We start from the raw sequence: 144,179 nt of genomic DNA, 5'->3' as shown, positions 1-144,179 counted from the left end.
TAGCTGATGGGTTTACAGGCTTCCTGTTATGCCGTGCTCACTGTGGAGCGGCAGTCCCCAGGAGTTTGCTGGAACACTCACATATGGTCCAATATTACACATACACTTGGCATCTTCATACATTTGAGATCCAATGTGTTTTCACACAGAAAACTGGCATCTGGCTTGAATATCTAGAAATACGGACGGGAAAAGATGCCAGTCAGAAATCAAAGGAGGAATAGGGAGAATGGCCTTTCTTCCAACCCAGCGGGAAATGTTACGACTTCATCTGACGATCAGCGTCCAACTCTGAAAATTCTGTGTGCCTTCAGGGTACTGTTACTTAAAATTAAACCAGAATGTTGTTTCCTTAAAATAAACGAAAAAGACCTGAGCAGCAGAGCTGATTTATTTTGAGACTTGAAGCCTCTAGGAAGAGGATGTGGTAGAAAGGCCTCGTGTTTCATCTCTGTGAGTCTCAGCTGTGTGTCCTTGGGCAAGCTGCAGAACCTTTGTGCCCATTGGCTTTCTCATCTATAGAATGGGACCAGACACACTGAGGCTTTATGAACTCGGCAATCACGATAACAGATGAAATCGCATCTGATTTGCATCATTTGATTACCTTCGCTGAGCTGTTTTGTGTGACACCATCCTCAATTTTGACATCATTGCTATTACCTGCAGAAGACATTTTTTGTTTGCCCAAGGGTATGCTTAGAAATGATTTTCACAATATTTTATCTTCCCCTCCCAAATCCAGCTTCATCGTTTAGCCTGAGCCGGATCATGAGGACAGTTTTCATAAGGCTTGGCCACTTTTCTGTCCCCAGTGTAAATAATACCAACAGATGTAGATGAAGATAGTAAATTACACACAGCAATTTTTCTTTGTTGATTTTTTTTTAACAATTTGACGATTTTGACGATTTTTATTCAAGATAATACTTGGAACAACAATGGGATGGGATGCCTTCAAGGAAAATTAGTTTCCACCTGAAAACTGTTTATATTCAGCATTCAATGGATTCAGATTGAAAGTAGAGATCACAACAAAGAGAATTGTTCAAGATGAGTTTCTATCACCTACAACAAAGACCCATAGTAAAGTTAAAAATTAAATAGCAAAAGTTAAAAATCTAAACCAATAGTAAGTTAAAAATTAAATGCAATAAGAAGGATAATATTGTTAAGATAAAAAACAACAGAAAGGGAGGCTGTGTAGGAGACAGCTGTGCAGAGCTGTAGAAATTTCAGTTTTGTCGGGACCACACACCATAAAGCAAGGTACAGCCATGGTAGTTAACAGCATCTATAAAAAGGAATTGGTTTGAGATGCTCATAATGCTCATCATGCAGAAATGCTCCTGCCTCTTATTTCATTAATTATAACCAAAAGCAACTCAAAAATACCACAGCAGCCTGGTGCTCCACCTTACCTTCCGCTGCATCATCCAAGAACTCTACAGGGATTAAACGACCCTGAGAGGGGAGCCACCTAGCTTTTAAAGGAAGGCATACCGAGTGCCCTTAATTGGCAAAGTTTCTAGAATGGGGAAGAAGTCAACAGGATTCCTTCCTTGGCATCCTCCTTTACCAGGCTGGTCAACCTACCAGACCCACATCCAGCAGCTGCTCACCGCAGGGCCCCACTACCTCCCAGGCTGCTGCCGGTGCCCACGTCCACCAGAAACAAAATGACTTCTCTATTTCCAACCCCAAGAACAATTTAACAAGCTTTCTTCTTTTCCTTTCCAATCCCTGGAGTTAAAAAAATAATAACAATGTCTTCTTCGGTTCTTTTCTATGATTCTAGAGCTAGCAGCAAACACCTTAACCTCATCACTTTCAATTCTCTGGCCTGATTTGCCACCAAGAATTGCCTCCACCTTAAACTTTAAGCCTGACTGAGCTCCCCTCCCCATTTATGAAACACTTGTCATGGAAGCTAACTTATTTTTTTAATTTATATTTCAAAACAACATAGTATGCATGATGAATACCTAGAATTTTATGTCCCTTAAGAAATACCTTAAACATATATAGAATTTTTTACTAAAACATTTAAAGAACCAGAAATGATGATAATTCATTTATTTGCTTTATAATAATGTGACCAAAACACCCATTTATCGAAAAGAGAAGAATATTGGAGCTAGAGAGATGGCTTATTGGTTAAAAGTGTTAAGAGTGTATATTGCTCTTACAGAGGACCCAAGTTCAATTGTCAGCACCCACACTGGGCAACTCACAAACATCTGTAGCCCCAGAAACAGGGGATATGAAGCCCCTGCCTTCTGCAGACATCTGCGCTTACATGTGCATACCTGTACACGCATAGACACACACACAATTTAAAACTAATTTAAAAAATTAAGACAAAGTCTCAGAGACTATATGACTTACATACAACTAGTTCTTAGAGGGCGTGGGGAAATAATCACCAGAAAAGGCCCCTGAAAACAAACACGACAAACCCCACTGAGAATCGGTGTGCAGTGTTCACTGCAGGATTGACACCTGTCCGAGGGAAGCCCTGCACCTGGCCAGTGAAAGCGGGAATGGGACATAGTGGGCACAAGGCATAAAGGCACACGGAAGGTCCCAACTTAGTGGGCAGGGAGGTGTCTCTTCTGTTCAGAGAATGTCTCAGCCAGGGTGGCCTGCTGAGTCTGGAGATGTGACCTGTCCAGAAAAACAGTAGAGAACTCCAGCACAGACCACACACCCTTCCAGTCAGCGTTCTGGAAGATATTTTGAATAATTCTCTGGTCATTAAAGTCCACAGAAAATTTTAGGGAAATTGTCCTACCCAGCACTTTATAAAACCACTTACCAAATGGATTAAAGACCTCAATATCAGTATGAACACAGTAAACCTGATAGAAGAGAAAGTGGGAAGCACTCTACAACACATGGGCACAGGAGACCACTTCTTACGTATAACCCCAGCAGCACAGACATTAAGGACCTCAATGAATAAATGGGACCTCCTGAGATTGAGAAGCTTCTGTAAAGCAAAGGACACTGTCAATAAGACACAGAGGCAACCCACCAACTGGGAGAAGATCTTCACCAACCCCGCAACTGACAAAGGTCTGATCTCCAAAATATATAAAGAACTCAGGAAACTAGACCGTAAAAGGCTAATCAACCCAATTATAAAATGGGGCATTGAGCTGAACAGAGAATTCTCAACAGAAGAACTTCAAATGGCCAAAAGACACTTAAGGTCATGCTCAACTTCCTTAGCGATCAGGGAAATGCAAATCAAGACAACTTTAAGATACCATCTTACACCTGTCAGAATGGCTAAAATCAAAAATACAAATGATAGCCTTTGTTGGAGAGGTTGTGGAGAAAGGGGTACACTCATCCATTGCTGGTGGGAATGCAAACTTGTGCAACCACTTTGGAAGGCAGTATGGCGGTTTCTCAGGAAATTCGGGATCAACTTACCCCTGGACCCAGCAATACCACTCTTGGGAATATACCCAAGAGAGGCCTTATCATACAACAAAAGTATATGCTCTACAATGTTCATAGCAGCATTGTTTGTAATAGCCAGAACCTGGAAACAACCTAGATGCCCTTCAATGGAAGAATGGATGAAGAAAGTATGGAATTTATACATATTAGAGTACTACTCAGCAATAAAAAACAAGGACTTCATGAATTTTGCATACAAATGGATGGAAATAGAAAACACTATCCTGAGTGAGGTAAGCCAGACCCAAAAAGAGGAACATGGGATGTACTCACTCATATTTGGTTTCTAGCCATAAACCAAGGACATCGAGCTTATAATTAGTGATCCTAGAGAAGCTAAATAAGGAGAACCCAAAGAAAAACATATAGGCATCCTCCTGAATATTAACCTTCAGCAAGCGATGAAAGGAGACAGAGACAGAGACCTAAATTGGAGCACAGGACTGAAATCTCAAGGTCCAAATCAGGAGCAGAAAGAGAGAGAGCACGAGCATGGAACTCAGGACCGCGAGGGGTGCACCCACACATTGAGACAATGGGGATGTTCTATTGGGAACTCACCAAGGCCAGCTGGCCTGGGTCTGGAAAAGCCTGGGATAAAACCGGACTCGCTGAACATAGCGGACAATGAGGACTACTGAGAACTCAAGAACAATGGCAATGGGTTTCTGATCCTACTGCACGCACTGGCTTTGTGGGAGTCTAGGCAGTTTCGATGCTCAACTTACTAGACCTGGATGGAGGTGGGGGTTCCTTGGACTTCCCACAGGACAGGGAACCCTGATTGCTTTTCGGGCTGGGGGGGAGACTTAATTGGGGGAGGGGGAGGGAAATGGGAGGCGGTGGCGGGGAAGAGACAGAAATCTTTAATAAATAAATAAATTAAAAAAAAATAAAAATAAAATAAAAAAAAAGAAAAAAAAAGACAGTGGAAAAAAAAAAACAAATTAAAAACCACTGAGAAAAAAAAAATAAAATAAAAGGTCAGAGGAAAAAAAAAAAAAAAAAAAAAAAAAAAACCACTTACCAGAAGAATAAACAGTGAGCATTTGGAGATGTTCCTTTAAAAGGCTAAGAGGCATTCTTAAGTGCCGTTCTTCTCTTTTTTATCTTTAAGCCCTTTTATTCTTATATTCTTCTTCTTTTTTTAAAATTTATTTTAAATGCATTGGTGTTTTGCCATGGGTATTGGGTCCCTGGTATTGGAGTTACAGACAGGTGTGAGTTGCCATGTGGGCACTGGAATTGAACCCAGTTCCTCTTGAAGAGCAGTCAGTGCTCTTAGCCACTGGAGCCATCTCTCCAGCCGTTCTTCTCTTCCTCTACTTATGGCCACACCCCCTACCCTTGACCCAAGAACACACACAGGAGTTCAAAAATAAAGAGCTTAAATAACTTTATAAACCACTAAATCTCTAAGGCAAATGACATAAAGATGAATAAAATCTTGGTTCAAGATTGGATTTTATTTCAATTAATTAAGAAATTTGAAGATTGAAAAAGATTTTAAGGAAAGTTTTTTTTCTTAATCAGGCACAGTGGCTCATGAATATAATCACAGTACACAAGAGGCTAAGAAAGATGATGGCAATGAGTTTGGGGCTAACATGGACTACACAGTGAGTTCCAGGCTAGCAGGTGCTACAGATGGAGACCCTGTCTCCAAAAAGAAGAAGAAAGGAGGAGGAGGAGAAGGAGGAGGGGGAAGAAGAATGAGGAGGAGGAGGAGGAGGAGGAGGAGGAGGAGGAGAAGGAGAAGAAGAAGAAGAAGAAGAAGAAGAAGAAGAAGAAGAAGAAGAAGAAGAAGAAGAAGAAGAAGAAGAAGAAGAAGAAGAAGAAGAAGAGGTGATATTGATTATGGTCCAGTAAGAAACCATTAATATCTTTTCATGCAGATAATCAAATAATGAGATGGAACTATGGAACTCATGGTATGTTTTTCACAAAGCCATCATAGGAAATCTAAAATGATATGAAATTCAGCTTGGCACCTTGAAAATGAATTCTCTGGAATACACTTGATTATTTTCAATGATAACAATGTATGACTAGACAGTCTTCTAGACACAGAATGTAGGTCCTGTGACAGAAGCATTGCTTGCTATTTTTTTATTTTTAGCAGTCATAAAAAGAACAATGTTGATCATAAGAGAGGATGCAGCAGCAAGATTACTTTCCGAAGTGGTCCAGTCATTTTTTGCTTTTCTAACATAGTTTATATAGTGGTAGTTGTAGTAGCAGTAGTAGCAATAGATCATGCATGTGTGTGCGTGTGTGTGTGTGTGTGTGTGTGAGAGAGAGAGAGAGAGAGAGAGAGAGAGAGAGAGAGAGAGAGAGAGAGAGAGAACATACAGTGGCATTCATACAGTAGTTCTTGTTCTTCAATTCAACTACATCTGGAATGAACTAAAAACCCTAGTTACTGGGCACACTTGTAAGAAATTTTTTGTTCATTAGATTATTTGAGATTTTAAAAAAGTCACCGTAAATGTAGTCCACAACTTCTGGTATCAACCTTTAGAAAGAACAGGGCAGAAGGAAGCTTGTTCTCTTTACCTACTCGCCCTCACTCTTGATAGCAATAGCATTCATTCACTGGCATTAGAGCCTTCTTCTTTAGCAGAATTCAGGCCTATCTAATGGCTAGCTGAGACCTCGGTGTCGTGAACTGAACAGGAACCAGATTCTTGGACTTCAGTAGACAGCCATTTTGGGGCTAGCTGAACCACAGCCCATAAACCACTCTAATAAATCCCCTTTATTCTAATCTCTATTGGAAGTAGAAAAAGATAAGATCTCCTGAGTAAATTGATAGTGTGGGGATCTTGGGAGAGGACAGAAGGGGATGGAGGAGGAAGGGGGGGAAGCAGAGAAAAATACATAGCTCAATAAAAATAAATAAGTAAATTGCCTTTACATGTAGAGAGATTCATTCTATCAGTTCTGTTCTCCTGGAGAAACCTGCCTAACACAGGAAATCAGCAATCTTGTGGCTTCTATTCTCCCCCTGTAGCCTTATAAAGGTTCTAAGGACCAAACTCAGGTTGCCAACAAGTGTCTTTACCACTGAGTCATTGTAGCAGCTCTGACATTTCCTATTCAAAGTATTCTATGAGAAGTCAAAAGAGAACTACCTTCTCCCCTGGAAATAATTTCACAATATTCTTCTATTCCATGCATTCCACCATTAAGTTATATAGGAAAAATGCATACCCTCTCATTCCTTGATCTAGTTATCTTTAATATCATGGATTAATATCAAACTTTGATACACAAATACCAAATGGAATTTGAGAGGAAAGCCTGGCAATCTGGAACGGTCTGGTGTAACCATTGCTTCCTACAATTACAAATGATTGCAGCCATTGACTGTGGTTATAAATCCCTGTTTATGTCTGCAGCTCTGACTCATGCCTTGAATTCTCCTCTCTACTTTCAAGCTTTCACTTTCCTGATATAAATTTCCACTTGCTTTAATAATGTTTCAACAAAGCTGAATCCATTGAGACCGATTTATGCCAATCGTGCCAAATGTGAGCACAATATATTTCTGATTGAACTCAAAAGTTTATAAAAGAAATGACTGGGAATTCATTCTTCAGTGAATATACAGCAACCCATTATGCCCACAGGATTGTCTGCTGCATAATTCAGACACATGTTATGAAGTCATCCTCCCGTTATAGAGGTTAAATATCGATACAGACAAGGCTCCATGAGCCACAATTTCCTCACACTCACAGCGCATGGCACCTGATTTCCCTGAGAAAGAGACTAAAAGATGATGGATTTGGACTGCTCGGATCAGAGAGGTACGACCAGGAATCGAGCTTCAGAATGCTCCTGACTGAGAGCTCCTGCCACAGTGCTTTAGGAAACAAGACACGTTGCAGAAGATGTCCTATGAGCCCCAGAAGGGTTTTCCATTGCACACATCCAGAAAACCAAGCGCTGTGGAGATACCCATAGCCTATTAAACCTGGGGTGGGGGTGGGGAGATGGGATCTGACAAAATTTACAACTGATTAAATGGCAAACGAGAACATGACCAAGTTACACTGATAATTCAGGTTCGTTTCTGTTTAAATCAGAGTCCTCTAGAGGGACAGAACCCACAGAATTTTTATAAATTATAAAACAGAGTTCATGAAATTGACTTAAGTGAGAGGATAATATAGCAATATCCATCTGCACCTAGAAAGACAGACAGCTAGATCACTGCTCAGTCCATGAAGTTGGAAAGATGGCTCAAGTCTGGATCTGGTGCTGAATAGCTAGAATCCCAGCAGAGTAATGGTTATTCAGTTCATGTTAGAGAGCCAAGAAGCCAGACTGGCATAAGTGGAGGATGACAGCAAGAGCAACAGATGTACGTGCTCAGACCAACTGAAGACAGTCAGGCAGGCCACAGTGATTTTTCCTTAGGCCTCTGTATCTGGGATACCTATTTAAAGATGCTGCCCACATCAAGGCCCGGTCTTCTCTTTAGCTAATCCTCTTGAAAATCCCTCCAGAGATGCCCTTGGCAGAGGTGTGTCTCTTACATTGATTCTAAACCTCATCAAGTTGACTAAGTCAGCATCACAGTTACCATGATCACCAATGAACCAGGAAATCTATACATCCACTAGCTGGAAAACAAACAAAGACTATAGTTAAAGCCAAATGCTCTTTGTTCATTAACTGATTTCTGAAGCACCCTGCATCTCCCCACATGAAAGCCCTTACTACTCATCCACAGAATAAAACCCAAACCTTGGTGAAGAAATATGTTACTCTGTGTCTGAAGCCAACTTGGCTCATTTTAGCTCTCCATCATTTTTTTCCTTCTTTGTTCCTCCATGTCTCCCCGTACACACTTCCAAAACTTACCCCCAATCACACAAAACCTGCCATTGTTTTCTCAACAAGCCACACTTTCTCATAAAATCCACAAGGAAAATTCTCTCTGTTCATATTGTAAGAGACAGATTGTCCCTTCTTGGAGAATTTTTTGATTATTTCCTTTCTTGAGTGCTGTGTAACTGGTTGTTCCATTCAAATTTTGTACAGACCTCTTTATAATAGATACATCACTCAAAAATAATTACTGGATTTCCTTTCTTTTGAGGCAATATGACACTATGCAGCCCATGCAGTCCTCGGATTCATGACCCTCCTGTCTTAATATCCAGTATGCTAGATTACAGGTTTATATACAGACAAGGTAATCCAAATTAACCATAAGGCCTTAGGAACAAAAACAGAGAAGCCATTTTTCTCAACTCTGAACATCTAGATCTCTTATATTACCTTTTCAGAGATGCGAACAACTGTCTACAGATTCCAACTAAGGAACTGACAACAAACTACTAAACTACAATTTGTCAAAGAAATGAATTTATTGGGGTTACTTACAGAGGTACGAGTGTGGGACTGCTTATAGGAACATGGACCATTCAGTGGAAGCTGCATCATCAAAAACCCACTCCAGCACGGGTGATGACTCGCCAGCACTTCAATGCTGGAGCACTGTGCACATGTCAGTAGCCGGACAGGATGGGGAGTTCCCTCTCCCTTCAGCAGTGCTCACTGCTTATGTAACCTTGGGAGAGATGTGTCTTGTAAAACTGGTGTCAGGAACTTCCTGGAGCTTGTGAGTTGTTTGCTTCCTGAGTCGTAGGGATCCCTCCTCTAGGATGTAATTTTTTCAATAATGAGGCCTAGCTCTTGCCTAACTCAAAAATAAAAAAGTTTCCTGGCAACTGTTATGGACTATTTGTCTGATTATGTTTTGTTTTGTTTTGATTTTCGAGACAGGGTTTCTCCATAGCTTTTGGTTCCTGTCCTGGAACTAGCTCTTGTAGACCAAGCTGGCCTTGAAATCACAGAGATCCATCTGCCTCTGCCTCCCGAGTGCTGGGATTAAAGGCGTACGCCACCACTGCCCAGCTGTCTGATTATGTTTTTGTCTGAAGATGTGTTACGTTTTTTCAATGATATAAATATGTACTGCATTTGTTTAATGATGTAAAGATGTGTAGCTTTGCCTGCCTAAAGAAGCTAATTGATCTAATAAAAAAAAGCTGAATGGCCAATATCTAGGCAGAGGATGGATAGGCATGGCTGGTGGGCAATAAGAATAAGTAGGAGGAAAAATCTAAGCATGAGAGAAAAGAGAAAGAGGGAAGAGAGAATGGGGGGGGGGAATACCCATAGTCATCCTCCTGCTGCTTCTCCTTACACTTGGAGAGAAAAACATCTGAGCTGAATGAAATTTTCTATTTAAATCATCAATTGGAAAATAATTCTTTTAATTATTCCTATGATGTGGGATGTCCTTCTGTACATGTGTTGCTTTTATTGACTGATGAATAAAGCTGCTTCAGCCAATGGCTTATCAGAGTAAAGCAGGTAGGAAATACAAAGAGGGATATATAAAAAAAGTAGGCGGAGTCAAGGAGACACCAGCTAGTTGTGGAGGAAAGAAGGCATGTAGAAAATTAAGTACTGCCCCAGCCATGTGACAATATATAGACTAATATGAATGGGTTAATTTAAGATGTAAGCGCGAGCTAGAAATAGCCCAAGCCATCAGCCAAACAGTGTTGTAATTAATACAGTTTCTGTGAGATTATTTGGGTCTGGGTGGCCGGGGGAAAATAAAACACAGTCTCTGTTTATAAATGGCACCTCTGTATGTTTTTTTGGGACTGAACAATAACAGGACCAGGCAGGACAGAAATTTCTGTCTACATTTCTAACATCTAGAAATGTAATTTTTATCCACTGACTTTTGTCCTGAGAATGTGCTAAGTCAGCATATTAGCTTTAGGGAATACACATGTATGACAGGTCTCAAACTACTTGAGTACTTGATTAACTGTACTCTTCAACCTATCATATTAAGTTTGTAATTCATCTCTAAGGATCAACCTTGTTCCTATGTGCAAGTTCTTGAGTGAATCCCAGCCCTCAACCAATAAACCAGTTGTTGTAGACTTTTAGTGTTTAATAAACAGCAGCACTAAAAGTTTATTATTATAATTGTCATTATTATCATCATTATCAATATAATTATCATTATTATTGATAATTATTATCATGTATTAACATGTATTATTATACAAGTTTCTTTTTGTTGTGGTTAAGTTGAAAAACAAATCCATAATAATAACAAACTGCAGGCAGAGGATTCTCTTTTGTTTCCTGGCTGCCCAGACCCAAAATAACCACACAGAAACTGTATTAATTACAATACTGCTTGGTCGATTCGCTCACGCTTCTTATTGGCTAGCTCTCATATCTTAAATTAACCCAATTCTATTAATCTGTGTATTACCATGTGGTCGTGGCCTACCGGTAAGGTTCCCTCTGGCATCTGACATCTGTCTCCTGTGGAAGCTACATGACTTCTCTCTTACTCTGCCTAGTCTCTCAATATATCTTTTCCAGCCTTGTTATATCTGTTAAGTCATTCATTGAAAACAGCTTCTTTATTAACAAATGGCAATAAAACATATCCATAGCATACAGAGGGGAATCCCACATCACCTCCACATTTCTGTCTAAATAAAAAGGAAGGTTTTAACTTTAACATTGTAAAATTAGATATACAAAACAGGTATCAAGCAAGAATTGCAGTTACAATATTTATATCTACTTTATTTTTATCATAACTGAGGAAAACTATAATTATAGATATCTATTCTTCAACTCCACCAAAGACTCCAGAAGGATGTAATATTATTTAAGTAAATAGGAAGTGCATTGTAAGCAACTTCCAAAACTCTAGAATTGGCAGAGACATCTCACTGCCTGGACAGTTGCCCAAAGTTCTTCTGTAACATAGGGACACCCATCTTCAATCTACAGGCCCATAGTATCCAGCAAACTTTTCTTTAAAGTAGGAAATTTCAGAGATATTTCCACCTATATTAGCAGTTTGTCAGTCACTCTTGCCTGGACTGCTTGATGCATGCTGTATAAACAGGACATGCAGGACCCACAAAAAAATGACTGCAGAACTTGCCTAAAGGTGAGGCAGTACTTCAGGGTCCCTCCTTAATAAGAGAGACTGTCAGACATTCTGCAGGATACAGAAAAAAAGTGACTGACAAACTGCCAATGTAGGTAAAACTGTCTTTGAAATTTTCTGCTTCATGGAAAAGTCTGCCAGATACTATTGGCCTGTAGGTTGAAGATGGGTGTCCCTACTTTACAGATGAACTTTGGGCAACCTTAATTAAGAGCAGAAATATACATATAAGAAAATTGACCTTAACCCTGATAGCTCTATGGGCTGACGAGGGAGGGGGAATTGATTGGGGGAGGGGGAGGGAAATGGGAAGCGGTGGTGGGGAAGAGACAGGAATCTTTAATAAAAAAATTAATTTTAAAAAAATTGACCTTAAATTTGTGTCAATAGATCAAGATCCATACCAGTGCAAAGTATTCATATCTATATCATATTCCCCCTTTAAATGTAAACAAACATTTATAAATAATCATTTATAGAATTTGGGCACAGTTCTCTCCAAACTGCTTCCTGCTGTTTTTTAGGGAGAAGTATTTTTTAGGGTTCACAGAGACCTTTCAGGGAGTCTTAGTCCATCAAACCATATTAGTCTAGTTCTCATCTTCTGTGGAAATAAAAGCAGAACCTCTTTTCCAAAGCAACATATCCTTAGACCCCCCACCAAAAAAATACAGCTACCAAGATGCTGCACCAAACTCTGTTTTTTTGTGTTTAGATTTTTTTAAGTTCTCTCAGGTTTTATGTGGATATATTCAGCCACATGTTGGCACACAAATTTGTAGGCAGAGGCTACTCATTCATTTCCCAACCACCCAGACCCAAAATAACCACACAGAAACTATTAATTACAATATTGCTTGGCCTATTATCTCACACTTCTTATTGACTAGCTCTTATATCTTAAATTAACCCATTTCTATTAATCTGTGTATTACCATGTGGTTGTGGCCTACAGGTAAGGTTCTGTCCAGCATCCAGCATCTATCTCCTGTGGTAGCTACATGGCTTCTCTCTGACTCTGCCTACTCTCTCTATATATCTTTTCCAGCCTACCTATATACTGTTAAGTCATTGGAAGAAGCAGTTTCTTTATTAACCAATGGCAATAAAACATATTCATAGCATACAGAGGGGAATCCCACATCAACAAACAAGTTGCAAGTTCGTGGTACTTACTGGTCTCCAAACTCCGCACTCCACATATTTACATCGTAATGAATTGTGAACATTTATCAACTATTTATCTTAAAATTCCATGTACACTGCAGAGCAGAAAATATGGACAAATAAATCTTGAAGTGCCACAGGAAGAGACAACTGTTCTTATTTCTGCTTCTCTTGTATCTGTGGTTCAAACTTAACAGTGTAAAGAGTTAATACACTTAGAGAAAATATTAATTTATGTTTTAATTTTACACAGATAACTCAAAATTATGATGGGCCAGATGTGGAGATGACCCATAAAATGCTCAAAATTGCATTTAGACTTGTAAGGAAGTAATGTAATAACTTCCCAAGAAAATATCTCCCTCTTTCTACCCCCATTAAGTAAGCAATGTGGAAAATGTTTCAGAAATAATCAACAGTTCATGGGGCAGGTTAAAATATGAGCTTCTTTTTCACACAGAGGAGCCTGCAAACATAAAGAAATGGAGCAAGAGGCCCAGGACACAGTAAAGTAACCATGGACATTTTCACAGACATGAAATGGGTCATTTATCTTCAAGAATGGCAGAGCTCACACGTTTTCTAGAGTGGAAGTGGTGAATGTATCATTTCCCACTGGTTTGTGAGAATTTCCAATTTTGTACCTATTGATCGCCCAGCAAACAATAGGTAAAAATTCCTGACATTTCTGGAAAATTCCAGAACAAATGCAGTTCACAATTACCATGTACTCTAAATATCACAACAAAGTAAAAAAAAAAGCCTCATGATTGGAAAGAACAAGAAGGTTGGATAGTGTTCATGGCATTCTCCAGTTCCTCCTAACAGAGTTAGAAAAACCACGTGTGGTCCTTGAATCCAAACTGAACCTACCCCTACAGAGAGAATTCAACCACCATGAGTAAGCAAGCATGACTAATCATACCAAATAAAGTTTTACAAGACTACACTTATTCTGAATCATCTGAGTCACTGTAAAAACTAACTGTTTCTTATTTTTTGCACGGCTTCTTAAAGTAGAAAGTCATGCGATCACATATAACTCAGACTTTCAGACATATGATCACATATAACTCAGGCCCATAGATGTAGGTGATAGGTTACTTTTCACACCTCTATCTGGACAATGTAAATTTACAGGCTACAGGCTATATATAGACAAGTTAAAAAAAACAGAACTTGAGAAAACTACAAAGATTTGAGGATATAAAATTAATTTCCATGAAGGTATTATTAGACTGAGAAATACTAAAAGAGAGTAACCTATTTGGCTTCAAGTTATATAGTATTCATTAGTCTACCTCCTTTTTTAGAAGTGCACTTTAAACCACGCATTCTCCCATGCTAAACAAGTGTTCAACCACTGAGCTAAACTCCCAGTCTAATAACTGTTTTTATGCTTTGTTTTTTCAAAGAAAAGGAATGCAGCTAGCACTGTTGAGACTTCCATGACAACAACAAAGCCACCACACTATACGGTTGTGCTGCATGATGTTGAAGATGGCAGATGGGGGCCAAGCCAGGGCAGCCAAAGGCGTTGCCCCAAATCTCTCTCCTCTGTAGAAGAGAACACATCTGTTTCAAAGAAAAGCTTTGAAGAATAAGACTGGATTCAGATGCCATTTCCCATATAACAAACTAACACCACACCACACATGTAAGGATTTCTTCGCAAAGCAGTTAATTCAGTCACAAAACTTCACAGATGAATATCAAGATGAGGCAGTCTAACATTTTAGGGCACATGGTGTTATAGGGATGACTCAATATAGTGCAACTTAATATTACATAAGTCAACTTTTCAAATGATAAACTGACTATATGACACAAAGTCTTATATTTATGCATTCCCATATCCATAAATAATTGTTTGGGGAGAAGCCTCGACTTTTATAAAGTTTTATACATATTATTAATATACCACTATTAATGACACCAATACTTCACTTGAAGATTTGTTTCTATGAGGAAAACTTACAAATGGAGGAGAAATCTAACCCTGTCAGTTTGAATGCTCTTCAGTTTCCACAATAAAGTCTCATGTAAATTCTAACCTGTCTGTATCATAATACATTCAACATTTTAACAGTCTTTTATCAAGTAGATACTATTGGCTAGGTATATAAGGGTCATGAACAAACTTCTATTTAACAAATACTGGCACGAAACAGTTTGAAGAGACAAGAAGTTTATTTTAGCTCACTATTTCAGTCCATAGCCTGATGGCCACTGCTGTGGGGCCTCACTGTGGGAGCATGGGTTAGAGGAGACTGGCTAAAAACAGTAAGAGAACAAAGAGGCCAAGATCTCAAGATCTCAAGGATGCACATATGATAACCTAATTTCCCCCCATTGTGTTCCACCTCCTAAAGGCCCTATCATGTCCCCAAAGTGGCACAGGCTGGGGACCGTTCTTGAACCTTGGACAGACCCTTATCTAATCCATGACTGAACTTACAGAGGAGGCTTCCTACCTCATCAGTAAGATACATGAGAAAGAAACTTCTATGAGACCTTCCAAAACAGTTGCTAAGGAACAAATGAAGAAAGGGGCACAAAGGAAAATGTGTTTAAGCCCATGGGGAGAGAAGTGGAAGAGTTATCCATGGGAAAAGATACTTGAGCATCTTGGAGAAGTTCCTGGAAAATGACCTGGAGATCTGGCTACGGTGAGGAAAGCACATGGCTGGAGGGAGCTAATACCACGTGTGTATTCGCAGAGCCAGCAACAACACCAGATGTTCAAGAACCAGTAGTTGAACTGTCATTGATTTGAACATGAAAACAGCTGCATTAATACATTCTATAATTTTCACGTAAACAAACCATGCATTACAGCCACACTGCTGTTCCACTTCCTTATTTAACACTGGTGGTGTTGGGGGGTGGGGAGGATAGTCCTGTAAATTTTCTTTGAAATTCTACAAGATCATCCAAAACACATTCTTGTGGAAAGTTACAAACACAATTACAGTAGACATAAATTCATGAATGACTTACAGTTGAACTTAAATGAAAAGTAAAACCCCAGCAATTTATTTCTTTTCCGTCACCCTTGGATTTCGGGTTAAGCAGTTCATTCCGTTTTGTCGTCAGCAGCACCAGGTGGTGGAAGTTACTCTTTAGAGCCTAGTGCAGGGTCAACAGCTCTAGAGCTGGACAGACTCAGGTTTCGTTCCTGTCTTAATTTTGCAGGAACTGGGGACCTTGGTGAGGTTTCTCCTCATCTCTACCTCAGTTTCCTTGGATATAAATCAAGACCTACAACACTGTGTAGCTTGAACAGCATGTGAAATAAACAGGGTTATGTGTAAAGAGCTTTGTGGAGTGTCTGCTATGTAGTGGGAGCTCAGAGAGTAACTTAAAATAACATAGTGAAACAAACAATTGAAAACTCTCTTTGTCAATAATTAAATAGTCTAGATATTAAAAGCAGGGTGGGTTTCAGATGAACATGGTTTGAATTTTTTTCTGGCAAAGTAATTTGGTTCTCTTCCATCCCTTGCTCCTTAAGTATAGAACCAATTAAAACTGTTCTCACTAAACTCTCTAAGCTTCTTGGATTTACAGTCCTCTATTTTAAATATTTATACTTGGGGCTGGAGAGATAGCTCAGTAGCTGAGAATGCATACTACTCTTACAGAAGAGCCTACCCCCCAGGACCTGTAGGACAGTGTACCTGTAACCCCAACTAGGGGATCCAACATCCCCTTCTGACCTCCATGGGCAACTGCATCCATGTGCACATAACTCCCACATATAGACATGTGCATGCACATAATTTAAAATAAATGAATAATCCTTATAATATTTATGCTGTTTACTATACATTTAGAAGAAATGTACTAATAAACTAAAGAAAGGGGTATCTGGATATTTGAAAAGCCTGAACACTCATACTTAAATTGGTACATTTCAGTCAATCACCAAGTAGAAGCCCACAGCAGCAGTTACCATGGTGAACTTGAAGAGATTAGCCCTGGTATTTAGTGAATGCTGTTGATTAACTAGCTCATCAATGATGATGTAGATTTTCCACCATGTCTACACAGTAGAAACACTTTGGATGTGTGTGTTTGTGTGTGTGTTTACATGCACATTCAGGGTTGTGAATTGTGTGTCCATGCCACAGTGCATGTGGAAAGGTCAGAGGACAACTTCAGATGCAAGTCTTCACCTTTCATCTTGGTTAAGACAGAATCTATTTGCTGTTTTTCTGTCATATACACCAGTTTAGCTTGCCTGCATGGTGCCAGGGATTCTCCTGTCTCTGCTTCCTAATGCATGATAGCCATGCAGGCCCTGGTTCTGCTTCCTATTGCATAAGAGGCATGCTCTGATTGCAGATGTTTGAGCCATGAGTGTGGCTGTTTCATCAAAATCTGTTCACACTCTGTTTCTCATGTTTGTGTGGCAAATAGTTTTACCCATTGCTCCATCCCTCAAGCCCTGGGATTTTGCCTTTTTAAAGACTCTATGTCTTCTACCTGAGTTTAAACTAGGAAGAATGGTATTCTTTTTTTTAATTCTCAGGCATTTGATGAATATTCATGTTTGAGAAACAGTGGTGTGATAGAAAATAGGTATCCTCTGCAAAAGCAGAAGAATAAACAGTATTTGCTATATAAAGAGAGGATAAAGATGGTTGTATATTGATTTTTGTTTGTATTAATAATTTCAAAAGAGGAAAATAATCTTTCTCATGAAATGTCATTTGTTTAACTTAATCCAATTGATTTTTAACATTGAATAAATGCTTACTATATACATTGCACATTGTTCTAATAACTGCCAGGAGTACTCTTTCAAAGTTAGGAACTCTTCGTGGTAGAGGGAATAATGCAATTACAGAGACAATGTCTACACACAAAAACACAATGATAGATAACTATAACGCAATAATATGGACAATTAAATCAACTGATTCCAAAGCTCTCAGGGAGGCCAAGAGGAATAGCCAAAACAGCTAGACTCTGGGGAAACTGGAAGCTGGGGGAAACTGAGACAGAGTTTGAAGTGGTAAGATTTGAAGAAACATAGCAAACAAGATGAAGGAATTTCAGCATTTCTTTTGGGGTGTACATTGCAAAGAATCTAGCTTTCAAGTACTTTTTCTAGCCGGCCCCCACTTATTTTTTAAAAGTATGCCCAGCCTGCCGTTGCCTCCTACAAGGCTCTCCTTTCTTCATAATTCATCGCCTGTGTGACATGTGAACAAACACATACCATGATAAAATGACAGCCGGAGCCTCTCCCTGGAAATGAAAAGTCTCTAAGATTGGCTTAGGAAGAAAAACAAGCAAAAATAATGGAGCAATCCTATAGAAATCAGACATTTGTACAACTCTTGAATTTGTTTTATTTTCTCCCTTTGTCCGAATGGGCTTCCTGGCATTTTAGGCTCTTGGCTAATGTGCTTTCTTTTACCATTTGTCTTCATTCCACAGTCTTGCTCCCTTTGATTTGACCGTCTCCTCCCTTTGACATGTTAGCAGCATTTACTTAATATTGGTTGAAAATTTTGTTTCTTTAATTTACAATTTGTGGTTGGGAAATGATCTGCTTTTGTTTCAGGTTGTTTAATGTTTTCCAATATAATATTCCTTCTTGCACTCCAGTGGGTTCATTTACAAAACATTTAATGTCATTTGTGTCTTTGAAGAGTCGTGTTTTTGGTTAGAACAAAAGTGAGTTCCTCCATAGAGCTTGTGATGCCTTGTAATTGGTAAAGATTAACTTCACGAAGTTTGTGAACCAATAAAGGAGTAGGAAACTTTGGATATTTATTCTTTTTCTTTTATCTATTAACGTTTCACTCAGCAAAGTATTTATTGAGACACCATCGCTTTGCCAAATTCAAGGCACAAAGAAGGTTAAGCTCCTGAACCAAATAGTGTATAAGTCTTTAGGGGCACAGGAGGGAGAGAAGAAAAATGGGGAGTGAGAATATAATATGAATACAATGGTAAACACAAAAGGTTATTGGGAGGTCAGAAAGAGGTCAGCATCTCAGAGAGATGCCTCCAGTATAGCCAAAGGTCATCCCAGGTTTTCAGTGGAAACTGTATTACAGAAGGCCAAAGTCATGCAATGTCATTAGACTTCAGGTATGAAGAAAATGACTCAAAGGTAAGAGGTAGGCATGAACCTGACCCCAAAATGAAAGGTGTGAACTCAGCACTATAAATAGTGTGAATCTGTTCAAGTGCTTTAGCAAGGAGATGCATTGCTGGCTTAATGAATGTCACAGTGGTTGGGAAAGTAGAATGAAGGCTGGGGAAGCAGAAGTAGTGATGATCAGCTTGAGGGGAATGAGATTGTGTGCAGAGTAGCCGAGACTCACATGCTGGATTTGGAAGAGTAGAAAGTAGAGCTGACAGAGCATGTTGATTGGACTGGTTTAAGGGCGGGCATGAGACAAGAAGGAGAGCAGACAAAGGTGATGTCTAGGTGTCTGGTTTGGGAAACTGGTGACTGTGATTTCTGTACCTAAGCATTCTTCTCTTATACCTGCCAGTGTATGAATAGGGTTTGTTCAGAACTAAGTTAAACATGTGTTCAAGGAGTAAGGGAAATTTACACAAGCCATTCACAATTCAATGCACAAAATTTCACCTACGCTTTTATTTGTATGATATCTGAATGAAGTACTTCTTAATTTCAATCTATTGCTTTTTAATAAAACAGCACAAAAATTGTAAATGAGAAAATGCATTATTTTAAATGGATTGCTTAAGGACATGTTCTTCCAGTTTATAAATCATAGACATTTGATGACAGTTCTCACTCATTTTTTGTTTCATAATTATTACTGTTTTTTAAATATTTTATTTTTAGAACAGTTTGGGTTAATAGCACTAGGATGGGAAAGGTATGGTAAATTCTCATATGCACACTCTTCCCCCACTTGCAATCTCTCCTCTATGAAATTATCCCCTGAGATACACTTGCTACAGCTGATGAGCCTACATTGACATACCATTATTACCCAAGTCCACATTATTTTAGGGCCCTGTCATGATGCTGTACATTCTATGTGTGTATGCAGATGTATAGTGACATTAGTCCATCATTAGAGCATCATAAAGTATTTTAATGCTCTAAGTTACTCAGCTATTTTAACACCTGAATACAGAGAAGAGACTTCCCTATATTCGTCATCACACATTCAGCTAGGATAGCAACTGACCTCAGAATCCCGTTGGGTAAAGATTTGGTCTAGTGTCGCTTACTGACACTTGCTGAATACTGGGAAAACATTAACACACAATCAGAACAAAAGGGATAGCTTTCCTAGTTTAAAAAACATTGTGCTGCCATACTTAGCAATAATTTTCAAATGCTCATTGTGTTTAAAACGTGAAGGAATTTGAAACATCAAAAAGCCAAAGGAAAATCTACTCTTCCATAGGTAACAAATGGTCCAGAGCAATGTGAGCTGCATGTTAACTGAAATTCTATCAGGAATCAAGTCAAGAGGGACAACGAGTGGCGGAGATTCTCATCAACCCCACTGTAAGACAGCATCCACACCTTACTCTACTGATCCTGTGTTTCTTTCCAATAATTTCCTATTTTTAGTTATACTTGTAGCTACACAGTTTTAGGGACAGCTTCTTCAAAGTTCTACTGTTCTGGGCTCTTTCTATTTTGACCAACTGATTTCCCACCTTTCTCTCTAAGACGTGGCCTGAGCCCCAGAGACTTCACTGAAGTGGAAGCCTCTAAAGTTTTGTGGTTTTGTCCTGCCTCCTAATTTATGTATGTTTAAGATGCTTGGCTTCTTTCTGCTTATCATTTTTTATCAATATAATATTATTAATATAGAAGACCAGTGTGATGTTCTGTACAGCACCAAGACAATCCACTTCTCTGCTCTCTCTTAGAGCACAGAACGACCCTGGCACAGCCCTGTCTCCAGAGCTTAAAGCTGAATGCTGCCCGTGCAGATTATAACAGCAGGTTACTTCTGGCAAATCTTCCAAATTCATAAGTAGTAAAAAGTATTTTCAGGTCAATACGGGTAAACCAGGAGCCAGGGCCATGTTCTTTGTTCCAATAAAGGTACCATGTATGGGACAGCAGGAGAAAATATGATTGCCATCATTGCAAATGTGTGATTCACAGTCATTCTTCAAGAATCCACTGAAAATCTTCATAGACCAAGGGACTGGATTAAACGGGAATATTGTAGATATCACTCTGCAGATTTCCAGGATTGGGCAGTGACCTCAATTATACAACCTCACATGAGATATTATTTTTGCTTACTACCTTTGCAGGGATGAGAAAATCCCTTGGTTTCCAGGATGCCCATCTATCTGTAATGACGGTCATTCTACAGGTCAAAGAGCAAAGTTGAGAGCTCTGGCAGTGACCAAATACATCTATTTCAACTATACACTAGAGTCACAACACTGACTGGTTCTCCAGTAGCTCAAAAGCTTGGGTCAAGATATCTGTGTCTTCAACCACTCAAGGCTTTCATTTTAACAAATTGGTAAGCTATGTGGGCCAGTTCGGCCATGGTAATTAATGTGATTAAGTAAATATTTAGTAGTTCCTTAAAGATACAGAATTCTGTATTTCCTTTACTGCCTTTTCTTTTTCTTTTTTTTTTCCTTTTTCCTATTTTCTTTGAGGTACAAGGGCCTCATACAGGCTAAGCAAATGCTCTATCATTGAGCCACATAGCCCAGTCCTAGCTGTTACATTTTCGAAAGTGCAGGGATAGCTTCAGGCCTTCTGGAGAAATGATGTGATGGTCTTCTCTTGTAATGATAGGCTCCTTCTTCAAAGAGACCTGCACTTTTCCTCAGTCAGGACTCACCAGTAGTAAATCGATTAGGTATGGGCCCTTGAGGAGTGGTCTCAGCTCCCCATTATGTCTACTCAGGTTGGAATTTTGGACACCATAAGGTGGCGTTTCTTTATTATTTAGGTATATTAATACTCTAACATAATGTCCATCTCTTTTCTTTGCTGGGGATGCTGTGATACTTTAGACACCACCACGGACCTCAGCAGCCTGATGCATTCTGGTCCATAGTGTTCCTCTGTTGTTTTTATTAAGTGCACCCACTCTAACCTTGGTTGATGGATGCTGCTGCTTTACCTGTGCTATCCACAGCACAACCGTCTATCTGGAAGTCAGGCCTCCTGTCTCTGATGTGTCTGGTCTACAAAGAGGTGAATCCATAAAGCATAGCAAGAACACAAGTACTCCCCTTACTGGTGGTCCCTTCTTTATCATGGTGAAGGTGTTCTTGTGATTTCTAGAGTGTTCAGTTTGGATTATGCATGAAGTTTGTTCATGGCATGCCCATTCCCATCCTTAAACCTTTGAATTCCCTCATAACAATGAAGAACCTATGGTGCCATCATCCTCAGATACACACAGCCCATGGTATGTACTCAAAAGACCAGAGTTAGATTATTTTTTTTAGAAGTTTTTGAACCTATTGTTAAATAAATAATTACTTTAAAAATTAAACATATAAAAAGAAACAGAAAGCCTATGTGACAAAAAAAACCTTCACACTACAGAGAGACAAACACCACCTTCCTGTGTTTTCTTGGGATTTAAATTGTTACAATGATCCTGTTCAGAGATATATCAAGTCCCTATCTCATACAGATTCAGAGTTTTTATTGATTATCTTATATTTACATCCAGGTGCTCATTGGATGAGAAATCAACATGCAACATAATTATTAGGGTGCCAGTTTGCTCATCAAAAAGATATAAATAATATTGGCTCCCCTCAGAGGATTGCTGAGAATTGAACATGAAAACATAAAGGTACATGGCCCGATGCAAGGCACACAGAAATTTCTTCATTTTCCAAATTATTCAATTTATTTTCATTGCTTCTCAGCCTTTGGCTAAGATCAAGAGTAAATTCACTTACTTGTTAAGCATTTCTGAATAAAATTAATCTGTGAAGTGTTCTCATGTGAATTTAAACACATTAAAAAGTCTGATAATTCAAAAAAATAAATAAATAAAAATGATGTGTGCTTATTTATGTGCATATGTGCATACACATTTGTATACCTGGCAAGGCTAGAAAAGAAAACTATAGAATTGGAGTTACAGGTGATTCTAGACCGTTCAACGTGGATTCTGCTAAGCAAACTTGGGTCCATAAGAGCACTGTGTGCGGTTAGCCATTGAGCTCTCTTCTCCAGCCCTACGAAATGCTTAATTAATATTAGCTGCAACTCTCTTATAAGTGAATAATGTTAATACCATCAATTCTGCATGCAAAATTCTAACACATAACTCAAACACTGTCCAGAGTATTAGGATGAAAGCTCTCAAACTCCACAGTGCCCTGGGAAAAAAAAGTCAGTTTTTGCCCCTTTTCTTTCTTGAAGCAGCTGCACTCACTCAAGCCGACCAAAGCTTTATACCTTCCTCTCCTCAGCTGGGCTACGTGCATACCCACAGTGCTGCCTAAATTTGTCCCCAAGCAGCTTGACTCTCTAACCCTGAGTAAACTCAGCAATGTGAGGCCTGTGATAAATACAAGTAAGGACGGCGTTAGAGCTGCTTGATTTATTTTGTCTTATGAAATACAAAACTCCTCGCATCATGGGAATTAGTGATGGAATTTTAAAAAGAATAACAAAGTGAAATCAGGAATGGAAGAAAAAAATGTCCTGGTCCAACTTTTAAAAAAAAATAAAGCTTTCTAATAAAAAATGCAAACCAGATGCAGCTAGAGATGACTGATAATTAAGGATGATAAATGGCTAATGTTTTCTATTGAATTAGGCAGTACAAACTATTGTTTCTTCTAAAGGAACTATCTACATACGGTTGTTGGACTATCTTTTTACCTAAATTTGATTTCACAGGCAATTCTCCTGATCTCCATGTGCCCACTCCACTGTAATCCCTGTATTTCAGAACCATCTTTTATAAGAATAAAGAAGGATAGACTAGATTGTGAATCAATGTCCTCTCCAGTGATCAAAGTCCTTCCATAATAAAGCCATAACAAGAAGAATATAAACCCTGCTTCCTCAATGCAAAAACGTATCAGCACAAGGGTACCTATATCCCCAAATACTGTCCATTGTGACAAAAGATACATATTTTCAGGCACATGTAGAAGTGAGATGCCCAGCCTTTGATGAAGCCTTTGCTTTGGGGCTAGAACGATGGCTCAGTGGGTAAGAGCCCTTTTTGTACAAACATGAGTACCTGAGCTCGATGCCCAATATTCACATAAAAAGTCAATACATGCACTTGTATCTCCAGCACTGGGCAGAATGGTAAAGACAGAGAGATCTTTGTGGCTTGCTAACCACTAGCCTATCCACAAAAAAAAAAAACAAAGAAACAAAAAAAGATGATGAACTCCAGGTTCAGTGAGAGCTATTGTAAAATAATTTTCTTTATATACTATGAAAATGTGTCTCTGTTTTACCTCATTTTTCTAAGGTTCATTCTGATTGGTTTAATAAAGAGCTGAATGGCCAATAGCAAGGCAAGAGAGGATAGGTGGGACTTCTGAGTTCCTCCAACGGTGCTAGTCAGTAATTAAACTTGAAGTTAATAATTTAGTATTAACGGTGTGTGGTCTTTTCCTAAAACCTATGGCTTAAGCTGTGCTAAGATTATTTAGACTAAGGATGGAGCTGGTCTGTAGCCTCCGTCCACTTCACATCATATGGGCATACAGATTAAGGGCTGCCCAACTTCTAACACTGCGATATAATGTTGCCGTTTACAAATGTATAACATTGCATTCAAAGCAATCCTGTTATGCATATACCCAACAGCCACACTGGCACCTGATTGTAGAGTATCCTCACCTGTAGTTAGTGATTGGCTGACAAGGTTGCATATGCTTAAGGTGGCTATGATAAAAGTCAACTAAGATAACTAGCTCAAGTTTACTTTTGTTTTTTTTTTTAAGGGAGGATGGAAATAATTAATTATATACAAAGGAATATGTTAATAAGGGGGAATAGCTAATAGTCAAATAGTGACTTCTTTCTAATCCAGAAATGCCCTATATGAAACACAACATTGGGCTTCTCCAATCAGAGTTGCTACCTAGCAATTATTGTGGGTTGAACTTGAACTTGTCATCAATGTGTTAAATCTTCAGTGTGTGTGTGTGTGTGTGTGTGTGTGTGTGTGTGTGTGTAGACATATAGAGAAGGAAGTATTTATATGTGTTTAAGGTATAACCATTCTGGAAAAAAAGAAACTATAAAAACTTCCTGTTGGTAAAGGAAATTTGATTCCTATATAACACTCACCCTGCTGGGACCAGCTTGTCCTTAGACCTCAGAGCAAGAAGGGGTGAGTTGAATTTGAATCATGTAAGGACATTCTATGGGGAAAGAATTAGAGAATGTTTCACGTGTTCTCTTGTTCAGCTCATTTAACTACTTTGGACAATAAAACCTTCCATTTGTTTCCTTGCTTGGGAAGGAGGGCATACTCGGCTTTCCAGACAGGTTTCCAGAACACGTAGACCGAGTAAGATGAAAGGAAAAACACAGGGGAGGAATGATGTGATTAGTCAGAGCTTCTTACCCCACTGTGGATGCCCGCATATCTGGTTTGATTTCCTACACACACGTCTCAAAGCCCAGATGTTGTATATCTGAAACAGAACAGGTTGGGTGCAGTGGCGATGACAATGTTGAAGGAAAGTCGCTCTTCAGCACAACAGCAGACAGCTAAGTTTCTCTGTTGGTTTGAAATTTAAAAATTGGCACCAGATGCTCTGACTTCTTTTGGCTCCTGATTGAGAACACTAAATAAAGACAAATAATTGATAGGGCTATGGTAAAGAAAGAAAGAAAGCAAACGGCTTGTGAACTGGAGACAGGGGCTAGCAGAGTTTGGGCCACCAGTAAGTTACTGCGTATCTTCTTTCAGCCTTCATTCCCGAAGTGTTGGATTAAACAGAACAACTTGGCCCAATCCTCTGAAACCCTCCACAGGGCTGAGACCTGGCCATAGGATCCAAAACTCTCTTGTGCCACATCCAGAACAAACATTACCCAGGTTTGCTTTAGAAATTCTCAAAATTTTCTATCAACTAAGGGTCCGGTTTCTGATGAGGTGGTGGGAATGAAAGGCAGTCTCTCCCTTAATATTTTCAGAGCCCAGTTTTCATATTTTGTTCTTTAGAGGTGGAAATAATTAAGTGTTAAAATATAATTCATTTGATCAAATTAATAATCAGCCAAATAATTATAGCAGTGAAGACTCTACTAATGGCTGAACTAGGATTAGAAGTGACATATATATGACAATTACTTACTTTGCATTAATATGGCACTTATATCACTAAAACCTTAATTATGAACTGGGAAGATATCTCAGCTTCTAGAGCAAGCATAAATCCTCAGTTAGATTCCCCAGAACCCACGCACAACAAAGATTAGCACAGTTAATATGCTTTTAACCCCAGCACGTAGGAAGCAGTCAAAATGGATCCCCTTGACTCACTGGCCAATCAGTCTAGCAAAACTCAGGGGCCTAGGGACCCAGTCAGAAAGCCTGTCAAAAAAAAAAGGTGGATGGTCCGTGCAATGTAACACCCTACATCGACCTCTGGTCTCCAGATACACATATGCACTCATGCATGTGTGCGTACAAGCACACACATATGTATACACATCCGCAAAACAACAACTATACGATGACTATATAGAGACTATAGTTATTAATACCTTGTTAGGCAATTGCTACTTGGGATTTTCAGCAAAGAAGGGCAAGAAGGAAGAAGTGGCAGCTTTTCTTTTTTATTTGCAAGTAACAAACTTAACTAAACCTCCCTCGGACTAAGGAAATGCCTGGCTGGTGTAAATCGGTACTGCTGGGTGTGGAGATCCTGCCTCCCTTGTCTTTCCCGTCAGTCTCTTGACTTCATTTTCAGTAACACACATGCGCGCTGGTGGCACTGCATTGGCACAGCTACTAGCATGATGGGCATGCATAGCCCGTAAAGCTGAAAGGAGACCTCCTCGGTCGCATAGCTAACTGGGGATGACTGGTCAAAACTAGGGCATATGCTCATCCCTGGAATGGATGGAGGAGGTCAAACCACAGCTCTATGACCATAAATTAGAGGACGGATGGCTCTTAATAGAAAGTGTGGGCTCTACTACCAGGGAGAGTGATAGACTTAATTCTATGTTTTTGTCCCAAGTTTTTCCCTTTCCCTTGCCCCTCATTACCACTAGCAGCATACTATCTAGATAGTCAAAAATGGGTAGAGAACCCCTCAACTCCTGAAGCTTACCACCATGATGTCATTAAGATGTGGGATATTTGGGAGGGGTCAAACAGGCTCCACTTGAATGGATGTGTTAATCTTAGAAGTGAGTTTATTATGGAGAGAGTAGCTTTGTATGTCATTTTGTCACTGTTTTTTAGTCTCTTGCTCTTGCCTCTTGCCTTCACCTCTCACACTCGGGTCCTGTGATAACCTCTCTAGTGACAAGATGCAGAAGGTGTTCTAAACAAAATTCTTCCTCAGACATGGCCTTACCACCTGAGAGTCTCCAGTCTCCTCAGCTGTGGAAATAAACTGCTTTCTCTCGGTCTTCATGCTCCAGCCTTCTTCTAAAGCAGCAGAAAGCTCAATCAAGGTGACATTTTGCTAATGTACTGCATGACTAATACTGTACTAAGTGGCAAAAACAAAAATACAAAACGGGAGCACACTTCTTTCCTCTGAAATCTAAAGACAGGGGTGCCCTCTCTCTTCACCTTTATGTTCAATATAGTGTGCAAATATTTAGCTAGAGTAATAAGAAAAGAGAAAAATAAAAGGGTACATAATTGAGAAAGGCAAAAATCAAATAATTACGATTCTCAGATTACATGACTTAATCAATAGTCTCTGAAAACTCTACAACCTGACAAGCGCTGTCAGTAAAGTAGTTAAATAAAAGTTCACCATGTTTTTGTTAAAAGCAGCTTTTCTATATAAAGATAGCAAATTCACCAAGATAGAAATTTGGGGGAAATCCTGTTTATGATGCTCTAGCAACAGCAACAACAACAGAGACAGGAATAAATTTGACCCAATGAGGTAAAACACACTTATAGTGAAACTTTAAGACACTTAAGACAGAAATCAAGGAAAACACTAGAAGATATAAGACCTCCCATCTTCAAGTATTGGGAGTTAATATTGTGAAAATGGCTATATTACTAAATAAACAGTCCACAGATTCAATGCAATCTCAAGCCAAACCTCAATGAATAATCATCATAGAACAAATGAAACAACCTTAAAATTCATATGGAAGCACAGAAGTCCTTGGATTGGCAAAGTAATCCCATGTAGAAAGAGAAATGCTAGTGATATCACAATATTTGGCTTCAAATTATGCTACAGAGCTTGGTAACAAATGCAGAAAGGTGCTGGAACAAACACATGTATAGAGACCAAAGGAATAGAGGATACAGAGGTAAACGCACATGGGAAGAGCCATCTCTTTTTTGGCAATGCTGACAAAATATACATTGGAGGAAAGACAGTCTTGAACAAATAGTGCTTGGAAAACTGGATATTTCCATGTCAAGGAATGAAACTAGAGTTCTTACTTGCCCTACACTGAAAATCTAATCCAAAGTGGATCAAATGTAGCAAATTAGGTCGGTATGATCAAAGACTATAATGTCTGGCCTAACCCCAAGCGTAGGGTAAAGGGGAGCTCGGGGGCTTCTTTGTCCCCATAGCCCGCCTGCAGCAAGCAGGGTGGGCCCTTTGTCTGCGAGCGAACCAAGCAGCACGGAGTTTCGATCAGGGCACCTAGTGAGACATCATTGTGGTGAGTGAGTGCTGCGGCACCCGGGAACAGCCCGCCTACACTTCCTGATCAACCTACAGGGCTACACTGCCCGGTACCTCCTCTCTCTTCCTATCCCATCCAGCTTACATCCAGATCCCCCTACCCCCTGTCTCCCTCCATCCCTCCCTTCTTGGAGCAGAGTGCCTCCCTGTTCAGCCTGCCTGGGCGCTGGGACTGAACCCGAAGGTGAGTGCAAAGGGGAAGGTGGTAGCTCCTTTGTCTCCATAACCTGCCTGCAGCAAGCAGGGTGGGCCTTTGTTTGCAAGCTAACCAAGCAGCAAGGAGATCGGAACTGGACTCCAGGAGAAACATCACGGGGGAGTGACATCACTTGGAAGGTACATCAGTTGGCAAGAAGACCTGATCCTGTAAAAGAAGATCCATAGGAGAATATTGGAAGGAAGAGATGGGGAGACGTCAATGCAAGAATTCACCCAACAATCTGAAGAACAACACGAAACCACCAGAAGCCAGCGACCTCACAACAGGAGGACATGAACACCTTAATCATGAAGAAGGAGAAAAAACTGACTTCATGACAGTGATTGACACCCTTAAACAGCATATAAAAAACGCCCTTATAGAAATGGATGAGAAGTATAACAGAAAGTTCGAGGAATTGAGTAAATCAGTGAATGATACCCTAGGAAAGCAAGGAAAAACAATCAAGCAGATAATGGAAACAGTTCATGATTTGAAAAATGAAATGGAGGCAAAGAAGAAAACACAAACAGAGGGCCGGCTGGACATGGAAAATCTAGGTAAACGAATAGAGACTACAGAAACAAGCATAACCAGCAGAATACAAGAGATAGAAGAAAGAATCTCAGAGTCTGAGGATAACATAGAGAAAATAAACACACTGATCAAAGAAAACAGCAAGTCCAACAAACTCTCATCACAAAACATTCAGGAAATATGGGACACAATAAAAAGACCAAACCTAAGAATAATTGGAGTAGAAGAAGGAGAAGAAGTGCAGCTCAACGGTCCAGAAAATATACTTAACAAAATTATAGAAGAAAACTTTCCCAACCTGAAGAAGGATGTACCTATGAAGGTTCAAGAGGCATACAGAACCCCAAATAGGCTGGATCAAAAAAAAACATCCCCTCGCCATATAATAATCAAAACACAAAATATACAGAATAAAGAAAGAATATTAAGAGCCGCAAAGGAAAAAGGCCAACTTACTTATAAAGGTAAACCTATCAGACTTACACCTGACTTCTCTATGGAAACCATGAAAGCCAGAAGGTCCTGGATAGATGTACTGCAAAAACTAAGAGACCATGGATGCAAGCCCAGACTACTATATCCAGCCAAGCTTTCGTTCACCATAAATGGAGAAAACAAAATTTTCCAGGATAAAAACAAATTTAAGCAATACGTAGCCACAAATCCAGCCTTACAGAAAATAATAGAAGGAAAATCACTAACCAAGGAGTCCAACAAAGACCTCAATAACTCAGACATCTAGAGACCCTTCACCAGCGCAACTCAAAGAAGGGAAACACACAAACCCTACTACTTAAAAAGTGACCGGAGTTAACAACCACTGGTCATTAATATCACTTAATGTCAATGGACTCAACTCACCTATAAAAAGGCACAGGCTAAGAGACTGGATACGAAAACAGGATCCAACATTCTGCTGTCTACAAGAAACACACCTCAACCACAAAGACAGGCACCTACTCAGAGTAAAGGGCTGGGAAAAGGCTTATCAAGCAAATGGACCTAAGAAACAAGCAGGTGTGGCCATACTAATTTCTAACAAAGTTGACTTCAAACTTAAATCAATCAAAAGAGATGGAGAGGGACATTTTATACTCATGACAGGAAAAATTCATCAGGAAGAAATCTCAATCCTGAATATCTATGCCCCTAATATAAAAGCACCCACGTATGTAAAAGAAACATTGCTAAAATTCAAGGCAGCCATCAAACCGCACACACTAATAGTAGGAGACTTCAACACTCCTCTTTCACCAATGGACAGGTCAATCAGACAGAAACCTAACAGAGAAATTAGAGAATTAATGGAGGTAATGAAGCAAATGGACTTAACAGACATCTATAGAATATTCCACCCAAATAGGAAAGAATATACCTTTTTCTCTGCAGCTCATGGAACCTTCTCGAAAATTGACCACATACTTGGTAACAAAGCTAACTTACACAGCTACAAAAAAATATTACTAACCACCTGTGTCTTATCAGACCACCATGGATTAAAGTTAGAATTCAACAACAATGCTACCCCCAGAAAGCCTACAAACTCATGGAAACTGAACAGTCAACTACTGAACCACACCTGGATTAAGGAGGAAATAAAGAAAGAAATTAAAGTCTTCCTTGAATTCAATGAAAATAAAGAAACAACATACTCGAATTTATGGGACACTATGAAAGCAGTCCTGAGAGGAAAGTTCATAGCACTAAGTGCCCACTTAAAGAAAACAGAGAAAGCACATATTGGAGACTTAACAGCCCACCTGAAAGCTCTAGAAAAAAAAGAAGCAGACTCACCTAGGAGGAGTAGAAGACTGGAAATAATCAAACTGAGGGCTGAAATCAACAAAATAGAAACACAAAAAACAATCCAAAGAATCAATGAATCAAGAAGCTGGTTCCTGGAAAAAATCAACAAGATTGACAAACCCCTATCCAAACTAATCAAACGGCAGAGAGAAAATTTGCAAATTAATAAGATCAGAAATGAAAAGGGGGACATAACCACAAACACAGAGGAAATTCAGAGAGTCATTAGATCTTACTACAAAAGCTTGTATGCCACTAAACTGGAAAATGTAAAAGAAATGGACACTTTCTTAGATAAATACGATTTACCAAAATTAAATCAGGACCAGGTGAACAAGCTAAACAGACCTGTCAGTCGCGAAGAACTAGAAGCTGTTATCAAAAACCTCCCTACCAAAAAAAGCCCAGGGCCAGATGGTTTCAATGCGGAATTCTACCAGAACTTCCAAGAAGACCTAATACCTATACTCCTCAATGTATTCCACAATATAGAAACAGAAGGGTCATTACCAAATTCCTTTTATGAAGCTACAGTTACTCTGATACCAAAACCACACAAAGACTCAACCAGGAAAGAGAATTGCAGGCCAATCTCACTCATGAATATCGACGCAAAAATCCTCAACAAAATACTGGCAAACCGAATCCAAGAACACATCCGAAAAATTATCCATTATGATCAAGTAGGCTTCATTCCTGAGATGCAGGGCTGGTTCAACATACGAAAATCTATCAATGTAATCCATCATATAAATAAACTGAAAGAAAAAAACCATATGATCATTTCATTAGATGCTGAAAAAGCATTTGACAAAATTCAACATCCATTTATGTTAAAAGTCTTGGAGAGATTAGGGATACAAGGGTCATACCTAAATATAATAAAAGCTATATACAGCAAGCCGACAGCTAACATCAAATTAAATGGAGAGAAACTCAAAGCCATCCTGCTTAACTCAGGAACACGACAAGGCTGCCCACTTTCGCCATACCTCTTCAATATAGTGCTGGAAGTTCTAGCAATAGCAATAAGACAGCATAATGGGATCAAGGGGATTCGAATTGGAAATGAAGAAGTTAAACTTTCGTTATTCGCAGATGATATGATAGTGTACATAAGCGACCCCCAAAATTCCACCAAAGAACTTTTACAGCTGATAAACAGCTTTAGTAATGTGGCAGGATACAAGATCAACTCCAAAAAATCAGTCGCCCTCCTATACTCAAAGGATATGGAAGCAGAGAGGGAAATCAGAGAAGCTTCTCCATTCACGATAGCCACAAACAGCATAAAATATCTAACCAAGGAAGTGAAAGATCTATTTGACAAGAACTTTAAGGCATTGAAGAAAGAAATTGAAGAGGATACCAAAAAATGGATGGACATCCCTTGCTCTTGGATTGGGAGGATCAACATAGTAAAAATGGCAATTCTACCAAAGGCAATTTATAGATTCAATGCAATCCCCATCAAGATCCCATCAAAATTCTTCACAGATCTGGAGAGGACAATAATCAACTTTATATGGAAAAACAAAAAAAACCCAGGATAGCCAAAACAATCCTATACAATAAAGGATCTTCTGGAGGCATTACCATCCCTGACTTCAAACTCTATTACCGAGCTACAGTAATGAAAACAGGGTGGTACTGGCATAAAAACAGAGAAGTCGACCAATGGAATCGTATAGAAGACCCGGACTTTATCCCACAAACCTATGAACACCTCATTTTCGATAAAGGAGCTAAAAGTTTACATTGGAAGAAAGAAAGCATCTTCAACAAATGGTGCTGGCACAACTGGATGTCAACCTGTAGAAGAATGAAAATAGACCCATATCTATCACTGTGCACAAAACTCAAGTCCAAATGGATTAAAGACCTCAATATCAGCCCAAAAACACTGAATCTGATAGAAGAGAAAGTGGGCAATACCCTACAACAGATGGGCACAGGCGATCGCTTCTTAGGTATAACCCCAGAAGCACAGACATTAAGGGCAACATTGAATAAATGGGACCTACTAAAACTGAGAAGCTTCTGTAAAGCAAAGGACACTGTCACTAAGACACAAAGGCAACCTACTGACTGGGAGAAGATCTTCACCAACCCCGCAACAGACAAAGGTCTGATCTCCAAAATATATAGAGAACTCAAGAAACTAGACTTTAAAATGCTAATTAACCCAATTAAAAAATGGGGCGCTGAACTGAACAGAGAATTCTCAACAGAAGAAGTTCAAATGACCAAAAGACACTTAAGGTCATGCTCAACCTCCTTAGCGATCAGGGAAATGCAAATCAAAACAACTTTGAGATATCATCTTACACCTGTAAGATTGGCTAAAGTCAAAAACACCAAGGATAGCCTTTGCTGGAGAGGCTGTGGAGGAAGGGGTACCCTCATCCATTGCTGGTGGGAATGCAATCTTGTGCAACCACTGTGGAAGTCAGTGTTTCGGTTTCTCCGGAAATTCGGGATCAACCTACCCCTGGACCCAGCAATACCACTCTTGGGAATTTACCCAAGAGATGCTCTATCACATGTCAAAAGCATTTGTTCAACTATGTTCATAGCAGTATTATTTGTAATAGCCAGAACCTGGAAACAACCTAGATGCCCTTCAATGGAAGAATGGATGAAGAAAGTATGGAATATATACACACTAGAGTACTACGCTGCGGTAAAAAACAATGACTTCTCGAATTTTGCATGCAAATGGATGGAAATAGAAAACACTATCCTGAGTGAGGTATCCCAGGCCCAAAAAGACGAACATGGGATGTACTCACTCATAATTGGTTTCTAGCCATAAATAGGGTTCACGGAGTCTACAATAGGCGAATCTAAAGAAGCTAAGTAAGAAGGTGAACCCAAGGAAAAACATATAGTTATCCTCTTGGATAAGGGAAGTAGACAAAATTGCCGGGGGGAAAAGTGGGATCTTGGGGGTGGGGTGGGATGGGGGTTAGGGGAGATGGGGAGAGAAAAGGTAGAAGGGAAGGAGGGTGGACTTGGGGAAACAGGAGGATCGGGATAAAGGAAGGTTGGATAGGGGAGCACGGATCCACAATTCTTAGTTAAGGGACCCACTTTAGGGTGGGCAGGAGACTTGACCCTAGAGGGGCTCCCAGGTGCCCAAGCTGAGGTCCCCAGTTAGTTCCCTGGGCAGCTGAGGATAGGGAACCTGAAATGACCCTACCCTAGAGCAATACTGACGAACATATTGCATATCATCCTAGAACTTGCATCTGGCGATGGATGGAGATAGAGACAGAGACCCACACTGGAGCACTGGACTGAGCTCCCAAGGTCCCAATGAGGAGCAGAAGGAGTGAGAACATGAGCAAAGATGTCGGGACCACGAGGAGTGCACCCACCCACTGAGACAGTGGAGATGATCTACTGGGAGCTCACCAAGGCCAGCTGGACTGTTACCAGAAAAAGCATGGGATAAAACTGGACTCTCGGAACATGGCGAACAATGAGGGCTGATGAGACGCCAAGGACAATGGCACGCGGTTTTGATCCTATGCAATGTGCTGGCTTGGTGGGAGCCTAGCCAGTCTGGATGTTCACCTTCCTAGATATGGATGGAGGGGGGAGGACCTAGGACGTACCACAGGGCAGGGAACCCTGACAGCTCTTTGGACTGGAAAGGGAGGGGGAGAGGAGTGGGGGGAAGGGGACAGGGGTGGGAGGAGGGGGAGAAGAGTGGGAGGAGGGGGAGAAGAGTGGGAGGAGGGGGAGGGAAATGGGAGGCTGGTGGGAGGAGGTGGAAATTTGTTTTTTTTTCTTTTCTTTATCCTCCTTTTATCAATAAAAAAATTAAAAAAAAAAGACTATAATGTCTGAACTGCTAGATAAAAGTTGGGTAAATGCTTCAAGATATAGGAATAATCAAGGATTTTCTGTGCAAAACTCCAATAGCAAAGGAATCCAAGAATTGACAAATGAGATTGTGTAAAATTAAGAAAGTTATACACAGCAATGGAAACAGTCACCAGGGAAACGCCTAAGAGCAACCATCTCTGAAGAGACAGCCTACAGGGGGCAGGAATTCTTGTCCACCACAAAGCAGGCAGGGGACTGATATCCAGGATGTATAAATAGCTGAACCCCAAACCCCAAATCATCCACTCAATAAATGAGCTAATGTTACCTGGAGTCAACCAAAAAAGAAATATTTGTTTAACGTCTTTTATCATCATGGAAATGCAAATGAAAATTGCTTTGAGATCCCATTCTACCTCAGTTAGAATGGCCATCTCCAAGAAGATGAATGACAATCCTGTTTCAGAATGAGAGAGAAACCTTATTCACTGCCAACGAAAATGTAAACCTTCATACCACCTATGGACATCAGAATAGAGATTCCTTCAGAGAGACGGGAGAGGAGAGAGAGTTGGGAGAGGACAGAAGATGAGGTGATTCAGCCGGCAAAAGCCTTGCTGTGAAAACCCAACAACCTGATTTTGAACCCAGAACCCACAAGGGAAAAAAAGACCTGACTCAGAATATTGACCTCTGACCTCCACACACTTGTAGTAGTATGCCTACACTCCGTCTCTCTTCCTCTCTCTCAGACCAGAGCATTAAATGTTTCACACATCACACACATAATAACAATAAAACAAAAATACCTTTAATTCCAGCACTCAGGAGGCAGAGGCAGGCAGATCTCTGTGAGCTGGAGGCCAGCCTGGTCTACAGAGCAAGTTTCAGGATTGGCTCCAAAGCTACACAGAGAAACTCTGACATAAAAAACCTAAATAATAATAATAACAACAATAATAGTAATAATATTTTCATTGAAAACAGAGTTACTGCATGACTTACATATTCTTTGGGATGTAAGAATTCTAAGTCAGCATACTGTAAAAATACTTGTACATCCATATTTATAGCTATACTACTCACAGCAACCAAGAAATGGAACCAGACTAGTGGTCTGTCAACAAATGAACAGATTCAGAAAATATTGCACACATACACAATGGAATTGTATTCAGTCATGAATAAAATGATGGCGTGAAATTTTCACAAAATTAAATACAACTGAAAATCATTGATGGTAAATGAAATAAGCCAGACTCAGGAAGACCAATACTACACATTTACTTTCTTGTATAGAACCTTGGTTAAAATTTATACATATGTGTGTTTCTCCATGTATGTGTTTGTGGGTCAATAGGCTGGAAAGGGGACCATGAGACGGGAGAAAGAGATCTTAAGAGAGATGGCAAATAGAGAGGGCAGTGAAATACATATCACAGGGAAGTAGAAAAGGGAGCTGACTGGAGAAGAAAGGGAGCAAGAAGGTGGTGAAGAGAGAATGCAAGTATTGACTACAGGGAAAAATACATAATCACAGAGAGGAGACATGATGAAAGCCATTAGTTTGCATGCTAGCCTAAAAATTAATAAAAATAAGTAAATAAGAAGGATTATTAAACTCGATTTTGATACATCATCTCCATAATGTGCATAGATATGCACAAAAAAGCCCAAAAAGCATAAAAATCCTTAGGTCTGGGTTCTGGGTATTATTCAGTGGTAGGAGACTTTACTAACATGCACAAGGTACTTGATTCGATCGCAACAGCAAAATAAAAATGTTTAAGAAAAGAAATCAAAGAGAGCATTTACACTAAAAATGTAGAAAACTAGACATTACTCCAGGGCTTCCCTAACAAAATAATGATAACAACAATAACACAGCAATAACTCAAAACCCTATTGTTCTTCCTCTCCAACTTAATGACTCTTCTGACCATCTTTCTTTCATTCAGCTCTCCCCGCCAACACAAGATGAGAAAAATCTAGACATTGTCTGCTTGTGCACACGTAAAGTCTGTGCCTAGAAGTTAAAGCGGTTGGAGTTTGGTGGAGTATGTGACACCAACAGGCACTGTCACTAAGTATGAACTACTAGGAGGTCATAAGCACACAGTGTGTGAGAAGTCAAAGATCTCCTGCGAGTAAAGGATGCTACTTGCAGCTTAGCTTCCCAGAAGAACCAGCCTTCTACAAATGTGAATGAAGACCATTCCAGCTACAGACCTCAGCACAACAGGAGTAGGCCACAGACCTCCAGCACAGACGGGAGGAGGCAAGAAGGACTGGAGGGGCTGGTAGAATTTCCTACATAATCAAGACACTTAGGAATCTACTTCGATTAGCAGGTATCTTGTAAAACTTCTTTTTAAGAAGACACGATTTATAACCAAGAGAGTTGTGTCCTCTCTCTCTCAGAAGGACAACTCGTGGGTATCATTGGGATCTTTGACTTGGGATTTCTAGTGGGCCACAAGTTCATCCCAGAAGGTAAGACACATAGTTTCCACATTACTACCCATGCAAGAATGCTCAGGAACCCCACACAAGCTAGGCAGAGACAGACAGTGACCTGCAGGTTGAACTTGTTGACTCTCTCCTTTAGCATGAGTCTTGAGTCCAATACCTACAAGGTCCCATGAGCTCCCTTCAGCTCCTAGACTACAAGTGGACTCTTTTCTTAGCTGTGTCAAGACCCATGTGTAGCTAAGGGAGGGTATGTCTGCCACCTTCATTAAACGACCACAGTTGGTTATATGAAGAGCAGCATGTCTTCTAAGAAGGGCACAATTCTCTATCATAAAGATCAACCCTGAAGAAAACTATAGGAGAATTCATTGTATTCTTCATCTTTTATTCAGTCTCTCTCATTTCTTAACAATCCACTTCAAGTCACCTCATAAAAGCTTCTAAATTGTGTTGTTGTTGTTGTTGTTTTTAATTATGTAAATGCATTGTCTTGTGCATGAGGATGACCTGTCCACGTGAGTGCAGGTGTCCTCTGGTACCCCAAGAGGGCATCAGACACCCTAGAGCTGAGGTTGCAGGCAGAGGCAGCTGGAAACTCGAGACAGGGCCAAGACAGGTCCTAATCACTGATCCACCTGTCCAGGCACTGGCACAGGCAAAAAAAAAAAAAGGACAAAACCATGACTATGACTATTAATGCCACATGCCACATATTCTTTCTTGTTTACGCGGGTTTCTTGGTAGTTGATAGAGATAAATGACATAAAAAGGAATAACAGCTAATAAGAGACATGTGCTTTTTATAGAAAAATGATTACACGCTTATGGTTGCATTACAGACACAAACTTGCTCATGTATTCAAATAAAAAATGTCTAAAGATATGTATATGTATAGTAAAAAAAACATCGAAACATTCTGGCTTGGTTGGTTTTGTGTTCACTTATCCTTATTTTCCATATATTCTAACACAAATGTAGGCTATTTTACAATTATGAAGTTTGTTTTGTGAAACAGATGAGAAAGAAATATACATATACAAGGGCACAACACTCAGTGCCCCTCTTACTGCATATATTTTTGTTTTGTTTTGCTTTGTTTTCATTTTTTAAAACAGAGCTTAGCTGTGCATTCCCAAGCTGTCCTCAAACTCATTATTCTCCAATTCTCCATCCTCCTGTTCACAGGGGTTGTTGTCTGGATCATATTTACAAATTTTTGGCATCTTGGTCAAAGAGCTGAAGAAGCAGACACAAATGGCAAAGCCACAAAGGATTGTATTCAAAGGCAAAGCGAGAGAGGAGATAAACGACAAGGGAGCCAAGTCCCCCAGCAAGATTGCTCAAGAGCCTCAGGTGACCTCTCGTGACTTTCTTTTGTGGGTCCAGGAAGAGGAAGGGCTGGTTGCTAGGGCTGAGGGATGGGTGGTTTGCTGTTTTGATTGACAGGCTTGAGTTTTATAAGCCTTTTATGCATCTCTTTTCCCATGCTGCATCTGATTTTAAACATGCATAGCAGTAAAATAGTAAATAGGGGATTTGTCAAAGTTTGTCAAAGGACAGTTGACCTTACTAAGGGCCACTAAGGTAGTTCTAAGTGTTAGTAGGTGGCTAGTTGCTTTGTTGGGAAAGGCATAGCTCTATGCAGATGGGGACCCTGGGTTGCTAAACGCTTCGTTGGCAAATGGGTGTGTGTGTGTGTGTGTGTGTGTGTGTGTGTGTGTGTAGATCAAGCCAAGAGGAGTCCCAGCTTGGTAAGTCTATGTTTATCTGCCTCCTTCCATCCTCCTCCCTCCTGCCTCAGCCTCCCAAATTCCGGGATTACAAACATCAAGCATATACCACCACAGCAAACAACATTACCATTCACCTGTACCCTCAACCCTAGTTAAACATACTTCAGACAGATGAACCACAAATATTTCTCAGGCTGTCTTACAGCTACATAAAAAGAGAAACTCCACTGATGGAAAATTAAAATTAAGATTAAAAGAAAGTATCTGTGACTGGAGTGTGGCTCAATTGGTAAAGTGCTTGCCTGTCATGCACAAAACAACTTCGGGTTCCCTCCTAACACCCCATAAAACAAGATGCAGCGATTCATATATTCTGGTGGAGGAAGAGGGAGGATCTGAAGTTCAAGGTTACCACTGGCTGCATTGCAAGTCTGAGGTCAGCCTGGGCCATATGAGACACTGTAATACCAAAAGAAACAAAGTTAAGGAAAATGACTGATTTTCCTGATACTAATAATTTTTTAACTCCTTTCAAAGTCCTCCTTGAGACACTACAAAAATATTGTTGTGACTTACGCACATTCATCAATCATCCTTTTGATGCACAGTGGCTGCAAATTGAAGAATAAAATAGGTGCTATGCCTGGCCCTTGAGTTCCACATCTATGGACTGCAGCAAATCAAAACTAATCTATAATGGCAAAACGGGATTGAGACACCAACCTAGCCACATAACTTTTGACCTACAGTTTGTCCTGCCTACAAGATGTGCTGGAGGAAAGATGGCATGGAAATTGTGGGAGTGGCCAAACGATGACTAATCCAACTTGAGATAATATAACACGAGAGGGAGATCATCCCTGATCTGCCTGGAGAGTCAGGATCCAGAGGTGGGGTAGTCCAGAAACCTAGGATAGAACCAAACAAACATAACTGACAAGAAGTCAGTCAATTATTCTGAATGATATTCGATCTACTCATAAGCCTAGGCCAGCTGTCGTCGAAACTTCACCCAGGATCTAATGGAAACAGACGCAAAGACCCACAGCCAAACATTAGGCAGAGCTTGAGGAATCCTATAGAAGAGGGGGAGGCAGGATTGTAGGAGCCAGAGGGTCAAGGACACCACAAGAAAACTCTCAGACTCACCTCACCTAGGCTCATGGGGACTCACAAAGACTGAACTGACATCCAGGGAGCCTGCATGGAACTGACCTAGGGTCTCTGTATATGTGTGACAGCTGTGTAGCCCTCTTGTGAGAGCAGGGGCTTGCTCTGAGTCTTTTGCCAACTTTTGTAATTCTATTCCTCAACTGGGTTGCCACGCCCAGCCTTAATACGAAGAGAGAGGTTTAATCTTGCTGCAAATTGATACTCATGGGAGACCTGCCCTTTTCTGAACAGAAACTGAGTAAGAATGGATTGGGGTGGGAGCAGGAAGAAGGTGGATGGAAGGACTGGGAGCACATAAGGAAGGAGAAACTATGGTTTGGATGTAAAATTTATAAATAAATATCAAAAATATTCTATAAAACAAATAGTTGTGATTTTTCAGAATATATATTGTTTCTCTGTCCTTGATATTGGTCCCTAAATAATGTAGTATAGCAACTGTTCACACAGCATTATATTGCATTAGGTATCTTCGGTAACCTAAGAATTATTAATGTATAATATATTATATATAATGCATTTCTGTATAAATACACAAAGATGCATACAGATTATATGTAAATGCTATGCCATTTTATATAAGAGACTTGAATATCCATGGAGTTTGGCATCCAAGGAGATGGGTGCTGGACCCAGTCCTTCCCACCAAGGGGGAACTCCACTTTCTATTCATATCACATGAAATGTTCAGTTACTGGGAAAGTAAGTGAGTAATTATTCCCAAAGTGGTTTCATGTTGTGACTTTGTGATTCATGTTCCCATCTGAGAATGAATAAACAAGAGCAAGTCACAATTTTCCACTAAAAGGATTTCATTTATTAACTAGAATTTTAAAAAGCAATTTCTCTAACAGTTAAAAATTGTATCATTGCTAAGGATGGTAGTGTGTGTATCCAGCACTAAAGAAGTAGAAGCAGAATTGAGTCCTAGGCCAGCTCAAGCTACATAGTAAGATCTTATCCCAAAATGAAAAACCAAAAGAGAGAAATATCAAGATAAAGTTAGTCTGCAGAGTTCAGTAACCCAAACTGTAATTAATTAAAGAAATGCATGCCCAATGGTCTCTCTTCCTGTGGTAAGAGAGAGGGAAAGAACCATATTGTCCTGGTCTCAGAGTAGGCAAAGTTCCTTTAGAGGACCAACCCAGGCTTCACAACATGCCTGTGCTTACAGAAAGCCACATTTTCAGTGAGCTCTGGGATGCAGTCATCTACAATTGCCGGAAAAATGACATAGTGGCTCCCAGAAATCCTAGTAGGGAAAATACTACACCATCTTATGTGGGCTATTCCCCAAGACTTGAGCTCAAATGACTATTGCTATATCCAATTTTCATGAAGATGGAACTGTTGTGGAAGGCCGCTAGTTCGTTCCCAGCTGCTCAGCCCCAAAATAACCACACAGAAACTGTATTAAATAAATCACTGCTTGGCCAGTCACTTAATCATATTGCTAGCTAGCTCTTGCATCTTAATTTAAGCCATTTCCATTATTTTATCTTTTACCACAAGGCTTGTGGCCTATGGGCAAGGTTCCAGTTGGCAGCTCGCATCTTTCCCTTATGGTGGTTTCATGGTGTCTCTCTAACTCTGCCTTCTTTCTCTCAGCATTCAGTTTAGTTTTCCCTGCCTATGTCTATTTTGCTAAGCCACTGGCCGAAACAGCTTCATTACTCATTGACCAATAAAAGCAACACATATACAGAAAGACTTCTTCCCACACCATGGAACAAGATAGTATTTTTGTTCTCCAACTCTGTTGAAATTCTTAGTCCCATTTCTGTGGACTGAATGTCTGTGTTCGCCTTAAACTGATCCTCTTAAAAAGAGATACAAGATGTAAGGCCTGCGAGGTCGTGTGCACCTGCAATCTCAGGGCTCGGGAGACAGGCAAGGGGATTATGAGTTCAAGGTGAGCTTGGGCTACATATTGAGAACTTGAGAGAGGTGAGGGAGAGGGAGAAGAAGAGGCTGAGAATACATACAAACTTTGGCAACATACTGTAATTTAAAAATGCAGTGTTTTAACACAGTAACAATTTATGTTTTGAACACTTATGATCCATAGAGCTGTCTGTTATATGCTGTGGGGTATATGAAGACAGGAAGACACACACATACAAAGAAGCTGAGAATACAGCTCTATGGTGCTGTACACCTAGCATGCACAAGGCCCTGGGTTCAATTCTCAGCTCCACAAAACTCATGTGCAAGAGAAAGAAATTATAAACAGAAGGGAAGGAAGGCAAGAGAGGGAATTATCAGGCCACAGTTCACTGTAAGAACTTCTAAATACACATAAAAATTATGCTCAGAAGATCAGGGTTCAGTGCATGTCCTGGGCGCTTCAGAGCAAAAATCCTTATCACTGTTTCAACTAAGAAGATCTAACTCAAAATGTAAGAGGAAATGAATCAAATATTTTAATCAGCTAGGTCCCAGTCCATGCTTTTATCAAGTGATTGTCAAAGCAGTGAAGTCCATCCTAACTTCAGCACAAGCGGATAGAGGGGAGGAATGATGGCGTAAGTCACAAACAGTGCCACACCAGTTTGGAATTATGATTAATAGGGTGGTATTTATTTAAAGGGGAAAAAACTTACAGATCACCGTCCCAGACAACAGCCCTCTGCGCAACCAGGAAGGGAGTCTAGTCACCAGAAGCGGAGCAGGAAATGAAGAGAGAGAGGAGAGGGAAGTGGCCGCTTTTTTAAAGGGAGAGAAACCACGCCCCAATGGGCTGGTATCTCAACAGCTATAGGCTGGAGGAGCAGAAGGACCTCCCGCAACAGAGGAAGACACACTCAGGCCACATGGGTAGATAGTACTGGGCCAGGAGAGAAGACAGACTCTCACATTTAGGTGGCCCCAATACCAGCATTATCTAAGAAGTTGTCTAACATGCATATCCCAGGCTCTAGTCAATACCTTCCAAGTCAGAGACTGAAGGAGGGGGTCCCAGAAATCCTCGCTATATTAAGGTTCCCAGACAACTCTGAGGTGTGCTGAAGGTAGGGACACCAAATATCTCAATATGGAGGACATTCTAGTTGAGACATGACCTTCTGATCCCATGCCCACCTTCCTCTGAAAACCAAATCCAGTAACTTCGCCTTACTGTTGTTGCTACAACTTTTTACATATTTATTTATTTCTATATAATATATTATTTCTTTGAGAATTTCATACATGTATACAGTGTGTTTTGTTCATGCTCACCCCCAACTCCTCCCAGATCTACCCCCTCTCCCAATTTGGTATTCTCTCTTTTATTTTAGTTTTCTATAGCCCACTGGTTCCATCTTGTGATGCCCATGTATTCATTGGTGTGGAGCCATCCAGGGGAGTGTGGTGAACCAACCAGGGGCCTTGTACTTAAAGAAAACCAACTCTTCCTCCCGCAAAAAAGTATTAACTGGTAGTGGGTCGTGAGCTTTCTCCCTCTGTGTTGGGGATTGACTACGTTGGTCTGTGTAGGTTTTGTGCAGGCAAACACGATTGCTGTGAACTTATTAGTGCAGTGTTCCTGCCGCATACGTGGGTAGTTAGTACTGGGCTTTAGCACAAGCGAGTGGACGGAAGACCCGGAAGATGGAAGACAGCTTTCTCTGTTCCTCCCTGACCTCTACTTTTTACAGTCTTCCCTCTCTCTCTCTTCCTGTGTGGGTCCAGAGCCTTAGAGGGATGGCGTGTGACCCTGATGTGCCCTTTATGGCAGATCACTCCACTGCCACTTATTCTCTATACCTTGACTTCTGCATTAACCACTGTTCTGCAGTGGGACTTTGCATCCCGATTCTTCTCTACAACTCTGGGGAGAGCTCGCTCCAACATCTGAGAACAAAACAGAAAGCAAGCCCATTTGCGCCCTCGTGGTTCAGGATGTTGGTTTTTATTCTTAGAACTGCACCTGCATTGAATTATCTGAGAAGATATTTTACTATTCCACCAACACATGGGGAAATCTACCACTCACCATGTGTCTATGCGTCCCCCCCCACTTGTGCATTTCCGTGACTTCATTACTGAAAAGACTTCACAGCCTTCGTAATCCCAAACTCTGTGGGCTCGCAATAGAACTACTAAAAATATTATAAGCTCGAACCAATTTGGTAAACAAAAATAAGAATTCAACTAGGACACAGAATGCCAACGGCCCGAGTGTCTTGTTATTAAAACATGACGTCTCATTTTCATGAGTTTTACAGCTCATTAGAAAGATTTATCAGCTTCCACAAGGAGCCCCCTGGAGGAAGCAGGGCTGCACGCAGTGATTAATGATAACCAGTTTCCACACGGTGGAAAACTACCACGCTCGAACTGTTCATGGATGAAGGAACAGTGTCTTGAAGGAGGAGGAATAAGGGTGAGGGCACCATAAAACCACAAATGATTTTCATCTCCCAATGTCTGACATGCACCCTTCAAAGACAAGCTCAGTTCTGATCAGCTGCCCAAACCTTCCCTGCTGAGGGTTAAGTTTCTTCTACAGTGCAGTCACTCTGGCCTACGAAAGTGTGCGCTGTGATTAGGGAGCATCATGGTTGCAGTCCAACAGGTCTGGGTCTTCAGAGGGGTGCTTGGCAGGTTCATCTCTTTAACCTTAGTTTTCTCATCCATAAAAATGGGAAGAACACTATAAACATGTAATTGTTTTGCTTTAAGAATTACATGAAATAATGTACAAATACGTAATGCCATTTTTAAATAAATGCCAAGAAACTGGTGGCATTATATAATCATATCGCTCGTGCACAAATTTGGTTTCTGTGTGATCATGTCACTAGCCAGAATGCAATTTTGTATCAAATAGGGAATGTTTTATTTAACATATAGAAAGAAAAGGAAAAAGGTAAGATAATGAAGAGAGAGGGAAACATACAAAATTTTCCCTCTAAATGATTTCTGTGGAACTTCGCTCTTTATTTCAGTTTTTGGTTCTTATGAGCCAATTTGAATGTTTCAAAAACTTCTACATTAGGAACAGTGTAAGATCCCAAAGTCATTTTCATTCTGATATGGAGAAAGACAAAGTGTGAGTGGCTTAGGCACACGGGAGTGGGCAGCAAGAAACGAGGTGGGGGAAAGCGTGTCTGTACAGCAGACAGTGTGGCAGCCCTCCAAAGTCCTCCAAGCTCTGACCACGCACAGCAAGCTGGAAGCCAATCTGAACCTTGATCCTGCTGTGGAAATCCTGGAGTGAACACAGAAAAGGGGCGTGTCCCTGGCTCTCCAAGGGGCGGCACATCTGGACCACAGTCTCCAGACATTAATCTCTCTGTCCTGGATTTATCCTCTATCCAGAGAAGTAAGAAAAAGTCAAAGTAGCCCATGGCCACCGTGTCACGTGTCCTCTGTGTGTTTGGCTTGGTTTTATTCATGTGATTCTCTGTGGGCAAAGTGACTCCTTGACAAAGGATCAACTGGAAATAGCCAAACCTTGCCTCCTCTATTGATTCCTTCAAAAATAAAGGCCACTTTAGCTTGAAACCTAGTGTTAATTTAATTAATTTAATTGATATTTAGTGTTAATGCACTTAATGTGCTGAGGACCCAGTCAAGGGTCTCCTTAGAGTAGTTAGAGCAATCTAAAAGAAGGCAGGAAGGGAGGAAGGGAGGAGATGAACTCTTTAACAAGCTTTCTGACTTGGCATCATTGGGGGCTCTCAGAAACAGCAATAACATGTCACTGTCATGCTGTCACAACTATTCCTCACTTGTAGGGCAGCAGACTCATTTACTGGGGTCACCTTTATCCCAAATACTGAGTCATTGGCCAAGTTAGTCCTTGCCCCCTCACAGGCCATGCAATCAAATGGGCCTTGGTCCTACTTAACTTCCCAATTGCTACTCCAGAGATGGTGCTTATAGAAATCAAGGGCACACCTTGTCATACCTTCCTTCCGTCCCTCCTCTCAGTAGACCAACCATCAGGAGGTTCACTCTTGATGTCTACCATGGCTAGAGATCTAGAATCCTGAATGTCTACACAGACAGCTCTCAGTCAGGCCTATTCTTGTCTTGCCTGCTGCCTGTCCTCAGGTTGGGTCAATTCCCCTACAGTTACCAGCACATCTAGGCAAAAGGTCTAGAATATCCTGACTGCATGTAGAATTCAGTTTATAGACTTAGGTTATAGACTCTGTGTTTGTGTTCCCCATACCTCTGCCCAAATGTGAGGCAGACACCCCATCTCCCAGTGAAACTGTATATGAAGCAGCGATGGGTAGGAGGGGTGTGATGTGGAGCCTCTCATCCTAGGTGACAACAGGCTGGAAACTCAAACCCCAGTGGCAAGAGAGCCAAAAGCCCCAGCTGCAGGAGGGGCCCTGGCCTTTGATAGCCTGACAGCAATTAAGGTAAGAGAGCAGTGGCTGCAGCCTGCAGAGAACACCATAGCAACAAGGACGGGCAACTTTCTGACAGCTTTTCCCTGGCTGGCCTATTGCTGACCTTATTTACATGACCACACCCACCCAAGGACCAGCTGACATAACATAAATCTGGATGTTCTGGGGATGCAAGAACAGATGATGCTGTGGAGGAGACCGAGAAGGAAAACTGACAAAGATAAACTCGCCAGCTCCCCGTGCTGGGACTTCTGTCTCAGAGAGATCCCTTGAGCCAGTCTCCGGGACCCAGGGAGCTGCTGCAGGGAGAGGGGCCTGCGCCCACCTTAGCCACCAGAGACCTGCAACTCTGTGCTTCAGGACCTGAGATGGATCTGTTCCTGCCACCTCTGTCTGTGATCAACACACTTGCTCTCCAGAGACTGTTCTCAGCTGACACCCAAAGTCGTCTGAGACTTTGAGAGTTTTTCAGCTGTAACACAAATTTTTCTCAGCTGAAACCCCAAAGCTTGATGAGAACATGAGGGTTTATTACCTGCAATGTCTCAGCTAGGCTTGACCTTGTTGTCACCCAGGGGCTCAGAGATCTTACTTTCCCATTCAAGGTGTTATTCCTGCAGGGCAAATAAAGTCAGCCTTGCTTTCTCCTTGCTGTCTTCCTCCCCCTTTCTTGGAGGAAGAGTGGACAAGCACCAGGTTAGAGGAAGGAGGTAGCCTCTACTGATCACCTCAACAGGGCTTTCTGAGAAATAATTATTTTAAAATGAGCCCAGAGAAGTGAGAGTAGAGCCTCATAATAGGATACGTATCCTCATCAAAGAGGAAACCTTTCTCTCCCGTCCCTCCCCTCCCCTTTCCTCCCCTCTGCTTAACCTCCCCTTCCCACCCTTCCTTCCCTCATGTCTTTCTCTTGCATTTTGTATCTTTGTACCCAAAGAAGTCCTTGTGTAGACACCAAGCAGAAGAACCCAGCCAGGCTAATGCCTCAATCTTAACACCCTAACCTCTAGAACCACAAGAAGCAGGACTTGTTAGCCCATTTGATCCACGGCATTCTGATTCCATATCCCAAACTGACAGAGTTCATGATCACAGCCATGATTCCCTCACAGTTACACATGGTCTGGAGGAATTCAAATCCAGAGCATCCCCATGACACCTGGCCTGAAGGCAGAGACCAGCCACAGTCCGGGCCCGCAGAATGAGTTTCTACGAGTGAACTTCCTTGTTTTCATAGAGTAACCTTAACCACTGGGCATTCCAGATGTCAGTCAAAAAAATAGTTCTTGGTACTAGTTCATGTATCTAATAAGCTTGTTTCTGGGTAAATCCTTCCAGCCACCAATCAAGAGAAGAGGTCTCTTTTAGCTTGTTGTCTACCGCCGTGATAAAACCATTACCAAGAGCAGCTTGGAGAAGAAAGGGTTTCTATCAGTTGTACTCCATCATAAAGAGAAGACAAGGCTAGAAGTCCAGACAGGAACTGCAGCTGTGCCCATTGAGGAAGACAGCTTACTGACTTGCTTACCATAGCTTGAGACATTTTCTCAATTGAGATTCCTCATCCAAGATTATCCTAGCTTGTGTCCAGGTGACAAAAAAGCCTAGCCAGCACTGGCCTGGTGTGCTAAGAAACCTGTTTCCAGGTAAGTGGAAGAGGGTGTGGGGTAGCCAGTGCCTTCCCAGCTTTGCCTGTCAGTGTCCAGGCTCTGTAGGGTCTGAGCATCTTTAGCATCTTCCCTTTTACATGACAAAACTCTTATCCCAGTTTCCCAAATAAAGAGATCCTCAGAGAACCACAGCAACTTGACCAGAACTCCATAACTTAGGGATAATAGCAATGTAATTTCCCTTACATGTAATCTACTGAGTACATACCATGTACTAAGGGCTGTTCCAAACACTTTACTTGAATGAAATCATCTTCTAAACCTTCCAATTACCTATACGACAGGTTGTTGACATATAGATCAATCTTATTTCAGGACTGAGAAATCCAGGTTGCTAAGAAACTGGTACCTTGCTGGAAGTGTCCTAGTGAACTGAGAAATCAAGATTGGAAGAGAGCTTTCTTAAACACAAACTCCAGCCTACAATGAAAGCATGACAGCTATTTGGGCTGTAAACTTGGAATCTCCAGATGTCTCAGGAACATGTCACTCTCAGCAGATAAGACATAAAGTGGTGTCTTGCCTGATGGCTGGGTTCCATGTGCTACCTCTCAGGTTGAGGACCCAGCTCCTGCTCCTGCCTCCTCTCTTATAACAGGTGCTTTGTAGGTTCCTCGGGAGCCCAAGTTCAGCATGAGTGGGGATAAAAGCTCGGGCATCCAGCATGCTAGGCAAGGGTTCTAGTGCTAAGCTTCTCCCCAGCCCTGAGCAGTGAATCTGAATGCTCCGTGACTCAAACCAGGGCAACAGTCTACATGGGGATCACTGACAGATTTTGCTTCTAAAGTAAAAGCATCTTGTAGTATCCGGTAATTACAGTTAATTATCGTTTGAAAACTAACCTTGGTCTACACCAATGCATTAGGCAAATGAGTTTTTTTAAAGCCTGCTAAATGAAAAAAATAAGAGTTGAAACTGAAAATTAAAGTTACTCACAGGAAGAATGGCTTGCCGTTGTAGATTCTTTTAAGGAAATACTGACTTTAGGACAGTCATTTAACCATTTATTCAAGGGGATCAAAGTGCACAAGTCCAGCACTCCTTCCTGCATGGACTGGGTGCACCTTACTGTTTTGTTAGTTTTTTTTTTCTTACAAAAGCCATGTTTGGGGCCTGACATTTGCTCTCAAAGTATAATTTACAGTGTACGGTTCACTGAAGGTAGTTATCTTGTCAGCAATTGCCACAATTTATCGTTTATACACTGTCAAAATAGTTTCTAATCCTTCGTTGTGGCTTTTATTGTATCTTGCGGACAAATTAATTACTTTCCCATTGGCCTGCCTCTCTACCTTCAAAACGCGAGTTTTGGGGAAGTGTAATATACTAGCCCCTGCCCCATTCCCTATGCACTCAAACCCAGTCCTCTGCAGCTCTGGGCTGACCTGACAGTTCCGTGGTAATCTTTGTTAGATAGAGGACAGGCGAGGTGGCTCAGTGGGGAACGGAGCTAGCCCTGCACACCTGCAGACCTGTTTAGTCTCTGAAACTCATATAGAGGTGAGAAGGGAGAACCGGCTCCATAGAAGCTGACCTCTGACCTCCATGTGTGTGTATCATGGCATACATCCCTCCCCCTATAAACTATAATAATAGTTCAATTTTAAAACGCTGAAGAATTTAAAAAAAAAGTACTAATCCTTTTGGAACCTGTTACATGTTCTCAAAAGAGGCCCACGAGCTCTGGTTTAATTGAGGTAGCAACAGACAGACAAGGGAACTTCTCAGTCCTCTGGGGAACCATGAGTCCAGCATCTCAAGGTTGATGGTGCTGGTGCCCTTTTCCCTCCAACCCATGCTCGCATTGGCTTGTTGAATTGGGTGTCACTCCTCCCTTCACAACAGTTCCCACAGGCTCACTCCCAACCTTACCTCTACAACAGCTACTTGCGTCTAACTCTTCCTAATCCCCTGAGTGATTGTACCTTTAGGGATATAATATCAAACTTTATCGATAGACGTAACCATGTGGTTATGATCTTGGCCTTCCTAACGGTCACGGTCTTCCTAGCCAGAGGTCCCTCATCGGCTGACCTCCACAGTTTGACCCAACATTCCGCGCCCACTCCTCCTCCTACATCTCTGCCATCAGTTCCACTGTGATGAAACATTTCAGCCCTACGGCCAGGAGACTCCCATCCTCCCGGATTTCTGCGCAGAGCTGTAAGAGCTTTTGCTCAATAATTGTTTATTCTTCAGCTCGGAGTGATTGCCAACATCATTAAGACTGACAAGGCCTGTCCTCAGGCCATTGCCACTCAGAGGAACAGCGTCTGGCTCCATCTCAGGGACAGAGCATCTCAGTCAGCCTCAACACAGACCCATCCGTGCGTTCAGAGGCATCGCGAGGGCATTTCATCTACACATTAAAATGTCAGAGGAGAGAATGCAGGCTACAAATGTCTGTCATAACACAACTTCGGACTCCTTCTTTTCAAATCCCAACTGTAAGACTTCTTCACAAAATCAGAAATAACTGCCAGAAATATTTCTAAATTTGTTCTCCTGAATTCAGTTAATTGAAAATAACCAAAATAAAACCAAAATGTCTTCCCTCACACACTCGAGGAAGTTTTAGAGTTTCTACCAACTCTGGTAAGGGTTTAAACTGGGCATCTAGACTTTAGTGTATCTTACCTATTAATTAATATAGAGAACTGAATAACCTTTCAACTAATATTTCTCTGTGTTATGTCATAAAAGTTTGAGGGTTTTTTTTTTTTAAATAGGTTATCGCTCTGTAACACAATCTAACCTGAAACTCACTGGCTAGTCCAGTCTGACTTCAGATTCATGGCAATACTCCTGGCTCAGCCTTCTGAGTACTGGATTCACAGACCTGAGCCCCCACATTCAGTTTCTTTTTTTTAAATTTTTACTTTTAAGATTAAAACAAGTGTGTGTGTGTGTGTGTGTGTGTGGTGCGCATGTGAAGGGAACTGGCCTGATAGCCAGGGGCTGGGAGCCCTCTTTGCCCACAGCAATAAAAACCCTAACATAGTAAATGCATGGACAACAAAAAATACATAATTTATTTAATTTGAATCTTGAGCATCCATTATTTAGGATACTGAGTCAGCTAATATGTCACTAGCACCCATTTCTATTTTTTTGCTAAGGCATTTTATATATGTGATGGGAGATACGTCTGTCACTTAGAGATTCAATTTAATCACTTTTTTTATGAAGAAATACATGTGTGGGAAAATTGTGTAAAATTTATGCAGCTAAATGAATAAAGCAGAACTTGCCAGGTGAGTTATCCCCTTTGGCAGTCATTAAGTGGACTGGCCTATGCAAATATCACTACTTTTTGTATGGTAGACTGCATGTGTTTATTCTGGTCATGGAGCTAACATTTACCCCTCTTAGAATATACAACAAATACCTGAAGAAGGCCAGTAACAAGTTTAAAAACTTAAACTAAAACACAAACTTGATAAGACTAAGCGTAAATTATCTCAGGACCATGGTTTGAAACTGAAGCGGCTTTCACATTGATGATAAACAAATGTGGAGAACAGTGCTAGCTGAGGCGACATGTAACGCTGTTCTCCCTCACTGGTAACAAGATGGCGAGCCTTCCAAACAGCCGCCATGTTTCCTGACACATTGCATGCCTTGAGGTTCTCTGCTGGTTTGGGTTTGTTTGTTTGAGACAGAGTCTCTACTATGTTAGACCTGACTGACATTAAACTTGAGATCCTCCTGCCTCTGCTTCACAAGTTCTGGGGTTTCACATGACTCCAGAGGTCTGGCTTACTGAGATTCTTTGGCTTCAACTCAACAGAAGGGATTCAGGCTTCTGTAGGCAAATAAAGATGAATTAAACAGTATGAATATGGCAAACAGAACTCCTTGGCAAGGCGGTGACTATAAGCGAGGGCTCATGCGCACTGCCTTTCAGAATTTGGGACCTAACAGTGACAAGCCAGAAGGTCTGGGTCTATGCAGCCCCTGGTCCTCTCAGCTATTTTGATAGAGCAAGCAGCTTCATTTCAGTGGGAGAACAACACATCTCACTGATCTGGCCACCCCAGTCACTGAAGGGAGACAGAACTTGGCTGACAGCCCTATGGCCCCCGGGCTTCTGAAGAGGACAGTGTTATTTCCAAATGGAAGACAAAATTACCAGCTGACCAAATAGACAGACTGCTGCTTTGTTCATTCTGAGAACTGTCAAGAAAGTGGGAAATAAGGAAGTGCATGAATTAAAAGCAAGGATTTACTGAGAAGCACAGTAAATGACTCTAGAGGAAACAGGCCATGTTAACTAAAATAAACAAATGATTAACCTTGATAACGGGCTTGAAGAACTTTGCTGATGATCTCCGTCATCTTTTCTCTCTGCTAGCTGATAAGTAACACATGGTAAACTTGGGTTTACAGCCTCACTTCTCAGACTTTAATGCCCATATAAATCTTGTCTGGGAATCTTGTTGAAGCCCAGGTTCTGATTAGGCAAGCCTGGCATGAGGCCCAAGATTCCCCACTTCTGCAAACTAAGAGTGGTACTTACAATGCAGAAGACCCTATGAATAGCAAAGTGCCAGGAGACAGACCCTGACCCCCGCCCTCACACATGAGCACACACACACACACACACACACACACACACACACACACACACCTCTGTGCAAATCTGTGAGTCTTCACTTACATTAAGCCTCCCTTCATTACAACTACACTATTCATCAGTATTGACAGCAACTAAAGGCCACTGGTAACTTTTAGAAACACTTGATGGCCAGGGAAGTTGGAATTATCTGCTTCAACATAGTGTGCATTTCATTCATCCGAGTGATCTCATGGCCCTGATCACACTTCATAGACGCTGCTTTTGTCCTAAGATCCTAAAATGAGTTTCCTTCTCAGACTGCCCCTAGACTAAGAATTCTAATAAACTGATTTTCACCAGGCCTCCATAGGGGGCACCGTTTGTCATCAGAGCTGAGGGAGGTCTGTGAGATTCCTTGACTGTATGCCTTCCAGGTAGAGCCCTGGGTTCATTCTCACCTCCAGTGCTGACTAGCCACAGTCTGTGAGTAGAGCTACCTAACTCTGTATACGCCACGACATGGTTTCGTCTGTACTCTGTCATGGATGCACTGAATAGTGGGGACACTTTGTGAATCACTGTTTGGGGGGAGAAAGAGAATTTGCATAGGGATCGCAACTCAAGTCCCATGCTTGTGGAGCAAGGCATTTGACTGACTGAGCCATCTCTCCAACTTCCTGGAGATTATTCTACTCGTCTGGAGAATAAATTGAAGGTTGGAGGGGCTCCTTGAGTTCTTGCTCTCTTTGTCAGCAGCACATCTTGTCTCCCTGTTGAGGACCCAAAGATGGGACAGATAGCAGTACTCCTACCAATCAAACACCCAACAAGCCTGCTTGATTCTTTGGTCAGTGTGGTTACTTGCAGAATTGCAGTGTTCAAAAGAATACTGACTTAATTCTACTCCTGCCAAAAAAGCCTGAACCTCCTTCCATCAACGGAGTGCCCTAAACATCTCCAGAGATTTCTAAACAGAGCAGCTAACAGAATCAGTGCCCCCATGCAGATATGCTGTTCACCTCAATACACTCTCTGCAGCATCTGATTTTTTTCCTCTAACCCTGAAGTCAAGTGAGTTCAAGGGTTATCCAAAGACTTAGGACTCAGTCCCCATCATCAGAAAGTCAAGGAAATAATAGAAACCATCAGGCCAGTTATCGATGAAGTGATATCTTCCTGGCATGGTGATTGAGGAAAAGGAAGGGAAGAAGAGAAAAGAGCTACAAAGGCTTGTGAACCCAGAGACCTTTTCTGAGCTGTTCTTAGCCTAAGTTTTAAAGGGAAACAATGTTTCCCTTTAAATAATCAAATAAGTTTGATTATTGATTCTCTGCAATAATGACAACTGTCACTTTTGTCATAAGCTTAATGTTTCCTTGATAAAATCGCATAACAATTCATCAATTAAAAGAGCATTGGTGTTCTCCATAATTACTATATCATGCAGGACAAGAGGGACAATGCACCCGACTCCAAGCTTCTATCTTTCCAGCGGTTTTTCTCAGGCAAGGTGCAGGCCTGCAGAGCGAGAGTCTGTTATCTTCATCCCTTGCTTCCTATCTCGTGTGGATAACGAGGGCTCCAGCCCCTGGCTATCAGGCCAGTTCCCTTCACATGTGCACATTTAACAGCACTACAGGGTCTGCATTCCTTCCCCAAGTGCAACATTCTCTGAAGTAAATGACCAGCTCTGCCCAAGGACGCTGTGACATCAACCCTGGAGCCCCACAATGGTCTGTATTTTCTCCCAACTCACACGCTGTGACCCTATCTTTAGAAGATGGGAAACCACTCTACAAGCCACAGAGGCATCAAGCAGCCAGGAAATAACCCTCTGCTGACCCCAAAGGTGACAGATCAGGCTGTTACAGAAGATGTCCCATTTTTTGCTTAGGTACACAACTAGCCTCCACTTCAAGGGAGGTGGCGGGAGAACCAAAAAAAAAAAAATCTGAAAAACCTCCAGAAAACAAATCAGCATTTTTCTCTTTCTCTTTTGGAACCAGTAGCTTCTTCCAACAGTGGAAATTTTGAAATCAAATGTTTCTCAGGCCACATCTTGAACAATTCACCTCCTCATCAGGATTCTTTGCCTGGTAGGGTTAACGTCAGGGTTTGGGTGTTCTCCTCCCCTGTCTTTACAGCCCTTTTGCAATGACATTCATCCATATCATCTCTACAGATTCTTATTCCAAAGAAGATGGCAAAGGAAAGAGTCTTCTGTTAGAAGTCAGAAATAAGAGCATAGGTGAATTCAGAGTGTGCTGCCAGCTTCGGGTTGTGTCAGCTCAGTCCCTCTCTGTTCTCGTCGTTGTTCATGAGTGCTGCAATGTCAGCTTCGTAGAGAGGGTGCATGGCCACGTTTATCTTGCATGGAACAGTGATTATGGCTAGATATCATTTGGCAATGAGCTAGGCCACGTATGATAGGGACGTCTTCAGACAGAGAAGCTGGGAATGGGCAACCCCCTGGGTCGTGGAGGTAGACAGAGATGAATTTTTTATTCAGGGACCACTTTTGAACTGCTTTGAATTTAAAACCATGTAAATGTATAGCCTATCCCAAAATGCTAAGCTAAAATTTCCAAAGGCTGTGGAGCTTTATGGAATACCGAGTGGTAGGACTTTGCAGACAGCAAATGAATGTTAAAGAAAAGCATCGAGGCCTAAAAAGAAGTAACATGCACAAAAGCAGAGACTTGTATATTAGATTTCTGTTACCTCACACTCACTCAGGGCACCATTTGGAGAACCATAGGTAGAAAGGCTTTTGTTGGATTTTATTTATTATTTTGTTGAATATTATTATGTATTGGCGTATGTGTGCCTTTGTGAGGTTGTGAGCTCCACATGCACTCAGGTTCCTTCACAGAGCACGGAGCATGGGATCATCCAGAACTAGAGTTACAGGAAGCCGTGCTTCTCTGACAGGGGTGCTGAGAACTGGACCCAGCTCCTCTGCATAAACAGGAAAGTGCTTGTAGCCACTGATCCATCTCCCCACCTTCTTGTTTTTAAAAGTGCCAATAATGGGATGCAGAATAATTATATTTTTAAAAACAGAAAATACTTCAGTCGAAGATTATATACACCTTCTCAGTTTAAACAACACACCTTTGATTCACTTTCCAGTATGAGGAGCTGGCGTGTGGTGTCAATGAAGTAACAGTGAGGACAGCCAGGCAGGGAAGACAGAAAAAGGCCACTGAAGGAGCTGTGCCAGGACAAAAAAGGACTAGAGTATTCGCCTCTGCGCTTCTCATCCTCATCAGTAAAGGTGTTGAGAAGGTGACCCAAATATGGTGACTGGAAATCGGCTGGCTGTGCTGGATAGTCTTCTTGAAGGACCTAGGGAAAAGAAAGACTGGGAATTCCAGTGCATTATTTTCTTTTTCTTTCAGGAAAGACTCCGTGCCTCAGAAGCCAGCACAGTGGGCCCCACAGCCAAGTTCTAAAACGGGCAACAGAAACCATTTTTCATTTATGACAGATCACTTGAGGTTGACCAGTAAAATACCCTTTATGTATATCAGCAGGATTTCAGAACCATGACACTTCAACAGCTCGTTTGTCTTGCGGGGGAAGAGCAGCTCCCTGAGACAGTGTTTGTGTTCTTCCTTGGAGATAGAGGCAAACACGGGCTGGCAAGCCGCCATCTTTGTTTTCATCAGCTTGCTCTTCTGCAGGCCTACACCATCAGCTCTGTGAGAAGAGAGAAATCAATAAAAAAAAAAAACTATCTCTTGCTTGCAGGAGGCCAATTCCAGACTGTTTCTTGGCTCCGGAGCAAGTATCTGTCAGTCAGGGTCAGGAAGGTTTCTGTTGCAATTCCTCGCGAAATCTCTTACACATTCTAACTGGGAATCTAGGAGAACTTTAAGGATGGGAACACAGAAGTGCCAAGGTGCCAAAGCTTGGCTTCAGGCAGCTTTACATTTGTGGCACACACAATGGAGAGGAGGGGTCATGAACTGTGACCCAAAACAGAAGGTGAAGCAGACTTCAGAGCAGAGGCAAAGCTACCAACTGCTTTGCAGTAGGCCTTTCATATGGAGGTCAACTACTGCAGGCAAGGGCATCATTTTGAAAGAAGTTGGTTTCCTTTAAGAGCTGTGACATCACCACAGGACAGGGATGCCACAGAGAGTGAACTTCCCTGATAATCAAAAGGTTTTTCGAACAAGATCTCTCAGTTATTTTTCTGTTGCTGTGCCAAAAATATCTTGACAGAAGCAACTTCAGTTTAAGGATACAGTTCATAGTAGTGGGGAAATCAAGGCGGCAGCAGCTTGAAGTGGGTGGTGATGTTGCACACACTGTCAAGAGGCAGACTTAAAAAGAATGCTGCTGTTCACCTCTTGTCTTCATTGACACAGTCCAAGATCCAGTGACGGTCAGAAAAATGTTGTCACCCATAGTAGATGGGTGTTCTCACCTTAGTCATTAATGGGAAACCCCTATGGGCACCCTCGCAGGCCAGTCTCCCAGGCAATTCTACCACTAACCATCATACAGCGTAATTTAAAATCCTTTAGGATCCAGTCAACGATCTCTTGTTTCATTTCTTCTCCTCATTCAGCATTTAGTTTCAAACACACAACTACTTAACCATTAGGTAAATGTCCTTTTCTGTTCACTGTCCGATCCTTCCGTCTAGAACTCTTTTCTTCCTGGCCTCCCTGTCCCATGTCATCTGGCAGTGTCACTTCCCCTTCAGTTTAGGTGCTACCTTCTTTTGACTCAATGATCGCTCATGCCACTTTTGAAAATGGAGGGTTTAGTCTTCACCAGGTATGGCCTAGTCAATCAACCAGAAAAAGGTTGCATTTGGCAAGACAGTTTGTTCTATATGGATCTCAAAAGATGGATCATGGTGTCATGATGCAACCAACCTGGAATGGGAAATATGCAAAGAAAGAGAGAATGAAAGGAAGGAAGGAAGGAAGGAAGGAAGGAAGGAAGGAAGGAAGGAAGGAAGGAAGGAAAGAAAGAAAGAAAGAAAGGATTCTTTTGTGGTTTCCAGATCATAGTACAGGCAAAGCAGGATAAACTGGAATAGAATTAGCTAGTTTGAAGTATTTAGCTGGATTTTAGAATTTGGAAATTGGTCAAGATGCTCATTGGATGAAGCACTTGCTATGCAAGAGTGAGAATTAGAGTCTTTACCTAGAACCCAGGTAAAAACCTGGCAGGTGTGGCAAGCACCTACAAACCTAGCACTCGGGAGGCAGCGGCAGGTATTCCTTGAGTCAGGTTGGCTAGCTAGACTCTCCAGACTTGGAGAGCAGCTCTAAATAGGTGGCACACGCAAAGAAGAGGCAGTCGTGAACTCTGGTGAAATTGTTGAGTCCTTTGCTTCAGTAAGAGACCTGCCCCAATAAATTAAGTGAAGAGTAATTAAAGAACACATTTCAGGACTTTATATGCACATCCATACATGCAGGTGCCCACACACATCAAAACACACACGCATACATACATATATACATACATACATATATATACACACAAAAATAAAAATATTTTAAATTAAAAAGAATTTTAGCACTTTCCCTAGTTGCCTTATATCTGGCTGTAGCATGATGAAGTCAGGGAACTAGTGGCCCAGAATGTTAAAGGAGGAGAAATGTCATAGAGTACCTATAAATGGCACAATCAGCAAGGAACGCAAATCTTCTACTCTCCAGCAATGGGCTAGTCTCAGGAGGAGTCATACCTCTAAGGTAGGAAAGGTCCGGATGTCAAAAGGTCAGAAGAACATGGTTCCTGCACTCTACCACAGGTGAACATAGCTAGCTGCAACTTGAGGTCACCAGGGATTTGTCCTACGGAAGGAGTCAGCACACTTCCATTTTGCTTCCTACTTCTGACTTTAAGGCCATAACCTCAGTGAGGACAGGGACTGCCATACTCATTGCTTGAGATATCAACTTGATAGCCTTCCAGGTCTACCCTTAGGACCCAACATGTTAGGTGACATTCCTTGCTGAAGGATTAAACCTGCTGGGCCATATGAGCCCTGTGGAAGGGGTTCATGTCTTCTCCCCAGCATTGGACAACACCAATCTCTCTCCCTCCTTCTTCCCCTAGGGACCCATATATCACCATGAAGGGTCTTTTGTTTTAATTCTGAAAGCCAGATTTCAGGCAAAAATAAGGTTGAGCTGTTTTAAAGTTCTTGATCTGTTTCTCAAAAGCTAAGCAAGAAAATAAGCTAACAAATTTGAGATCAAAAACATTTTTATTCATTTATTTTTTTCTCCCAAAGATAAGACTGCAGAATTAAATGTCAAGGGACCTTGTGACATTTCTGGCAGTAGTTCTGCGTGCAGCTTTTAACTAGTCAGTTTTAATCCAAGTTAGTAGGGAGTTCAGAAAAGGCTTTGGGCTAGTCCATGACTGGAGAGATGTTGCCAAGAACTCTGCCAAATGCACATGGATACATAAATAAGGGAAGAATTAAGATTGTTTTTGGCCCAACCTTTTTAATAAATTAAAAAGACGAAACTTTGGATTTAATTAAAAATCTCGCCATATTCTGACTATAATTTTTCTGTTGCTGCCCAGGACCTTGTATGCAGTTCTTTCAGTGGAAGAAGAAAAGGTGTTAGGTGTTTAATTGAAAGGAATAAGAAAAGAGAGAAGACTCTGTTTCCTATATCCTCACTTCAAACAGTTGTGATCTATGTACTTCAGTGGCATATTTTTCTTAGACACAGCTTTATAATCTAGGTCCTTGATATAGCACACTCACTTAAATAATGAATGGAGTATGTCCACCATCCCGTTCAGGCAAAACAGCATTGCTCCAAAGCTAACGTTCTCGCTCAGCAACTTCAAGTGCTACAGTGATGTTTCATCCTATTAGTAATTTGAGCATAAATTTCTTGTAATAAACTTGGACTCGCCTGATCCGGTCTCATGAGTATTGAGTCATGTCAAGTCCCTTTGCCAAACACACATATCATGTAGGGAGAAAATGTCACAGAATGAATCTTAAGAGTTACAGAGAAACATTCATACAAGATGTTTCCACTCCTCACATCAGGAATCAACATCTGACCCTGGTCTTTGCTTTGATATGGAATGTCCCCCAAAGGACATGTGCTACAGATTTTGTTGCCAGTGTGTGACACTCTGGGGGAGGTGGCTGAACATTTAAGCTACAGGGCCTACTAGCTAGAGGAAATTAGGTTACTGGGTATACCCTTGAAAGAGATATTGGAACCCTGCCGCTTTCTCTTCCTGATTCTGGACCCCTGTGAAATGAACAGGTTCCCTTGGCCATGGACTTCCTGCCATGCTGCATTCCCATGGAGTAATCTGATCCCTTCTAAACATATCTTCAACAAAGCCCTTCTAATGCTTTTTAACTCAGATGGTTCTATAGGCCAGAGGACTTCATCAACCTTCAGTATTGGGTCCAACCTCGATGGGTTCATACATTCCAGGGTAGGAACATGTGAATTAGAAATGTTAAGCAGAAACACCTTTTGATATATATATATATATATATATATATATATATATATATATATATATATATATATATGGCATATGTTTCAGCAGTGACGGGATTAAGGAATTATTCTGATATCATAAAGACAAAGCCACAATAAAACATTATATGTTTTGTTTGTTAAAAAAAAAAAAACAAAAAGAAATGTTAAGCAGAAAAAACAGAGGTACAAAGGAAATAGACAGGGACACAAGATAGAGTTGGGAGGGCAGCCTAGTGAATAATGAATCCACCCGTATTTACTTCTCATGAGTTTTAAATACTGGAATCCAAAAGGTGGGGAAAGGCAAGACTTCTTTACCATGATACAAACAAGGAACAAACAAAGTGAATACTATCTTAATACCCAAAATACCAAGTATCCACACCCTAGGTCAAGATGTTAGTAGCCACATCATCAGTCAAACCTCTTGTCAATAACCTTGAAGGAGCAAGAATGGGCCTGAACTCTCTGATCTTTAGTCAATGTGGAGTGGATCCTCTTCTGTGGGCTCTGGCACTTCAAGCTAGTACTCTTCCCTTCCTGCCCCTACCTTTTCTTCTACCTCCTCCTTGTCTTTCTTCTCCTCTTCTTCATGTGTGGTGCTGGGTATGGAATACTCAGGATCTACTACAATTGAGCTATACTCCTAACCTCAACATTCCAACCTCTATTCTTATCTCCTGTCTTCTTCCTAAACCACTTCATCCAGAGTGGTAATCAATAGAGTCTTCAGGGGCACTTTATTTTAATTTTTAAATTTCATTTCTCCAAGGATACTGCACATTTCATCTGGGTTAGGGTTAAGGTTAAGGTTAGGGCTAGCATTTGAACCCAAGTGTGGAACTCAATTAAGCACTGACCAACTACCAACAGACCAGCTTTAAAAAAGCTGAGTTGGGCGATAGTGGTGCATGTTTTTAATCCCAGCACTCAAGATGCAGAGACAGGTAGATTTATGAGTTTTGGGACAGCCTGGTCTACAGATTGAGTTCCAGGACATCCAGGACTGCACAGAGAAACACTGTCTTGGAAGGGGGAATAAAAGAAAGAAAGAAGAAAAAAACAAAAGCTGAAACCAGTTGTGTGGGAAGCTGGGGCAGGGGATCATAAATTGAAGGGCAACCTGGGCTAAATCAAGGTCACGTTGAGGTACAAAGTGAGATCCTGTCTCTAAAAGAAGAAAAGGAGAACAACAAACCAAACTACTAAAGTCATACATACAACTGATATAGGGAAAGAAAGGTCCCATTAACAATAGAGCAACTGGAATGCTGATTTTTCTTGCTTCAACAAGAACAATGAAGCATGCCAGAGGAAGAAATAGAAATAATTGTCACTCATTCCTTTGGAGCCATGGTTTGTCAAACTATAAGGAACACATCAGTTGGAACAACAAGGGTCCTGACAAAAGGCAAAACACATTATTCAGAGCTGACTTTGAAGCAACGGGCTGAACCTTGATGAGAAGGTATGGGAAAGGACTGTGCCAGGGAAAACAGAGCAAACAAACTCAAAAAGCTCGAAAATTCCAGATGCTTGTGGACTGCAGAGAACACGAGAAGTCGATCAAATGCCTTGACTATCTGCCCATGGTTGAGTGGCTTTTGCAATAAAACATATAGCATTGTCATACCAAATGGTCCAGAAGGCCAACCACATGAAATTAATTAGTTTCAAGAGCCAAGGTGGGTATGACTGATCTGCCTGGAACAACACCACTGTAATCTGAGAAGGTGTCAGTAGCAATGACACAGACCAATGGCTCTAAGGAGGAAGCGGAGTGTAGAAGTAATCCATCCTCCAGGAGCAGAGGGAAACACTCCCCATGCAGCATGGTGTTGCTCACCACTAGGCAACCAGGACTTCCAAGTCTAGTAACAAGTAGTAACTGCTGCACCAGAAACACTAAGTCTACTTTGTGTCCTGTCTGTAACTGTGGGTTTGTTGCCATTTCTAACCCAGGGGAGGAGTCTTGGTAATAGGAAGGACACATCTGGTTGGTGATGGCCAAATCTACAGATTAATTCTAGTAAGTCTCTTCAGGGAATGGGTCTCTATAGAATGACCTAGAGAGTTCCATTAGCAACCACGTTTGTTTCTACTGTTGGAAGGCACATGGGTGACACTAAGCTCTGACAGGGTAGCTTTCTGAATGGCAAATCAAGCCATACTGCACAGCAACATCTAAACACTAAGTCGGAGCACAACTAACATTATTGAGGAGGGCTCTGATCAGGGTAGTGAAGAAAATCTCGAGTTCCATCTACAGAAGATGCTTCTCTTTCCTCTCCAGGGTTCCCCATTTGTGTGCATGTAATACACACACACACACACACATATTCATATATATATATATATATATATATATATATATATATATATATATCCCACAAGGAAATGTTAGTCCCACTCCTAATACCTCCCTTATCCAAACCCAGGTCAGATTAAAGTGTGAGAAATGAGGAGACAAGAGTCCAGGCTTCCAGTCCAGTATGTAAGGCTTTATCCCTACTCTGTTTTAAATAAAGACAGCTGTTTCTAACTCAAAAAGGAAAAAGGAAAGGAGGGAAGAAAGGTGCAAAGGGAAGGAAGGAGATTTCAATCACTTCATTATGCCAAAGGCAAAAGCATCTGATGATATCCATTATAGCATTGTGAACCCTTTTGTTTGTAGGGATTCATTTTAATCGGCAGCTTTCACTCCATTATAGAGGGGAAAGTCCACCAAAGTCTTACCTGGTTATAAAAGAAAGAGAAGAATTTTCCAGGGGGGTTGGGGCTGTGATAACTTATTCTTTGTGTCAGTTTCCAATTCTGTATTCTCCTACCTTCATCGGCACTATAAACTCTTAGAGAACAGTAGTAGACTGTGAGGTCTCTACCCGGGGACAAACAGCTCACTGAGGTGCCTACTAACAATGAATGTCTCACCTATTTCTTCTCCCAAGAGTTTGTTTCAAAGCCCTGAGAGTTGAAAGCTCCCTGGTGGCAAGAATCCATTGGGAAGAAAAACAGTATTTACTTACTTCTCTGGCCTATTTTTAGGGGGGGGGGGGATGGTAGGTAAAACAGCCAGAAGGGGCTGCGCCATACAGAGTCCAGTTGTTGCCATCTTTCCTTAAAAAGCCACATGCACCCTGCTACCTTAGTTACTAAGGAGGATGGCCAGAGTCTTCACAGTTTACCTAGTTTCTGCCTGCTAGAGCATAATCTTTTCCTTTTCTGTGCTCACTATGTGTGTTACTGATATACAGGTGAACCTTCAGCCCACTCAAGTTGTAGCTTAGTCTTGTATCAGTGGAGGAGCTAACCAGACTGAAGCATGGTTAATAAAAGCTCAAAGAGAAATTGGGGTTCAAACTGAAGATCAGAAAAGCAAAACAACCAGTCACTGGCTCTTTCCTCTACTTCAGTCTGAAATGGCAATCCTGCCTGCAGGAATCTCAGAGCTGTCTCCTCTCATTTTATAATCCTCTCGAGTTCTGCGATTAAGGGTGTGCACAACTACTGCCTTGTTTCTATGGCAAACTAGTGTGGCTACTGGAACTAAAGGTGTGTGTCATTGTGGCTACCAGGATTAAAAGTGTGTGTCGTTGCAGCTACTGGGATTAAAGGTATATATCATTGTTGCCTGGTCAGTAAGGCTGGTCAGTGTGGCTGTTTTAACTTTTCTGGTCTTCTGGCAAGTTTTATTCATTAAAATATAAATGAAATGTCAATATACCAGACTACTGAGGAAACTGGAAAGCCCACATCCCACCAACCCTAATCACAGAAAATGAGCTGCAAAAAGAAATGGGGGCCACTTAGGTCTTGGGGCTCTGAGCCTACTTCTGGATATTTGGCTCACTCCTTGTCTTAGGGTTTCTTTGGCTATGAAGAGACATGATAACCATGACAATTCTTATAAAGGAAAACATTTAATTGGAGCTGGCCTAGAGGATGGGAAGTTTAGTGCATTATCATCATGGTGAGAAACATGGTGGTTCACAGGTAGACATGATGCTGAAGAAAGAGCCAAGAATTCTATATCTGGATCAGTAGACAGCAAGAAGAAAGACACGGGCCTGGCTTGAACATTAGAAATCCCAAAGCCCACCTCCAATGACACACTTCCCCCAACAAGGCCATACCTCCTACCAGTGCAACTCCTTGGTGACCAAACATTCCAACCTATGAGCCTACGTGAGCCATTACTATTGAAACTGCCACATTCCTCACCAGCAAACAATAAAGACAGCTTTGTGACCTGGGTGGCCCTAGAGGTGATGGAGGAGTTGCTTTCATTTAATAAAGAAACTGCCTAGGCCCATTTGATAGGCCAACCCTTAGGTGGGTGGAGTAAACAGAACAGAATGCTGGGAGAAAAAAGCTGAGTCAGGCAGTCACCATGATTCTCCCACTCCAGACAGACACAGATTAAGATCTTCCCTGGTAAGCCACCTCATGGGCTACACAGAATATCAGAAATGGGTTAGATCAATATGTAAGAGCTAGCCAATAAGAGGCTGGAACTAATGGGCCAGGCAATGTTTAAAAGAATACAGTTTCCGTGTAATTATTTCGGGTAAAGCTAGCTGGGTGGAGGGAAACAGCCCGCTGCTCATATTACTACAGAGAGGTTTATTAGCAACTCCTGTGGACTTCCTTAAAATCCTGTTATTACATCAAAAACTCATCCTTTCTTAGTGAGCAACATCTTTGCCAGAATCCTACCCTCATCACCCAACTGTGAGAACTGTAAAGGATCCAAGACTTTGCTTTTTATAATCCAGTAAGTTAATGGGCAGTTTCATGAGTGCTGGCAGAAGATATGAGCCTTCTGAATAATGTACAAGAAACTTTATAATTTATATGCAGCAAGCAAGACAATAATTAAAAATCATGACAAAGATTAAAGTGGTGGGGTCAATAGGTCCAAAGAGGTAATTGTACACATAGTGAGTTTCATTTAAAAAAAAAAATGTGAACTTAATTCTTTAAAAAAAAAATCAAGGGCCAGGCAGTGGTGGCGCACGCCTTTAATCCCAGCACTCGGGAGGCAGACGCAGGCGGATCTCTGTGAGTTCGAGGCCAGCCTGGTCTACAAGAGCTAGTTCCAGGACAGGAACCAAAAGCTACAGAGAAACCCTGTTTCAAAAAAAAAAAAAAATCAAGGGTATTTACAATGCTTTTACTCTGGAGAGAAGACACTATTTTCCAAGACTGTGTGAATGCTTGCTTGACCTTTGTTCTGTAACTTGTAGAAAGAGTTTGAAGAAAACCTTCTTTTCCAGATTCCCAGCTCATTACAGTTCACGTACCTACCTTACTTAGACAGACACAGAGAATGCAGGAGTTCTGTGTAAAATTGCTCCTCCACAAGTATATGTTCCAGAAAAATGCAAATAACAAAACCAACACTGGCCTCCCAACCCCCACTCCAACACACACACAAACTTGTTGTTTGTACTGAATGCACTCCAATGTGCGGTGGACTGAATGACTGTTGTTTCATTTGTGAGACCAGATTTCACTATGAGCCCAAGCTGGCTTCAAATCCATGATCCTCCTGTCTCAGCCTCAAGAATACTAATTTTACAGGTATGTGAAGTTATGTGGGTTCCAGTTCATGAGTTATACACAAACATTAAAGGGCTTACAGATTTTAGCTTTCACTTAGTCCAATTCTGACCATTTTGACCCATTTAAATATTTCACAACTTGAATGCCCATCAAAAGCACAATTTCATTATCATAAGTAACACTGACATTTCCAGCTTTCTTCCCCAACCCCTTTTTTCTTTTAACTTGTTTAACTTCATACACAGGCCCAGTTAACCTTCATGGCTAACAATGAGTTAGTCACAACTGTTCTCTTGATAAACCCTTAGGAAGGTTGAGGAGGCTTGATTAAAGGGGAGATTCTGAAATTAGAGGTTAAAATGTCAAAGTGAACCTCTTTCAAGCAATCCAGGTCAACATGATAACAACATAACCGGCTTGGTAAGAACGTTCAAAGTCTACTAAGCACATCCCATTATTCCGCGAACCGGGGTATGGGTTACATAAAGGAGAATGGCGGTCCTTAACTTTCCTCCACTAAGCTCCACTTTGTCCCATGACTCAAAATTCTTAAGAGACTTCACTAACAACTAAACTCCATTCTCCAAAGGGCCTGCCTACAATGGCTTAGGAAGGAAGGGGTAAGAGCCAAATTCCAGGTTGGCCTCAATTATGTGTAAATGTCAATGTGCTTTTCCCACACAAGGAAACATATGCACGTCCCGAGGCAGGCTCTTTTAAGGGAACGGTCAGGTTCTTTCTAAGTTTGTTCACCCCAAAGGACAGACAGGAATGTGCTGTTACTCTGATTCTATGGCTAGATAGAATCACAGATATGTTTACCATTCCGCTATAATTCTTTACACTCTAGACTGTATGTGTGCAAACCACTTTGTTTTAGACAAGACCTCAATGTTTTAGCAAAGTACAAACAGGATCCGCCTAGAGTTATCGTGTCTGTGTGTATGTTCTGGATTAAGGCACTTTTTTTGTTTGGATTATAAACCACATTTCTTGATAAATATCTGAGAAAAATGGGAGTGGGTGAGTTGGAAAAGAACGTGAACTTCACTTATTTTTTGAATACAATCCTAAGGGGAGAAATGCTTCTTACAAGTGTTTAGTTTTCTAAGTATCTTTGTAATGGAGCAAAACCATATTCTTGCAAAAAGAAAAGCCAAGGCTTTCATTTTGGTGCAATTTATTCTGTTTTGGTCAGAAAGGTCAGCAGTAAGGTCAACAGTTTCCTTGGTAACACCCACCTCCACTCCATCCTTACTTACTAATTCACTGCGCTGAATTTTACTATGCTCTGCTTTATCTAGAAAGGTTTTGGGTTTTTAACTGTAAGAAGTGCCAGAAGTTTGGAGGGAAGACTTAGTGGATAAAGGACTTACCAAGAAAGTATAATTACCAGAGTTCAAATGCGCCGGACCCATAGAAAGCTGGGATTAGTAGTGGTTTGTAATCCTGGTTCTCCTAAGGAGAGATGGGAAGAAACAGGAGACCCCTGGCGAGCAGCCACCCAAGCCAGCTTGGCAAATACATGCAGGGCCAAACAAAGACTGTCTCAAGCAAAGCGGAAGATAAGGACCAACACCCAAGGTTGTCTTCTGAACTCTACACATACTCAACATAACACACATTGTACATATCATACAGACACACACACATATACACACACAACCATATATGCATACATAATACAACAGAAGAATGACTAATGTTAGGGTTATGTGCTTTTTCAAGAGAAATACAATAAAATGACACAGAAAGACAAGTTCTCAAATAGTTATCTCTAATTTTAAATAAACAAACATTATAATTTATTCCATATCTCTTTCAATAAAAAGTACTTGATATTTCCAGCATAACATATTAGAAATTCACCTAACATCAAAGGCATCTTATTCCAAATATAGAGTTGCTTATATTGGCATCTAGGTAATACACCTGTTAACATGTAATTTCCGGATGCTAAAAGAAAGCCTACCTCCTGCTTTTAATGTACACTGAGTATAGAAAATAGTACCTTAAAAAATATTTCTGTCTTAAAGCTCAAATCTTCAATCCAATCAAATAGCACACCCAGTACAACAGTCAGTGGCATTAACACATTCTACTTTTCTACATCAAATTCAACATAGTTTTTAATTGGAATCACCATTTTTTCTTTCACACACAGGGGATCTCAGGACTTGAGGGAGTTTTCTCAAAAGGGAAGTAGTGACAACCTTGAGTTACCTCCCCGAGCTTAGAGTCTCTGTTTACTGCTCAGTCCATGTATTTGAAGAGTTAGTCATGAGGAATTTGGTTGGAAATTGGCTCAAAACAGGCTCCTGCTGGGCAGGAAGAGGTCGAGAAAATTTTACCAGATTTTCAACTTAAAAAAAAAATCTTCTAGCCACTTTGGCCAAACAAACGCAAGACCACCTACTCCACTATTTCCCCGCAGCTATCACAGGAAAAAGAAATTACTCAACAAAATGGACAGGAAGGAGGTGCTTCTGATGAGGCACTACTGAGGTAACCATCTGGATTTTATGGCTATTAAATATATGCCAGAAACAAAATTACATACTTTGTCATATTATAAACATTAAGTAGGCCAGTCCACAGACCACCTACAGTTCTCTTGCAGAATATCCTACAAATTCAAACTATAGGTCTTTGTGAACACTGGCATCTTGCTAGGAGATATTCCTGCTGGTAAACGCATGAGGAAAAGGTCACCTATCAAACTCATGCAGAAAATAAACTCACGCAGAAAATAAAGGCTTTGTTTTTAGAGTAAGAAAACTTGAGGGCCAACAAGATGGCTCAGTGGGTAAAAGCCCTTTGGGCTCAATCCTAACAACCTAAATTTAATCTCCAGAAATCATGGAGTTCTGGAGTGGTCCTCTTACCTTTACGCATACACACACACATACACACATATATACACTAATTAATAATGATAATAATAGTAATAAATAAAATAAAATTTTACACAAGAGAGAGCACTTAAGACCTACATCCTAAAATCAAAATTGATTGGAAGTAATCAAGTTTCTCCAGCAGTTATGAGCTTCAACATTAAAGCAATATATATGTTTAAACTTTGAGTGACACTTCGGGAGTAGGAAGCTGAACTTACTAATAAATATGAAAATAAACCTCGTGGCTGGAAGAATTGATGTTCAGAAGATTTCAATTACTAGTAATGAAATGATTCGATTTAATTATTATGATTAATTTTTAAGGACAAAGAGACTAAAATTAATGTTGTGAATTTCTAGACCTTATTTGGAGTAAGCTTTGAGACAATTCACAAAAAGAGGTTAAACTAGAAATCTCATATTGCAATTGAGTCAGCTATAAAGTTTCATACCCATCCCCCATATAACCTCAAAAACTTAAAAACAAGACGGCATATAACAGAAATACTGCCAATAAATCATCCCTAAATACTTTTAGATTTTTCCCCAGAGTACCACAGATAACATCCAGAAACCCAAACAAACCAATCAGGAAAGGTTTTAGACGCCCTGAAATCCAGGACTGCACTGTAAGACAAGTAGGAGGCGGCGGAACGCCGACCTCCACCCGTAGCCTTGGTCTTCGGCAGCTCCTAAGTCATGTAAGTTAATACTGAGTTCATAAAACTCAGCAGTCACAGTCAGAGAATAATAATAATAATAACACAAATAAAAATAGGCTCTGGTTAGAGAGAAAGTATCCATTTACTGCCGCCCTGCTGAGGTACATTTGACCACCAAAAGCAGAAAGCTATTAGCATCTAGAATTAATGGGTACAGTGGTTTTCAAGGAAGATATTTCCAGGATGGACACAATGTAGACTCAGCAAAGTTTCCCTTCAAGAAAAACAGAGCTTCTGTTTCAAAGAGTACTGATTAGGCCTAATACCATTAGGGGTCCATCAGGGTCTTGAGCTGTTGTTGCTTCCGCTTTTAACCATCAGTTAGTTGCTAAACCAAAATTTGGGAGTAGTTAGTTAACTTGACCAACAGTCAAGTTTCAGGAATACAGAGCACACCACAGTGCGGGCACGGTGCAGATGCACAGGCCCTTGGAGGTGTGAGGTTGGAATCTCCACGGTTCTCAGGCCTTAGTCTCCCTCCCAGTAGCATGGCAACTGTTGTTCCGACCTGTATGGACTCATTTTCCACAAAGCTCTCCATGAGATGAGATGAGCAATACTGAGTACCACATAACTTTTAGAATTTCTCAGTAAAGTTTATTGATGGCAATGAAAAACAGCTACAACTAAAAACCAAGCCAAGCAAATTTACAAAATGAAAATATTCTAAAGGACTATTAATTGCTTACTATATACCTGGCAAATATGGCTTAAAGGTTAACAATATTTTCTCAGTAAAAATATAAACACTGACTCCATCTATATGTATCAGTCCCTGAACTTAACCAGGTTCAAAAGACACATCAAAATAGTCTCTAAAGCAAAGATCATTTTGAAATTATTCGATTTTGATTTATAGCAGTTATTTATATAAAAATTTTAAACAGCACAGGTCGTTTCTATAAAGCGCTTATTCTTTCTTGATTGTTAACGTCATGATTTTCATTCTTGGCTGGATTTTTCTTCCTTGGCAATTCTTTTTGTCACACCACTAAAATATTTCTCACGAAAGGAATTATGACCTTGGTATGGTAGAAAATGGTCACTCAGCAAGTGTGAATACTGGTCCCGGTCCTGGCAGGAGAGAAACACAAAGATAAAGACATGTCAGTTTCTTCAGTTGCCCTTGAACCATGGCAGTCACCACTCCAGGTGCATCTGCTGGCTTCACTGCGTAAACAGCTGTCCCACATCTGCGTCGCACTTGGGAATTCAAGGCAGCATCACTTCAGCCTCACTGGATACTCAGAACACTGAATGAAGGAGACACTTTCATTGCTCAGGGAAGAGAGAAAATTCCAAAGAACATGGTCATACTACAATTGCTTGTCATTCCTGGTTTAACACACACTGAAATCACTGGGGCTACGGAAAATACCAAAGAAGCTTCTAGTCAAGGACAAAGGGGTCTACCAAGGAACCGTGGCCGTACTGCGATGTCATAAGATCACGCAAGGCTGCACACTACATCCACATCCATGAGTGCAACAAAGGATTCCAACACAGGAGATGCAGACACAGGGTGAAGAGGGGCTCCATAGTGCAAACGTCACAGCCAAACAAGGACTGGTACTCAGACGGATAGTCACTGGGCACCGGAAAAGTCAATCTGGGTCAGGATGACCCAGCATTCCAGTTTAGGTGAGAGAAGACTGCCAGAAACTGAAACATTAGCTTCTCAATTTCACAAGTTCTGAAGCAAACCTAAAAATATAGTGTCCCATGTATTTCTTTACATTCATATTCAATTACACATGGACTTTTGGGGATTTAGTCTAAATTTACATATCACTTTGTTGAGGGCATCTTGCTTTACTCTCTGGCACAAGAATCGGAACACCAACATCATGTTCCTCCAGCTCTGCCTTTCTGTCCGCTATTCTCCTTACGGCTCTTATAGCCACGTATGACCTCTGAAAGCAGACCATGTAACTCCACAGAATACCCTCCCCAGCGAGGAGTAGGAAGACCAGAAACGCAGAATGCCGGAAGCATACCTCTCTGGCCCAGGCGTCTAATATGACCTCATCAAGAAGGGAGAACAAAAGCCACGCACGGTGGAAAACAGGCTTCCTTTACAGACCAAAGAGAAAGTGAGGCAGATAAATTATCAAATATATTATCACTGAACTAAAGGAGACCAATAAGACAAACTGGTGATCCAGGACAGAGAAAGTGACCAAAATGATGCATAGGCATGGATGAAAATATCACACCAGTATTTTGATCAGTATAGGCTCATAAGAAAAAAAAACCTAAAAGACTACATTTTCCTCAGTGCCATAGACACAAGACAGCAAAGACATATGAAAGCTAGTCTAGGATCATTAACCATTAAAATGCAAGAGCTCAGGGGACAGGGGACAGTCTCATTCTCTTCATGTCCCAGGAAACAGAGGAATCTCTGTTGGGTAAGTACATGAGTCTTGGCTCAAATGTCCACTTTTAAGATCAACTATCCCCCAACTGTGAAACAGACGTTACAGGAAATCCTGGAGCTCCAAAGCCCCAAATCCCCTGAGCAGGCAAGGATCTGGGAGCAGTTAAGACTTGCTTTGAGGTAAGCCAGACAGTTCTGGGACTGTGGCTAAAATTTCCACCTATGTGGACACACCCTAACTGACAAATGTTTCTCATGGACCATCCATCATCACAAACACAGAAATGCCACATAAAATGACATCACCACAACTTGAAACAAATAACAGAATCAATTTTTGTTTCCTCTTTCTAAGGCTCCTTGTCCATCTGTCGCTCACTTCCTTTCCTGGGTCTCACACCTGAGATGACGGGCTTCAGCTCCGCAGTTTCCATGGTCTTTCACTGCTCTTCCTGCCCAGGCACAGCTGTAGGCTTTTTGTTTCATTGTCCTTTGTTGTTGTTGTTGTTGTTGTTGTTGTGTTTTGCTTTTTAAACTCAGTATCATGAAGGCCAACGAGATATGTTTCTTTGAAAAAGGAAGTGGATCCTCAAGCAACAGTCTTTGATCTTCCTCCTTCACCCAAGCATGTCTGGAGTTTGACTTTTGTTTTTTCTAACAGTTCCAAACCTGTCTACAACTATCAATCACGGTGTCATTTATACATCACAGAACTTCAATCCTGTATACTTTTCATAAACATGAAACACTGCATGCATATGAAGTAAAAATAGAAAGAAAAGAAGACTATGTGATGAAGACGGAAGGACAGCTCTGCCCAGTCCACAGCAGTAGGGCCGTAATGAGGAGACCAGTCACACAGAATGAACAAATAGTACATCTGATTGCACTCTTGCCGGCTGCCGCTTCTTAGCCAGTGACTAAGTGTCAGCAGGAAAACACAGAAACCAACAACAGCTCTCTGACCTCTCCCCATTCAGACAGTCAGCAAATGTAAACATTAGAAGAAATAGACAGGTTCCCTCAAAAAAGAACTACTATGGATTTGTTATCAACTGAGTCTTATCTAAGGTAATTATTTAATTTTCTGCATTCTTTTCATCTACACGTTGGAGAGGGAGAAACGGAGATTGAAAGAGCTTTAACAATCTGCCACAAGCCATACAGCTGGAACGCAGTACTGCCTGATGGCGGCCCGAGTCAGACATCAAAAGCTCATGCTTTCTTCATTATCCTTCCGTCCTTCTTAAAAGCTAGAAGTTACAGGAACACATAGAAGACTGAGTCAGTTTCCCACATGGCAGATTAGCGGGTCCTTTAAAATGAGGTTTGACATTTAGAGGCCAATCCTCCTGAAAGGGCAACGTTATGGTAGCACACGCTTCAGATCTCCACTTTAACCGCTGTCCTATCAGTTCCGCTGATTCCAAACATAAGCCGAGATCTCGGGATTCTAACACTTGCCAGAGGAGCCTCACGAGGCAGTGGTTCACTTTTATGTGTACACTACCCTCTGCTGGTGGATGCGGACAGTCCTTCTTCATGGGATTTCCTGATGTGAACTGAAACCTGTTTCCAGCTGAAAAGACTGTACACCTGACCATCAGTAACATGCTGGTTCATTTGCTGTTTTCAAGTGTTGACTATTCAGAACACCTACAACCATACAACCCTCATATGCCCAGGGTGACCTTATTACTTAGGCAGCATTATCATTTTATACATCATCTAATCCACAAGAATGATGCAGAAATAGGAAAACACACATGCACCTCAGAGAGTCTAAGCTGGCACAACTCATCTGTGTGCAAACTAGCAAGTCATTCTGTAGAATAAGAAAGGAAAAGTTCACTTCAAGTTAATCGTGTAGGTTGTACTGTTTTCAGTTTGGAGGCAGAGTGCACCTATTTACAGGGCAGATTGTCCTTGAAATCTCCATCTTCCTGTCTTTGTCTCCAGAATAATCTCTGGATTATAACCATGCACCTTACACCTACATAATTCTACTTAAAATTTTGTACAATTTAACTCCATATAAGAAGACAGCATTAAAGGGAATTTAAAGGACATTAAAAGGAAAGTATTCAGTCACTTATAATTTTGTATATGAATTTAAGGGAGAATAAATTATCAAGAGAAGAAACAACTACATGGCCTGGAGTAACACTCGAAATTGTCATTTTCAGTAGAACTAAAGACACTCTGGATTATACAAAGAATATATTTTAATAGCACATCTCAAAAACTACAGCACACTGTTTAGGCTGAAAAGGAACTACAGATTCTTCATCAAGAAGCCCATTCAGGTAAAACTAACAATTTCCACCCCCCTCAGAAGCTGGCCATTCTCTTGTGTCACCTCCTCCTTAAATAAGGGAAGGTGTTATGTTTTCTAGTTCAGCTGCTTTTTGGTTTATTTTATATGGATTAAAATGGTGTGTCCCAGTGACTTTTAAAAAGTAATGGTAAATTTTTGTTTATTATTATTTAAACAGGAAACTTCTAGCTAGCTCTAATTATCTGTTCCTATTTTTTCTTAAAATCATTTAAATACTGTTCAGTATGATTGTTTTTATTTTAGATGAGGCAGGCCAAATAATCACTAAACAGTTACTATTTGTTCCATGAACACTTGCATATGGTGAGGAAAAGAATCGAGTTCTGTGAGTTCACAGATCCTGATGGGAGACAGACATAAAATGTTGTACCTCCAGACACACATGTACGCAGTGGTATTAAACAGTGGGATGAAACAGCAACCGTGGGAATATGAAGAGGTGAAAAGGAAGGACAGGGTTGGCTTCTCTAAAGAAAAGGCACTTATCTGGGAGCTGCAGAAGAGAAGTAAACCCTATCACACAGAGGAGGAAGCACTCAACACACAAGATTCAATGAAAAGAGACTGAAAACAGAAAAGCGAGCCCACTCTGGAAGCTGAAAGGAGACTGAAGGTTAAGGCTTATTGTGCAAAAGATGAAGTGGCACCGACTGCACCTAGAGACGATGCCAGGAACACAACAGGGTGGTCCAGATGTTAGATAAAAACGTAATTTTATTCTAAACTTTTCAGAGTTAACAATACAATTTAAAAACTATACTTCTGTTATCTTTTCTCTTTCTAGAAAATATTCTGGCCACTGACCAGGAAATGAAGTGGAGGGAGAATGTAAGGAAAGAAATACAGGAATTGGGAGACTTACAATACATGAGGGCAGTGACTCCTTACCCTGTATGGTCCTTAGAAAAAAAAGCGGGGTGGGAGGAGAATATAAATATACACAGAAAAATTAGCTACTCAGTCATCCCAACCTAGATTTCTCAGAAGTCTTCCTTAACTCCAATGCCTCCACGCCAACTATCCAGTCACCAATCACACCATGTCTACCTTCTTCTCCACACCAACTATCCAGTCACCAATCACACCATGTCTGCCTTCTCTTACTTCACTCAGACCCTCTACAGTCACATTTTCCCTCTTCCCGCTCATAACTCATCTTTGCAGAGTGATGTCTGGAGCCTCCTCAGAGAATCACAACTTATCACCCCACCACTCAGACTTACCTATGAACTGAAGTTAGGGCACCCTTCACGAAGCATACACTTCTGCCACGCTACCAATCAGTATCCTTTGCAGGCTTGCCACCACAGATAGGATAAACCTGAACCTGGTACGTAAGGCTCTGCACATGAGCATCTCTGGTTCTTCAGGTCGTGTCCTGCTGTTTCTCCCTCAATGCCCCACATTCCATTGAAGGAGTCCTTGCATATCCCACATCCCTTCTCATCGCTCTCCAGCTTACTTAAAATGACAGCTACCTACCAAGTGGTTACCTCTTGCCTCAAACACCATCTCCTCAGATGAATGCTTTCTTCCATGCAGCACCTCTCACACACCAATACAAACCCCAAAACCTTAAGTTGGAACAATTTTGGTGACCTTCTCCTAATGAACAGGTTCGCTAAGACTAAGCCTGGTCTACTTAACCTCAATACTTGATATATATGGTCCCACAATGAAGGCTGATGTGAAATAAAATGGCTTCCCTCTGTGAGCATATACTCAAGTTAAGAAAAGAAAAAATACAAAAATAGGAAAGGTTAATGAACGTAAAATATATTCAGTGACACAAGTTCCTCTTTTCTCACGGCACCTAGTGCAGAATTCACCTGTGCTCAAATACTGATATTATGTCTGTTCTCTCAGCAAACACTCAGTCACCAGGTACAAATGTCGTCAACTTCCTCCTGACACTGGACACCTATCTTCTGTGGCTCCTGCTGACTTAACTCTAAACCTCTTCTCTCTCACCACTGAGAACCCACACTGAGCAAAGATAGCATTTTGCTTCGCAGTGCAGCTCACTGCTGAGCTAACTTTATAGACTCTCCAAATCATCAATTAGATATCAAAGGGCAACAATTAACTTATACACGGCTTGTTCTCTAGGCTTTGGGGAGTTCCCTATCCGGAAGATAAGCTTGCAGGATGCTAAAGTCATTTAACAGAAAACCAAACAGTTTCTATTGTAATTGTAGGTCAGGTTTAAGTTGTCTCTTAGTAAGTGACAGCTCCTGATAGTGAGAAAATGATTTCTTCTACATCACTAGTATTAAATCACTGCCATTACCAAAGCAGCAGGAGTTTATACATGGCAAATACTTGAATACAAACGACTTATAAAATTTACTCCATGATAAAGGAAAACCAGCCGTGCCGGCACCATAGTAAATGCCACCTAAGTAGGAGTGTTCATCTCCTGTTGTCAGCAAAGACTCCAGCTGGCGAGAAAGAGTTAAGCACTGAACACATTCTTGAAGAAGTGTGAGGAAGGAGGCAGAGAGATGGAAGAGAAAAGCAGCAGGTTGGCTTGTTTCTCGTAATCAGCAAACAGTGGAATGAAATGTGAATGACGGTACTGAATATAATGGACCTCGGTTCAGCTTCAGGGTAATTACCCATGTCCGGCTTTTGTTTAAAAATCCTGCTCTCCTTATCAAAGCTTTCCACTGTTCTACATCTGGTACTGGACAGTAGCCATAGAAACCACTTGTGCTAAAGTTATACAACTATAAACAGCACTAGGCCATTTCCAAACCAAGGACAAGCAGGTCAAAAGTCTGGTATCTAATACCATTAAATCTGTAGTGTTATTCTTAATGTGAACATGGAAAAGGTGAAATCTTTATCCCTAAGTTATATATTCACATTTATTCAGATCCTTATAAAAGTAATTTCAAGATATTAAGTTGTCTAAAGTCTATGATATTACATTAAAATTTTATTTAGAGTCTCAAAATGACTGATCATTAATAAATGAACTTTGGGCACTGAACACTCAGCACATAATTTCATCCTAAGTGTGACATGAACCCTGTGGACATTCATGCTTAGCATGATGACGCAACAGTATGAGTGCTTTCCATGAGTGTATTAAAGTTTACATCATTATAAATGCAAATCTGAATGTCGAATATTAAAATAGCCAACATGCAAGATAAAAGCTCAACATCAATTAAATATTGCATTTTAAATTCAATTAGAACTAACAAGAATCTTTATCTTCTTAAAGAACAAAGGATAAATAACATACAAAAGCATTTACCTTCATAAATAAACACTTTCAACTTTAGTTTTGAAACAATATTGATCCTGAGTGACTTTTTAATATTTCCACAATCAACTAAAAGAAAAACTAATAAAGACGTATCTGTGTGTAAATAAAGACCAAAACCAGGTCAAACTGTTTTGCTTATGGGCAAATTCAAAGGCAAGCAAGACATTGGTTCCTGTGCAGGTCAGAACATGGTTTTACCAGAAGGAAGGACATGTTTACAACAACACATTTTTCTAAATGGTCACAAATAGAGGTATATTTGGAGGACTGCACTGCTCTGTTTGATCTCATAGTGACTATATAGATATGCACTTCCTAAGTATTCATCGAACTGGACATTTATCTGCTGTGAAAATGCACATAAAATCTCAGCCCTGAATTCTAGGAGTCATCAGGTGGAAAGGGGATGCAAACCCACATCTGAATTGGAAAACATCTAGAAAGCCAACTTTGAGTTGAACATCCATGGCAATAAAGAAAAAAGCTACAAAGCAGAAATTATGTCAGTCATACAAGAGTTACCAAGGAAGAATCCAGGACTCTATACCGAGTCCCATTTCCTTCAACAACACATGCACTAGGTAACTGAATCATAAGTCACTTATGATTCTACTACATCGTATCTTTTTAATCTATTTTACTATCACTGCTCTAGAAATTGCAGAATCCGTGTCTGCTCTGACTTTAGTGAGCTGCCTGCCTCTACACCATAAGATTCATATCTATTAATATGTGTTGCAAGAGTCATACATCTGAACTGGCTACTCTTGCTGGAGGTGGTGACTCACTTTCTTATGGCTTGTCAGTTTGCTTAGCAAAATCATTTAACTGAAGAAGAATGAAAGAAAAAATGGTGATCCTCTAAGATTTAAACCCAAGAAAAGGTAAGATTACTAACAAAAACAAATTGTCTTGGAACTAAATTCAAACAGTATGACACAAAGCATCACGACAACCATGTTGCCTTCTCAAGACTTCAAATGCTTCATGCCAAAATAAAATGTATAGAAATATTCTGACTTCCCATGCAAAATATTTGAAAGTTTATCTTTTACTCTCTAATATATCATATTATGACAATAATGAATATTGGACAATTAGGCAAATAAGCTGAGTTTATATTCAATTATTATGTTCTTATATAATGTAATTCTACCCAACTATACACAATGAGTGAATTAGCATCTACAAGTAAGTAAGCCAAAAAACATATAAGGTACATATGCTCTACTACATGATGATGATGATGATGTATTTATCTTTAATCAAGTATATATTGTAGAGGACACTAGAAAGGTTGCATGCCTTTGTTTTCTTTCTTCTTAATCTCGAGGTTCTGGAGAGACGTGGCTCCGTGGGTTAAAGGAACAAATTATTCTTGCTGAGGACTAGAGCTCGGTTTCCAGCACCCACATTGGGTGGCTCACAACTACCTGTAACCCCAGTTCTAAGGAATCTGATGCCCTCTTCTGGTACCCATGGACACTTGCACATACATGGCATACAAACACAGACATACATATACTCACACAGAGATGTATGCATGCATGCACACATGCATTCTCATACACTTACATATACATGAATAAAAATAAATCTCTTAAAGAAAAAAAGTCAAGAAAAACCTGTGAAGTAGCTACTCTAGGTAGTATTTCATCTGGTTCTAGTAGGTACTGGCAGAAGCCATTGAGAGCATACTGATTTTAGGTAGTTTGCACTGAATGCATAGTCCCTTATACACATTCTGTTCTAATCTAGAGATTTCTGGAGATTAGAATTCCTTTATTTTTTGGAGATCAGTATTTTTAATCAGTGAATTTTATAAATAAACAAATGTTTCATAGACTTATCACAACTATACAGAGTACCATTAACTGTGTGTCAATGAGAAGAGGAAAAGTGACCTTAGCAAAACTTATTACATCCTGTCCTGGCATCCTGAGTACACTGGCTAAAGACAACAGGGAAATTAGGAGTATGTTTAAAAGAGGCTAGGAATTCAATGCTTAAGAATATTTGTTGCTTATCTATTTTTGTGGTAGTTATAATGAACCCCTAGGTCATGTGTGTGATAGGCAAGCATCTTGTCCCTAAACAGCATGCACAGACCTTTAATATCACACACTACAAAGGTAGAAATAAGGTAGAAGATTATGTGTTGTTTTCATGTCTGCTGTTCACTTAGTCATCTGTGTTCTATAGGAAGGCTCTTTATCTCTGAAATGGTGACATAAACTCAAAAGTGTTTACAGACAAGCACCAAGAAAACAGGGCACTTAATTCACTTAGTCTGTAGAATATATCAATGAAGGATAATAACAATTCATTTAGTTTCTAGAATATATCAATGAAGGATAATGACAACAAAAATGAGGTTCTTCTTATCAGGTGTCTTCATAATATTGACATGGTTATCAAGAGCTTCTTCACAATTCACACAAAATAAACAAGTCTGAAACTATAGCCAACGATGTAAAAATATAAATATTCATATTCATTAGACCAATTTCTATGACTTATTTCTACATTTTAAATGGTGGGAGAATACTTTCAACAACATATCAAGTAAGCCTAACTTTAAACTGGTTAGACCAAACAACTGTCAAGTCAAAAGCAAAAGTACATGAAGTGTAAAATCTAAAATTAATATTCATTCACTGCCAAGATCAACAGCACTGAACAAGCCTGAGAAGAATTTGTCAGAAGTGACTGTTTGACAACTCTGTGTTCGCCTGTGTTATAAAGGGCTGCAGCGCTGATGTAACTGCAGACATTCCTCAGCAGGAAGAGAAGGCAGAAGTGAAGCAATGAATTAAAAAAAACATGGCAGAGAGTCACGTTAACAATACATCAACAGTTAATCCCACAGTACTTAAGACTTGCTAATGGAGCCTGTACTAATGTGACCATTAGGAGGAGGTTTTCCTTATTAAAAAAAAAATCAATTTCAGCATGTGTGGTGGGGCACACCTCTGAACTGGAGGCCTGTCTCATCTACAGATGAATTCCAGGACAGTCAGTGCTATACAGTGAGACACTGTCTCAATGCACACAGGCACGCAGGCACGCACCTGCTTCAAACAAGAACAAATGGAAAGCAGGAAGCCAAGTCGGGAGCAGTCCTGTTTTTACAGGTTGAAAACACCAAGGGAGATGAGCTTATTTATCATTTTAATATACAGTAAGAATTCTCAGAAGCCCACTTTTCTTTGACTTTGAAATAAATTTGCTTACAGAAGTATAAATTTGGAAGAAAAACAGACTTTCTTAAACTAAACTCGGGAGAAAGCATATATGAAATTAGTTCACAGAAGATCCTAGTTTATTGTTTGTTCCAGTTTCTGTAAAAACAGAAATGGCCAAGCGTCTTCTCCATAGCTGGGCAATTCTGTGGGACACAATTTATGGAGAACTATTATTTATGTAGGCAAGTCATGAAGGAAGCTCATGTTACATACTGTGCTTTTTGCTAACAAGAATTAAAGCGATAACATCTACAAGTAATATTTCTGTTTTGTTTAACTGTTTCTTTTGTCCTGGCACATAACACAACAGCTACCAGTATCATTCATCACCAACTCAAATGATTATGTTAAATGCTATAATCCATAGAAGCTGTAAAGCTACTATTAAATTCTCCAACACCTCACTTCCTTTAACATATCAAGAAAAAAACATACAAATACACGAGATGCCACTGACAGGGAACGGGGAGTGGCTCTACCAACAACCAGCCTATTAAGCTGATGATGGTTAGCATTAGGGACTAACATAACTCCCCTCCCCCAACACTTAAAAAAAGACTTACTTCAAAATCTATTTTTCAAGACAAGGACTTTGAGGCAGAAATTAAGGGTAAAAGAAGTCATAATGGTATGCCTTAATCCACTGTAACCAGTATCTTTGTGAAAAGGAAGAGACAACACTGGGCAGGTTGACCAACAAAGGCTGTGTGAGGCACTGCAACAAGGGAAACACCAAGATGCCAGGAGATCAGTTCCACCTCCTAGAAAACAACCTTGGCACTTCCCACTTCCACAAACGTGAGATATTTCTGTAGTTTAAAATATCGATTCACGTATAAATATTTATACAGCAGTTTATCAGCCTTTATGAAATTAAACCTATAGAGCCCTAGTTCTGTCTTGCATCAAGTAAACCAAGAACTTAAGTGTCTTACAAAGCAAACCGAGTCCAGAAACTTGAACTGTGATCCTTTTTCTATTCTCAACTTAAGTCTTTATATACATATTAAAAGCTACACTTATTTACTTATTTCATTTGGGAGTGGCTGCATGTGTCACAAATCAGAGAACATCTTGGAAAAGTTGGCTCTCGCCTTCCATCTGGGTTCTAGGAATCAAACTCAGGTCATCAGACTGTGGCACTTCTACCTGGAAAAAACAGCCCTGAGAAAAGCACAAGTAACTCTGGGGAAACAGAAAGTTTAATTGGTACATGGAAGTAAGCCTACAACTGGAAGTATTTAACACATTACCACCATCAAACAGGTGGGTTTGAGTCAGAGCGGCCAGTACTGATCAGTCAACTGCAATGGACAGTAAGATACAGGGCTTCTACTGGATTCAAAATGGACATTTTTGAAGGTTGTCACTGTGCCAATAAATAAGGAAACCACTCTTGAGAGCTTCTGAACTGCAACGTTCTAAACAACTAATGGTACATTGTCATACTTGGGACAGGACTTGATTTCCACAAGGAACTCTAATTAGGAAAATTATCCAGTACAAAATGTGTAATATCAATGGTTTAGTAGTAATATCCCTTCTTAAATGTAAGTACACAGATAAACTTTAGGAGCACACTGGAAAACCGTGTCCATCCCATAAGTATCTATTGTCTAAATAGTAATTGAGGAGATGAGGCTGTAACATAAACAGGTGGCTGTTGTGTTTTTTTAACTACTACCTCGCATTCTCATTAAACCACATATATCTATACACCCAAGCATAAAAATACCCAGACATCTAGTAGTTAACCATCAACTACTTATCTAGATGAATAGCTTAGTTTCCTGAAAAGTCTTGATGTTGGAGAATAATTACTGAGGATAATTTATACCATGCTGAAAACTTTATAAACATTATCTACTAGTAAAAAATTATTAACTAAAACATTTTGCATAAAGTAACATAAATGCCATATTTTAGGAGAATCTGCTTAATAGATATGAACAAGACAGGAAGAAGATTGGGATCTGTCAGCATAAACCAATTATGTGCTAATAAGAATCTAAATTAAAGACAGATAACTAATGGCAAAGGGATGAAAGATGCAAAGTGACAGACACAAAAGGCAGTGTATCAATTACTATTGTGAAAGACCCATAAGGTATAAATTAGATGATAATCAATCAAATGCAGAGTGGAGATGGGCATTAGAAAATATTCAGGCACAACTGTTCTGCTTGCCCTATAAGAACAAGGCTTGTCCAAGCAGCCAATACATTTGGGAGAGCCAGTCAGTTCAGAGAAGAACAGCACAAAGGACATTTTGTCCTGATACTGAAGTGGCATTAAAGAAGGTACTAGTTACATCACTTCTAATCTAGATCTCTAGATAGAAAGTAATAAATGTTATTAAAACTTAAATATACTGTGTGTTTGCATGTGTGTGTGTGTGAGAGAGAGAGAGAGAGAGAGAGAATGAAAGAGAGACTATGAGAATGAATGATTACTGACACCGTACTCTAACAAATGAGGATATTTTCCTTGCTTCCTTAATTAAAGAATCATTGTCTCTATGAAAATTTACAATTCAGCCGGTGAGATGGCTCATCAGGTAAAGGTGACTGCCACCGAGCCTGATGACCTGAGTTCAATCCCTGGAAACAACATGGTAGAAGAGCACCAACTCCCTCAGGTGTCCTGACTTCTACACGTGAGCCATGGTATGTGTGTGCATGAACACATTCTTAACAGAAAAACACAAACATCCACGTCTGTAGTCACAGAGTTATGCTTTTGCAACAGGACACCTAAAAAAGCCCATGGCATCAGTGAGTGTCTTCTCCTCTTCTAAAAAACCCCTCCATTCCACTCCTACAACCAAATGCCACAAATTTCCTCAACTTGCTTCTTCCTAAACTCACCTATACCATCAAAATCAAGAGTAACATTTCCAAATCCTACTCCAGGAAAACTATCTGGAAAGATCAAGTTTATAAAAATAAATGTAGGCAACATACCTCAAATTCCTTCACCTTTTCCATTGTGATCAAGCGCCTTGCTGTGTGACTGGAAAGCTTCTGCTCACAATTGCTAATAAGTTTCAGGCAAGGGTGCCAGGGCACCATCTCTTCGGTGTACCTGAAGACAGAGCTGACAGTTAGGAAAATCTCATGGCAGTAGTCACACAGGCACCATGGAAGCCAAGTGCGGTGCCCACACAATCCATAAGTCATCGACTTGTACTTTACAAATACTTTATAAGTACTGGTACCAAAAACTGAAGTTCAATACTTTAACCCTTGAAGGAAAGGACAGAAGGACAGACAGTGAGAGACAGTGAAAGGAAAACAGATGGAGAGAGAAGGGAGGGAAGAAGGGAGAATCTACCCATATGTTTTGATGAAGAATGTCAAACCACAGAACTACAAGATGGTGATACACCCTAATGGGGCCACGAAAGCAGATTAGACAGAAGTACATTCCATAGCACACCCTTAACAGTCAAGAGGGATGACTCCTCTGGGGATTTTTATAAAGTCTACAATAGCATGCATATACTTTACACTGAAAAATGAAAACATTCCTAAAAAACGCTAGTGATATCTTGAGACCTCCACTAAATATGTAAATAAATCTAAAGTTCTTTATCAAATAATTCAAATAACTAACAACAAGTAAACACTACAAACTGTACTAGTCCCAGGGTCACATTCACTAGGAGTAACACTGGACAGGACACTGAGTGGATCAAGTGTTGCTAGAGAGCGATGTGCTACATGAACAGAGATGACTGGCATCTAGAAAGCAAGCCAGCAAACACACTAGGCAAGAGTCTAGCAGAAGGAACTAGCGATGGGGGGAACACTGATGGAGCAGATTGGAGAAGAGCAGCAGGAAGCACCCCCTCCCCAATTTGTGTGGGTGCCTGCAGAACACTGATTGCAGGTTTTACTTTCCTTTTGAAACCTTTACATGTTCTGTAGTTTCTGCACATTTGTTAAATGGATAACTTTAAACCTCTAACTAGAACTGAGAAAGGCACTGACTATGCACCTTGAACCCAGCCAGCTGTTCTCATGTGTCAACATCACCCTGCCCACCGCTCTTGGGGACTCTTCCATGTGTCTCTGACCTTCAACTTTCTCCCCCTCACTGTCTCAATCACATGCTCAAAACCTTCAACACTCACTCACCAAGCACGTTCATGCTGTACTTCACTCCATTATCAGGGGAAGGAATTCTCTTGAAGTCATACTTTGCTCTTCCTTAGGGCACTCATGACCATTTCAGTTTTACCTCATCTAATAAGTCTTTAATACTTACTCTATAGTCAGAAATAACATGCTTTTTAATAAAACTAGTCCATATAAATTTAGATTCACCACCGAAAATATTTATGATATGAAGAAATAAGTTTCACATCATGACTGAGACTAAATTTTAAAATAAAAACAGAATCTATAACTTTGAAATTAAACTTATATACAGCAAAATCAATGGATGTCTAAAACAGTATCTGTCATACTTGAATGTACACTTTTGGTTTTAGAAGAGAAGATCCTACTTTTCACTATGTAGCTCAAATTGGTCTCATATTCCAGCTCTTCCATGTAGAAATGTTAACTTTTTAAAAAAATTTAAAGACCTTCTATTGACACTGAATCATGTTTTTAAAATGTCACTTAAATATAAACAAATATAAATTCCTCATACGCCTCATATATAACTAGAAAACAAAAATAAGTCAAATCCAAATTTAATAAGCAATTTTAAGTTATATTTATGACAAGAATAACTCTAATATTGCTCAAACAAGGTATCAGTAGCTAACTTTATTTTTTGAGAAGAGCCTGGTAGGCACAAACCACAGCATTTGTTTTAAAACCATATAAAATAGTATTTGTTTGTTTAACCATAAAGGAACATTACTGATTGCTAGCCTCTTACAGTCCCCCTCTGTATCTTAGACTGGTTGTAAGACACCTTCCTCTCCATACTATAATCCAAAAATTCATTCAAACCAGTAGATATCTGCAATAACACTAATAATCTCCAGTATTTGATGTGGGATTCCCCTGTTTATGCTGTGAATACCATTGGTGAATAAAGAAACTGCCTTGGCCTGTTGATAGGCGGGGAAAACTAAACTGAATGCTGGGAGAATGGAGGCAGAGTTAGAGAGAAGCCATGTAGCCCTGTGGGAGCCAGACAGAACTTTACCCGGTAAGCCACAGCCACGTAGCGATACACAGATTACTAGAAATGGGTTAAATTAAAATATAAGAGCTAGCAGATAAGAAGTTAGAGCTAATAGGCCAAGCAGTGGTTTAATTAATAGTTTCTATGTGATTATTTTAGGACTGAACTGCCAGGTGGCCGGGAAACCAACAAGCAGCCTCCCGCAACAAGCACTCTGTAAATCACCTCTAGATTACTCAGAATACCCAATATGATAGAAATGCAACTTGCTATACTGCAGAGCTTTGGAAATGGCCAAGAATAAAGTCTATTCAGTACATGTAAAACTACTATAGTAGCCCAAACTCCATTTTGCATCTAAGATTGGCTAAATCCAGGTTTAGAAACAACAGATATGGAGAACTAACTGTATATTAATGACCAAATCAATGGAACAAAGTACTTCAAAATAACATATTGGAAAAAAAAATTAAAATAGCAGCTTAAAAACATCTTTGGTGTATATAAATAGTATATTTTGTGTCAGTAGACTGTTTGAAAACTGTTACGTTTGTATTGTGCCTAGACAATTATAATAATTCCTGATTTAGTTTTTCTTACCATTACCCTATAATTTGTTATCTATTTGAAACTAAAATCAGCCCAAACAGGCAAATCTACACAGACTTAGATCAGTGGTTGCCAAAGACAGGAGGGGTGGCTCCACGCTGGGTTTCTTCAACAATGAAAATGTTTACAGTGTGTGTGTGGGGGGGGGGGGGGGTTATAGTGGAGATGCTGCACAACTTTGTGGGAATACATAAACCACAGGAAAGAAAAGTGTGGAGTGAGAATTGCACAAATACAAATTACATTCCAAATTTTTTAAAAGCAAAAATAGCTGTATCCATAAGACCCTAGCTTTTTCATGAACTAATTTCATAGTCACCTATTTCCTTGTAAAATTTCATGTTTTAATTTCTTCCTAAATGTCATCAATCTCACCTGTCACATGAGAAACAAACTATGAGCTTACTGAGTATTCTGAACTGTTTAAGGAATCGCTTTCCTGTTTCCTTGATAAAGATTGAAAAAAAAAAAAACATGTTCTCTTAATTGATATTAACCACCAGAAACTTATAGACTACATTAGAATTTATTCCCCAAATCTTAATTTGAGACATGTTAGTAGGTTTCTTGCCCATCAATTATTTCCTATGTGTCTGTGAGAGTACACGCCACCTACATGTGGGTTTCCTAGAATGCCACAGAAGGGCCAGAACTGGGGTTACACACCAGTGATGAGCACAGCCCAGTGGAGGCTGTGGGAACTGACCTCAGGTCCTCTGGAAGAACAGTAAACACTCTTAACTGCTAAGCCATGTCTCCAGCTCCCATACTTTATTTTAACTGACAATAATAACATATAGTTGTGTGGCATAATATGAAGTTTTGATATATGTATGTCACATTCTTTTTTATTACTTTATTTCGCGAGTGTGGGCATGCAAGCACCACAACACACCTGTGGAATTTAGAGAACATCTTTCAGGAGTTTTCTCCTACCACATGGGCTCTGGAAATCAAACCACAAGCCACCTAACTTGTGTGACAAGCACCTGAATACACTGAATCATCTTACTGACCCTGCCATCACATTCATCGCTAACAGGAACAGATGGATTTTGTCCTTCACAATGGAAGCTTCTAGTCACTTTAGGAGTTAGCTGGCACAATGAAATTAGATAACCAAGTTCTATGGTGTGTCTGGGGTCTGGACCATCTCAGGATGACGTTCTCTAGCTCCATCCACTTACTTGCAAATTTCATAATTTTGCCTAACAGCTGAACAATATTCTGTTGTGTAAATATACCAGCTTTTCAGCTTTGCTTGAGTACTTTCTTCCTACTGGCCTTTTATATGGATACTATGTCTTTCCTTTTTATTAAATGATAGTGTGTTTGCCTGCTTGTTCTCTAAAGAGACAAAGAACAGAGTGTGGAATTGCAGGGGTGGGGGGAGCAGGGAAGATCTAGGAGGAGTTGGGGAAGGGAACATGGTAATCAATATATTGTTTACAATTGTTTACAATTTAAAAAAACAGAACAAAACAAAAAAGAAAGAATTGATAGATTTTTACACCTAGGTAGCCCAGCATGACTTGAAATTCACTATATAGCTCAGGCTGGCTTTGAACTTGAGATTCTCCTGCTTCAGACGCCTGAGTACTAAGATTACAACCATGTGCCTTCATACCAACATTCCTGCAGTTCTAAGTATTTGGTCATTCTTCCTTGTATAATTTATTAGAACAGAAAAGTCACTGAAGAAATATACAGTAGCTACTTTTTAAGATCTTGAGAAACAGCTTAAATCTTCAGATTTCTTTAGGTGAAGTGCGGTAAAAGCTGTCCTCGGCATACAATATGCCCGTGACCCTCTAGAGATCACAGCAGCTGTGACTCATGCTATGAAACACTGTCCTGTGGGCACAATGTGTCACTGCTAGTGACAGATGAAGACCTGTCAGCAGCTGCGCAAAGACTGGGCCAATTACCCTTCTGTCACTGGGACCCACATCTCCCCAAAACTCACAGGCAATGGTTACTAGAGGAGAGGGCTTAGGAAGTCTCACCCCCAAGGTTATAAAGACAATTAACAGCTACTATGGGAGACTGTTTTTTACTTCAGTGGCCTAAGTTTCTGTAAATAAACTTAATTAAAATCATTGTTTTTTTACCAAGCAAGACATTTCATGACTGTTTCTATGCTCTGTTGTTGGAATTATGTTTAGGACAAACAGATATCTGTTCATGTCCTTAGGATGAAAAGTTCACACAACAACTCACAAGACACCTCAGACTGTGTCTGTTAACGCTCCCTCACCAAGATCAGTTTTTGTTCTGAGGGTGTCATATCAGGGCTTTAGGAGAAGAAACGCAACACTTAGCACCGAAGAGGAAAAGGGCAGATCCAAAGCTCAGTGTGGGAGAAGCTGCACTGTCCTTCCTATAGCTGCTAAGACATTTAACCATGGCTCAGCTGTCTTCCAGGAAAGGGGGAATTACAACGGGAAATGTGCAGATGGCTGGCATCCTTCATGGTTGCCCTGATTTGATTGGCAAACTTCTTCCAGCTGAGTGGGAAGGGTCCGACTCCAAAGAGTACATGCCATACCAATTCTAAATAGTGTCTCCTGGGATCCGAACATTTGGGACGTGTGAATAGAATCAAATCGTGACAGGCAATGAGATGAACATGGAAGAGAACTGGGAGTGAGAGAAGTACTTGTCGTTCTCAACCCCCCAAGAAGGCAGGACTGTATGCACTAGAAGTCAGGAGGTTAGCCAATCCAGTAGAGATATCGGGACTGTGTGGCTTTGCTGAGCCCCCAGTGTGTCTCATCTTTACAATGTAGGAGACTCTAAGGGGTCTTAGTGACTTTGGCTGTCATAAGTGCTCCATCAATCAAGATGGATTAGGAAAACAGAGTGGATGATGGGTTCTGTCTAGGTCAAAGGCAAATGTGGCAGGAATTGTGTAGAGCTGGAATTTCCAAGAGGAATACTTAAGAGAAAACCAAAAGCTATTATAATTTCTCTAAGTCCCTAAAGCCTGAACAGCAGTTTACCAATGGGATTTAAAGCATGAAAATACCAGGGATTCCCACTATGACAACTGCTACTCAGAAAAGAGATTCTATGGGATGGGAAACACCACAGCCACTTCCCTAACACAGCAGAGAAGGAAGCCTATAGAAGACAGTGCAATGGGAGCATCCCATGCTGAACTGCAGATTATTTGGGCTTAGACAGATGATGGGGCAGGTACCTACTGTTTCCTGTTGGACCCCAGAAGCACTAGGTGCAATAAGCATCAGTGAATGGAAATGGAGATGGCGTAGTGCGAGCGAAAAGGAGTGAGTGTGTCCTAAGAACGGGAAATTTCCCCCTGGGGATGGAGAGTCAAATGTGGCCCATGGAGGGGCAGCAGAAGGCAGCAGCATAAGCCCAGAGCCACTCAGACCCTGGAAGAAGACACCCTGGCTCCTCTGTTCCCCAGGCCAGGTGTTAAGCACAAGCCTGCACCTCCTATTCTTTTTTGGGGGGGGGGTGCATTAAAGAAATACTCCAGAGGGAGGAGTTGGGATAGTTCACAAAGAACGATTAGAGACTTTAAAGATCTTAGGGTAATGCTCCCCATCCATCCATTCTTGTCGTGAACACTGCTCTTCTGAGAAAAGAACTGCAAGAAGTTAACGGGGCCTTTCTGTGCTGCGCTGGGCCTTGTAGTTTATTGACGCTAGGTGGCATGTGTTTGGAAAGAATGGATTGCAGTGAGCCCTCAGGGATCCTGCCCACACTGTGTAAAAGAGTATCGTTATGCAGTGCTAACCCAAGTGTTTTACAGATTTAAGGAGGCATCTGAAAGGCAGGAAAGTACACCCCACAGCAGCAAGGATGTGAAATAATTGGGACAGGGTGCAGGGGTCAGATTGCAATGATATTCTAGGGTGTTTTATGGCTACACAAGGTATAGGTAATATGTAATGAGTGACTGAGAAAATCCTACAATAGTCTATGCCTGTAACATAAAACTATGGCTAACGACTGTGAACACAGGCATCTGGCACGAGGAGAAAATGGCACTCCTGGAAGCCCTAAGGCAACTGAACAAAATCCCAGTACCAGAAATTCTGGGATGCTTCCCTATGATCCAAAGACCCCACACACAGGATTTTGCCATTTATATTAATTGCATATGAGAACTGGATTCTAAGAGTCTAGTATAATGCCTAGATGAAAGAGTCTAATGAGAGGAACAGAGTAATGGATGATTACATACCACTAAATCTAAATGAGCAAATGAAGGGAAGACTTGTACAATGCAGACTCACAAATGCATAAAGAATGATGAATAGTTTATCACTTTCCACCAAAACAATAAAGCAGCGCTGTTTGTAATACAACGTGAGAAGCAAATAAAAGTTGTCAATGTGAGCAGCACTTTGATAGAGATGATGGTGTCATTTCTAGAAATCTGCCGTATGAGAGGAAATAATGACTCAGAGTAGAGACACCAGACAAAATGAAATGGCCAGATGATCAAAATTCAGATGGTTTATAAAGGTGCCAGACACTAAGATCAGTTTTACGATGCTCCCACAAAGAAAACATTTTTGTTCAGTCGAGTCACAGAGAAAATATCACGAGGCCTGGTGAGGGCTGGGACAGTTTTCAATGAGAATGGTCTCCATAGCTTCACATATGCTTGGTTCACAGTTGATAGAACTGTTTGGGAAGAGTTAGGAGGTGTGGCCTTGCTAGATGAAGCATGTTACTATGCGTTAGAATTCATTCTCATTCTCTCTCTCTCTCTCTCTCTCTCTCTCTCTCTCTCTCTCTCTCTCTCCCTAGAGGAGCAGATGTTAATCTCAGCTACTGCTCTAGCACCATGCCTTGCCTGCTCTTTGCCATGCCCTCCACCTTAATCATGGACTCTAACCCCAGCAACTGCGAGCCCCCAAATCAAATGCTTTCTTTTATGAATTGCCTTGGTCATTATGTCTCTTCAAAGCAATAGAAAAACAACAGAAACAAGGGTCAACCCAAAAATATTGGTTATGGACACTATAAAACTTCCATGACAATAAAGATAAGGAAAGGCTGAGAGACACCTTGACCTGAAGACACTGCAAAGGTAAGATAGCACATTTTCCTGAAGAACTCAGACCAGTAAAATCTGAAAGGCTCCCAGGAACAAACAGCACTGCCATTACCAATGTGATTTCCAGTTACAGCAGAGTTGGTGGCAGACAGGAAGGTAAAATCATGGATACAGGATAGGAAGAGAGCATTCGCTCCTAACTTTTCACATGGGTTCAGTAATGTAGCCATATATAGGAGTGCATACCTATAATCATAGCACTCAGGTGGCAGAGAAAGAAGACTAGGAGTTCAATGCCATCCTGGGCAACAGGAGGTCCTACCTCAAAAACAAAGTAAAACAAACAGACAAAAAGAGATTAATAATAATGGGTGTATACAGAATAGAGGAATGGCCATCTATGCTAGTATCTGAAGCATGTGTGCATGGGACAGAAAATCAGTGCTTTTTTACTATATTGTAATGTTTTCTGTACATTTGAGAAGTCTTTCAGAATTTTTTTTAATTAAAGGAAGGACTGCAACTTGAATTAAAACAAAAGTGAATTAAAACAAAAGTTACTTTTTTCTGCCACAGGTAGAAGAGAAAGTGCTGAGAAATAGCAAGTAAATACAAGATTTTCAAGTAGCATTTAGCAGAAGAAAAAGAAAACAAAAAGGTGGCTGGAATGCCCACGAGACTGCTAGCAGAAACCATGCGCTTTCCGGGGGGAGGGGGGAGCACATTTTAGAAAACACTGTTTAATGTAACAACCATTTCACATATAAGTGAGGAAATGCTCTCCTAAAAATTATAATAAATCCCTATCTATAGCTGCATAGACCAGACAGTGGGATATACCACTGGGAATAAGAAATGTAATTAGCTGGGCAGATTTGAAAATTTAGGTAACTCATAGTACTTCTTAAAAACAATTTTCCTTGTTTTCTAAAATAAGGAGGCTAACTTACATTTTTTTATATTATTATGAGTGCGTGTGTATGTGTGTGTGTGTGTGTGTGTGTGTGTGTGTGTGTGTGTAGCATGTGTGTACCCAGTGACTACAAAGGCCAAAAGCAGTCGTCTGATCCCTTGGAATTGGAGGTACAGTTATGAGCCACCTCTGTGCAGTGCTGGGACTTGAACCTGGGTGTTCTGTAAGAGCAACAAGTGCTCTAACCTCTAAGAAAACATAAAGCCAGTGTTAAGTAATCTGGATACATGTACTTATCAACTGATAAACAAATACATAACTAAAGCTAGGCCAAAGTCACTTCAAATAAATGTTTATAAAATAAGCAAAAGCTATACACCTACCAAATCCTGAGGTACCTAACCCACCACTGCTACCAGTGTCCTCAACTACTTTTGAACAAATATATATTGAAAAGACAAGTATTAAAATACTTAATACCTTTCAAAAGATTTCTGTGGCAAATTAAAGAAATAACTAAACCATAATCTTAATACTGCCTTTCAAACTTAAGAACTTATCCTTTTTTAAAAAGTATGTGTGTGTGAGAGAGAGAGACAGAGAGAGAGAGATAGAGATAGAGATAGAGATAGAGAGAGAGAGAGAGAGAGAGAGAGAGAGAGAGAGAGAGAGAGAGGATGACTCATGGGAATCAATTCTCTCCTTCTACTATGTAGGTCCCAATGACTGAACTCCAATCACCAGGCCTGATGGCATACTTTTACTGACTGAAGCTCTCTGCAGGCCCCTTAATACCACATCTTATTCAGACACCTTCTCTTCATCGATGCACACAGCTCTACTCAACAGTTGCCAGTTATTGAGGAACAAAGCCAATCATGTTCAACATAAAAACAGCTTTAAATATATGCAAATTTTTATCTTGGTTTTAGGTTGTTAAAAATATTTATTGCATTTAAGGTAGTCATAAGAGGCAGGTAAGAAAGCCAGTACTAGAAATAACAGGCATAGGAGTTACTCAGGGAAATTTCTGAAAACTACTTGTGTTTTATGACTAGGCAGCAGCTACTAAACATCTATGATATACCAGACACTGAGCTAAAGGATTGACAAACTTTTCAGGCAAAGAGCCAAAATGCAAATATTTTAGATTTTCTGGGTACATGTATTTCTTTCAACTATTTTTTTAATATTATATAGCCTAGACTAACCTCAAAATCAAGAGGTAGCCATGTTGACTTTGAATTCTGACCTCCCAGCTATGCCTTCCAAGATAACAAACATACTATCACGCCCAGATTTTCTGGTACATAGTCTTTTGTGAGTTTTCTAACAATTAGCTTTAAAAAAATATAAAAAAGTAGTTATGCTCAATCACCATATAAAAACAGTATGAAAAGCATATCTGTCCCAAAGGTGGTGGTTTGGCCAATACCTTACATTAAAAAGTTCAAAAACACCCAACTAATAAGAGGAAAAGGACTATTTTGGACTAGTATATAAACAAACCAAGGCTACTGCTAAACAGTAAATATAAAAATAGGAGCACAGTTAGAGATAAAAAAACAAGGATGATTAAAACATGCAAGGACAATAGAAAATAACATTAAAAATAAAGACTACATACTCCGGTGTATATACTGGTAACCAATAGACTAGTCTTCCACCCAGTACGAGGGTCTCAGCTGCAAAGTTTAACAGGTCAAAAAACATATCACTCAGATGATAACTCAAGGAGACAGGAACGTGGCTTTCTGGACTAACAGAGAACAAATATTACAAAATCAGTAAAAAGTTTAAAATTGCTCAAAGTAATTTCAAAAGAAAAAAAATCAGTAAGTTTTTCAAAGTGATAACTCATTACATTTAAATTTTACTTACCACTTTTCTATTCCCTTTGGTATTTCTTTCTGTGAACCTGACCTTCTTGTAGATTCTCTGATACCATATGGAGCTAGACAGGAAAAAACAGCAGGACAGTCAAGTCAGCCCATCGCCAATGAGGGACAGGTATACATCATGGGCGATCAAATGTGATATCCACGGATGAAAAGAATCATCACCCATGCATCATTCCACCCAAAAATATTTAAAAAAATGCTCAGGAAGGGATAATTTTGTCTTCAAAAATCTCCACAATATAAAGACACAATAAGGTTGTGGACATATTGTTAAGTAACAAAGGCCCAAAATTATTAAATGCAATGTCTGACTCTGAAGTAAATCCTGAATTCAAGGGAAAAATTAGTTCATAATATTTGTGGTTTAACTGACAAAACTGGCTAACAAACTGTTGATTATTGTGTCAACTTAGTAAGGTTGATTGCTAATCAAAAAAGAAAAAAGAAAAAGAAAACCATTAAGCCAGGCAGTGGTGACACAAGCCTTTAATCCCAGCACTTGGGAGGCAGAGGCAGGGAGATCTCTGTGAGTTTGAGGCCAGCCTGGTCTATGCAGCTAGTTCCAGGACTGCTACGGCTGTTACACAGAGAAACCCTGTATCAAAAAAACAAGATAGATAGATAGATAGATAGATAGATAGATAGATAGATAGATAGATAGATAAATAGATAGATAGATATACTGTGGCTAAGATATTATCTTTTTTCTCAGAAAATAGACAATAAAGTATAGGAAGAAAAATACCATACTGGGAGAAAAAAACAGTAAATAATAAAAGGTTCCAAATTGTCATAATGTATATTCACAATGGCATCTTAATGCTGAAAGAAATTTCTTGTTAGATTTGAAATCCTCTAAGGCAAAGAACAAAAAAATGGCTGAGACAAAATGTCTTAACTTTGCATTATTTACCAATTACTACCAAGATTTTAATTACAAAAATTTTTACAAAGATTATTAGCAACCCTGTGAAAAAGGCACATCTGTTTTGACAAAAAGCCCCAAATGCAGACGATTCACGAGCACAGAACCTAAGTTTTCATGTAGTGTTTTAGAGCTAATTGGTGCAGGAGCCCAGCAGTTTGCACAACCCCACTCTCTATGTCCAGAAAGAAGATGCTGGCGAGTTTTTTTCTCTCTCCTCCAGCCCGGCAAGATGCCCAAGGGAAAGAAGGCCAAGGGGAAGAAGGTGGCCCTGGCCCCCACCGTCGTGAAGAAGCAGGAGGCGAAGAAGGTGGTGAATCCTTTGTTTGAGAAGAGGCCTAAGAACTTCGGCATTGGGCAGGACATCGTTCCTCCAGCCATTAACCAGTTCACCCAGGCCCTGGACCGGCAAACAGCTACCCAGTTGCTTAAACTTGCCCACAAGTACAGGCCAGAGACCAAGCAGGAAAAGAAGCAGAGGCTGCTGGCCCGTGCTGAGAAGAAAGCTGCCTGCAAAGGGGATGTCCCGACTAAGAGACCACCTGTCCTTCGAGCAGGCGTCAATACAGTCACCACTTTGGTAGAGAACAAGAAGGCTCAGCTGGTGGTGATTGCCCACGACGTAGACCCCATTGAGCTGGTGGTCTTCCTGCCTGCTCTGTGTCGCAAGATGGGGGTCCCCTACTGCATCATAAAGAGAAAGGCCAGGATGGGCGGCTGGTCCATAGGAAGACGTGCACCACTGTTGCCTTCACACAGGGTAACTCGAAAGACAAGGGTGCTCTGGCCAAGCTGGTGGAAGCTATTAGGACCAATTACAACGACAGATATGATGAGATCCGCCGCCACTGGGGAGGCAACGTCCTGGGTCCTAAATCTGTGGCTCGAATTGCCAAGCTGGAAAAGGCAAAGGCCAAAGAACTCGCCACTAAACTGGGTTAAATGTACTGCTGAGTTTTCTGTACATAAATATAATTATAAAAAAAAAAGAAGAAGAAGATGCTGGTGAAAATAGGTGCTATAGAGGGAGGCTCACCTAAATGGAAGATCGCTGAAAGCACAGAGATTGACACAGAAACCACAAACAACACTGGCTCTAGTTGATACACTGATGGCCAATAAATGGGAGGGAAAATGGATGGCAAATTATGTACAGACAGGAAATAAATGTATTTGCTAAAATGAAACCACAAACCCTTAAGTACTAAAATTAACAACCTGCTTTCTCATCATAATTTTTGTATTGGTTTTGAAGAAGAGTGGGAAGAACCCTAGTACAAGTGGGCGTTTCTCATGTGTTGATATATTTATAATTAAAATGTACCAATTTCAGAAAACTAGCCCCCTTCCTACTTTGTAGAAAATAAACTCACGATCTGTGATGATTGCATCAAAATACGTTCCCTTCCTCCAGGAAGGCTTAGAGGCATCTGAAACCAAGACATCAAGATAAAACTTCTCTAAGCCATATTGACGAAGATTTGCCCTGATGTTTTCATCTGGTCCTCGCCATTTCTGGTTTTTTCTACTAGCTTTTCCTAAAGAGAAAGAAAATGAAGACAGAAAATTATTCCATCAAACAAAGCATCATTCTTTTCTTTAGTTTAGCCGAAAATACTTTTATGCCCATGCAAACCCACATTTACCCACATAAAATGTGTGTTCATTTGTAATCTTAATTGTATGCACACAACTAAGCAAATATTTCACCTTATTATTTTGAACAGTAAAATGTACCTTATTAAAACGACCAATACTTTACAAGTATAAAGTATTCACCAGTAAGCTACATAAGTGAGTAGAACATGAACCTATCTTAGAAGAATAGAGTTCATGCTGAAAATGTTTGATCAGATAAATGAAACAGAAATGAAGAATGCTAACTTGTGAAACACAGCAGCTCTGACCATGAAGAAGGCAGACAAATGAAAAAATTACTCATGAAAAATCAGTGTACACAGAAAAAATGAAGAAACTCAAAAGCTTAGCACATAAGAGACCTAAAGGGAAGATGATGATCATGTCAGTGATAAGATTAGAGAAACCCAAAGAAAAAAAAACAGCTTAATAGTCAAATCTGAGATATATAACCACCCCCATACACATACCACACCATACCCATCACACACACACACAACACACACACACAACCAGAAAATGGCACTAGCTAAAAGAGAGAATCACCAGGTAGCTGAACTCTGGAGTACACACTTGGAGCCATCAGTATTTAAGCAAGTGGAACTGGTGAGAATGAATACATTTCAGCCTAGGTGTCAGCTACCCAAGAGCTTGCTCTAGTATTACTGATTCTTGAGGCAGGGAAGGAACTCACAGAAACCCTCCTGCCTCTGCCTCCTGTAGCCATGTACCACCATGCCCAGCAATTATACACTTTTGTATTATGATCAACTTTACAGTAAAACAAAACTTAAAAAGAAAATTAAGAAGATGAAAAACTCCAAACAACATTCAATATGATAGAAACAGGGATTAAAAAATGGATGCTGGCCAGGTAGTGGTGACACACACCTTTAATCCCAGCATTCCAGAACCAGAGGCAGGTGGATCTCTGAATTCAAGGCCAGTGTAGTCTACAGAGAGAGTTCTAGGACAGCCAAAAATAAAAACCTTTGGACAGCCAAACAAACAAACAAAAAATGGATGCCAAGAGAAAAAAAATAGTATGTGAAGAGAAATGAAAGAAAACCCTGGGTCTTAAAGAGAATGAAATAAAACTGTCAGAAGAGTAAAAGCAGCACCCAGTGAGAACACTGTCCCGGAAAGAAGGAAGGCTTATGACAGTCAACACTGCACAACAGAGAGCCACCGTGGGTGTTCTGGGCTAAATGCTGGGCACAGGTGCTCAAGGTCACAGACGGTGAGAAAGAGAGACTGAAAGCAGACAGCAGGTTTCCAGGCATGTGGGCAAAAGGAAAATACAGCTAAAGGGACCCTATAAGACTGACAGGAAAGGCTTCTAGCTGCCCAAAAGGAAAAATCATGAGACGACCATACAGTATAACCTAAGAGATCAGAAAGCAGGAGCAAAGGACATACCTAGCAACTGGATACTCTCTAAGAAACTCTCCTCAACTAGAAATCTACTCCCCGTGGACTTAAGGGTATGAAATAACTTTTCAAGACTTTAATAAAAAAAAGTCTTAAAATCTGTGTGGGATAATTTCCTTAAAGCAATGTATTGTTACTCGCAATAAGCTAGAGCAAATCCCAGCACTTTACTTAGTCTAACATGAGACAAAGAGTATCTTTTTCTAAATCGCCCATTTATGAAAAATATTCAAAACTATAAGCTCCTTAAGACTCAAGACTTTTTACTGACAGTCAGTAAAAAAAAAAAAAGAAAAAAAAGACTCAAGACATAGTGTAACAAGCTATTAATTCTGCACACAACAGCTTCAGCAACAGAAAGTATAATAAAACCTCACCTTTAACCTACACTGAATGAAGGAAATTGTTTAAGAACTCATTCAAGATACAATAGAGGAATACTAGCATAGAGGCAAACAATTTCAAAAGCATGAATTTATTTGGTAATTTTAATACTACCCCATTATGAGAAATATACTTTTTTCACTCTGATTTAATGCCATCCAATCACAGACCATTAGTGAAGCTTTCCAATTTTTAGGTATTTTCTGTAACTGCCACAAAATCAAAGTGGCTCATGTTTCAAGTTACCCTCATCTAAAGGCAGAACCTTTACATTTGTAGACACCTCAAGTGTTTCAAGCATGTCCTGATCACAAAAAATTAAATTTTAAATGTTATTCAAAAACTAAATATTAATCCAACCTATACTCACAGCATGATTGCCAAGTAAATCAATGATGATAATCTTAAATAGAGACTACCTATGTTTTCTTTCTTTTTTAAAATTTATTTTTACATTCATTTTGTGTGCATGTATGTGAGGGTGTCAGAAGCCCTGGAACTGGAGTGACAGACAGGTGTGAGCTGCCATGTGCATGCTGGGAACTGAACCTGGGTTAAGAGAGGGTTTTTCTGTAGTTCTGGAGTCTGTCCTGGAACTCACTCTGTAGATCAGGCTGGTCTCAGACTCACAGAAATCTGCCTGCATGTACCTCGTGAGTACTGGGATTAAAGGCGTGCGCCACCCCGGCCCAACTCAGTTTGCCATTTAAAAAACAAAAAAGAAAAAACAAAACTTCTCTTATTAGGATGACAAGTTCCTGACTGGGAATGGTGAGATTTTTTTCTATTCATCTTAATAATCTTCTAGTTTATCTTGCACACCCTGAGTAATAATGCCATAAAATGGAGACACTCAAGGAAGCTTTGTGGTAAAATTACACTAAAATGTTGTGCTTTAAACACTAAAATGTCACATAAAACTACTTTATTATTTTAAAGGACCATTTGGCTTAACAACAAAGACGTCAACACCGTAAGTTCTACTCACCCAAGCCATGAACCGTGTTGTAGTCGATGTCCGTCCCACACACATAAGCGCCAAAGTGAGCAGACGCGATCAGGAGCCCACCTGGAAAGATTACCTTAGATTATTAAAAAAACATTTTGCTCCCTTTTCAATGTGAACATGCAAGTCTGTAAACACAAAGATTTTAAAATAAACTAAAAACTGGTTTTGAATTTCAGAAAACTAAAGTGAACATATTTCATGTATGCAATACTAACTTTTAGAAGCTAAAACATGGCCTGTCATGTAATTATCTCTTAGTACACACTATAAATATGAATTTCTGAGTAACTTATCCAGCTAATATCATTTTTCCATTAAACAGTGCTATGGCTAAGGTAAAAATAATGTTCCAATATAAACTGACCAGACTAAGGAATAGGACAGATGTGACCAGTTCAAATATGAAGGAAAAGTTCTAACAATTAAAAATGAAATGCCTTAAAATAAAAAGAAATATTTTTAAAATTTTAAGAAAATTTCATACTTAAATAAAATATAGTAATTATTTTTTATTAAACTCCACATTTTTATGTATTCAAATTAAAAATGCTTTTCATGCTTGATCAGTCCCCAATTACAATACAGAAAGATGAAATGAGAAATTTGCTTTTAGACTATAAAGTGTGCACAACCTTGGACAAAGGGCAAACTCTAGGATTTTCCTTCCCGCCCTTTTAAAATGTAACCTCGAAAATATAAGATGTTCAATGCCTTTATGGGGTCAAGATTTACAAATCGCATATCTACAGCAATTTAAAAATAGTCAGGGAAGAGTATTCTGAAAACACACTAACTAGTTTCCTACTGTTTCCCTTGAAGAATGCTAGCCTCAAGCGCAGCAGAAAGCAAACCCTAGGTCTTCTCACGCTAACCCCTGAAGCATTTGTGAGATGCAGTGCAAAAGAGACCTCATAGTTCTTGGTCTAGAGAAGGGGTGTCCCGTAGTCAGAAAAGTACTAAGTATTGTGTGATGGCGTGTGAGCCTCACAAGGTCACTTCACCCTAATCACAAGGCATTGCTACAATTCTGCCCATCAAGGCAGATACTCACCTAGAAGAACTAGTAGTCAAGGGAACAGAAAAGCTTCCCTGTGCTTCCTTAACCAGAACCTTATCCATTGCTTAGAGGGATTTTTGAGAAGACTCAATTTACAGTACACTGCTGAAAGGAGACGAATAAGCTGTTAGACTCACCTGTTACCTGGTGGCTTTTTAAGCTTTTAACTTTTTAAAAATAAAATCATAATCAATTGGTTTCTCTGAATTGATGACTGGGTAATCACTGTCAGCCATCTATTGCTCTTTCAGTTACAGCAGTTTTCGTATTTTGTTATACCTTCTGTGGAATTTTCTAGGGCAAATAGGGCAGTAAAGACAGAGGGTGCTGTGTTGAGAAGGCAGGAAAACGACTCGCCCATTTTTGCTATCCAAAGTAAAATATGAATACCACAAACGGGAGTCAGACTAACATTCAATGTTTCAGTTTCTTGTTACTTACACAGTAACTGTTTTAAAGTTAATGTAATATAAAAAAAAAGAATACAATGAGTGGAATTTATTCCATACTATAAAACTTAATTTAGGAGTTTCATCTCTGGAGGGCTAAGGGGAAAGCTCTGAAACTGAGGAAATGTGAAACTAGTCTTTGGTTTTGCTAGAGGGGTGGGAAAAAGAAAAAGAGGTTGGTAATTCTGTTGCCATTACTTTTCACTCTGTTTTATCCCTCTGAAAAAAAGGACTCTAAATTCTCTAAATGAACTAGCAGTCCGAGCGCTAGAATACTGCCAAAGGCAGGAACACAACTAGACCAACAACAGGGTTTAGGAAAAGAAACGACAAAGAACTATGAACTACTGTAAGGCAGAAAACACTGTAATGATCTACTGAGAACTGCCTCCCAGTCCTCTTTGCCATCCTACAGTTTCCTCTCAGGACCAAGTCACCATCCTCACCCTGACCGCAGTCTGTCATTCTTGAAATGACAAGATTCAAAAGGAGTGGTAGGATTTTCCTTGCACCTAGGATCTCCCTCGGATGGATTCTTAGTACTTGAGAAGAGTCAAAGCTATGGCTTCAGAGCTCTAGGCCACATAAAATAGTGAACACAACTCATCTCAATCATTTTAATTATAAAAAAATTATACATTTGCAAATTTAAGCTGCAATCCACAAATATTTTGGAAATCAACCCAAGAGGGGACTAGAAAATGAGTTCATAGTCAAACTCTTCATCATCATTTAGTATTAGCTATATCTAACATGTTTACCAAAAAGTATCCAAGTCCATAAAAAAGTAAAAATTAAATAATGATAGTAGCATAGTCCACTGAAGGTCTACAAGTTTTCAAATAACATTCTAACATTATATGTATATATTACCTCCCTCAATCTTTATAACATATTACTATGGCCAATTTACAATGACAGAACTGCAATCTACACAAGAATTTTGTCCGAAGTCACCTTGTTGGGAAAGTAAACTCACACTATATATGCTTTTCTTTATACTCTAGTATCTCCTCTAGCTCAGCACCAATTGAAGTTAAAAAAAATATATTAGTTTATATTGCACTAAATTACTGGTTTAGATTTAGCTGTCAAATGCCCTTCACAGATGAGTATGCTTAAGTGTTGGTTCTCATGGTGGTTCTATCAGAACTGTCTGGCTTAGAAGAAGGGCCTTTAGCCAACAGGGTTACTCTAATGAAGAGGATTATAGAACCCAGACCTTCCTTTTGCTTCTTGGCTATGAGATTAGCAGCCAATTCTACTCTGTGTCCCTTAACACTGTCTTGACATCAAACAAGAGCCTACAAGCAATGGTCTGCCTACCTAAAAGTAAAATGCAAAAAATAAACTCTTTTCTTTGTAAATTCTATCATATATTTCATTATAGTAACAGAAAGTTTATTAGCATACCAGCTAGATAAAATAGAAGCAAATTGTTTTACTAAGCAAATTAGGTAAAACTATGTATCCAGTTCCTAATAGTTCACACCAACATAGGCGTTGTATTTTCATGCTAACCTTAATAGTGTACTTTTTGACCACCGAGAGTGGACCCAATTTCTACTCAGAAAATGAAAAAATGTAATATTTTAAAGGTGACTTAAATGAGAATATATTTGCCAAAACAGAAAGGAAAGTGCACTTCTGCAGGTCAGAATATAACTCCAAGCAGCAGCAAACTGTCTAAAAGAAAAAGGAAAGATATTTCAGCAAGAAAAGATATCAACCTGCTCTGCAGCCCTGAGAACAACCGCAGCCATGACTAGTTCAATATTAATTCATTTGGGAAACTGCACACATTTCGGTCTGGACCATTAAAAGAGACACACTTGAATTAAAAACAACAACAACAAAAGAGACCCTAATATATGGAAGTCAAAGGTAAAACCATCATCAAAGAGGATGGAAAACCTATGGGCTAGGAGAAGGCACAGGGCTACTAGTCTAGTCCTTTCCAAGACACAAGCTGTCTGTGAATCAGTTCCATGAGGAAACCAATGACCCTTGAAGGTTTCTGTTCAAAATTAGGGGTTATAACCAGTTTAAAGTTAGAAGTGTCAAAAACTGACTTATATCCTAAAGCCAAATTTAAACCATAAACACGGATTGTGAGAATATATTTTAGTGGTATATCTTCTAAAGATTCACCTATCACCTGACCTTCCTCTTCTATGTGAGCAGTGAGATGGCACGTCCACAGCAGGAAGCCATGCACAGCAGGAAGCCATGCATAGCAGGGAACCGTGCACAGCAGGGAGCCATGCACAGCAGGGAACCGTGCACAGCAGGAAGCCATGCACAGCAGGGAACCGTGCACAGCAGGGAGCCAGGTATCCTTACCCCTCACCATGCACAAGGTAGCCAGCCCCTTGACTGCTGTGAAGTGGAATTTCACAATACTCCTAGGCTCAACTGCATCAAGAGCACAATCCCTTTCCTCCCCTACTATGACAATGTTCTTTTTAAACTCTGGTTGAACCTAAGTGTGCACAAATATTACATAATTCCAAAGACCTGTTTTCACTTCATAAAAAGGGCTGGTTTGTTTGTTTGTTTTAAGGTTTAAGAGTGAACCAAGAAGATGGCTTAGTGGGTAAACTGATGGTGGCAGAAGCTTGATTACCTGAACTGAATCCCTGAAACCCACATAAAGGTGGAAGGAGAACCAACTGACTTTCACATACCTACAGTGCCATGACTGCACCCAGAAACATATATCACATGCACATGCATGCACACTTATGTTTACACACACACACACACACACAGAGCCATTTGTATTCTCTTCTGTACTTTTAATCCATATATGTATTCTATACTTTGTTCAAATGATCTCCTATACATAGCTGGGTACTGGTAGTTTCCAATATTTTATACTTGAAAATAATGCTTACAATGAGCAATCACATATATATGTGTGTGCATGTATGCTTGTAATTTACAGGCTAGAGCACTCGTGTAAATTTCGGGAAGTAGGATTGCTAGGTAGAAGGGACTATGTTAAAAGGAGAAAGAGAAACCACAATAAGAAATAAAATTTTTAAACCTTAAAAACAAAATAAAAGTTAAGAGCTAAGGGTAGGTTGATCCCGAATTTCCTGAGAAACCGAAACACTGCTTTCCAAAGTGGTTGCACAAGTTTGCATTCCCACCAGCAATGGATGAGGGAACCCCTTCCTCCACAACCTCTCCAGCAGAGGCTATCATTGGTGTTTTTGATTTTAGCCAATCTGACAGATGTAAGATGATATCTCAAAGTTGTTTTGATTTGCATTTCCCTGATCGCTAAGGAGGTTGAGCATGACCTTAAGTGTCTTTTGGCCATTTGAACTTCTGTTGAGAATTCTCTATTCAGATCAGTGCCCCATTTTTTAATTGGGTTAATTAGCATTTTAAAGTCTAGTTTCTTGAGTTCTTTATATATTTTGGAGATCAGACCTTTGTCTGTTGCGGGTTTGGTGAAGATCTTCTTCCAGTCAGTGGGTTGCCTTTTTGTCTTAGTGACAGTGTCCTTTGCTTTACAGAAGCTTCTCAGTTTCAGTAGGAGATAGAGACAGAGACCCACACTGGAGCACTGGACTGAGCTCCCAAAGTCCCAATGAGGAACAGAAGGAGGGAGTAGATGAGCATGGAAGTCAGGACCAAGAGGGGTGCACTCACCCACGGAGACAGTGGGGCTGATCTATTGGGAGCTCACCAAGGCCAGCTGGACTGTGACTGAAAAAGCAGGGGATAAAACCGGACTCTCTGAATATGGCGGACAATGAGGGCTGCTGAGAAGCCAAGGACAATGGCACGGGGTTTTGATCCTACTTCATGTTCTGGCTTTGTGGGAGCCTAGCCAGTTTGGATGTTCACTCTCCTAGACCAGGATGAAGGGGGGAGGACTTTGGACTTTCCACAGGGCAGGGAACTCTGACTGCTCTTCAGACTTGAGAGGGAGGGGGAGAGGAGTGGGGGGAGAGGAAGAAGAGTGGGGGGACAGGGAGAGGAGTGGGGGGGGGGAGTAGGAGGCTGAGAGGAGGCAGAATTTTTTTTCTCAAAAAAAAAAAAGAATAATTATCCGAAAAAAAAAAGTTAAGAGCTAAGCTTCTAGAGAAAGACAAATCATACCATTCATCACATCCAAAAGAATAAACCCCAAATGGATCAGAGTTCTAAAACAAACAAACAAAAATATAAACAGCTTCAAAGGGACTAGAAAAAAGTATAGTTGAAGCCTTTATAGCTTGAGAAGAGGGAAAACTTACAATGCAAGAAAGCAAATGCTGTCAAAGTAAACGACAACAATATAGAAGGAAGTATTGTGATTTATTACAGAAATACTGGAAGAGAAAGGCTAATATCTCTATAAAGTATCTTTACATAAGGCAGGAGGAAAAAGACATAAAACTCTAATCCAAAATACCTGTATAATGGCCCTTAAAAAAATGGCAAGACAATTTATTTTTTATACATTTCCACCTAACAAATCAGGAAAATTACAAAAGCTTAAGAATATATTTTTTAGTAGTAAACTTGCAGAACAAGAACTCTCTTACATGGCTGCAGAAATCCAAAGCTGAATAGTAGAGAATTTATTTAGTAGCATCTAGCAAAATTACATATTCCATTTAATTAGCACTCCTATTTCTCGAAATTTACACCAGAGCTCTAGCCTCAAAATTACAAAGGTAGGTGTGTATGTGTGTGTATAATATATTCATATGATTGCTCATTGTAAGCATTATTTTCAAGTATAAAATATTGGAAACTACCAGTACCCAGGAATGTATAGGAGATCATTTGAACAAACTATAGAATACACGTATGGATTAATACTACAGAAGAGAATGAAAACGGCTGGAATGTAGCTCAGTGACAGAGTGCTTGTATTTTCTCTAGTACCACATACAACAAAAGAATGGGGACAATATCTGAACAGAAAAAGATTTCTAAGAAATACTGTTAAATGGAAAACAACATCAACAAACAAAAAAACAAAGAGACAACACGTGGAGTATCAAACACTTTATATAAAAAAAGTACGAATAAGAAATTGTACCTACATAAGCATATCACTAGGAAAAGAAAATAGAATCAATTAGCAAACAAGGTTGTTCACCAAAACCAGAAACAAAAAGGAGAGCACATTATTGTATAGATGAGAGTGAATTCTGCTTGTGTAAATGTCAACACAATAAAAAGAAGTAATGCAGGAGCAGAAGGCAGAGATCTATGGAGCCAAGTGACTTTCAAAAGGAGAAAAAAGCAAGCACAGAATTTGACTTTAGAGCTCCTTAAGCATGGACAGAAGTGAAAATATATCTTAAGTTGTTTATGGTAGGTGTGGTAGTTTGGATGAGAAATCCCCTACAAACTCAGATTATTTGAATACTTGGTCCTACTTGGTGATGCTGTTTGGAGATGTTTAGGAGGTTCAGTTTGCTTGAGGAAGATGTCACTGGGCACGGGCTTTGGGAGTAGAAAGTTTTGTCTATTTCCAATTTGTTCTTTCTGCTTGGTACTTATGGTAAAAGATGTGAACTCTCAGCATCCTTGTTCCTGCCACCTGCTGCCACACTTTCCCATCAGGATGGATTCCTATACAACCACTGAGTCCAAACAAACTCTTCCACCATGACTTGCCTTGGCTGTGGCGTTTTATCAGAGCAACAGCGAACAAATAGGATTCTTTCCCCCCAGTGGCATCGGCAAAGAATCCTGACTATTTTAGAAAATTACAGAAAAAAGCAAAAGAGCAAACATGCTGAACATAAGAACTGGGATTCTCCCTGAAGAGAAAGGTAAACATCAACAGGACTGGAACAGGGAGGAAACGAATCTGTGGTCATCAGCAGAAATATCTGCTACATGTGTAAACCCATGATTTCTAATAAGTCTATGTGTAGGCTTACATGTGTGTATATGCATGTGTATTTCCATTTGCACTAGCATGTATAGTACGTTTATACACATGTGTATTCTTTGCTTACCCTCGGAGAAGTTTTAGAACCTAAACTTGTTTTTTGTTTTTTTTTTTTTTATGGGTCCAAGATCTTTTTTTCTTATTTATTTTTTTATTGAGAAAAGGAAGAAAAAAAACAAGTTTCCACCTCCTCCCAGCCTCCCATTTCCCTCCCCCTCCTCCCACACTTCTCCCCCTCCTCCCACCCTTCTCCCCCTACTCCCACTCCTTTCCCCCTCCCTCTCCAGTCCAAAGAGCAGTCAGGGTTCCCTGCCCTGTGGTAAGTCCTAGGTCCGCCCCCCCGTCCATATCTAGGAAGGTGAACATCCAAACTGGCTAGGCTCCCACAAAGCCAGCCCATTGCGTAGGATCAAAACCCCGTGCCATTGTCCTTGGCTTCTCATCAGCCCTCATTGATGGATGGAGATAGAGACAGAGACCCACACTGGAGCACTGGACTGAGCTCCCAAGGTCCCAATGAGGAGCAGAAGGAGGGAGAACATGAGCAAAGAAGTCGGGACCACGAGGGGTGCACCCACCCACTGAGACAGTGGAGCTGATCTACTGGGAGCTCACCAAGGCCAGCTGGACTGTGACTAAACTTGGTTTTTGATACCATCTCCCCACTAAAAGAAACAAGGAGAAATGACTGATACCAGGGCTTTGGTATGAAAAAAAAGTAAGCCAGAAATTTTAAAAGTTCTCTAAGGGGGAAAAAAGTGACAGGTCACAAAGACAGACTCAGTGTGAAAGGAGTAGGCAGAGCCAGGCTCACAGCGAATTGGCCCAATGGCTAATAGCTAATAATGAAGGGTATCAGGACTTCTACATCACCTGACACAAAGGGACAGACTTAGTAGTTCCTGTTGATAATAAGTGAAATTAGCAACAGAAAGAGAAGAAGTCCTTAAGCAGAAAAATCATCAAGGAAAAGACTGATTGAAACAAGAATCTTGCCACTGGATGCTAAATCTGACTTGACAAGATGAAGAGACACCTGGATAAGGAGCAGTATATTTACAAGCTCTTAATGTATCTCCTACAAATGCTTCAGATTAACTGCAAGAATATAAAATATAACAGTAACTAACCATCACATATGGAAAATCAAATTCAATTGGTACCATGCTGAAAAAAATTAGTATTAATACTGAGGCAGAGAAGCAGGGTATGCAAGCCTTAAGGACGTAACATCTCTAGTGGGAATGAATAACCATTCTAAGGAAATTAAAACCACTCAAATGAAAACTATTTTAATCTTAAATGTGTTAATAATGTTCCAAATAAAAACGACTTTAACAGTAAAACACAACACCCAACTGCAGAATATAAATAGATAAATGCAAATATATACAAAATTCTTATTCTTAAGAATGTATACTGATGTCTTTGAGAGAGGAAGGTAAAACATGCAATGCTCACGGACTGAAGAGATGGCTCAGGGGTTAAGAGCACTGGCTGACCTCCTAGAGGACCCAATTCAGTTCCCAGCACACACATGACGGCTCACAACTGTCTGTAACTCCAGTTCTAAGTGGATCCAACACCATCAACAGACATACATGTAAGGCCAAACATAAATGAATAAATAATTTTTTAAAAAACAAAGTAAATGTAACCTTCAAATGATTCAAGAAAAAATATAAATAAAATAAAATGATAAGGTAAAAGAAGCCAAATATTAACAAGAGCTTAAGCTGGGATTGGATATGTGGATATTATTTGTTCTTATAATTTGTAAGTAAACTTGATATTGGTTCCAATAGCAAGCTCAAAATGTGAGAATGTGTTTAGGGAAATGAAGGTAGAGAAGAACAAACTAGCATACTGAGAGAGGGGTCCACAGAAACATGCCAAAAAGTGCACTGGTGAATTAGCTCAAAACAAATTACACAAATTTCTTCCACCCCTCGGAACTCTAGACCAGATGCCACTTCTTCCTAATCACATTTGGCCACACTCCTGAAGTTAATTTAGGTGCAAGTAGTGGCCAGTAAACTTTATACAGAGAGAGACAGTTCTGCAGAAGCAACAATTACATGAACTACTGGAGTCTGATCACAAAAGCGATATACTGGGTAACCCTGACCACGTCACATAGCCTCTCCTTGCATCGCAATTTCCTCAGGAAGACTTCAAAGTGTCTTCATACTGGCTGTCATCAGTATTAGAGAACAATATAGTACTGACCCACAGATTCAACAGGCACTGACCTTGCATCTCCACTGCTCCCAAGACAGCTGTGGTGACACTAACTAAACAACAGTGGGTTTTGTCAGATAAAATTTAAATAAGAGTATTGCCTGCCTAAGGACTACATCAAACAAGAAAGCAATCTGAGAAAAGGAAAACGTCAGAATCAGATGAAGTCACTTGGAATTTCAGGCTTTCCATAGACTTAATAAGGAGAGCATCTCAGGGAAGTTCAGAAGAACGTGGGCTATGGTGTCAGCAAGCAGACTCAAGACTATGGCGACTTAGTCACCTTTAGTTTCACGCTTACTCAAAAACTCCCACAAACAGAATCAAAGTTATGTTTTTCCTCTATCCAAATACATGGCTATTTATTTAAAAGCATGAGTATTTTCTGCTTTGTTTTTTTCATTCTTCCCGTAAGCGTTTTCCTAATTAAATAAATACTATGATTCTATATATCTCTACAAGATATGATATGCTGAGAGACATCTGTGAAAAAATAAGCCTGATGCTCCCCCCAGTGGCTTACTTGGAATAAAACCCACAATATTCTAGTCACATCCATCAAATGACAAAGTGTTAAATATGAGCTATTATACAAGAAAAGTTTGTCAAGTCAATCTCTCATCCAAAGCATACTATAACCTTCACTGCTATAAATAAGCAAAATCTATGCATTAGTGTAACAAATAGACTTATATACCTGTTCCAACAAATGGATCAAAGACAACATCATTTTCTTTCACTTTTGCATGGTTGGCCATGATGAACGATAAGCCAGCATCCATACTTGTATTTCCAATAAAATGTCTCTTTTTGACACTATATGACTCAATTAGCTCTCTTTGCCCATCTGCAATCTAGATCAGAGATTTTTAAAAGTTAGTCTAGCTATACAGAACAGACTCAAGATAATTATTCACAATAAAAAAGATAGCATCTTGCTAATGAGAACTTTTTCCCACTTATTACTGTTCTAAACTTAATCCTTCAAAAATCACAGGACTGAGACCGTTACAGTCAATCTTTTTACTTCTCTAATGCCTTTCCACCTACTTTGTGCTTTCAAACCAAGTAGGAATCAAATTTAAATATAATTATTCTAGGGCGTGGTCTTGAGTTTTCTCATCTCTCTTTTCTCTTTCTCTGAAATGACAAGCATCCATAACATGGCTCTCAGCTGCCATCCACCTATCCAGCCTCAGGACAGTAAGCAGACACTTCTATAACTCCATCTCCCCTCAGAACGGAGGTTTTCATGAGAGACACTGCACCGGCCCAGCACTCTGCCCTCTCTCTGTCTCACTAAAACAGTACCCCTGACATTCTGGGAAATCTTGTTTCCACCATCAGGTGTAACCTCCATTTCCTAGGTCGTCTCTAACAAGCTCCTTATGTTTCACAGAAATCTCTGAAAAATACCAATTATAATCACATGGTTTTCAGCAATTTTAAAAATAAAGCAGTTCTGATTCCAGTTGCTTCCAATTTTTACATATAAAAAAAATCAAATACAAAGGTAGGCATGGTATCTGTTTTGACCAGAGCTCTACCACTGATCCCCATCCCCACCCTGCATTTAGCTTTCAAAGAAAGAAGTAAGATAGGTGGAAGGAACTTGCTTACCCATCTACCAAAATAAATATTATGTGGAGTCTCAGGGATGCGGTTTGGGTCCAAACCATAGTCCTCCAAAACAGAGAATACATGCTGTGGTTTCTTTAAGTTCACTTTTCCTTCAAATGGCAGAAATTCAAGAGCCTAAAAAAAGAAAAGTAATTCGTCAATAGCCTTTTAAGAGAACGGCCAAAGAGAATGGCACCAATGCTGTCAACTACATCCATATAAAACCTGAGAAAGCTTGGAAAGGAATTCTAGACACAAAAGAACAGAGGTAAGTATAACTTTTTTCAGATGGGCTATTTGCTGGCAGCAAGCAGAGGCACCATGACTCATAAGTGGCTTTTATACATAAAGCAAAATAAAATAGTCTACAATCCCAGAGAGCCTACATAACAATGAGGATACTAAGAGAGACTTACATAGACCTAATCTACATGGAAAGTAGAAAAAGACATGATCTCCTGAGTAAATTGGGAACATGGTGACCATGGAAGTGGGTTGAAGGGGAGGGGAGAGGCAGGGAGGGCAGCAGAGAAAAATATATAGCTCAATAAATGGGAAGAAAAAAGAAAAGGCTTACCAACTCAGCATAAGAAAAGGCAGATTCTGACTCTTTCAGGAGACTAAGCATTTGAATAGTTTGTGAGCAGAGTGCTACAAATTGCTTAATGGCAGCATAGACCCACTGTGTGACTTAAAATGGGGCTGTGAGCATGGCTTGCAAAGCTGGAGCTGAAAGGACCTCTGTCATGTTGGACTAGGCAGAACCAAAGGCAAAGCAGCCTTAGTTCTAACCATGACACTTAACATTTAAAAAAGCGCTCCTGGTCAAAAAAATTAATTACAGATACGCACGCAATTAAGACAAATTAAAATAAAAAAGACCTCTAAATGGGTCACAGTGTTGGAAAAATGTACACAGGCTTAGGAAAAAGAGGAAAAAGAGTATAGACAGTTATAATATAAAAGGGTACAGTCATAGACTAAAGGAGTAAAGATAATAACCATTAAACTTGCAGAAAAAGTAATGGAGTAAAAAAAATAAGCCATGTAAAGATGCAATATACACAGAGATTATGTATAATATTGTGTTTTCTTTGAATTTTTTGACTGTGAGTAAGCTAAGTACAGAGAGACATTTGATTCTGGGGGCTGCTAAGCTAAACCAATATATATATTTTAAAGGTATCTAGACTTCAAAATTTGGGTCTAAGGATATGTTGCTTTGGAAAAGAGGTTCTGCTTTTGTTTCCACAAAAGATGAGGAACCTGTGGATTCCTTCCAGACTAATGTGATTTGATGGAACAAGAAGCCCTGAAAGGTATCTGAACCACCAAAAATTCTTTCCCAACAAAAAGCAGGAAGCAGTTAGGAAAGAACTATACCCAAATTCCCAAATATTGTTTATAAATGTTTGCTTACATTTAAAGAGGGATATGTTATAGAAATGAATATTTTGCACTGATCTGTATCTTGGTCTAATTGATACAAACTTAAGATCAATTTTGTTTTATATATATATATATATATATATATATATATATATATATATATATATATGTTTATATATATATATATATGCTCTTAAAATATTGTATTTGTGCAGCTCATTTAAAATGCAATGCATAATTAAGAAATATAAGTTAATAGACAGTCATCTATAAAATTAAGCTTGTAATCATGTTAGTTAGGTTTTCTAGATATACAGAGATATATTTCAGGGTAGCTATTCTTCAAATCTTTCAAAGACTTACAGAATATGGCATTTAAATGTTTTAAAAACTTAGGACTTTTCATGACGAGACACATCTGCTCCTGGCAGCACCATTTACTTCAAGAGGAAGATGGGCATCAAAGAGGCTCCTTATGAAGTTGGTTAGCCATTTGGGCAAGAAACTGCTTTTACCTGGAGTGCTTTGATGTTATGCTGTATGACCTGGACATACAGGACCCACAGAAAAATGACTGCTAAACTTGCCTAAACTAAAGGTGAGATGGTTCTTTGGGGTTCCTGCTTCATCAAAGAGTCTGCCAGATATTCTGCAGGACACAGAAGAAAGCAACTGACAAAATGCCAATATAGGTGGAACTCTCTCTGAAATTTCCTGCTTCATGGAAAAGTGTGCTGGATACTATGGGCCTGTAGGCTGAAAATGGATGCCCCAATGGTACAGAAGAATTTTGGGTGACTGTCCAGGCAGCGAGATGTCTCTGTCAATTCTAGAGTTTTGGAAGTTGCTTATAATGTACTTCCTGTTAACTCCGGTAATATCATATCCTTCTGGGGCCTTTGATGGAGTTGAAAATTAGATAGTTATAGTTTTCCTTAGTTATGATAAAAGATAAAGTAGATATAAGTACTGTAACTGTAATTTTTGGTTGATAACTATTTTGTTGTATGTAATTTTGCCATGCTAAAGTTAAAACCTTCCTCCTTTATCAGACAGAAAAGGGGAGGTGATGCAGGATTCCCTTCTGTATACTGTGAATATGTTTTATTGTCATTGGTTAAGAAAAAAGCTGTTTTCAGTCAATGGCTTAACAGAGTAAAGTCAGATGGGAAATGCAAACAGAGAGAGACAGACAGACAGAGAGTAGGCAGAGTCAGGGAAACACCATGCAGCCTCTGGAGGAGAAAGACAACCCTCTCACCTGCCAGTAAACCACAAGCTTCATGGTAAAATAAAAAAAAAAATACAAATGGGTTAATTTAAGATGTAAGGGCTAGCTAGAAATATGCTTAAGCTACTGGCCAAACAGTATTGCAATTAATATATTTTCTGTGTGATTATTCCAGGTTTGGACAGTCGGAAATGAACAAGCAGCCTCTGCCTACAAATTCTAATGTACTACAGGAATTTATAAAAAGAATCATAGAAAACAGTGCTTATCTAGTAATACATGCTGTGTGGGTCTGATGTCACAACTACACAAGATACACATACACAACATAGAAAGCCTAAACAGACATTACATATTCACATATATAAACAGCTAGAGTATATTTAGTCCACAGGCTTCGGTTCAGCTAATTTCACTTACATCTATTCGTTTGACTTTTTCTTCTTGAGTCAATGTTTTATTAAATGTATGAATCTTTATTTTATATGTAGACTCTGAATGTAGAAATGGAACCTAAAATAGAAGCAGATAAATTTTGTAAGCATATGCATTCTACAGAACAGGCACACATGCCTACGTAAAATCACATTTCACTACGCACCATCTTCTCCACAGGGTAATTTTTAAGAGAAGTATACAGCTCCTCAGGAGATTTTCCATGACCCCATAGTTCAAATATAGACCTAGGAAATAAATGGTTGGTACTAACCTCAGTAAAGAACTTAGTTCACACAGCAATACATAATAGTTATTTTGCTAGTTCTTTATGCTTGCTACAATAAAACCATCATTGGCCATGCTTTCTCATCTATTCATGAGAAATGCGTATGCTGGAAACAAACAACAATATAACCCCAAACCATACAAAGAAGCCGAACCTGACATGAAAGATGGGAAATCCAACATTAAGTTAGGGGGTTTTCCAATTTTTCATCATTTATCCAAATACATAAATATATATGCATATATTTGAGGGGGGCCAGGGACTGAGCACAGGGTCTTATGTGTGTTAAGCATGCTGCCAACCACTGAACTATACCCTATGCCTTTTTTATTATATACTATACTGGATAATATAAACATTGCAACAAAATCTCATGGCACTGTAAGAAAAGCTGCAGAAAATCAAAATTTTCTAAACACTTTCCCCATTAAAAAGGGGAATGGTAAGCAAAAAGAAAAACACATCATTACTATTTAGTTATCATTTGTTAAAATTTACTACACAACTCAAAACGTTGAGCTCTAATAAAGTGAGTACCTAGGGTTTGCTATATGTTTCATTTTGTGGAATATACAAAATATTCCATTTGAAAGGGGCTGGAGAGATTGCTCAGTAACTAAGAGAGCTTGCTGCTCTTGCAGGAAACCCAATTTGGTTCCCAGCACCCACATCAAGCAGCTTACAACCACCAGTAACTATAGTTCCAGGGATCCAAGTCTATCTTCTGGCCTCTGAGGGCATCTGCACACATGTATACATTCAGGCAAAGAGATATGTATATAAAATAAAAATACATAAATAAATCTTCTAAAAATCCTTACTAAAACAATTTTAATCTAATTTTAAGCCTAACTCAACCTCAGAAATTTTTGTTTTTAATGTTTTTAATATGACCTTGTATGTCTAGTTTATCTGTAGGTTGCATATACAGTCTTTGAAAGTGAATTCCTCTTCTGTTGAATTTAGAGCAAGCAAGTAATGCTACTCTTACTTAGCAGTTTCTTTAGGAGTAGCTCAACCACAGAAATAAAGAACAACTAAAAGGAAAATGTTATATATTTTACAGTATTATACAATTATTCATTTTACTACTTATCAAAGATATGCATCAAAAGAAATGAGCTTTCAACATATTTGTTTTGAGTACTCAAGTAGCTATTTTAAATGTAATATCCCTTACTTCTGGAATTCAAAAACTTCAAACAACCATAAAATAAAGTGGCATACAAATAGTAGTTTTTATTTTTGTTGTTGTTGTTTCCATTTTCTAGTCATTTATATTTAATAATAAGATCTTTAACAAGCTGAAATTTAAGAAATCAGATTTAGAATTATGCATCCTTCTCAACAGGAAAAAGTTAGATAAATATGGAGGTGACCGTCATACTATAACATTACAAATCATTGCTATATTCTTTTCATTCCATTATTAAAAACAAAATCTAAGAAAAAATATTTCAATAATCTTTCATTATATTCAGGGAAAAATGCAACTAAGTGCCAATCAAAAGAATTTAAAGAAAAGAGAAATAAGGGAGGATAAGATAAAAATCTAGAAAAAAGAATGAGCAATGAACAATTTATTAAAAAATATGCTTGTTAGAATTCATTTCTCAACTGGGCAGTGGTGGTACACACCTTTAATCCCAGCACTCATGCATGGGCAAGTGGGTCTCTGTGAGTTTGAGAACAGCCTGGTCTACAAAGTGAGTTCCAGGACAACCAGAGCTACACAAAGAACCTCATCTCAAAAACCAAGGGAAAAAAAAAAAGAACTCATTTCTTTAACAAATATACTTCATGACAGTTCCCACATTTTAAAAATTTAAATTTACTAATCTGATCAACTGAAAATGGAAAATGAGAAAAGCAGTTTTATATTTTGTAAGACTTGGTGACACTAAGTGCAGCCTTCCTTCATATCCATATTCATTTTACATAAGGGTATGTCATTCCAGGGCCCTCCCACTGCACATGCAAGCGTCCGTCACCTCAGCTCCAGAAGGGGACTCTGTAAATCTATGTAACTCAGGCTAAGATGATCCCCCCTCCACGACCACCCTCCCAGCCTCTACCTCCTTCCCCAGCACAGAACAGAGAGTGGTTGTGAGCCCGTGTGTGGCGTGCAGCACAACACGAGGGGTTTCTCTTACTTGGCACACACTGTCCGCTTCATTAAGTTTCTGGCAATATCTTCAGAGGGAATGTTAAGAATCCAAAATGGAGACTGAAAGAAAAAAAAAGCATGCAAATTATTAAAAGGCTCCAAGGTCTAATACACTTTGATTCAGAAAGACAATGGGAGAAATTCCTACGTGTCACGTAAAAATGCCTGATCTGACTCTGACCAAAATAAGAATCATTCGGATAAGAAAATGATAAGTTACTTGTAGATAACCTGTTAATAAATTACATTGTAAGAAAACTCTTATAAAATGACTGTATAAATGAAAATGTCAGTACACTTTAAATTTACTTTTAAAGATAAAAACCTATTTCCTATGTATTTATGTATTCCAGACGGGCCTCATATTCAGTGTGTCAAGAGCCTCCTGCCTCCACCTCAAAGTCATGAAATTATAAGCCTGCGTGCAACATCTGGATTAAGATGACTTTTCATTTGCCTTTATGAAGTTTGACTAGAAAACTAATGCATATATGGCATATATTACTGGAAGTTTTGTTATTACTAATCACTCCTTATAATATCATTATTTTAACTTCTAAATATATTGCCTTGATTTATTCCCTAATTACTAAATCTCACCTCCCTTCCCCCTTTCCTTGCTCTCTATATGGTTTGCTTTTTGTTACCTGACACACCTAGCTGCCTCCATCAGACTGGCAGGGGGTTAAATCTCAGGGACATTTTCTTGAGAAATGATGAATATGGAAGGGTCCACCCCACTGGGAGCTGTGCCATCCCGGCAAGTGGTCCTGAAGTGTTTAAGAAAGCAAGCTGAGCAAGTCAGTAGGCAGCATTCCTCCATGGTCTCTGCTCCAGTTCCTGTCTCCAGGTCCCTGCCCTTTTATCCCTCCACGATGGACTAGAATCAGGCTGTAAAGCCAAATGAATCTTTTCCTCCACGACTTGATTTTGGTCCTAGGGTTTATCACCACAACAGAAACCAAACTATGTCAACCCCCTCTCAAAGACAAAGTCCCACTAAGTCGCCCACGCTAGGATCAAACTTGTCACTTTCCTGTCTTAACTTCCGAGGCGACAGAATTAAGGGGTACGCCACCATGCTCACCCTGGTCACCCATTTTCTGGATAGCTGTGGTCTGAGGCATCCTGTGAATTAACAGTGACATAAAGTCATGGTGTCTATACATTGCTACTAATTTTAATTATTTTATTTAAGGGGGAAAGCTTCAGATGTATCAGCAGTGGTTTCTTAGTCCTCTGTCCCCAAAAACGAACCGGTAAGCTCCACCCTTACAGCCCCTTGTCAGAACCTGGCCAAGCACAGCGCTGCTCTCTCACACATCGTATCCACACTCTCCCCTCCATCCTTCTTCGCATAGGGAAGGAGTCACTCTGAATTGCCATCACAGAAGACTTCGATTTAAGGACTGATTTCGGGCTTCCTTTGTTCTCTGAAACTATGAAGCTCCCATACTGGAACATGAAACTTGGGGTAGCCTGAATCTGTGTTCCCAGACAATGGTCACTTAAATAGGCTCCAAAATAAATACCTATTCCCTTTGAAAGAAAAAAAAAATTTATCTTACCTTTCCATAAGTTTCCTGACTGTTAATGAACTGGCCTCCAAAAAGTGATAGTAAAGACTTTATTTCCTGTATCGAAAATACAGAGAAAATACATATTGTTATTGTGTATTTAAGAAATGTCCCCCAATGTTTTAAATCTCAGCCCTTGGCTTGTGGAGCCAGGGATGACTGAGTCCATCACTAAGGGGCAGGATTTGAGGATAATTCCAACCTGCTCACTTGCTCCGGTCTGTCAAGTGAGCAGGCTACTTCCCCACGATCCTGCCACATACTAAGCCACTCCACCATGCCTCAACTATACTCTCTCAAGTCAGGAGTCAAAACAAAGCTCTTCCATGTGGTTACTTCCGGCAGCTACTTCATCACACCACCAAGAAGAGCGACTTTAAACTCAGCCTGCTAAGAAAAACAGGTCTAATAATAGAAATAAAAGAGTAGACTGATCTCTACTTGAGGCATTGAAGTTTCAACATCAGGCAACTGTAATGTGTAGCTCTGAGGAGATTTGTATGGTCCTAACAATGATTAAGCAATTTCTGAGAGATTTTTATATATGAGCTGCAAAAAGAAACTGTCCCGTCATGGTTTGGAAAGGGAGAAAACATTTACAGATGCTATAGGTTAGTAAATAAGACAAACAACTAAGCAAAATCAAATCAATTATTAAACATGATTTCAAGATGTTTGGAAAAGAAATAATTAGCTAGGGACCATAATTGTGAATTCTGTATGGATAAGTAGTACATGGTTAACTTTCTTTCCCAATAGGAATAAAACTAGAAAGGACTAATACAGTGAGTCTTTTATTTTTGTGTGCTTATTTTTTGAGACAGAGTCTCAACGGCTGCTGTGACCTCCTGATTCTCCTGCCTCCATTTCCCAAATGCTAGGATTGCAGGGGTATGCCACCACACCTGCCCACAGTAGAGATTTTAAATGTAACACACATGCAAAGGGGAAATCTGATCAAATAACACAGAGATTCTTTGAAGGAATCGCGTTGGACTGACAAATACAGAATGACTATACAAAGAGTTTGCCTCTTAACACTGAAAATTTGTTTCCTTCAATAGCAAATGAATTCTATTTCTCTACGTTGGCCCTATGGCGAAAGAAACTAAGGAGAAGTTAAGTGACCCTGCTGCTGGCTGCCAACATTTTCCTCTCCTTCTTGCCAGAAGGTCTTAACACTCAGCCCAAAGCCGTCAGCACAGAAAGACAGCCACATCATCAAATTGTCCATTCCAAACCAAAAGGAATGGGAGATTTGACAACAAATGCTACTTCTAGTTTTCCTTTGGCTATGCATCACATTGTTTCTTGCATTAGAAAGGTATGAGTTTTAGGAGGAATTGGAGGTGAATCCAATCAAAACAAATTGTATGAAAATTTTAAAGAATAAAAATATTCTGAAGAGGTGAGTGTGTGTGTGTGTTTGAAAGAGAAAGAGGGGGGGAGGGAGGGAGGGAGGGAGGGAGAGAGAGAGAGAGAGAGAGAGAGAGAGAGGGGGGGGGGGGTAAGTTCAAGTCAAACATGTGAATGAATCACAAATTAGTACAGACGATGGGTAAATCAGTGAAGGTAGCCTGAAGGCTTCTTTACAGGAATAACACAGATTTGCAGAGGAGACATTATAAAACATGAGAGTAAGACTATAATTTGATTTTCAGATCTTCAAAATACTACCACATCCTTGGACTCTCCATTCCTTCCCATGTACATTATCACAGCTACCGGGGGTAGGATGTCCCTAAGCCGAGCTCAGCACAGAAATGTAGGTATCATGGCAATAAGATGGTGGTGACTGAAGCTCTCCGCAGGTCTATCCCCTAGTCCCCTCAAACAGTAACTAATCTTGTCCTTTCCCCTCTCATATTCGGATATTTGTGAAGTCTGCCTTATTTCCCTTTCCTCACTATTATCTTTTCAGAGAGTAACCTTTTAAACCTCAAAGTACATGCATTCAACACTATTCATTTCTGCTCGCTAAACCTTCACTCTCTCCTTGTGTTTGAGGCTCTAATGTTTGGGATGGTGAGTGGTCTCCTCTTCCAGTTTTCCTTTAATGTCAATGCTTCCAAGCATTTGTACTTGGCCCACCACTCAAAAAACAAATAAAACAAACAAACACAAAAAAAACCTGTGTACACTTAGAAAACTAAGAAAGGCTTGATGGTCTAGAAGTGTGGGTTCTCCCCATAGGTAGGGTTATTGATACCTGTGAGCAAGATTCCTGATAGGGGTACTGGTAATCAAATTTGGGTTCTCAGGATGAGCAGTGAGTGTTCTAACCAGTGAGCCATCTCTTCAATTCTATTGTCTCACCACTTTCAGAACTTAAACTTGAAAAAAATCCCACCTTTTTGTAGTTTTCTTATACAAAACAATCACAAATATTTATCATAAGTCTAGATTTGTTCCCATCTCTCACACTGCAATTCTATCCTGTCCTTATTGCTCACAACTAGGTTAATTTCTTAAACATTTAACATTTCAACAGATTCTTAAGCAGTCTCAACTCAAGTCTTATTCCTCCCAAGTCCATCCTTCATTTTGCTTTCTATTAAAAACAATCTAACTCTGCCTCTTTTAACCTCTTTAATCCCTCTTCCAAGTTATAGCGTTCTCAAGTCTGCTTTTTCTGGTCCATCAACCTACTTCTCTCCTGGCCACGCTCTGCCACGCAACTGGTGACCAGTAAATGAACAACAGTTTATACTTCTAGTGTACCCACTTCCTCGGCCCAGCTAAATAATCCTGTCGTTCAATGTCACCTCTTCACGGAGGCCACCATGAAAGCCCCCATCCCTCAGTGGACAAGACTGCCTTTTTAAAAGCTCCCATCTATCCTTACTGGGCACCCCATCACTGCACTTAACAACGTTACAATTGTACTTAGGTGTCTGCTGGCCCTTAGCCTAAATGAACAGTAGGCTCTTTGAGGCAGGGCTGTCAGTCAGCACATCCTCGCCTCCCAGAGCACGCGATTACACCCGCTTTGGAAATCGTTTCTTGAATAAACAAAATGCTGTTTCCCAACTTCATCAAGTACTACCCTCAAGCTTTCCACCATGCCTGAACTTCATATTCTGATACTTCTCACACTCCCCTGAGCGCCCTCATGGGACGTAGGTGTCCTCGGTCGGACGAGGAGTCCTGGGGGGCCTGATCAGGTTCTCCTGCTTAACTGCGGCGCCAGGCTCACGTGCAGGCAGAGAAATGAATGACTTGGTTTGGTCCTGGAGAAAGGTCCCCTGGGCTATCTCATCCCACCAGCGACCTCATCCCCCCGCCCCAAGCCGGGCGCGCGCGGCTGCCCTGAGATCCCCAATCCAGCGAGCGAGGGAGTGCGGGTCTCTGCGTCGGGTACCCCAGGACGACTCACCGGCAGGCGGAACTCCAGGTGCTCCTGTGCCATGAGCAGCAGATACCTATTCAAGGAGCCCGGCACCGCCATTGCAGCGGCTGCCGTGCGCCTGCGCGGCTTCTGCGGGCCCGCCCCTTTTTCCACCCAGGAGCGAAGTTTCCGCGGAAGCCGAACCGAGGACCGGAAACGGAAGCTGTGCCAGGAGTGCACCGGCCTGAGAGCGTCTTGGGATCGGGATGGAGTGTTGGAGTGTGTGTGTGTGTGTGTGTGTGTGTGTGTGTGTGTGTGTGTGTGTGTGTGTGTGTGTGTGTGTGTGTGTGTGTGTGTGTGTGTGTGTGTGTTTGTGTGTCTGTGTCTATGTCTGTGTGTGTGTCTGTGTGTGTGTGTGTCTGTGTGTGTGTGTGTGTGTCTGTGTGGATCGGGATGGAGTGTTGGAGTGTGTGTGTGTTGGGATCGGGATGGAGTGTGTGTGTGTGTGTCTGAGAGCGTCTTGGGATCGGGATGGAGAGTGTGTGTGTGTGTGTGTGTGTGTGTCTGAGAGCGTCTTGGGATCGGGATGGAGTGGGATCGGGATGAAGTGTGTGTGTGTGTGTGTGTGTGTGTGTGTGTGTGTGTGTGTGTGTGTTGGGATCGGGATGGAGTGTGTGTGTGTGTCTGAGAGCGTCTTGGGATCGGGATGGAGAGTGTGTGTGTGTGTGTTGGGATCGGGATGGAGTGTGTGTGTGTGTGTCTGAGAGCGTCTTGGGATCGGGATGGAGAGTGTGTGTGTGTGTGTGTGTGTGTGTGTGTCTGAGAGCGTCTTGGGATCGGGATGGAGAGTGTGTGTGTGTGTGTGTGTGTGTGTGTGTGTGTGTCTGAGAGCGTCTTGGGATCGGGATGGAGAGTGTGTGTGTGTGTGTGTGTGTGTGTCTGAGAGCGTCTTGGGATCGGAATGGAGTGGGATCGGGATGAAGTGTGTGTGTGTGTGTGTGTGTGTGTGTGTGTGTGTGTGTGTGTCGGAGGGGGGAAGGGGGGGTGCAGAGCTAGAACGTGCCTTCTCCAGAGGCCGCGCTATCTTGCGCTGCCCCCTTAGTGAGAGGTACATCTTTTAAGGGCATGACTGCTGTAATCCCGCAGTTCCCAGTGATGCTCCACTTGGAGTGTACTTCCTCCTCAACCATTCAACTCAAAATTGAACCTAAATTTTACTATTCTGTGTAGACCCCTCTAGCTATCCAGGATTCTAGGCCTCACCTGCACCAGGCTTTAACATTGAGTGGACTTCTTGTGATCTTGCAAAACTTGTCAAGAGCTCTCAAGGACTTTGCTTTACTCCGTATGGAAGACAACACAAACCTTTCTCAGACTAAGACTCAATAATTATGTTTTATACAGGCACACAGTCACTCCATGGTCAATGGTAAATTAAAAACATTGGCGAGGGTTGTCCTAATCATTCAGATGGGCCTAATATCAACAGTTTGTACAAGTGTCATTAACTTTTAAAAGTACTGACCCTTTGTCCTGTTGAGACCTCCATGTTGGGGGTTTTGCATTCCACCTTGAAAATAGACAATGTGTAAAAGAATCCTGCTTCCCCCTAGCACCACGTGTTACAGTCGATGCAGTAGTAGTGGAGCTCAATACACAGAGTGTGGTGATTCTCAAACCTCAGGTCCACTATCATTCCTATGCTCTTAGCAAAATTTGTGACTTCTCCGAGTCTGTTTTCTTATAAAAACTGGAATATTGCCACCTACAAATGACTGTTACAAGGATTAGATATAATAATATTCACACCTCAAAACATAGCCTATTGCATGGGGCCAATAAATAGCATTAAGAAAGTTTCCTTTTTAAAATGAGAATTCCTGCTTTTCTAAAAAAAAAAAAAAAAAAAAAAGATTTGCGTTTGTTTGTTACTGTTGCTGAAATTCCCTCACAGGGTACATGTTTCCCCAAGTCTCAAGAACAAGTCAAGGCAGAGTATCACCAAAATTCACTTTGGAAACCAATGAGTTTATTGAGTTTATAGCGTATAGAGCACCATTACATCACTGTGGTGCTCCTACCCCAGTAGGGTACACCTGAAAAGTCTTTACTGAACAAGGATGAGGGCTTATCTGCAGTCAAGGAGATCGAAGTACTTCACATTTCCTGAATTTCCACTCTCTGGTGCAGTCCCTACAAACCAGCTGCCAGGACATTCTTCTGGGTCTACCTGGCTTTCTGGGTCCTTACTCAGAATATAACTATTCTTTTGTGTTTCTTTTTCTTTTAGGTGCTAGCCAGAGCCTAAGTATACATTTAAATTCTCTTAACAAATGTTTTGAGCTGCTCTGCTCTTTTCCTAAAGCTCCTCTCCCAGCAGTGTGACTGCCTCCATGTGACAGACCTCCTGTCTCTCCAGAATGACTTCAAGACTTGCAGCTTACCTGCCCTGGAGTTTTCTTTTGAAAGTTCAACAGTCAAGCTTCTGTTTGAGCTTTTTTTTTTCTCCTCAAGCTTCTGTTTTTGTCTGTCCTTCAATTCTTTTATTAATGAAACCAAGAGTCTTAAGAAGTTACCTGGGTTTCCCCAATATCATATGACAACTTCCCAGACTTGCCACAATTTCCAGTGTGGGAAGCAGACTATTCTGGCCCAGTACTACCATGAGATGCTTAAAGTTCATCAGTCACAGACGAGCAGGAGGCATTAGATTCCTTTACCTGAGCTGGTTGGTGGCTGGTGACTACTTCTCTCAGAACTTTGAGAGTTTTACAGTTACAGGTAATCTGCTATGTGGCTGTGGTAGTTTGAATGTAATTGCCCCCATAAGTTCATAAGCAGTGGCACTATTATCTGTGGCTTTGTTGAAGTAGGTATGGCTTTATTGAATGAAGTAAGTGTACCTGTGGAGATGGCCTATCATATATCATATGAGCATATCATATATGCTCAAGCCACACCCAATGTCTCAGTGTTTGCTTATGATACAAGATGCAGGACTCTCAGCTCCTTCTGCAGCACCACATCTGCCTGCATGCCACCATGTCACACCATGATAATAAAGGACTAAACCTCTCAAACTATAAGCCAGCCCCAATTAAATGTTTTTCCTTTATAAGAGTTGCCGTGGTCATAGTGTCTCTTTGCAGCAATAGAAACCCTAACTGAGACAGTGGCTGAGCTCAGAATTAGAAAAAGGTAGCAGTATCAAGCCCCAAATAATTTATTAGATAAAAACTGTGTGTTCTAAACCAGTAAGATGCAGAATTTGGGAAGGAGGCACAGCCATCCTCTTAGAAATTTGAATCCATCTTTAAGTCTGATATTCTACAAGTAGTGAAGACCCTGACATAGCTCCCTACTAGAACTCAGAGGCCAATCCTGGACAGCAAAGGTCAGAAATTAGACAGAGTAGTTTCTATTGTGATTATAACATGCCAACTCGGCTATGAGACTAATAGAACACAAAACAAAGAAATAAAAAGTTAACAAGTCCCAACAGCAGTGGTCATATGCAATGCCAAACCATGCGTGCATGTGTCTCAGGCAGAACACCCAACATCTGAAATGGCATTGGGCATCACAGAGAACCGATAAGAAGGAAATTTCTCTTCCTATGTCCCAAATTTTACACAGCCATGAAGGCACATGCCAATAAGTCCTGTCCCTTGCTCTCCAGACTCCCCAGAACTAATCTGAAGCCCTAACTGCAAACCCTCCTAATTCCCTACTGCTAAAGAAAGAAGAAAAATGGATGGAGTTAGCTTTCTCTCTCAATCATTCTTAAGCTCTACTTTTGCTGTGATTCAAATATAACAATAACCATCAATGAAGGACTACAGATTTACAAATAAGTATGTCTGTCTTGTTGAACTAAAAAATATAACAATAACTATCAATGAAGGACTACAGATTTACAAATAAGTATGTCTGTCTTGTTGAACTAAAAAATATAACAATAACTATCAATGAAGGACTACAGATTTACAAATAAGTATGTCTGTCTTGTTGAACTAAAAAATATAACAATAACTATCAATGAAGGACTACAGATTTACAAATAAGTATGTCTGTCTTGTTGAACTAAAAAATATAACAATAACTATCAATGAAGGACTACAGATTTACAAATAAGTATTTCTGTCTTGTTGAGCTAACAAATATAACAATAACCATCAATGAAGGACTACAGATTTACAAATAAGTCTGTCTGTCTGGTTGAACTAAGCTGGGCCTTCTCAATGGCATGACTTCATGTGAGCTATGAACGCTGGATACAACCAAAGCTTCAAAAAAGATTAAAAACAAGTCTAATAAAAAGAACTTGTTCTAAAAAAATGTTGAGAAAAGGAAAGGTCAGCAAGGGGAAGGAGCTATATGACACTTGCTCATGGCCTTCTCAATTTGGCTATTAAATTCTTTTAACTATCTAGCGTGTTTGGATTTATAAACTCAGAGTTTCCCACTTAATTTATAATAGATATAGATGCCACCAAGTAAACAAAGCTAAGAAGATCAGCCTACATGCAGGCTATCACATTAATTTTTTGATTGAAAGTTACCTGATTTTGATGGATTCACTGGAATATTTGAATGTTTGGTTCTCAAGTAGTGGCAATGTTTGGGGAAGGATTATGAGGTGTAGACTTGCTGGAAGGAAGTATGTGATTGGGAACTTGTTTTAAGAACTTAAAAAATGTACACCATTTCAAGTTTGCTCACTCTACTTTCTGACTGAAGTTTACAGTGTGAGCTCTCAGCTTGCTCCAGCCACCATGTCTGTCTGCTGCCATGCTTCTCCACTGTGATGATGATGGACCCTTAGCCCTCTGAAACCATAAGCCCCAAATAAAACACTTCCTTCTGTAAGTTGCTTTGTCCATGGTGTTTTATCATAGCAACAGACAAAAAACTAATACAATGATATTAAGCTCCTCAGTAAAACTTGAGTGTGTTATGGTAACATTATCAGCATCATAAGGTACATAGAGAGATACAGTGGATTTGTGGCCAGACATATACATGAAACACTAATGTAATAGATTTAGAAAGATAGTATATAGTAACAGATATAGAAAGATATAAAAAGATATCAACTGCAAAAAGATATCAAAATCCAATGACAAGAAGTACCCCCATCAAGCCGGGCGGTGGTGGCGCACGCCTTTAATCCCAGCACTCGGGAGGCAGAGACAGGCGGATCTCTGTGAGTTCGAGACCAGCCTGGTCTACAAGAGCTAGTTCCGGGACAGGCTCCAAAACCACAGAGAAACTTTGTCTTAAAAAACCAAAAAAAAAAAAAAGAAGAAGAAGAAGAAGAACCCCCCATCATATCTTGGCTACATTGTATAGAAAGCCTATGCTAGGAAAATAAAATACTGTATATGGGAGCTGCCAAAAGTATATTGTTGCAACTGAGAAGAAAGGTATCAGAAGATCTCACAAAGGCTAGTGTGAACTTGGAATTTAAGGGATAAAAGATTCTCTTAGGACTGGAGAGGGAGGGAAAAGGGAGGTGGAAGGGGTGGGAGGAAAATGGGAGGATGGGAGGAGGTAGAAATTTTTAATAAATAAATAAATAAAAGAACTTAAAAAAAGATTTTCAAAGAAGAGTGGAGAGATGGCTCAGTGGTTAAGAGCACTGGCTGCTCTTCCAGAGGTCCTGAGTTCAATTCCCAGCAACCACATGGTTGCCCAAAGCCATTCGTAGTGAAATCTGGTGCAGACATACATGCAGGAAGAACATCGTATACATAATAAACAAATCTTTAAAAAAATAGAGTGGGGGGGGGGCTGGAGAGATGACTCAGAGGTTAAGAATACTGCCTGTTCTTCCAAAGGTCCTGAATTCAATTCCCAGCAACCACATGGTGGCTCACAACCATCTGTAATGAGATCTGGTGCCTTCTTCTAGCCTGCAGGAAAGCGTGCGGGCAGAACACAATATATATAATATATAAATATTTTCAAAGAAGTGGTTTTGTTGTAATAGTAAAAGTGACTGGTACATAGCATGTACGTTCAGAAAATAAAGCTAAAAAGTCTAGGGAATAGTCTTAAGGATAGAGTGAAGATGTGAAGAGCAAGAAAAGTACATGATCAATTTGGTGTGTGTGTGTGTGTTGAACAGAAGATCTCACATAAGACTAAACTAGTATTCTACCAGTGAACTAATCCCAATGTAATAATTTAATCACTTGATTTAGTAAAAATTCTAATGAAAACTCTCAAAGAAAGAAAGTGGAGGCATAGAGGCCAGTAATGAGAGTCTAGGAATCTTCAAGAGAAGAAAGGACAAGTGTTTGCAAAAGAAGACACTGAAACTGAGAGCAATGAGCCAACTTTCGGTGCACATCCCATCATACCCACACATGGTGCCAAAACATGTACAAATCTGAGGGCCGAGACTTTAGGAGACAGAAGGCATAAGAGAATTTTTATGATAATAGTCTGCGGATAGACTGCAGAGTCAACAATATAAGGTCTGGGAGACTAGAAGGAAGCTGTTAAGAAATAACTGGTCATGATCCCAGCAGTACAGTATCGGGTAAGAAGTGGCCAAATTATGAATATATTGCCAACAGATCTGGTAGTAAGTTATATATCAAGTGTAAAAGAGTCTACAGTGAGTGCAACAATTCTGATTTGAGCACTAAAAGAGTGCAGTTGTCAATGGTAAAGATAGGGAAAACAGAAGAATGGATTGATGAGAGGAAACACCCCAAGTACAATACTAACTGAATGGTATCTAGTTTACAGATTGCTTTGATTAATGCAAGAATAATAAACAAAGCTCCATTTTTATTTGTGAAGATTTAACTAGCTAGCCAAACAACAAGGAGCTGATTCTTAATCAGAGATGAACTAAGCCATTTCCATTAGGTTAAACTGAAATGGGGATGTTATTGCATTTATAGTTCTAGTACAAACATGAAAAATCAAGTATCTTCATTTCACTGCTTTGGTATACTTGCATCTAGTACTTACTGAAATATTAAAAAAGTATCTGACTGCAAAATAAACTAAAATTATACATTAAAACCAAGACAATTATGGTAGTTTGAATGAGAACGGCCCCCATAGGCTCATGTTTGAATGCTTGGTCTCCAGTTAGTAATACTGTTTAGGAAAAATTAGGTATGCCCTGGCTGAAGAAGGCGTGGCCCTGGAGGTGTGTCTCTGGGGGTGGGCTTTGAGGTTAGAAAAGTTCAAGCTAGCCTCAGTGTCCCTCTCTCTGCCTCCTGCCTGAAGATCAGGACATAAAGTTCTGAGCTACTACTCCAGCACCACACCAGTCTGCCTCCTGCCATGATCATGGACCAACCTCTAAAACTGTAAGCAAGCCCCCAGTTAAATGTTTTCCTTTATACCAGTTCCTTTGGTCATCATGTCTCTTTATAGCAACAGAACAATAGCTAAAAAGTTCTTGATCTTTGATTCTTTATATGAGAGAAAAGGTATGTCTCCATCTCCAATGGTGAAATTTTGTGTACCTTTCAGCCAGTTTATTAAACACTTTTGAGTTTAATTATGGATTTTAGTAACAATAAGAGTGCAGAGAATCAAAATTTGACAGATTACTCCATTTTTATTTTTATTTTCTAGTTACTTTATCATAATAATTTTATAATTACACATTAGCATCACATGCATAATGTTCTCAATACTATTTTAAACATTTTATGTGGTGTTCAGAATGAGAATAGACCCCATAGGCACATATATTTGCATGCTTAGTCACTAGGGCATGGAACTGTTAGAGAAGGATTAGAAAGGTTAGGTGTGGTCTTAACGCCATGGTGTGCCTTGTTGGTGGGAGTATGTTTCAAAAGGCCAGTCTCTGTCTCTCTCTCTCTCTGTCTCTCTCTCTGTGTCTCTCTCTCTGCCTCTCTCTGTCTCTCTCTCTCTCTCTCTCCCTGCATACAGATCACAACACAGCTCTCAGCTACTACTCCAGATCTGCCTGCATGGTGCCATGTCAACAACATACCAAACCTATGAAACTGTACACAAGCCCCCAAATAAATGCTTTCTCTTATAAAAGTTGCCTTGGCAAAGGTGTCTATTCATAGCAATAGAACAGTGACTAAGACACACTATTAATTAGCTTTGCTTTGAATTGATGTTGTGGATAGGTAACAAGTAACCAAACACTAATAAAAAGACTAAGCGGATTTTAACTGTAATTTGATTATTCATCTTTATAAGTAAAGAAAAATTACATTAAAAATGTTCTTTTAATGATTTTTTAATTTTATTATCTCGGTGTATATGTGCATTATTTATAATGGGTGGGATGATCTACAGAGGTCATGTGTACCAGTCAGAGGACAACTTTGTAGGCTCCTTTCTTTTCATTTCCACCTTTACATAAATTCAGAGATCAAACACAGGTCCTCAGGGTTTACTGTCAGACAGTAAGCACCTTTACCCACTCTGCCCCCTTGAGAAGATATAAACCTATACAAACACAATCAACCAGCTAATTATATTTTTAAAGACCCCTAAGGGCATTTAAACAATACCCTGACCATCTTCCAGGTACTCTCATCATGGGGTAAATTACATCACTGCAAGTTCAGAGTAAAACATTCAAAGGTTGCACCTTTCCTGAAGTTTGTCATATTTTTACTGGTATAGAAAAAACTGTGATTGCTATCTATGCAAATGATCAGAAAGTTATTATACAAGGCAGTGCTATAAAACCTATAAATCTAAATTTGATATTAGCCTCTGCACGCAAACCCCTTTCTCCACCTCAAGTGAAGAAGCTGAAATTCAAATGTTTCTAGAAATTAACAGTGGAAACAGAACTCGGTTCTCAGCTTTCCACCATTTGTCAGCCTAACACTGAGTCTTGAATTTAGGTGTTCCCCACTTACTACCTATTCTCAGTAGTGGTCTCCTTCCATGGCCTCTTTACCACATTTAACACACTAAAATCTAATAAATTATTTTTGTCTAACCCCATAGCATTGGCAACTGACCGCTATCATTTCTTTAGTTCTAAATCCCAATAGTGTTTGGCACTTATTAAATATTAAAAAATATTTGCTGAATTAATTAATTTTAATCAAACTAGACAACACTTGACTATAGATACTGTAACCAAGCATTGTAATAACTAGTGTGTTCCTAAAGTCACTTATCATCATGCCAAAACAATAAACAGAAATCTTAGCTGATTTCTATAATGCACTAGTCCCCATGTTCCTGTCCTGCTGCATACATAACAATATTAGACAATGGCACAATGCAGAATCATCTTTCAACACCCCATCTCCCTTCACTCACCACTGTGTCTGTAGATAATGACAAGGACAACTTCCAATTAACAGTCTCCACTAAATGATATACCAATAATATTAGCACTATGTTATCAAAATAAACTGCCTATCGATGTCTCTTTCTACTTTCAAATCAAGTCTTTTTTCATAACACTGGGTCGAACCACTAGGCACTTTCATTTTCCTTTGCTACAAAAGCATACCATATGACAATAGTTTTCATACATTACTAATTTGCATTTTTCCTTATCTCCTCATAGTAAACTTGTTAGATAACCTGTTGTTGGTTACTATATTCATTTAAAATGACACTGAAGTAGCTCCCTCTTACCTAAAGTTTCACCTTCTGAGACTGACTTTAGTAGTGTCAGTTATCTATGGCTGACCCAAAATATCAAATAACAAATGCCAGAAATAAACAATCCACACATCTTAACTGCATGCAATTCTACACAGAACAATGAAATTTCACAGCATTCCACTCTATCCCATCTGTGATATGAATCATCCACAGTCTGTATGCACTACCCGCTTACAATAACTACCCCAGTTATCACATTAACTGTTACAGTATCCATAGTAGTTGTAATCAACTTAATATGGCAACAAAGCACAACCATGGACATTGGCAGCATTTCAATTGTATCTTGTTATAACTGCTCTATTTTATTAGTATTATTATCAATCTCTTACTCTGCCTGTCTAAGGTATGCATATATAGAAAAAGCACAGGATACATTACAGAGTCTAGTACTATCCTGGGCTTCAGGTAAAGGGTAAACTAATATATGAGTGTGTGTGTGTATGTGTGTGTGTGTATTTCCGAAACCAGTGACACATATATAAATGCTTCTATCATCAAAATCAGAGAATATTGGTAGGATGGTATTCTTTATTTTGGAAATTTATGTGTAAGACAATAAACCTATCATAAAATTGCTAATTTCTTTTTCTACTTCATTGTAAAAAGGTTTTAATTTTCTATGCCAGTTTATTCATCATGAATTATTATTAAGAGTACTAATAAATGAAACCTGAACTTTAAAGAATATAGGCGTCATCCTGATTAGCAAAATTTGTATTAAATGAACTTTTAGTTATAGTATCTTAAGCATAACACCTTACATAAGCAACAAAACAAATAAACCAGTGACAAAGCACTCACATAACTATATCACAGATCTCAGAAAATAGACATTCAGAAAAAAATGTAAGGCTACTCAGTGGTAGTGTCATGTAGATCCAGCAAACCTTCAGACTGCAATTAGACTTCGAAGAGAACCAAACAGTAAGTAGCTCATCCGGAGTCAGGTTGAGGAGCTTGTCCATGGTGCACATTTTTATTTTCTTAGCTTTTCAAGCCAATAATCAGCCTGTAATAATAATAAAAAGAATAGACATGAATATATGGTTCTTTGTAGTTACCACTGCCTCTATTAGATAACATAAGCATAGGAGATTTTTAGAAAAGTGATGCTGTTCTGTGTGAGCCTACAATGATGGATACAAGTCATGCATCTGTCAACACTTACAGAAAGTACTGCAGTCAGAGTGGAACCTAAAGTAAGCTAAGGACTCTGGATAACAAGGGTGTGTCAGTGTTGGCTCTTGGCTGACAATAAGCAGGCCACTATGATAGGGACGCGATAGGAGGAGGACTGGGTATGTATGTACCAGCAGGGGAAATATAAAAATACTGAACTGCGTTCAGTTTCCAGTACTGCAGAATAAGAACATGAGCTTTTAAAAGATATTGTATATGATCTTTCAAGTAAGAAAAGTCCGAATTTATATCCAGATATGAATTCTTAAAGCTCTGCTTTTCTATATATGTCCTACTTATCATCTTATAAAATTAGATTGCCCAGAACATTCCCTCGAATCAAAATTTTCATTTGAAATGGGAATTATAGCAAGAGCCTACAATCCCAGATCCTTAGAAGACAGTGGTAGGAGGATCCCAATTTCAAGACCCATCTGGATGATACACAAGACTCTTTTCAAAATTGAGATGGGGGGAGGTTTGAGATATATCAACAGGATAAAATGTTGCCTACTAGCATAAGATGACCCTGGTTCAACATTCATCAATGCAAAATCAATGCAAAATAAATAAATAAGTTTGTTAAAATGAGTGTTAGAGACAAACAGAACTCTGTATCTAGTGCTATGAAGAAAAATAAAAAAAATGAAAATAAAAACAAAAAGGTACAAACACTTTAAATATGTTGGTATGCTGCTGGTGCAACAGGATTACTTACTGTGACAAACCAGTAAGAATCTGGTCTGTAAATCAATTTTGAGAAGAAGCTCAACTGTTTGACTGGTGCTATGACATGAAGGTGCAGATGAGAAATGGAACAGAATGGTGGCATATGGAAACCCATTCTGCAACAGAAGAGATTATTGACAAGTCACTTCACACAAAATTAAAAATATCCAAAGGTGAACAAATTACCACTCATTGATCATTTGTTTTCGTTATGCTCTTGAGTATTTGCAGTGTGTTGCAATTCAAAGACAATGCATACCATTTATCAAAGAAAGCCTGATAAAACCTCTAGAGAGTGTGAATTGTATTATTACTAGTCACTTCAGTACTTATCATAATAAGCTTAGTTCTTCAAAGATGTATGCCTGTAATGAATCTCAGAGCAAATGTACTAGACATTACTTTAAGACATTGCCAGTAGATGGCAGGCTTTCACTTCTAATAAAATACTCAGACAGTGACCAACATTTCTCTGGTAAGAGCAATACAATCATTATTACAAAAAAAAAAAAAGCTTTTGTCATCAGATAAGGTTGTTAAATACTAAAACAACTTATATTATTTGTTGATAATTTCTTACTTTATAAAACATTTATAAGATTATTCTTTTAAATAGGAAAGCATTTAAATTCTTAAAAATCAATTAAATGTTATGGGTTTTGGCTCAAACTTTGTTTAGCTCAGCAAGCAATGAACTCAAGTTAATGTTATGCTAGAACCCTAATAATGGGGGGGGTGTGCATGCATATGTGTGTGTGTGTGTGAGTGTGTGTGTGTGTGCATGTGCGTGTGCATGTGTGTGTGTGCGTGTGTGCATGTGTGTGTGTGCATGTGTGTGTGTGAGTACACGTACAGGTGTGGCTGGTATGCACACTCATAAATCTCCAGAAAATGACATTGGGTGTCTTGGTTCATCATTTATCTTGAGACAAGACCTTTTTCTGAGCCTGGAGCTAGACTGGCAGCCAGCAAACCCCAGAAATCCTCCTGTCTCTGCCTCCAATCATGCTGGGGCTACAGCCCTGCCTGGGTTTTTACCTAAATTCTAGGGACTCAAACTAGGGTCGTTATGGCTGTATTGCAAGCACGGTTGCTTACAGAACTATTTCCTTATTCCCAAAAATTTTTTTGGTTTGTTTGGGTTTGATTTTTTGTTTTGTTTTGCTTTTCAATACAGTTTCTCTATGTAGCCCTGTCTGTCCTGGAACTTGCTCTGTAAACCAGGCTGGACTCGAACTCAGAGATTCACGTGCCGATGACCCCTGAGTAGGGATTGAAGGCATTCACCACCACTGCCCAGCCCAACAATGTATTTTTAAGCCATGTACGTTTACATACATTAATTCACTTTATTCAATTTTATAGAAATTTATATGGAACAAGAAGGGAGGACTTCTATTTTACCTACTTATTGTTTATATAGACTTGTCTGTCTAATGTACAAGTGAAGGTTTTCAGAAGATGTTGAGGCATACACAACAGGTTTATTACAATTATACTAGCGATGAACTATATTCTCACTTCCAGGAATACTGTATCTAAAGCACAAACTCAGTCACTGCTACTTCCCTTTTCATGAAAAACAAATTTCATAAAAATCAGTAATTAATGTTGGTTTCTACGCAAAGCATACATACCTCACATCTGTAAAGTCAGTGAAATTATTCCTCTCAAGAATGGCTTTTCCAACAGCTACCATGCTCTCAACTGTAAGACAGAAAAGAAACTATACTATACTATGGGACACAGTAAGCTCACTAAAACTTTACTTTCTTTGGGGTATTTGTCTTTGCTTGTCTTTTTCTGGTATCTTTTTAAAAATTAATTACTTTTATTTTTGTGTATGTGTGTGTCCAAGTGTATGTCTGTGTGGCATGTGAAAGTCCACAGGGGTCAGAATAAGTGTGTGATTCCCTAGAACTGGAGTTACAGACAGTTGTGAGCTGGCATGTAGGTGTTGGGAACCAAACCCAGGTCCTCTAGAAGAGCAGAAAGTGTTCTTAACCTCTGAGCCATTTCTCCAGCCCCATTTTCTCTGTTGAACACTTAATTTACTGAATTTGAAACTCACTTTCTTCTTTTTTTAAAAAAAAAGATTTATTTTTATTTATGTGTGCATGCCTGTGTGCATATGGGAAAGTGCCCACAAAGCCAGCAAAGAATGTCAGATCTCCTGGAGCTGGAGTCACAGGCTATCATGAGCAATCCAACATGAGTGCTAGGTAAAAATGAACCTTCTGGAAGAGCAATAGCACTCTTAGCTACAGGGCTACCTCTCCAGCTCCTTAAAAAATTTCTAGTATTAGCATTCAAAGATACATAGTTCCCTTTAGGTACTTTAGGTATATCCTACCAACTTTAATATGTTGTGTTTTTATTTATTTATAAACTCAATATCTTCTTTATTTTGGAATTATTTAGAAAAGTGTTGTTTTATTTAGAAATTCTTCTCTGAGAGCAGGAGAGATGACTCAAAGGTTATGAGCACTGGCTTCATTCAAGAACTAGGCTCAATTCCCAACCCACATGGTAATGCATAACTGTCTCTAACTCCATTTCCAGGGGATCCGACATCCTTGCACAGACAAACATGCAGGCAAAACAACAATGTACATGAAATAAAAATGAATAAATTAAAAATATTCTTTGACATATTTAACAATTATTTAGATGTCTGTTTAATTTTAAAATATTTACTGCTGTGATAAATATCTAATTTAATTCCATCACCTTCAGATTACATATTTTATAAGATTTCAAACACATTAACTGCTACAAGCTTTAATGCTCAGAATATGATCTACTTTGGTGAACATGTGCTCTTAAAAACCATGCACTGTTGCAACTACTTTGGAAATCAGTGTAGCGATTTCTCAGGAAATTCGGGATCAACCTACCCCAGGACCCAGCAATACCACTCTTGGGAATATACCCAAGAGATGCTCTATCATATTACAAAAGCATTTGTTCAACTATGTTCATAGCAGCATTATTTGTAATAGCCAGAACCTGGAAACAACCTAGATGCCCTTCAATGGAAGAATGGATAAAGAAAGTGTGGAATATATACATATTAGAGTACCACTCAGCAGTAAAAAACAATGACATCTTGAATTTTGCATGCAAACGGATGGAAATAGAAAACACTATCCTGAGTGAGGTAACCCAGAACCAAAAAGATGAACATGGGATGTACTCACTCATAATTGGTTTCTAGCCATAAATAAAGGACATTGAGCCTATAATTTGTGATCCTTGAGAAGCTAAATAAGAAGGTGAACCCAAAGAAAAACCTATAGTCATCCTCCTGGATATTGGAAGTAGACAAGATTGCCTGGCAAAAATTGGGAACTTGAGGGTGGGGTGGGATGGGGTTAAGGGGAAATTGGGAGAGAAAAGTGAGAAGGGGAGGATGGGGAGAGCTTGGGTGAATGGGATGGTTGGGATAAAGGAAGGGTGGATATGGGAACAGGGAAGTATATTTCCTAATTAAGGGAGCCATCTTAGGGTTGGCAAGAGACTTGACTCTAGAGGGGCTCCCAGGTGTCAAAGGAGATTTCCCCAGTTAGTTCCTTGGGCAGCTGAGGAGAGGGAATCTGAAATGGCCCTATCCTATAGCCATACTGATGAATATCTTACATATCACCATAGAACCTTCATCTGGCTATGGATGGAGAGAGACAGAGACCCACATTGGAGCATTGGACTGAGCTCCCAAGGTCCAAATGAGGAGCAGAAGGAGGGAGAACATGAGCAAGGAAGTCAGGACCACGAGGGGTGCACCCACCCACTGAGACAATGGAGCTGATCTATTGGGAGCTCAACAAGGCCAGCTGGACTGGGACTGAAAAAGCATGGGATAAAACCGGACTCTCTGAACATAGCAGACAATGAGGGCTGAGGAGAAGCTAAGGACAATGGCACTGGGTTTTGATCCTACTGCATGATCTGGCTTTGTGGGAGCCTAGCCTATTTGGCTGCTCACCTTCCTAGACCTGGATGGAGGGGGGAGGACCTTGGACTTCCCACAGGGCAGGGAACCCTGACTGCTCTTTGGACTGGAGAGGAAGGGGAAAGGAGTGGGGGGAGGGGGAGAGGAGTGGGGAGAGGAGAAGAAGAGTGGGGGGACGGGGAGGGAAATGGGAGGTGGGGAGGAGGCGGAAATTTTTTCAATTAAAAAAACATGCACTCTGCAAGTAAAAAGAGATCTAAAAGTGTCAATAGCAATAGCTAGCCTTGACATTGTTATCACGTCCTTCCATGTACATTTCTCACTTTAAAAATTACATAATAAAAGTTAAGTTCAACAACTTTTCAAATTTTTATATGAAAATATACAAATACAAGCAGAGGGAGGAATTAATATAATGAAATTCCAAACCCCATTAGCTTGAATACTTATATTTTATATGCACTAACTATAATAACTAGCTAAAAATTACTAATTATTACTAATAATTGTAGAAGCCTCTCTTCTCCATAAGGCTACTACTACCTTAATGATAAATAAAACTTCCTAGAGGTTATATGATCTCTAAGAAATAGCCAAAGAATGCAATGGAAATTTTAGTAATAAATATACAATCAATCAATGAGGTAAATATAGGTTAGATATTATCTCCATAAGTATAAATGCTACCTTGTGGTTATAAATCATGAAGTTCTAAATCACATGGAAAAAACTTCAGATAACTAAAAAATTTTATAGAATTTAGAAACAAGTTTCTAACTGGTAATTCAGTCATCTACATGCCCATGAACAATAATACTACACCAAGATGTTTTGTGACACGTTTTCTTATTCACCTCTCCAGAAAGTCTGGCCTAATTCAGCTATGTTGTTGGCTATCATATAGTACTGCCAAAACTAATACCAGACCATGGTTAGTTAGAAAGACTACTAAAAAGATGGAAATAAACTAAAAAAAAATAGTTTTAGGAAAAGATATCAGAAAAAGTCAAAGAAGGCAATGAGCAGGAAATACAGAATAATTCTGAAAGAAATAAAATTGGAATCTCCTTTTCAGAAGCTAAAAGTTCAAAACCAAAATCTCATAACTAAACTCTGGCACTAAGTTATCTGCATCTGAAACTGTCAGGAAATGTAAGCTCATATAGATAATACATCAGAACTTGTTTAGAATTTTTCATAGCATCTTCCAATTTCAAAGTCAAAAAAACTATTATTTAAGAAAGCATAAAGCAAAATCTGGATGGTGGCACACACATGTCTCTAATCTCAAAAAAGGGAATGTTTCAAAAGTTCTAACTTTCTTCTTGATAATTTAATAAGCCTTTTTTATCAGCACTGCCATATTTAAAGACAATTCATGAAATAAAGCCACAGAGAACACTGCTTCCATCTTACCCATTTCTACTTGATCTCTGTTCAGTTCCTTGCAATTTCTAATATGCTTCTTTGGCACCACCAGATAATGATGAAGTGCCGCTGGATGGATATCTTTGAAGCAAACTAGGTCTTCATTCTAAAGAACAGACATATTCGTTGGTAAATTAAAATAAAACAAACATTATCCTGCTCTGCTGTGACTTATACACTATAATCCTCAAAGGGAAAATGGTACAATTTATGTCTAATGAACATTTTTGTGGCTGTGCCTTATTTAAATTCACAAAAAGAAGCTTAAGCTTCTGTCATGGAGAATTTATTATATTAGGTCGATTTCAAGGAACAATTAATTATAAGTAAAATTCATTAAAATTTCCTTACCAGAAATCTCAGTTTTAGGCAGTGATGGTACACACCTTTAATCCCAGCCCTTGGGAGACAGAAACTGGTGAATCTCTTTGAGTTTGAGGCCAATCTAGTCTACAGAGAGAGTTATAGAACAGCCAGAGCTACACAAAAAAACCCTGTCTTGAAAAATCAAAAAGAAAAAAAGAAATCTTGGTTTTAAATTTCACTATACATTTTCCCATCCCTAGTGTATGCTTTCTTCACTAAAAATTAAAATAAAGGTTAAATCAATAAACAGTTTTTCTCAGCAAAATTCCCTGGATACACTGTAATCCTTCAATTCCCCATCTTAGGAACCAGAATTCAATGTCAAGAGAACCTCACACCCATATTGTTAACCTTAGTTATCTAAGTAAAGGCACAACAACTACATTTTGATGCATTTTATTTCAGTCTGAGTAGCAGATAAGCGCTGATAACAACAGAGTATTTTAGAAAAGGTTAAGATAAAACCGTCACAGCTTGGGCTAAGGAGAAGGTTCAGTGAGTAAAGTGCAAGCCACACAAGCTGAGAACTCACGTTCAGATCCCAGCACCACATAAAAAGTCAGGTTGGTAAAAAGAGCTCGTTGGTGGAGATGGGAGGTCCTTGGTGGGGTCTGCTGAGCCAAGTGAGTCTACCAAAGCCACAAGTTTTAGGTTGAGACTCTGTCTCAAGCAATAAGGTGAAGAGCAATAGGAAAAGACACCCAATACTCATCTCTGGCCTCTACATATGCACATGTACACCTATACCACAGACCAATACAATAAACTATGTTTTAAATTTAAAGACAAAAAAACTTGATATTTCAGTTAGCTGTTACTTGCATTTCCACTAAGCTTTTAAAATACAGTTCTGTGCTATTTACTATCTTCCATTACTACTACTGACCCAACTATTACTTTAAAAAAAAGAGAAAGAGATCCAATTCCAAAGTTATGATGCCAAAAATATGAAATTGTGTGTCTATATCCACATATATACGTTTTAAATTCTTTTTCTTTTTTTGAAGTGCTGGGGATCAAACCCAGGGCCTCACATGCTTGGCCAGTTCTGTCACTGAGCTGCACCTCCAGACACAGCTGATCTTTACAGTATGAAGTCCAAGAGCAAAAAACTGAAAAGAAGCCAAATGTCCATAGCTCAAAGACAATGTTTAAAATTGTCCAATAAGCCACTGAACAGTTATAAAAAGGAATGCAAAGGATCTCTATATAGCTATGAAATTATTTCTCTGAAAGAGTCTAATTTATTTTACAGTAAGGAGCAGAAACAGTTATAATGTGTAAGGTTCTGCCATGCTGTTCTGGTTATAATTCTTATAGACTATTCTAGAACCTGCTTTTCCTATTCTTCCAATGTTTTTTCTAACAAATAATTCTCAAAAAAATATTTTTTGCCGAAAATCTCGACAACAATTTCTTCCCACTAACTATATCTTGATATCTAAAACAAGGAAGTATATTGTAGAGTTATTTCTTAGTACCATGCTAAGGTGTCAAGACAATTTTAGTTAACAAAAGTAGACTTAAATTAGCATTGAAATATTTGCTTAGTATGGGCTCAAACATGGTGAAATTTAACCTAGGGTATCTTGTTTTTTCCATTTCTAAGACTTCCTCTTTTTCTCCTCTTGTAGCCTTGGCTGTCCTTGAACTCACTCTGTAGATATGTTTTAGCCACAACTGTCCAGCTGTTTCTCAGAACTCTTTAAGATAATTCATATCAAAAGCATGAGCTACTAATGCCGGCCATGGTATTTATGTATTATATGTATACCTGTGCCTCATAAAGAAAGAGTAAGACACGCCTCCGGAACTGCTATGCTCTCTGATAAGACTATATGGTGTACCTTTTACTCAAATAAATTCTAAAAAATACAGTAAGAAAACTATATAGAGATCTGTGAAGTGAGGAATTTTCTCTGGCTTTTGTTGGAAAGGTTTCCCAAACAAATTCTTCATAATGCTGGTAACTCTGATTATTCCACATCAAATCATTTTCTCTGTACATACTTATGTAAGTAGATCACTCCTTACGTAAGCTCAATCTGTTCAGGTGTTTACAACAAATTTATGTGTGATGAGAATTTAAATGCAAGATGATTAATCTCTTTTAAAAGATTAATTTTTTATTTGGGATGATGGGGTACAAAAAAAATGTTCGAGCCAGAGGAAGGGGGGGGGTATGGAATAATGATGCCCAGGCATTGCACGGCTGTTGTACTCTAGAACGCAGAGCAGCCACGATTACCTGCACGTGATCTGCACAGGACAGAACCAGGCAATGTCTTGCCATGAAGAGGGGCAGAACTCATAGTTGATGGGGGGAGACATTTTCTTCAGTGCTGTGGCCATTTACAAGTCACTGTTAGGTGACAATTCGACTTCAGACCCAGTCCCGAAACCCCGTCCCAGGCTATTTTCAACAGAACTCACGCTTCTTCACCACGCCCACGTTCTATTTTCTGCCAGTTCTTTCCTCTCTACCGATAGCAGAAGTGTGCAGAATTTAAAATCACTATCTAGAGACGATGACACTCCCGATAATAAAAGCAAGGGGGAGCAGAGTGCACTTGTGTTGCAAACGCATTAAGGACGCGAGGGTGCCTGGCTCTACCGCGTCTCCCCACAGAGCAGCAAAGGGACCACTACAGGCCTCCGGGTCCCGAAGAGAAGTCGGTCACACTCAAGGTCCAGCGGGTAGGGAAGGGCAGGGCGGTCGGGGTCCCACCCACCCGGGCCTGTCGCCGCCCACCTCGCAGTGCAAGAGTTCAGTGTTGGTTTCCTGCCCAGCCGCCACGCGGCAGAACACGCAGGTGCCGTCGTAGTCGCCGGACTCGGAGGTCGCAGGCGAGGCCGCCTCGGGTCCCGCTTTGGAGGCCACCGTACTATCAGGTTCCGGCCCTCCAGCTAAGTCCACCTGCTTCTCAGCCATGGCGGCCGAGAGCCGACGTCCAGACCAGCTGACGGGCGGACGGCCCTGGAGTCGCCGCCCCTGCGTGGCCTTCCTAGCGACAGGAAGTCGACGCGCTCGCAGGCAGCGCTAGACTCCGGGACCGGGAGCCAAGCGCCGGCGCGAGGCCTCGAAACCAACGGCCATTAGAGGGCGGGCGAGGACGCCTCTAGGGCTTGCCCCACCCCCGCGCGTCGCGCCGGTGATGACGTCGTTGCGCAGCCACATTAGCCCACTCCAAAAACCGTGCTTCCTGAAGGCTAAGTGCCAAAGTGCAGGGTTTGGGGAGCTGCCGGTAACCTTGGTTGAAAGTGCGAAAGGCTTTGTTTCTGCTTCTCCATAGTGTATTACGCTGCCGTTATAAAATGAAAGAAGCAGTATAAAAGTTTTAGTTTTCTAAGGGTTTAAGAGGATGAGTAAAATGTAGAGAGCCCTGTCCGGCAAAGCCAATGTTAGGTCTTTTCTGTGTTCAGCCACAGTAATTTCAGGATCTGAAACTAAAAACGGCCAGACTGAATTTCACATCTGGTTACTTTTTGTTGTTAACGGAACGATGTAAATCAAAATAAGGGTCTTTCCTACCACGTTTATGTCGTAAAGAAAAGACTGTACTTGAGAAATTCCTGCCTGCTCATATGTCTGATTGATTGGTTCATTGCAAAAATTTTTCCCCCTACGATTTAGAAAACAAAAACAAACTTTTGGTGACAATCATGTCCAAAGAAAAATTGCCAGTTCTTTAGGTATGATTTGACCTCAGCTTTTTACAATACATGGCTGAGCACGAAATATGCACCATGTTTCTCTAATTGTGAAGCCACGCAAGATTTATTACAACTCTACAGAAAGGAATAGATTCAGAGTTTTTTCTTGATACCTAGATGATGACACAGTTCAAATGACTCTAGATTCCATAGCATTTTTTTTTTTATAATACACTTTAACAAAAGTGAGGTGAATTCTGACTGGATAGCCTGTGCTGGCCTGGGAACCATCTTGCCTCAAACATCCTAGTACTGTGCTGCCCTCACTTCTCTTTGATGCTGCAATTTTACATAAAATCATCTATTTTAATAGTTGTGACATTGGTGATTATTGACTTTGGATTCAGTAATGATTGTAAGTGAATTGTGCTGTCATCCAAAACAGTAACACAGGTAAAAGTACATGCTCCCTCGAGACTCGTTACATTCACTTTGTGGTTAGCCACTTGGGTGGATAATCACTATCGTAGCTTCACAGCAGGAAGCAGGATTCAAGGCATGATTCAGAATCAGAAAATCAGACCTTGCCAAATTTAGGTACTATTGCTTTCCGTGTCTGTTTTAAGATGAGTTTCATATCACTGGGTTTTTTGTGTTTCGTATGTATGTTGTATGTAATATATTATAGGGCAAAAGTTCTTTAGTTCTCAGTTCCTTACCCAAGTGTTTCTTCCTCAATAAGGTTAACGCTGGCTAACATTGGAACCTCCACCAAACACCTTGCTTCCTCTTTATCTTGCTCTAACTTTTCTGTTGCATGTCAATCTCCACAGATTTAAAATTAATTAATAATATGCCACATACATTTAAAATGTATGCATTTGATTTAGTATGTATATTTATTCTTACTGCCCCATCTCTGACTGGCTGGTTTTATATGTCAGTGTGACACAAGCTAGAGACATCTGAGAAGGAGCTTCAGCTGAGGAAATGCCTCAGGGAGGCCCAGTTGAAGGGCATTTTCTCATTTAGTGATGGAGGAGTGTGGGGGAGGGTGATGTGGGAGTCCTCTGTGTGTACTGTGATTACCATTAATGAATAAAGAAACTGCTTTAGACTTAGAGCAAGGCAGAACTTAGGTAGGCAGGGAAAACTAAGACGAATGCTGGGAGAAAGGAGGCGGAGTCAGAGGGAGATGCCATCGAGCCTCCACTGAAGATAGATGTGCTAAAACTTTGCTGGTAGGCCACGACCTTGTGGTGATACACAAATTAATGGAAATGGGTGAAATTAATATGTAAGAGTTAGCCAATAAGAACCTAGGGCTAATGGGCCAAGCAGTGCTTTAATTAATACAGTTTCTGTGTGGTTACTTCTGGTCTAAGCTAGCTGGGTAGCCAGGAAGAACAAGCTGCCCACCCTCCTACAGGAGGGCCCAACCCATGGTAGGTGGTACCATCCTTAGGCTGTTGGTCCTAGGTTCTATGACAACAGGCTGAGCAATCCATGGGAAGCAAGCCAATAAGCAGCACCCCCACCATGGCTCCTGCATCTGCTCCTGCCTTCAGAATATTACCCTGATTGAGTTCCTATCTTGACTTCCTTCATTGTCGAAAAGCAAAATTCAAAATATCAGACTTTGGTGTTTGTTGTAAGCCTAATAAACCCTTTCTTCCTCAAATTATTTTTGACCATGATGTTTTGTGGCAGCAAGAGAAACCCTAACTAAGACAATCTCCACGGAATGCCGTCTCTACAGAAATTATCTTTTGTGCC

The 144,179-nt window shown here is 40.0% G+C and overlaps 2 protein-coding genes across 3 annotated transcripts; both read right to left on the bottom strand.

Moving 5' to 3' along the window:
• Positions 1–67,658: 67,658 nt before the first annotated feature.
• On the bottom strand, positions 67,659–121,617 carry Trmt11 (tRNA methyltransferase 11). 2 transcript variants are annotated; one of them, XM_075946528.1, is made up of 13 exons: positions 121,493–121,617; positions 118,108–118,173; positions 116,526–116,599; positions 114,250–114,331; positions 114,069–114,161; positions 111,029–111,163; positions 110,106–110,262; positions 99,730–99,810; positions 96,662–96,826; positions 94,344–94,416; positions 94,090–94,221; positions 83,721–83,841; positions 67,659–70,591 (listed from the first exon to the last, which is right to left on the bottom strand). In XM_075946528.1, exons 1-13 carry the CDS (start codon positions 121,562–121,564, stop codon positions 70,460–70,462), a joined length of 1,383 nt encoding a protein of 460 aa, XP_075802643.1. In that variant the 5' UTR covers positions 121,565–121,617; the 3' UTR covers positions 67,659–70,459. The 2 variants fall into 2 exon arrangements, with proteins under 2 accessions (XP_075802643.1, XP_075802648.1); XM_075946533.1 differs by lacking the exon at positions 114,250–114,331 and having other exon boundaries at positions 121,493–121,596.
• A 7,395-nt stretch (positions 121,618–129,012) lies between these two features.
• Hint3 (histidine triad nucleotide binding protein 3) lies at positions 129,013–141,870 on the bottom strand. The gene is made up of 5 exons (XM_075946519.1): positions 141,502–141,870; positions 138,372–138,489; positions 134,641–134,710; positions 132,993–133,119; positions 129,013–132,104 (listed from the first exon to the last, which is right to left on the bottom strand). The coding sequence occupies exons 1-5, from the start codon at positions 141,679–141,681 to the stop codon at positions 132,072–132,074; spliced, it is 528 nt and encodes a 175-aa protein (XP_075802634.1). The 5' UTR covers positions 141,682–141,870; the 3' UTR covers positions 129,013–132,071.
• Between the last annotated feature and the right edge of the window lie 2,309 nt (positions 141,871–144,179).

This window comes from Microtus pennsylvanicus, chromosome 1, assembly GCF_037038515.1.
Source record: "Microtus pennsylvanicus isolate mMicPen1 chromosome 1, mMicPen1.hap1, whole genome shotgun sequence".
NCBI lineage: Eukaryota > Metazoa > Chordata > Mammalia > Rodentia > Cricetidae > Microtus > Microtus pennsylvanicus.
The sequence above is the reverse complement of the archived record's forward strand: the minus strand, read 5'-3'. Positions and strand labels throughout refer to the sequence as shown.

Excerpts from the sequence above, each read along its gene's own strand:
- Trmt11 (XM_075946528.1), bottom strand. The coding sequence starts at position 121,564 with ATGGCGGTGCCGGGCTCCTTGAATAGGTATCTGCTGCTCATGGCACAG. Across the intron at positions 114,162-114,249 it reads ATTACCCTGTGGAGAAGATG|GTTCCATTTCTACATTCAGA; the intron begins GTGCGTAGTGAA and ends CTTCTATTTTAG. Across the intron at positions 70,592-83,720 it reads AAAAGGTGAAGGAATTTGAG|GACCGGGACCAGTATTCACA; the intron begins GTATGTTGCCTA and ends CTCTCCTGCCAG.
- Hint3 (XM_075946519.1), bottom strand. The coding sequence starts at position 141,681 with ATGGCTGAGAAGCAGGTGGACTTAGCTGGAGGGCCGGAACCTGATAGT. Across the intron at positions 134,711-138,371 it reads CAGAGATCAAGTAGAAATGG|TTGAGAGCATGGTAGCTGTT; the intron begins GTAAGATGGAAG and ends TCTGTCTTACAG. Across the intron at positions 133,120-134,640 it reads ACTGACTTTACAGATGTGAG|AATGGGTTTCCATATGCCAC; the intron begins GTATGTATGCTT and ends CTTCTGTTGCAG.